Raw genomic sequence first — 121,896 nt, 5'->3', positions numbered from 1 at the left:
ACTAGGATGAGGTGGGGGAAGGGGAAATGAGGAAGCTGTTGAAGTCCACATTGATGCCCTGGGGTTGAAGTGTTCCGAGGCGGAAGATGAGGCGTTCTTCCTCCAGGTGTCTGGTGGTGAGGGAGCGGCGGTGAAGTAGGCCCAGGACCTTTGGCTAACATGAGGTGAAAGGTTATCGGTCTTCAATGCTACCACATGGTGATCAACTGAATAGACAGTGTCCAAAAATTCTGATGAAGGGCTTTTGCCCAAAACGTCGATTTTCCTGCTACTCGATGCTGCCTGACCTGCTCTGCTTTTCCAGCACCACTCTGATCTAAACTCTGGTTTCCAGCATCTGCAGTCCTCACTTTTGCCTAGTCTCCGATAATCTGTTGTTCCGCAGTGAGAGGTGTTCATAAGACAGAGGTCTACCAGACCCCGAACTCACCACTACAAGGAGCCTCTGAGATTAATGATAGGGTTGATTGGACTGGTTTGGAGTGAGCGCGCATGGAGTCATAAGGCCAAATGGTCTCGTTCTGTGTCAAGTTCAAGGCGATATTAGTTAATGACTTGAACAAGGAAGAAACAGGTTAAGGAATATGTTGACTGAGAGAGATGCAGAGAGTCAGGAGGAGACTTGTGTGGAGTGTAAGGACCAGCTGGGCCTGTTTCTGGTAGTGCTGGTACAGTCTATGTATCTTCAGAAGCTAGAGTCAATGCGCATGCACCTCCACTAAACTGGCCAGTCCATTGTCTGGATGCCTCAAATTGATGTCTCTCTGTTGCCTGAGGGTACTCTCTCTTGGCTGGGTCTGGTGCAGGAAGTTACTGGAAGGCAGCTGGAACCCTTCCAACCTGTGCCACATTCCTCCGTGTCTCTTAGCATTCACTTGCTTTCTCTGTGTGGTTTTTCTCATTACTCCCAGGCTAACATGCCAGCTGTCGCACTCCCACATGAAAACAACGTCGATCCCATTCCTCTTTGTGGAACTAGCTTTATGGTGGATGATGGACAAAGGGTTGTTTAAAACCCCTCTTTATTTCGATCTGTTCCATCCAGCTGGCTGCAAAGAATGTCTCTGCAGGGTTTCCATAGCAACCTCTCGGCATTGAAATGTTAGCTTGTACTCCTGCTTTCAGTTAATGCATGATGTGTCAGACATTGTTTTGTACAACAGCCATCTCTTCATCGAAAGTCTTGATGGAGTGCCGGTGATTGCTGAGCTAAATCAGTGTTCCCTTTAAACTTGCACATTCTGGCTCTATTTTTTGTTCCAATGAGAACTAGCCTTTATAAATATGCTACAGTGCAATGGCAAACCACTATCACTGCTGCCCCTACACTCAAAGTAGACAGTTAAAAGCGAAGATGTTAGGGCATACATAATATGATTAAGAAGGAATGGCAGAATATTATTTAGATGGTGATAGATTGGGACTGTTCCAAGGAAGAGTCATATTGTACTCACAACATTAGAGTACTGTTAGTGAGTTTTGAGAAGATTTGTAGCTCAGGTTGAGGTTCTGGATGTAGGTTTGCTCGCTGAGCCGAAAGGTTTGTTTTCAGACGTTTCATCACCATACTAGGTAACATCATCAGTGAGCCTCTGGATGAAGCACTGGTGGTATGGCCGACTTTCCATTTATGTGTTTAGGTTTCCTTAAGTTAGTGATTTCATTTCCTGTGGTGACGTAATTTCCTGTTCTTTTTCTCAGGGGGTGGTAAAGGGAGATCCAAGTCAATACGTTTATTGATAGAGTTCCAGTTGGAATGCTATGCTTCTAGGAATTCTCATGCATGTCATTATTTGGCTTGTCCTAGGATGGATGTGTTGTCCCAGTTGAAGTGGTGTCCTTCCTCATCTGTATGTAAGGATACTAGTGAGGGAGGGTCATGTCTTCTTGTGGCTAGTTGATCTTCATGTATCCTGGCGGCTTGCTTTCTGCCTGTTTGTCCAATGTAGTGGTTGATACAGTTCTTGCAAGGTATTTTGTAAATGACATTAGTTTTGCTTGTTGTCTGTATCGGGTCTTTCAAATTCTTTAGCTGCTGTTTTAGTATGTTGGTGAGTTTGTGGACTACCATGATGCCAAGAGGTCTGAGCAGTCTGGCAGTTATTTCTGAGATGTCTTTGATACAGGGGAGAGTGGCTGTGTTTCTGGACGTGTTTTGTCTGCTTGTTTGGGTTTGTTACTGAGAAATCAGTGGATTATGATCATTGGGTACCTGTTCTTTTTGAATATGCTGTATAGGTGATTTTCTTCTGCTTTTCATAGTTCCTCTGTGCTGCAATGTGTGGTGGAAATAATGTTCTAACGCAGCTTCGTTTGTGGATATTGGGATGTTTGCTTCATTGCGATTGATTGCTACAAATGCACTATCAACACTCAACTGGATTCACCATTTAAACACAGTGGCGACAAGAGCAGGTCAGAGGCTAGGAATAGGAGAAAGTGAGGACTGCAGATGCTGGAGATCAGAGCTGAAAATGTGTTGCTGGAAAAGAGCAGCAGGTCAGGCAGCATCCAAGGAGCAGGAGAATCGATGTTTCGGGCATGAGCCCTTCTTCAGGAATGAGGAAAGTGTGCCAAGCAGGCTAAGATAAAAGGGACTTGGGGGAGGGGCGTTGGAAATGTGATAGTTGGAAGGAGGTTAAGGTGAGGGTGATAGGCCGGAGTGGGGGTGGGGGCGGAGAGGTCAGGAAGAAGATTGCAGGTAAGGAAGGTGATGCTGAGTTTGAGGGTTGGGACTGAGACAAGGTGGGCGGAGGGGAAATGAGGAAACTAGAGAAATCTGAGTTCATCCCTTGTGGTTGGAGGATTCTGTCGTCATTTCCGCCACCACCAAACGGACCCCACCGCCAGGGATATATTTCCACCCAGACCGCAATTTCCCCCCTGACGTGATCGACGATGCTCTCCATCGCATCTCCTCCACTTCCCGCTCCTCCGCCCTTGAGCCCCGCCCCTCCAACTGCCACCAGGACAGAACCCCACTGGTCCTCACCTACCACCCCACCAATCTCCATATACAGCGTATCATCCGCCGTCATTTCCGCCACCTCTAAACGGACCCCACCACCAGGGATATATTTCCCTCCCCTCCCCTATCAGCGTTCTGAAAACATCATTCCCTCCGTGACTCCCTCGTCAGGTCCACACCCCTCACCAACCCAACTTCCACTCCCGGCACCTTCCCCTGCAACCGCAAGAAATGCAAAACTTGCGCCCACACCTCCCCCCTTACTTCCCTCCAAGGCCCCAAGGGCTCCTTCCATATCCACCACAAATTCACCTGCACCTCCATACACATCATTTATTGCATCCGCTGCACCCGATGTGGCCTCCTCTATATTGGGGAGACAGGCTGCCTACTTGTGGAACGTTTCAGAGAACACCTCTGGGACACCCGGACCAACCAACCCAACCACCCCGTGGCTCAACACTTCAACTCCCCCTTCCACTCCACCAATGACATGCTGGTCCTTGGACTCCTCCATCGCCAGACCGTAGCAACACGACGGCTGGAGGAAGAGCGCCTCATCTTCCGCCTGGGAACCCTCCAACCACAAGGGATGAACTCAGATTTCTCCAGTTTTCTCATTTCCCTTCCCCCCACCTTGTCTCAGTCCCAACCCTCGAACTCAGCATCACCTTCCTTACCTGCAATCTTCTTCCTGACCTCTCCGCCCCCACCCCCACTCCCACTCTGGCCTATCACCCTCACCTTAACCTCCTTCCACCTATCGCATTTCCAACGCCCCTCCCCCAAGTCCCTCCTCCCTACCTTTTATCTTAGCCTGCTTGGCACACTTTCCTCATTCCTGAAGAAGGGCTCATGCCCGAAACGTCGATTCTCCTGCTCCTTGGATGCTGCCTGACCTGCTGCACTTTTCCAGAGGCTAGGAATACTGTGGCTCACCTCCTGACACGTTAAAGACTTTCCACTATCTACAAAGCACAAGTCAGGAGTGTGATGAAATACTCCCTACATGCCCTGGATGAGTGCAGCCCCAACACTCAGGAAACTTGAAACATATCAGGGCAAAGCAGCCTGCTTGATTGGCACCACCACGACAAGCAAAAGTAAGGACCGCAGTTGCTGGAGATTAGAGTTGAGAGTGTGGGTTTGGAAAAACACAGCAGGTCAGGCAGCATCCAAGGAGCAGGAGAATCAATGTTTTAAGCAAAAGCCCTTCATCAGGAATGAGCCACAACAATACAAGCATCCACTTTCTCTGTCACCTGCAGGTTCCCCTCCAAGCCACTCACCATCCTGACTTGGCTGTCCATTCCTTCACTGTCATTGGGTCCTGGAACCCTCTCCCTAATGGGCATTGTGGATCAACCTGCAGCAGGTGAACTGCAGTGGTTCAAGAAGGCAGCTCACCATCACCTTGTCAAGGGCAACTTGGGATGAGCAATAAATGCTGTCCCAGCCAGTGATGCCCACATCCCACTAAATGAATAAATTAAAAAAATTTGAACCCAGGTTCCCAAAATATTACACTCCGCCTAGAGGTTACTAGTCCAGTTAAAATCTCTATAATTCTACTACCTCCCCAGACAGGTTGTTAACAAATCGGGCAGTGCATTCCCAATCACAACAACTTTATATAATTTCTTTTATCCTCTTGTCACCACTTGTGCTTTGAAGTATTTCATAAATTAATATCCTCTGGTTATTAAGCTTTCTGCCCACTGTGACCATACCAGTCTTCAAACATCCATCACCCCAGGTCCATCTTCCAACTGTTGGACTAGAGCCTCAGAGACACGTTTCTTTTGGTTAACCTTATTTTATATGGAACAGATGGGATTTGAACCTCAATCCTTTGGCCCAGAGAAAGGGGCACAACTACTACACCACAATAACAATAATTTAGCAAAGGCACCAGCAGAAGGAATAGGCCATTCGGCCCTGCTCCACCACACTGTAGAATGGCAGAGGCAGAAACCTTTAACATTTATATAAGTATTTAACAATATTTCATCCTCACTAACACTCAACACTGGAGCCCCCCCAGAAGTGTGTACTCAGTCCCCTATTGTGCTCATTGTATACCCATGACTGCGTCACCAAATACCAGACTAATGCCATTTACAAGTTCGCCGATGACATCACCATAGTCAGTCGAATCTCAGATGGCAACAAAATAGACTACCGACGGGGGGTGCAAGACCTGGAAAAATGGTGCATTGAGAACAACCTAGCTCTCAAAGCCGGCAAAACCAAGGAACTCATTATTAACTTTTGACGGGATGTTACTCATGCCCCCCTACACATGAACAGCACAGAGGTGGAATGAGTGGAGAGTGTCAAGCTCTTGGGAGTGGTCGTCAACAACAAGCTTTCTTGGACTCTTCATGGGGATGCACTGGTTACAAAGGCCCAACAATGTCTCTTCTTCCTCAGGCAGTTGAAAAAATTTGGCATGATTGTGAATATGCTTGCCAACTTTTATTGGTGGTAAAAACAATGACTGCAGATGCTGGAAACCAGATTTTGGATTAGTGGTGCTGGAAGCGCACAGCAGTTCAGTCAGCATCCGAGGAGCAGCAAAATCGACGTTTTGGGCAAAAGTCCTTCATCAGGAATAAAGGCAGAGAGCCTGAAGCGTTGAGAGATGTGCCAACGAGAGAATTCTGTCTAGATGTATCACTAACTAGTATGGTAACTACACCGTTCAAGATTGGAGACAGTTACAGAGAGTGGTGAACTCGGCCCAGACAATCACAAAGGCCAACCTCCCATCTGTAGCATCCATCTACCAGGCCCACTGTCAAGGAACGGCCACCAACATTCTCAAAGATCCATCCCACCTTGGCAATGTTTTTCTACAACCTCTACCATCGGGGAGAATGTACAGAAGCCTGAACACACGCACCAGTCAAACAAGTTAGAATGGACTCACAAACTCTTAGCATTGCCACTGTTTAACTCTGCAATCTGCCTGTATTGCTAGCAAGTCAAAGCTGCTCACTGTGCCTCGGTACACATGACAATAAATTCATTCAATTTAAAACACACAACACCAGGTTTATAGACAGGTGATGAAGGAGCGGCGCTCCGAAAGCTAGTGTGCTTCGAATTAAACCTATTGGACTATAACCTGGTGTTGTGTGATTTTTAACTTTGTACACCTCAATCCGAAACTGGCATCTCCAAATCATTCAGTTTAGATTTGTGAAAGAAAAATCACCTCGTTGAGAAGATTGTAAAAACAGAACAAGAACCTTTTTTCATGAATAAAGCATTTATTATCAAAGTAATTATCTGACACCTACAGCAAGTGCCAGCAGACCGCACGACAGACAGACTGCACGTGTATTTTCAATCAAACGGCCAAACTTGGAAGTGGGTCGGGGCTAATTCTTAGCCCCACAAGGGGGACCCGCTGTTGTCAAGGGGACTGTCAACAGAGGCACAGTCCATATACAGTCCATGGGTTCGGCCACAGTCAGTCACCTATTTAGTATGCTCACCATTAGGGGATCTGTCCAACTGCAGTCTGGAGAACGGGGAATGATCAGCCTCTTAGCAGCAATGGGAGTCACACACCATCTGTACGGGAGCTGCAAAAGCAGCCATCAGGGCTCTACTGATTCGGAGGTGCCGGTGTTGGACTGGGGTGTACAAAGTTAAAAATCACACAACACCAGGTTATAGTCCAACAGGTTTAAATGGAAGGTTAACAATAACCAACTAGGGTCACAAACACCACCAAGCAGATTACTTTGAAGTAGTAGGGAGCGGCCAGGGCGGGATTTGAAACCCCATACCTGGGGGAGTCTGAACCCAGTGACGCTAACCATTCCCCCAGCACTTCCCGCCGAGCAGCGGCAGCTGGGATTGACCCCCTTTATAGAGCAGATCGCGCTGACTTCCCACCTGTTCATTGCGTGACGTGGCGCCATCGCCGGTCTCCTCCCCTTTGCTCTCGGTCACGTGACAGCAGCGACCAATCAACAGCGGGAGCGATTGCTGTTGACGTCACCTGTCGGGGCCTTCAGCTTCAGGCTTCACCCAGAGTCCGGGCCGAAGTCCTCTCACCTGGGGTGGGGGGTGAACGGGGTAAACGGTGAGTCGGAGACCTCACACCTTTTGGAGGGAGTAAGAGAGCGTGTTTCTGGGATAGTCTTTCCCCTGTTTCCGGCTCCTAGCCCCCCCCCCCTTCATTTCCATCCACCCACTAATTCCTCCCCATTCCCCCTTCACCTACTCCTTTTGTACCCCCCACCCCCCACCACCTTCACCATGTGCCTACCATTCCCAAACCCCCTGCTTCGACAATGTTGGTCTGTAACACAATTGCAATTTTTCTCTCCTTGTGCGCACAAGGCATTGACTCTCGCTCTTTCTGCGAGGCTTCCTGGTCGTTTGACATGACTCTCTTTCATAGTTTCCCATTTATCTTTCAGTACCGTGGTACAGCCAGGACCGTAGGATGAGTTCCTCCAGCGATGAAGGCAGCAGGACACCCACGGTACTTCGCTCTCATTTGGTTTGTTGAGCCTCCTGCAGGCAGGTCAGAGCCCCATCCCGGTGGTGGTGGTTCCTGGCTTCAAATGGCTCCCCACTGAGTCCTATATCATCGCTTCGTGTCCTTTTTGGGGCGCTTCTCTGCCTCTCATGGATTAGTTGTGTGGAGGTTCTTTTCCTCCTGAAAATTGTCCGGTCCTTGTGATGAATGCTGCAGGCAGCTTGACTGTAAAATGGTCAACTTCACTTTAGTGGACACAGTGGAGTTATCATAATCCATGAAGATTGGGAGGGATGGACAGGAGAGGGGTCCATTGGTGTTAACCCTGAAAGCTACTCTCTCCCCACCACTGTTTTTGATGTAGTATCTGACAACCTTTTCTATTTGTACTTTGTTTGAAAAGAACTTTGGTCCCACGAAAGTTAATTTCTATCCTGGTATTTCTATGTTGATTGATGTTAAAGGAATATTCCACATTCTCTTTACTCTTAATAGTTTTAATATCTTACTCCCTCTGGATGAATTTAGGTGGCTAGACAAAGCTATGGTTGCAGGCAATAGTGAGGACTGCAGGTGCTGGAAACCAGAATTTAAATCAGAGTGGTGCTGGAAAAGCACAGCAGGTCAGGCAGCAACTGTTATGGTTGCATTGTTTGCTGGGGGCCATGGATGTGGGTGAGATCCAGAGGAACCTAGAGAACAGTGGAGATCAAGAAGCAAGCTGTTAAAGGCTGGCAAGTCAATGGCAAGCAATGGGTTATTTTTGTGAGGGCAGATTATTAAGGATTCTAGACTCAAAATAATCAGAATGTGTTAAGAATGTAGATAATCTACAAATTTAAATTGAATGCCAGAAATGGCCTCTTTTTGTGAACTTGAGACAGGGAAAGCAGAGCTGCAGCTTTCCTGTGAGCAGGTGAGCTGAGCCTTTGAAAAGAGGGCATTGCAGACAAGTAGAGGTGGTGAGACAAGTATTGGATTTGCTAGCGTGATATTGGCAGGGACATTGGATTACTGAATGGATCTCCTTTCTGCATTGCATTAATACTTAAAAATGTAACAGCACTGCCATATGCAAAGCAAAACTTGTTAAGCTGGGGGTGGGTAGAGTTCTTGGTATCATTGCTGAACTAGATTTTCCACCAAGTTGGTGATTCTTTTGTACAGGTGTCTTTGTGAAAATTCTTAGGAAAGTTCTGAGTTGCTACAGGGCATTGTAGAAGTATGTCCTGTATGTACACAGCAGGACAAATCCTACCACCCTGCCAGCCAACTCTTGATCATTAATAAAGTGGTGTAAAAGAGTCGTTGGCAGTGCAGAAGTGGCAAGCTACGACAATCTCCGTCACGAGAATCTAGCCATCACCCTAGGACATTTCAATGGGATCATTTTGGCTGAATTCCCTGGCCCTTAATATACTAGGTGATTCCGTTGACCAGAAACTGAACTGGATTAGCTTTATGAATACTGTGACTGCAAGACCAGGTCAGAGGCTAGGAATTTTGCCATAGGTAATTCAGGTCCTGACTTCCAAAAGCCTGCCCACCATCTCCAAGGTGTAAGAATGTGATGGAATATTCCCCACTTGCCTGGATAGATGCAGCTCCAACAGCACTCAAGAAGTTTGATACCACATCCACAAACATCCACTTCCTTTACCAACACTCAGTGGCAGCAGTGTATACCATTTTAAAAATGCACTGCAGATACAGTACATTATCACCTCCAAGTCCCCCTCTAAGCCACTCACCATTTTGACTGGGAACTATATTGCTGTTCTTCAGGGTCAAGGAGCTCCCTAACTAATGGCAATGTATGTTTACCTAAATCAAACAGATTGCAGTATTTCAAGAAGGAGTTCACCACCTCGATGACAGTGAATGTTGATCCAGCCAGTGACACCCATGTTCCCTGAATGAACCGAGACAAATCAAAGTGCTGGCCAGTGTCAGTGTCTGAAGAAATGTAATGTTGACTCTCCAATTTCTTGTCCAGTTGATTAAACTTATCTGAGGAGGGTACCACAGTCTTCTAGCTGACCTGTCTTTTTATTGCTGAACTATAACTTGTCTGCAGGATTGGCTATTTAATATGTGAATAGTCATGTACTGCTGAAGCCCTTTTCTTCCACTGGTATTCTGATCTATTGTAATCAGGCTGTGAACTGTAGCCAGTGGGCACTAACAACCTGAAACCTGCCTTTCTGTAGCTTAGTGCAGGACTTAGATTCTTAGATGTATACAGCACCAACTTGTCCATGCTGACCAGATATCTTGATCTAATCTATTCTCATTTGCCAGTACTTAGCCCATGTCCCTCTAAACGCTTCCTATTCATAGACCCATCCAGATTCCTTTTAAATGCTGTAATTGTACCATTCATTCCATACACTCACCATCCTGTGCTTGAAAGGATGCCCCTTAGGTCCCTTTTGCATCTTCCCCCCCCCCCTCTGCACCGAGAGTCCTCTAGTTTTGGACTCGTCCACCCCAGGGAAAAGACCTTGTCTGCTTATTCTACCCCGATTTTATAAACTTCTATAAGGTCACTTCTCAGCCTCAGACGCTCTAGGGAAAGCAGCCCCAGCCTCTCCAACCCTGGCAGCATCCTTGTAAATCTTTTCTGAACCCTTTCAACTTCACAGCATCCTTCTGATAGGCTTGTTGGCACATGTGTGTTTTTGGAATTTATACTGGTCTCATGTGCAAACCAGCCTGGAAACTAACATGACTGGCTGCAGGCACTTCTCACAACTGGGGTTCTTTTCAAAATGTTTTTACATTGTTGCAGTTGACATTTCACTAATTTTAGTCACAGAGCTCAGGCATGGTGTTTGCAATGAACAATTTAAGTAAACATTGCAGTTTGTTTTCGAATGCACTGCTCTGGAAGTTGCTTCATATAAAATGAACTGTCAGTTCTTGCTGGCCAGATTCTGTTCCTCCTTGGGTGAGTCACTGAAGGGCTGCTGGCTCATAGTCACTCGTTAGTGAGTGTTTGCCAATGATAGAAGCGCCTCACAGACTGACTAGATCAATGAATAAAAGCCCTAGGGCCTGATATTTATGACCTGGATGCTCAGGTCTATGGACAAAGTTGTTTGAATGGGTTTTAATTTTGAGTTGGAGTGATTCCCTGCTTGAGTAACACACTCTGAATCATTGTCTTACACAGCCTCAAGATGCACCTGGCCTCAGGAAGGATGGGAATTGCCTCCAAAGGAGCACAAAGCAAGGTAGGAGATGGTGGCTTGTTGGAGTGGAATGGGGGAGGGAAAGGAGTGGGCAGGAGTGAATCATAACTGAGGTACAGGAGTCAGTACAACGTTTCGATGGCTGATATTGTTTCTAGGGAGGTAGTCTCACCAGTTTAGAAACTAGTGTATGGTGGGAGATATAGACCAAGTGGGTGCAGAAGTAGATTCATGTGTGAATTCGGTGCACAAGAGAAAGAGTTACTTTCAGTTTTATTGCATCGAATTAAATATTTAATTGGATTAATTAATTGAATTTATCAGTAACAGCAAGGTTTATCAATAGTTAAAATATCTTGACTTTGCTTAAATGAACTATAAGAAATGGCAGGGCAGCTTGGTCACAGGGAGTGAGTGTGCTGAATCAGATGGGAAGAGTGATACCACCCATGGAAAGGTGAGTTCCAGCAGTGACTCTATTCCCTACATGGTTGAGAGCTATGTGAATAGCACATTCAGAGAGGCAGAAAGGGTAGGGCTGACTGCCAGGCAATCCAAGAGAACCAAGCTGCGAGTGTAGGACTACCTGAAAGTTTCATATCTGCATCGTAGAATCCCTGCAATACGGAAGAGGCTATTTGGCCCATCACATCCAAACTGACGCTCTGTAGATGAATCCTACCCAGCCTTGTAACTCTACATTTCCCAAGGCTAATCCACCAAGCCTGCACATGCCTCGACACTGTGGGTAATTTAGCGTGGCTAGTCCACCAAACCTGCACATTGCTGGCCTGTGGGAAGAAGCCGGAGCACCCGGAGGAAAGCCGTATAGACGTGTGCAATCTCCACACAGACAGTTGCCTGAAGCTGGAATCGACCCTGGGTCCCTGGTGCTGTGAGGCAGCAGTGCTTACCACCGTGCTGCCCTTATCTAATCGAGCCAAGGTCATGGCAACATACAGTGGGAAGAATGGTCATCTTGTCGGAGGGATTGGTAAAAAGCAAAAGGAAATGGGGTAACAAAGAAGGCGGTGAGTACAAGATATAGACAATAGGTGCAGGAGTAGGCCATTCTGCCCTTCGAGCCAGCACCACCATTCATTATGATCATGGCTGATCATCCTCAATCAGTATCCTGTTCCTGCCTTATCCCCATAACCCTTGATTCCACTATCCGAAAGAGATCTATCCAACTCTTTCTTGAAAGTATCCAGAGACTTGGCCTCCACAGCCTTCTGGGGCAGAGCATTCCATACTCTGGGCGAAGTGTTCCATTCCCACCACTCTCTGGGTGAAGAAGTTACTCCTCAACTCTAAGTGGCCTACCCCTTATTTTTTAAACTGTGTCCTCTGGTTTGGGACTCACCCATCAGTGGAAACATGCTTCCTGCCTCCAGAGTGTCCAATCCTTTAATAGTCTTAAATGCCTCAATCAGATCCTCCCTCTGCCTTCTAAACTCAAGCGTATACAAGCCCAGTCGCTCCAATCTTTCAGCGTAAGATAGTCCCGCCATTCCGGGAATTGACCTCGGGAACCAACGCTGCACTCCCTCAGTAGCCAGAATGTCTTTCCTCCAATTTGGAGACCAAAACTACACCACGATATTCCAGATGTGGTCTCACCAGGGCCCTGTACAGCTGCAGAAGAACCTCTTTGCTTCTATACTCAATTCCTCTTGTTATGAAGGCCAGCATGCTATTTGCTTGCTTCACTGCCTACTGTACCTGCATGCTTGCTTTCATTGACTGATGTACAAGAACACCTAGATCTCGTTGTACTGCCCCTTTACCGAACATGACTCCATTTAGGTAGTAATCTGCCTTCCTGTTCTTGTGGTACACCTGGAGATCTAATTAGTTTGTGCTGTCAAGAGAAGGTTAATTGATAACTTGCTGTACAAGAACCTTTAGTGATCAAAATATAATAGACTTTCCTATTAAATTTGAATGGCATAGTTCATTGTGAAACTAAGGCCTTAAATCTGCAGAAAGGAAATTAGAGGTATGGGAGGCAAGTTGGTTATGGTGGATGGGGAAAGTGCACAAAGATTTGATATTAGACAGGCATTGACTAGTCTTCACAGATGATTCCTGATGAAGAGCTTATGCTCGATACGTTTATTCTCCTGCTCCTTGGATGCTGCCTGACCTGCTGTGCTTTTCCAGCACCACACTCTCGACTCTGATCTCCAGCATCTGCAGTCTTCACTTTCTCTAGCCTTCACAGAAGATTATATTACATGATCTACAACCAATATCGATTCCATTAAGGACAGCCAGCTAAAGAAAAGGTAAATCAATGATAAAAGCAGTTAAAGAATGCATTCTGTCAGAGGAAGTGGCTTACAAGGATGCCAGAAAAAATAGTGAGCTAGAGGACTCAAATTTAGAACCCTACAATGGAGAACAAAGAAACTGAATACGCTGGGGAAAAAAGAATTAGTTCTCTTTGCCTGGTTCTAGGAAGAATGTTATTAAGCTGGTGGGGTTTCAGAAGAGACATACCAGCATGTTGCTGGGTATGGAAGGTTTGAATTATAATGGAAACTTTTCTCACTGGAGTATAGTAGGTTGAGAGGCGACCTTATAGAAGTTCATAAAGTAATGAGAGGTATGGATAGAGTCAATGGTAGTTATCTTTTCCCTAGGATAGGGGATTTCAAGATTAGGGGCATACTTTTAGGGGGAGAGGAGAGACACTTAAAAAAGACGAGGGGTAGAGTTTTTACACAGGGCGGTTCACGTGTCGAATGAGGAAGTGGTGGATGTGGGCATAATTATAACATTTAAAAGACGCTAAAAGGAAAGGCTTGGAGGCTATGAGCCAGGAGCGGGCAGATGGGACTAGTTCAGTTTGGGGTTATGGTCGGCATAGACTGGTTGGACCCAAGGTTCGGTTTCTATTATGTATGGCACTTTGAATGCAAACTACTGATGAGCACAAATGTGTGGTACAAATGTTCTTTTAGTATTTGTATAGTAAAAGATCAGCACTGACAAGTATGGGACCATTACAGGTGGGGACAGGACCATTTATAGTGGGGAGCAGGGAAATGGAGGAGAAATTAAACAGTTGTTTTGCACCTGTCTTAATAGAAGATGCAAAACTATCTCTCAGAAGTTTGAGACAACTGATGAACTTGTGAAAATGAGGAACTGAAAGAAATTAGTATCAGTAAAGAGGTGGCACCTGTTAGTTGCCTAGATTAAGGGTTGATAAAGTGAAGTGGAAATGATCTGACCCGTAAACTTGTTACCACCTGCAAAACAGCTGATTGTATACGTTACAGGCCACGTCTCCAGATTGCATAAGAGACACATTTATGAAAAACACTTTTTGCCTCACACAACCAGGATACATACAGCAGCAGAAATTGGAAAAGAGAGCAGCAGTTTATACTGTGTGAAAAAAGGGTGAGGCTTGCTTGGCTGGGTAACTCTGTTCAGAGTTGGGTGACTGATAGTTGTTGTCATTTTCAGCAATGCTAGGTTCTGTACTGTACTGTTCTGTAATTGTTTTCTGTTGTCATGCCCCTGTTGGAACTTGCAGTTGGGATTTCAGGCTTCATTGCTCATAGATTAAAGATGGAGCAACTGTTCAGGATTTGCAGCCTTAAGCAGTTACCAGTGACCCAGAACAGGAACAAGATTAGATTGGACTGCTGATTAATCCATCAATACCCATTTTTAAGACCGTTGGATCTGATGACCTCTCCAGTGTTTTGGAGAGGGTACAGATGGTATTTTTTTGACAGTTGAATGCTAATTTCTGGGATCAGTTTCGTGAATGGTTAGTGCCATCAGATGTGGGGAGATGCTGAAGTTAATTATTTCTCGAATAAATGTGTATGTCCAGTCTTTTCTGCATTGAGTAAATGTAGTTTTCCTCCACTTTGTTTCAAATACTTCATATTTCATTTCTTCCAGAGTCTGATTGCCTGGTTCGGATTGCATTGTCTGGTGCTGAAAACAATTACCACGAATGTCAGGTACAACTCTAGAAAGAATGGGTGTAGAATATTATAAATCCCAATTTATGGATGTGACTTTGTTCTGGCTCCAACTGGCCCTGGAGATTGTGTGCTTGGCAGAACCAAACTGCAAGTCCTCTGCATTGTGTTAGCTTGAGGATGCTGCAGATTTCTACAACTGATGCTCCCATATTGGGTTGGGAGAAAGTGAGGACAGCAAATGCTGGAGATCAGAGTCAAAAGGTGTGGTGCTGGAAAAGCACAGTCGGTCAGGCAGCATCCGAGGAGTGGGAGAGTCGATGTTCTGAGCATAAGCTTAGAGGTAGTGGGGAGAAATACTGTGGGTGTAGACATTTAGGGGACCTATTTGGACTGGAACAGAAGCCACAGTACCTAGAGTTCAGGGGAAGATTTGGGAGTGAAGGTTGTGGCACACTAGGCTTTTAAGCAGCTGTGCCGTATGGGGCTTGCAAACGTCTGTCTGTTGCTACAAATCATGATGGGTTAGAGACAAAAAGAGTGCACATATTGGAATCCAAAGTAGACAAACAGGAGGCTGGAAGAACACAGGAAACCAGGCAGCATTTGGAGATGGAGAAATCTGAAGTTTTGGGTATAACTCTTCTTCAGGAGTGGGGGTGGGGTGAGTGAGAGAAAATGGGAGAGGAAAAGATTCCGGATAAGGGTGTCTCCCCTGTCAGTTGTTAGTTGGTAGTTTTGCCATTATGAAGTGGCATACACTGCAACAGAACAGGTCATGGTTTTGGTTCTTGAGTTGAAACTGAGTTAGCTAACCTTGACAGTACAGATGTCACAAATGATTTATGTCCCTGCCGAGAGAGGGATGAATCAGCTACAAGTCTTAGTCATACAGCACAGAAACAGACACGTCAGTCTAACCAGTCCACGCTGACTATATTCCCAACTAAACTAGTCCCATATCGCTTCAAACATTTTCTATTCATATACTTATCCAAATATCTCTTAAATGTTCTAATTGTATCTGCATCCATCCCTTCCTCTGGAAGTTCATTCTACACACAAACTACTCTGTATACAAAAAAAATTGCCCTTCATAGATTTTAAAATCTTTCTCCTCCACCTTAAAAATATGTCCTCTCTAGTTTTGAATTCCCCCACTTTTGGGAAAAGACCTTTTTACTGTTTACGTTATCTGTGCCCCTCATGATTTTATAAACTTCTCTTAAGGTGAATGCTCAATCTCTTGCGCTCCAGTCCCAGCCTATTTTTATAACTCAAACACCCCATTTCCAGCAACATCCTGGTAAATCTTTTCTGAACCCTCTGCAGTGTAATAATATCCTTCCTATAACAGGGTGACCAGAACTGTACATAGTACTCCAGAAGAGGCCTTACCATCGTCCTGTACACCCTCGCCATGATGGTCTATATTTAAAGGTCTGTGCAACAAAGGCAAGCATACTAAATGTTTTCTTAGAGGAGAAAGTGAGGACTGCAGATGCTGGAGATCAGAGCTGAAAATGTGTTGCTGGAAAAACGCAGCAGGTCAGGCAGCATCCAAGGAACAGGAGAATCGACATTTCGGGCATAAGCCCTTCTTCAGGAATCCTGAAGAAGGGCTTATGCTCGAAACGTCGATTCTCCTGTTCCTTGGATGCTGCCTGACCTGTGCTTTTCCAGCAACACATTTTCAGCGTAAATGTTTTCTTAACCACCTTGTCTTCCTGTGATGCAAATTTCAAAGAATTATGTATTTGAACTCCAAGGTGTCTCTGTTCTACAACATTACCCTGTCTCTTTGTTGGCTATATAGAACAGTTGATCTTCCGTAATTACACCAGCACCACTCCCCACCTATTCCTCCGCTACATTGATGACTGCATGGGCGCCACCTCGTGCTCCTGCAAGGAGGTTGAGCAATTCATCAACTTTGCCGATACATTCCACCCTGACCTTAAATTCACCTGGACCATCTCTGACACCTCCCTCCCCTTCCTGGACCTCTCCAACTCCATTAACAACGACCGACTTGACACTGACATTTATTACAAACCCACCAACTCCCACAGCTACCTGGATTACACCTCTTCCCACCCTACTTCTTGCAAAAATGCAATTCCATATTCCCAATTCCTCCGCCTCCACCGTATCTGCTCCCAGGAGGACCAGTTCCACCACAGAACACACCAGATGGCCTCCTCCTTTAGAGACCGCAATTTCCCTTCCCACGTGGTTAAAGATGCCCTCCAACGCATCTCGTCCACATCCCTCACCTCTGCCCTTAGACCCCACCCCTCAATCGTAACAAGGACAGAACGCCCCTGGTGCTCACCTTCCACCCTACAAACCTTTGCATAAACCAAATCATCCACCGACATATCCACCACTTCTGAAAAGACCCCACCACCAGGGATATATTTCCCTCCCCACCCCTTTCCGCCTTCCGCAAATACCGTTCCCTCCGTGACTACCTGGTCAGGTCCATGCCCCTCTACAACCCACCTTCCCATCCTGGCACTTTCCCTGCCACCGCAGGAACTGTAAAACCTGCGCCCACACCTCCTCCCTCACCTCTATCCAAGGCCCTAAAGGAGCCTTCCACATCCATCAAAGTTTTACCTGCACATCCACTAATATCATTTATTGTATCCGTTGCTCCCGATGCGGTCTCCTCTACATTGGGGAGACTGGGCACCTCCTAGCAGAGCGCTTTAGGGAACATCTCCGGGACACCCGCACCAATCAACCACACCGCCCCTTGGCCCAACATTTCAACTCCCCCTCCCACTCTGCCGAGGACATGGAGGTCCTGGGCCTCCTTCACCGCCGCTCCCTCCCACACCTGGAGGAAGAACGCCTCATCTTCCGCCTCGGAACACTTCAACCCCAGGGCATCAATGTGGACTTCGACAGTTTCCTCATTTCCCCTTCCCCCACCTCATCCTAGTTCCAAACTTCCAGCTCAGTAACTGTCCCCTTGACTTGTCTGGACTTGTCCTACCTGCCTATCTCCTTTTCCACCTATCCACTCCACCCTCTCCTCCCTGACCTATCACCTTCATCCCCTCCCCCACTCAACTATTGTACTATATGCTACTTTCTCCCCACCCCCACACCCCTCTAGCTTATCTCTCCACGCTTCAGGCTCTCTGCCTTTATTCCTAATGCCCGATGCTTTTGCCCGAAATGTTGATTTTACTGCTCCTCGGATGCTGCCTGAACTGCTGTACTCTTCCAGCACCACTAATCCAGAATCTGGTTTCCAGCATCTGCAGTCGTTGCTTTTACAACATTACCCAAGGCCCTACCAATATTGTTTGTTTTACCAAAATGCAATATCTTGCATTTATCCAAATTAAATTCCATCTGCCAATCTTTAGTCCATTGAAAGTTGAAAGGGTTCAGAAAAGTTTAAAAGGATTTTGCCAGAGTTGGAGTGTTTGAGCTATAGGGAAAGGCTGAATAGGCTGGGGCTGTTTTTCCTGGAGCGTCAGAGGCTAAGGGGTGATCTTATAGAGGTTTATAAAGTCATGAGGGACATGGATCGGGTGAATAGACAAGGTTTTTTTGAGGTGGGAGAGTGCAGAACTAGAGGGTATAGGTTTAGGGTGAGAGGAAAAGATTTAAAAGGGACCCAAGGGTCAACTATTTCACGCAAAGGGTGGTGTATGTACAGAATGAGCTACCAGTGAAAGTGGTGGAGGCTGCAACCATTAAAACATTTAAAAGACATCTGGATGGGTATGTGAATAAGAATGGTTTAGAGGGATATGGGCCAAGTGCTGGTAAATGGAACTAGATTAGTTCAGGATATAGGTCGGCATGGACGAGTAGGACCGAAGGGTCCATTTCCGTGTTGCATACCTCTGACTCCATGACCCAATTGATCAAAATCTCTTTGTAATCTTTGATAGCCTTCTTCACTGTCCACCTTGCCATCAATTTTGGTGTCATCTGCAAAATTACTAACAATGCCTTCTATATTCTCATCAATCATTTATATCAGTGACAAACAGAAGTGGGCCCAGTACTGATTCCTGTGGAATACTGCTGGTCACAGGCCTCCAGTTTGAAAAACAACCCTCCTGCACCACCCTCTGGTTCCGACCATAGAGCTAATTTTGTATCCAATTGGCAGACTCACCTTGAATCCTATGTGATCTAACTTTCCCAAATTGTCTTCTATGTGGAAACTTGTCAAAGGCTTTACTAACGTCCAAGTAAACAGTTTGTATTGCGTGCTGTCATCAATCTTTTGGTTACTTCCTCAAACACCTTAATCTAGTTCTTGAGACACAATTTCCTTTGCAGAAAGCCATCCTGGCTATCCCCTAATCAGTCCTTACCTCTTCAAATGCGTGTAAATCCTATCTTTTCAGAATCGCCTCAAATAACTCAACCACCACCAATGTCAGACTCTCAGGTATATAGTTCCCCAGGCATCTTGCAGGCTTTCTTAAATAAAGGCATAACATTAACCACTCTCCAGTCCTCCAGTACCTCACTTATGGTTAAAGATGATACAAATATATTTCTGCGAGGGGCCCTGCAATTTCCTGCCTAAATTTCCACAAAGTCCTTGGATACACTTGATCAGGTCCCGGAGGTTTAGATTAGATTACTTACAGTGTGGAAACAGGCCCTTCGGCCCAACAAGTCCACACCGCCCCGCCGAAGCGTACCCACCCATACCCCTACATCTACATTGACCCCTTACCTAACACTACGGGCAATTTAGCATGGCCAATTCACCTGACCTGCACATCTTTGGACTGTGGGAGGAAACCAGAGCACCCGGAGGAAACCCACGCAGACACGGGGAGAACGTGCAAACAGTCAGTCGCCTGAGGCGGGAATTGAACCCGGGTCTCCAGTGCTGTGAGGCAGCAGTGCTAACCACTGTGCCACCATGCCGCCCAGGTGTTGTAGAAAACAGGTAGATACACCTGTTTTCTATGACCTCCAACACAGTCTTCTGTAATGTGAACTGTTTTTAAAATATCAATATTTATTTCCTTAAGTTCTCTAGCCTGCATTTCTTTCTCCACAGTATTCATACTGCAAAATATTCACTTAATATCAATCCCATCTCCTGAGGTTCAACACAAAGACAACCTTGTTGGTCTTTACTCTATCCAGTTGCTCTTTTGTTCTAATGTACTTGTAGAATCTCTGGATTATTCTTAACATTATCTGCTAATGGCTATCTCATCCTCTCTCTTTGCTTTCCTGCTTTCTCTTTTAAGAACACCTCCACACTCTTTATACTCTTCAAGAGATTCATTTGATCCCATTTGTCTATATCTAATATATGATTCTCTTTTATTCTTGACTAGAACCTCAATATCCATTGTTCCCTAATCTTACCAGACTTACCTTTCACTCTAACAGGAACATAAAGCCTCTGAACTCTTGTTATCATGCTTTTGAAAGCCACCCACTTGTCAGTCATCCCTTTACCTATGAATAGTCTACTCCAATCAACTTTTGAAAGTTCCCATCTCATACCATTAGAATTTGCCTTACTTCAGTTAAGAACTTTAGTTTTTATGGAAGGCTTATCCATTTCCGTAACTATTTTAAACTAATAGAATTATGATCACTAGTCCCAAAGCGTTCTCTGCCTTATTTCCCAAGAGAAGGTCAAGTTTTGCTCCTTCACAAGCAGGATCATTTGCATATTGATAAAGAAAAATTTTTTGAACACATTTAACATGTTCCTCACCATTCAAATCTTTAACACTGTTGTAGACCCAGTCAAAGTTTGGAAAACTAAAATCCCCTACTGTTATTCAATATATATCTTAAGTATCTCTACATATGTAATGTTCATTACGATTGAATAGATGGGAAGTTGGTTTAGCTCAGTTGGCTGGATTGTTGGTTTACAGAGCAGTGTGATACCAACAGCGTGCGTTCAGTTCCCATCACGGTTTGAGATTACCATGAAGGACTCTCCTTCTCAAGCTCTTCCCTCGCCTGAGGTCTGATGGCCCTCAGATTAAATCTAATGAGAGAGCAGCCCTTATGGTCTGGTAAGACTATGGTGATACAATAACATTTGAATAGACAGCACATGCACGTTGGGTGGAGGGAATGGTGTTGATTCTTTCTGCCTTATGACACACTAGGGGGTGAGGCTTGTACGTCACTTGGGAAATGGTAAATGCCAGATGAACCATAACCTGTGTTCAAGAGAGGAAAAATTGTGTAAAATGCATCAGAATTGATAAAAATTCCTGTCTCTACAGATGAAACATGCCCGAAGCAAAAGGTTGGATGACTGTAACCCATGGGGAGAAAGTAAACTGCAACCAGGCAACTACGTTGAGGAGTTCAGCCTAAGAACTGGGAGAAGTCCGAAGAACAAGTATGGAAACAAGAAATGTGCAGTTCAGAACTTGCAGAAGAAAGAGTTCACTTTCAGTGTGTGTGGAGACCCAGACAATATCCAGTATGCATTTACTGCGGATCCTAGTGACACCTTGCTCTTTGCATTGAACACATCATGTGACTTTGAAGAGAAGGTGAAAAGTGACAATATGATCCTGGCCTATGGAGAGGGCCCGCTGAGAGGGTTGGTGAACCTGGACATTCTGTGCCGCTACCTGCCACAGCATTCCCATTTCCGGCTGCTCTTCCTGCGGGCCCAGAACCGGGATGGTGCTGGGTCTGAGCGCCCGGTGCCCCCAGAGTACCCGCGCAACAAGAACCACGTCCTCTTCTATGTGGAGCCAAGTGGCAGGACCGTGGGCAACAATGCCCAGAGGATTGTACTGTCCGACCGAATTGCCCAGGGGCAGACCAAGCTATGCATCCTGGGCTTCGAGGGTGAGACCATCCGGGAAGCACTGGTCAACGACGGCCGCTTCGATGCCAAGATTGAGGATGATGCCCACAAGCTGCTGGAGAAGGTGGACCCTCCGAGGAAGATCCAGTTCAACAACACGGTGGACGCGCTGCACGGCCGTAGCTTTCAGGTCGAGATGAGCGGCCCCAGAAGGAAGGCTGGCGGCGATGACGGTGGCAAGAGCCCGAAACAGAGAGCTGGCAAGTCAGCGGAGTCGGTGGCGCAGCTGACCAGGAAGGAGCTGGATGGCCGAGGGCATGAAGGGGGCCGTTGCCTGCTGCCCAGGTGGCACTTGGAAGCCCGCCGAGCTTCCCTCTCCCGGTTCAAGCAATCAGTGTCCAGGAACGCCGAGCTGGCAAATGTCTCGGAGCGGCAGTACCTAAACCGTCACCAGCAAGATGCCCTGGCACCGGTGCCAGCCAGGGCTTTCCGCTGCATCTCGAACCGCCTGTCCAGCGTTGGCTGTGTCACCTGGAAGAGCTCAGCTGCTCTGGCCAGCGGTACCTGCTTCATTCTGAGCGAGCGCTACCTTCTCACCTGTTACCATGTGGTGGAAATGATGACTGAGGGCGCCGTGCCAGACAGCTGGCCTGCCCTTGTCCACGACTGCGCCGAAGTCTTCTTTGGCTATGAGGAGGATGGCCAGAAGGGTCAGCCACTGAAACTGGCAGCCTGGCTGGAGATTTATGACCAGGCGCTGGACTACGCCGTTCTGGAGCTGGAGAGCACCCCTGGAACCCTGGGTCTGCTGGAGCTCTGTGCTAACACACTGCAAACTGGCACCTTGTACATCACTGGGCACCCCGAAGGAGACAAAAAGAAAATCTGCCCTTGTGTGGTCATGACCGGGTACCCGAAGGCATCTGGGTATACAGCACCAGAACTAGAAAACTTGAGATCTGGGATCGCTAGAGAAGAAGCTGAGGATTACACACACGAGACAGTCTTGATTGCAAGTCAAGCTTTCAATAGACTGAAATTCTCCAATGTAATCACAAACAAAACAGAATTCCACTACGGTGCTGCAGGGTCGCCAATATTTAACTCTGAGGGATCCTTGGTTGCGTTGCACTGCGGTGGGGAGATCTACAGAAAAAATAAAGACCCAGATAAGTTCTACATTGAATTTGGAAGGCCCATCCCACTTATTCTCCACGACATAATTAGCAAGAGCCAGACTGCCACCACAGAAAAGTCAGAGCAGTTAATCGCCACACTACAGCACTTTTTAATGTGAGATGTAAATGGCTAGGGAACAGATCATTGAGCAAGGCGGGTATACTGGTTAAGAAAGTTACACCAAATGAATGGAAAAGGTACAAATGATTTTTTTTTTCTCCTCTCTTTCTTTCTTTCTGAGTGGTTTCATCTGAAGAATCAACTCAATGACCATGTAGTTTGCTTGAATGTAGCAATTTGTCCAGTAGCCTCATGGATTTTAAAGGGGTTTGTGGTCTGGCAGATATGGTGACTTTGCTCAGTGACATGATAATGTTCATTAACCAAGGTTTAAGGTGGGAAGCACTAAAGAGTTCCATGTCAGTATAAGGGGTGATTTTTGTCTTGCTTTTTAATGCTCTTCAAATATGGAGACTTGCTGTCCCAGATATAGGGATGAATTTAGAGAAATACTTAATGGGGAAATAACTTTCTTTGAATCTTAGTGACTTATTTAGTGTGGATTAGTACCTGCAAATCTAATCCTTGTTTATCCCAACAATATTCTCTTCCCCATCACCCCTCCATTGTAAGCTCAAAGTGGCCATCTGTGAGAGTAGAGATGACGACTATGTTCGAAGGCCCAACTGATCAGAGCTAAGCCTCCATCTTGTCTGTTTGAATTTTTCCAACACTAGAAATTGGGAGTTTCAGATTTTGCTAATTGCTCAGGTGCTTCAGCTGATTTTTGTCTGATATTTCATCTTGGGTCAAAGATTGAGTGGGTTCAAGCCACAAATCTCTGTACTGTGTGGAACTCTCAAATCTGGGAGCCTTTATTTTTGCCCCCTAACCCCACTCCACCCTGCCCACCCCACCCAAAAATGGCATTTGACCAATCCTGGAGCAATTTAGATTTTTTTTTGTGGCACTTTGCTGCATTTTCAGGTTTTGTTTTAGCCACAGTTTAGCATGTGGCATTTGTCTGGTTTAAAATGACAAAATTGACCTGTTGGAGTGTAATTTTGATTGCTGGGATGAATCAATGAGAAAAATCTGAGATTTTTGTGTTATCACTGACAGACAATTAGTTTTTCACATGCAGTATAGCTCAGCAGACAACTCGAATGCAGTTAACTGTCCTGATAACGCATTGGAAATATATTTTTGCAATCTTAGGATCCCCCACCTCATCAATAAAAGACAGTATTCGAGGGACATCAGTACTGAAATGTTAGAAGCAACATGCTTATAATTCAGCAAATACACGTAACAAATGATGAGACAAATTTGCCCGAATCTGCCTACTGGTTGCAAATTTGTTTTCTAATATAGCTCTGGAGATAGCTATTGGAGTTGTTAATGTCCTCTTTTGTACACCCTTTTCCCTTTTGCTGTCGGTTGCTGCGTCTGATTTGCACTGTATCTGGTGCAAGCAATGTTTTCTGTTAGGCTTGTGCAGAAACAGAGGTTTAATTACAGAAAAGTGCCAAATGCTATCTTAATGCCAGCCCACAGTATTTTGTTTTCCTCTTATGCATTCACACTAGGTCCTGCAAACTCTCCAATGAGGCTGCAGTCCTGTTTTACCAGCATTTACTCTCGGATATGCAACATAAATGGAAAGGTTATGCAGACGGGAAAATGTTATCATCTGATTTATCAAATGGTTAAAGAAGAAATAACTTGCACCATTTTTGTATTACTTTGAACTCAATTATACTCGTGGCCTATACTTGTTCCAAAACCTCATCCCTCCCTTGTTTGTGTATTGATGCCAAAGAGACTCTTTTTGCATTTTATTTAAAACACTTCACTGTCAATTGGTGATGGCAAGGACTGGAATGTCTGTGAGCAGTATGACTGCGATGCATCACAGGCCAGCTGATTGTGTCCTCCATCACTCGTGTGCAAAGAACAATTGATGTAAATAATTACGGCAAAATCACTCTTTCCCCCCCCCACCCCCTCAGTACCATTCACTGCAGGTCATGCGGCACCTCCCTCGCCAGTCTCAAAGCAATTAAACTCAAGCCTTTTCTGATCTCTGTGTGGCTCAGTATCACATTAATAGATGTATTTGCCACTGACCTGTTTCACATTTATTCCGCCCCCCCCTTCCCCAAACTGTTCCTGTATGAATCAAACAACATTCCCAAATTTTGCATGCCATAATATATTGAATGCGCACCCACTGGTGATATGCTAAGTAACTGGATGTTGAAATATTTACTACAACAATTGGATAACGTTCCCAAGTATTTGTTTTGGTGCATGCTTTTATGACCGCAGACAGGTTTTCTGACTGGGGGGGGGGGGGGGGGGTCGCAGAGAGTTCTATCCAGCCCTCACCTAGCTTCTGCTCAAGTAGGTTTCAGTGGGGAGGGGGAGGGTGGGCAGCTGTGTGTTGTCCAAGTGCAGGAAATTGAATTGCTTTAAATTTGTTTTCTTCCCCACCGTAGGGGCATTGACTAATTGTAGCATTCCCATCGCTGCTGTAGTAACACCTCTCAGGCGGCTGGAACCAAGTCTCGGCTTCAGAGAATAAAGTCTTTATTTCTGGGCCAGATGGTTGGCAAACGTTTCCATGGGGAGAATAAAGTCACATAAATTTTGGAAGAGTACACACATGAAATGGGAAGAGTTCCATTTTATTTTCTGTGACACAAAAGAATCTGGACCCTCCTTAAAGCCCTCGTTCATAGCTTGAGAGGCGCTGCAATATCTTTTGTTGAACTGCAATTTTTTTTAATTGCTAGAATTACAAGGATTCCTGGATACTCTATAACTCAGGTAATCATGTTAGTCACAATAAACAAAATCCTGATTAAATTTATTCGTGTTTTTTTTAAAACAATGTTAATTTGTGGAACATATAATGTTAAGGAAGTTGCACAGATCTTGACTGATGTAGCTTTGAAGCCAATCATTGCCATGGTACAAGGAGAAGTACTGGCTAATTTACACATTTAGTGAGCTCCCACACATAGCAATTCGATAAATGACTGTTCAAAGATAAATCTTGACCAGAATGCTGGGAATACTGACCTGTTCTTCAAATAGTGTCTGGGATATCTTGTATCCACCTGAAACATGAGGTGGGGTCTTGGTTGAGCACCTTTTTTGAAAGACCAAACCTCTAACCACACAGCATTCCCCAACAGTACATCAGGATATCAAGATGTGCTCAGGTCCTGGAGTAGGATGCACGTGGTTCTTGGGTGTTTTATTTGTTTGGGGGGGCGGGGGGAGGAATGGAGGGAGGCGGAGAAACTAACTTATTGTGAATAATGTTAAGTGTTTAATTTTGGATACAGCAATATCTAACAGTATACATTTTTTCTTGAATTTTTGTGACACATGGAAGTTTCAACAAGCTTTCATTTAAAGAGCATATCAGTACCTCAGTTTAATTTTTTTTAAACATCTAGTGACTTATCACCTTACTGCCTCTTGCAAGCAGCCAAAAGACCTTTTAGATGAGGTGAACTACTTTTGAAGCGCACTGATTGAAGGTAGTTATTTGCTCACGGAAGACCCCACAAATTGAGACCATGAGTGGGTAAGTTAATGGCGGATTGAAAACCAGCACAGTGGCAGATGGCCAGGCAGGCGTAGTTATATTTTGTATGTAGTGGGTTAGTGCAAAATTGCTGAGTCAAAATCGAGCATCATCCTTGCTAACAGCAGTATTGTGATGGACCTATACAGACGGATTTCAGTTTAAAGAAAGCAATGCACCATCACATTTTTCAATGGTCACTCCGAATGAAAGAGAAATGCTGGCCTGGTTTGTTTAAAATATCAGCCAGTAGACCTAAGTATATTACAAGCATGTATTTCCTAAAACAAATAAACTTTCGTCAATTTTTCTTTTGTCTTTAAAATGTTAACTGGTCCTCTTGAGACACACCAAAAACGTATTGTATTCAAAATGACAAAGTTGTTGAATAAAAGTTACTTTGTGGTTACTGAATAGTTCTATTTGTATCAATGAATTTGGAAATCTGGAAAAGTCTTGACATTCACAAACAATGCAGCTACTATCCCTAAAGCAATTAAGTTTAAATCCCCTTTATGCAAGCCATCTAATCCTGGGGACTGGTCAGCCTATAAAAGACTGTTCGTTTGGTCCATACTCCTCTTGATGGTAACGATGGATTGAGGTTTGTGCTTCTGTTTTGCCATGTGATTTTCTAATCTTGGGAAGGCAATATTTGTTCAAAGGTTAGATAAAAACATGGGAAGAGACATGAAGTGCCAAATAGCCTGTTTCTGCTTACAGTTGGGTATCCTTACAGTTGCTGTTAGCTTTTTTAAAAGAAAGAATGTAGAAGAATGGTGCTTGGTCTTTGACATAGTTCAGAGTTTTTGACTTTTTGAAATAAACAGCGAGAATCCTGTTCTAGAAGAATTCAGTAACATTCCCTGGTTTAAAATGTTTGCCCATCCTTGTAGGAAGTTAAGACGTAACATGAAAGAAGTTTATAAAATAATGAGGGGTATAGATAAAGTGAATGGCAAGTGTGTTTTCCCAAGGTTGGCAGGGGTGGGTGTGGAATCCAAGACTGGAGGGCATAACTTTTTAGGATGAGAGGAGAAAGATTTTTAAAAAGACACGAGGCAATTTTGTTTTTTAGAGTGGTTTGTGTGTGGAATGAACTTCGAGAGAAAGTAGTGGATGAGTACAATTACAATGTTTAAAAAAAATAAAGTATTTTAAATGAATAAGAGATTTTTGGAGGGATATGGGCAGGTGGGACTAGTTTAGTTTGGGATTTGGTCAGCGTGGATTGGTTGGACTGAAGAGAGTGTGTTGCGTGATGCTGATAGTGGATGCTGGGGAAAAGAAGTGAAATTGCTGGAGAAACGCAGTCAGTGACTCTTCAGTTACTAATAACTACCCAAACATTAACCCTTGTTCCTCCCCAGGGATGGTGCCAGACCTGCTGGCTTTCTCAATTTCTGACTTTGTTGCAAGTATGTGGAATTAAGTCAAAGATTAACCGTAATCTCACTGCATGAACTACCCGTATTCCTATATTCCATGAGAGGAAACCTTATTGAAACGTACAAGATTCCTAAAGGTAGATGTGGAGTGGTTGTTTCCCCTTCTGTGAGGCTCTGGGACCGGAGGGAATAATCTCAGTAAGGGTACACCTATATAATAGTCATAGAGATGTACAGCGCGGAAAGAGACCCTTTGGTCCAACTTTCCACGCTGACCAGATATCCTAACCTAATCTAGTCCCATTTGCCAGCCCTTGGCCCATATCCGTCTAAACCCTTCCTATTCATATTCCCGCAGAACAGGCTATTCGGCCCTTGATGTTGCGTCGACCTGTGAACTATTCTCAGCTTGCCTCCCTACACTATCCCAAAATCATTTAAGTGCTTATCTAAGGATTGTTTAAATCTCCCTAATGTGGCTGAGTTGACTACATTAGCAGGTAGGACATTCCATGCCCAAACCATACTCTGCGTAAAGAACTTGCCTCTGACATCTGTCTTAAATCTATCACCCCTTAATTTGTAGTTGTGCCCCTTCGTACAAGCTGACATCATCATCCTAGGAAAATGACTTTCACTGTCTACCCTATCTAATCTAATCCTCTGATCATCTTGTATGTCTCTATCAAATCTCCTCTTAGCAGCCGCCTTTGCAATGAGAACAGACCGAACTGTCTCAGCCTTTCCTCAAAGACCTTCCCTCCAGACCAGGCAACATTTTAATAAATCTCCTCTGCACCTTTTCCAATGCTTCCACATCCTTCCTGAAATATGGGGACCAGAACTGTATACATTATTTCAAGTGTGGCTGTACCAGCGTTTTGTACAGTTGCAGCATGATATTGCAGCTCCAGAACTCAATCCCTCTACGAATGAAACTTAACACATCGTATGCTGCCTTAACAGCACTATCAACCTGGGTGGCAACTTTCAGGGATCTATGTACATAGACACCAAGATCCCTCTGCACATCCACACTACCAAGAATCTTTCCATTGACTCAGTACTCTGCGTTCCTGTTATTCTTCCAAAGTGAATCACTTCACATTTAGCTGCATTGAACTCCATTTCTACAGGTTATCCAAGTCCCCCTGCAACCTGTAACATTCTTCCAAACTGTCCACTACTCCACCAACTTTAGTGTCGTCTGCAAATTTAGTAATCCATCCACCTATGCCTGCATCTAAGTCATTTATAAAAATGACACAGCAGTGGCCCCAAAACAGATCCTTGGTGGTACACCACTAGTAACCAGACTCCAGGCTGAATATTTTCCATCAACCACCATTCACTGCTGCCTTTCAGAAAGCCAGTTTCTAATCCAAACTGCTAACTCACCCTCCAATCCATGTCTCTGCATTTTCTCCAACAGCCAATCATCCAGATGTCTTTTAAATGGTGTAATTGTACCAGCTTCCACCACTTCCTCTGCCAGCTCATTCCATGCAGGTAACGACCCTCCGTGTGAAAGAGTTGTCCCTGAGGTCCCTTTTAAGTCTTTCCCCTCTCATCCTGAACCTATATCCTCTAGTTCTGATTTTTTTTTTAAACAGAGGGCTGCAGAGGTTAGATCATTACGTTTATTCAAAGCTGGAGAAGACAAATAAGGGAATAGAAGGTTATTGGGAAATGGTGGGAGAGAGGAATTGCCAATGATTGAATCAGCTAAGTTTTCATTGAATGAATGAGAAGGGCTTATGCTCGAAACGTCGATTCTCCTGCTCCTCGGATGTTGCCTGACCACACTCTCGACTCTGATCTCCGGTATCTGCAGTTCTCGCTTTCTTCTCCTTGGATGGCAGAGTTTATCTGAACTGGTTGACTGCTCCCGTAAGCTGTGCAGAGGCGGTGTTGTGAAGCCAGAGCCGTATAGGGGCCCCAGGGGTGGAAAAGAAAATTGACGTGGAAAAAAAAACACTTTTAGAGGTGATTGCAAAAGTTGCAATTAAAGAGGACACAGACTTTAAGGATTAACACGTCAGGATTGTCAACAGCACTTGCAGATGACAGCCCTCCCTCTTCCTTGGACTCTGTTGGAATTGCTACCCAGGACCTTCCTGTTTGGTCATCGCCTTATGTCATGGAACGTTCCGTTGGCTACAGCCCCGCACATGCGCCGGCTGTTCAACCGTTGTTCCGCGCGCCTGTGAAGTAACCTCCTTCCCCCTCCCCCCTGTCGAGGTCGGAGCAAAAGATGGAGGACAGAGACGCTAGTGGCGATGACTTGGAAATAAAAAGATTTAAAAAACGCAGGTAAGTCTCGGCGGCTGTGGAAGGAGATGATGGAGAGTGTTAGGAACGGGGGGGGAGAGTCAGGGGTTATGCCCGTTTGAATGGACCAATCCGCTGACCTGTTTCAGTCGACCTCCAGCCACGCGAAGGAAGGCCCCTCGTGCGATTGGTGGCCGCTTTTGACGGACGGCGCAGTTTGCCAACCCATACCCACGTTTGTCCCAAGGCCGTTCCCCGGAGGCGGTGGTTGGTGCGCCTGCGTAGGACCTACCCGGAAACCAATCGGCGAGAAGGAGTGGGCGGTGAAAGACAGATCCATTGACAACCAGATACCTGACGCAGGCGCAGTGATAGTGAAGACGGTCGGATTGCGGCAGTTAGCGCAGGCCCAGTGCTGGTGAAGGGCCGTTTGCGGCAGTTGGCGCAAGCGCAGTGATGGTGAACGGTGGCGGTTAGCGCAGGCGCGGATGGAGTTGAGGGGGAGCGAAGGGAAGCTGAAGTTTTGAAGAAGTGTCTGTGGCCGTCTTCTCTGTCTGTCTTCAAAGTGAGCAGAGAGTTTACAATTAAATGTTCTGGCCTGGAAAGGCAGCACGGTGATGGACCAGACGCAGCCGCTGTGCTGGGAGGCGGAGGAGCAGGAGGAGTCGAGAGACTGTGACCGCGAGCCCAGGGGCCGCCTCAGGGTGTTCGCAGGGAGCGAGAGACCCGAGACGGGTGAGGGTGAGGGTGAGGGTGAGGGTGAGGGTGAGGGGGAGGGTGAGGGGGAGGGTGAGGGGAGGGTGGGAGGGGGAGGGGGAGGGGAGGGTGGGAGGGGGAGGGGAGGGTGGGAGGGTGAGGGGGAGGGGGAGAGGGGCAGGGTGCACAGGGAGGGTGCACAGGCTGGTGAGGGGGAGGGGGAGGGTGCACAGGCTGGGGAGGGGGAGGGTGCACAGGCTGGGGAGGGGGAGGGGGAGGGTGCACAGGCTGGGGAGGGGGAGGGTGCACAGGCTGGGGAGGGGGAGGGTGCACAGGCTGGTGAGGGGGAGGGGGAGGGTGCACAGGCTGGTGAGGGGGAGGGGGAGGATGCACAGGCTGGTGAGGGGGAGGGGGAGGGTGCACAGGCTGGGGAGGGGGAGGGTGCACAGGCTGGGGAGGGGGAGGGGGAGGGTGCACAGGCTGGTGAGGGGGAGGGTGCACAGGCTGGGGAGGGGGAGGGGGAGGGTGCACAGGCTGGTGAGGGGGAGGGTGCACAGGCTGGTGAGGGGGAGGGGGAGGGTGCACAGGCTGGTGAGGGGGAGGGGGAGGGTGCACAGGCTGGTGAGGGGGAGGGGGAGGGTGCACAGGCTGGTGAGGGGGAGGGTGCACAGGCTGGTGAGGGGGAGGGGGAGGGTGCACAGGCTGGTGAGGGGGAGGGGGAGGGTGCACAGGCTGGTGAGGGGGAGGGTGCACAGGCTGGTGAGGGGGAGGGTGCACAGGCTGGTGAGGGGGAGGGGGAGGGTGCACAGGCTGGTGAGGGGGAGGGGGAGGGTGCACAGGCTGGTGAGGGGGAGGGGGAGGGTGCACAGGCTGGTGAGGGGGAGGGGGAGGGTGCACAGGCTGGTGAGGGGGAGGGTGCACAGGCTGGTGAGGGGGAGGGTGCACAGGCTGGTGAGGGGGAGGGTGCACAGGCGGGGGAGGGGGAGGGGGAGGGTGCACAGGCGGGGGAGGGGGAGGGTGCACAGGCGGGGGAGGGGGAGGGTGCACAGGCGGGGGAGGGGGAGGGTGCACAGGCGGGGGAGGGGGAGGGTGCACAGGCTGGTGAGGGGGAGGGGGAGGGTGCACAGGCGGGGGAGGGGGAGGGTGCACAGGCGGGGGAGGGTGCACAGGCGGGGGAGGGGGAGGGTGCACAGGCGGGGGAGGGTGCACAGGCGGGGGAGGGGGAGGGTGCACAGGCGGGGGAGGGGGAGGGTGCACAGGCTGGTGCGGGGGAGGGTGCACAGGCTGGTGCGGGGGAGGGTGCACAGGCTGGTGCGGGGGAGGGGGAGGGGTCACAGGCTGGTGAGGGGGAGGGGGAGGGGTCACAGGCTGGTGAGGGGGAGGGGTCACAGGCTGGTGAGGCTGGTGAGGGGGAGGGGGCACAGGCTGGTGAGGGGGAGGGGGCACAGGCTGGGGAGGGGGAGGGGGCACAGGCTGGGGAGGGGGAGGGGGCACAGGCTGGGGAGGGGGAGGGGGCACAGGCTGGGGAGGGGGAGGGGGCACAGGCTGGGGAGGGGGAGGGGGCACAGGCTGGGGAGGGGGAGGGGGAGGGTACACAGGCTGGGGAGGGGGAGGGGGCACAGGCTGGGGCGGGGGAGGGGGCACAGGCTGGTGCGGGGGAGGGGGCACAGGCTGGTGCGGGGGAGGGGGCACAGGCTGGTGCGGGGGAGGGGGAGGGGGCACAGGCTGGTGCGGGGGAGGGTGCACAGGCTGGTGCGGGGGAGGGTGCACAGGCTGGTGCGGGGGAGGGTGCACAGGCTGGTGCGGGGGAGGGTGCACAGGCTGGTGCGGGGGAGGGTGCACAGGCTGGGGAGGGGGAGGGTGCACAGGCTGGGGAGGGGGAGGGGGAGGGTGCACAGGCTGGGGAGGGGGAGGGTGCACAGGCTGGGGAGGGGGAGGGGGAGGGTGCACAGGCTGGTGCGGGGGAGGGGGAGGGTGCACAGGCTGGTGCGGGGGAGGGTGCACAGGCTGGGGAGGGGGAGGGTGCACAGGCTGGGGTGGGGGAGGGTGCACAGGCTGGGGTGGGGGAGGGGGGGAGGGGGAGGGGGCACAGGCTGGGGAGGGGGAGGGGGAGGAGGAGGGGGCACAGGCCGGGGAGGGTCCATTGGGAGGTGAAGGACAGGGCATTGGGAGGTAAAAACAATGACTGCAGATGCTGAAAATCAAATACTGGATTAGTGGTGCTGGAAGAGCACAGCAGTTCAGGCAGCATCCAACGAGCAGCGAAATCAACGTTTCGGGCAAAAGCCCTTCATCAGGAATAAAGGCAGTGAGCCTGAAGCATGGAGAGATATTTCCGACCTGCCTATCTTCTTTTCCACCTATCCACTCCACCCTCTCCTCCTTGACCTATCACCTTCATCCCCTCCCCCACTCACCCATTGTACTCTATGCTACTCTCTCCCCACCCCCACCCTCCTCTAGGTTATCTCTCCATGCTTCTGGCTCACTGCCTTTATTCCTGATGAAGGGCTTTTGCCCGAAACGTTGATTTCGCTGCTTGCTGGATGCTGCCTGAACTGCTGTGCTCTTCCAGCGCCACTAATCCAGTATAGGGCATTGGGAGGGGAGAGGCAGGGAAGTGGGAGTGCACAGATTGGGGAGTGGGGTTGCACAGGGAGGGGGAGGTACAGACCGTGGATGGGGTGGGTGCACAGGGTGGGTGAGATGGTCCACAGGTTGGTGGGGGCTGGGGAGAAGGCATGCAATTTGGGTGAGGGGGTGCAGGCTGGATGCTCGAAAAGTCAACTCTCCTGCTCCTCGGATGCTACCTGACCCGCTGTTCTTTTCCAGCGCTAGAGTTTTGATTCTGATTTTCAGCATCTGCACTCCTCACGTTCTCCTGGAGAGGGAGGGAATGTAGCCTCTCCAGGGGTAGGGGTGGGGGTGGGGCAGTGTATTCTGGAGTGGAAGGGGTACAGTCTGCCCGGGAGTTTATTCACTCATGCCAAAGCACCAATACTGGAATATCTACACTGGAAATCTGGAATTGTAGCCTGCATGCCACGTCTTTCCTCCCCCACCTCAGTTACCTCTCCCCCAATGCGAGATTTTAATAATTTAAAATGCACCAGCTGCTGTGGTGGGATTTGAGCCTGTACCCCAATCTTGATGTTTACAGCATAAAATGAGGCTATTCAGCACATTGCGTCCATGCTTGTCAACAAAGGTTTGATTATGTTAGAATGCTTGGCCCATATTATAACATGCTGGTTTAGTCACAACTGGAATATTATCTCTTCACCACCACTGATCCTCCTTGGTGCCATAGTTCATTAGTTTTCCCATCTGTATTGATGCAGATCTGACTTGCCACCATCTCAATTGATTTCACCGCTATTGCTAAATTATCTAACACTTCATCCTGGATAAGCAGCGGCATCATGGTGGCCGAGTGCCCCTCAGTGCCAGGGCCATGGATTTGATTCCAGCATTATCGACTATCTGTGTGGAGTTTGCGCATTCTCCCTGTGTCTGCATGGGTTTCCTTGGGTGCTCCGGTTTCCTCCCACAATCTAAAGATGTGCAGGTTAGATTGATTGGCTGTGGGAAATTGTCCATGGGGTCCAGCGATTTGCAGGCCGGGTGGATTAGCCATGTGAAATGTGGCGTTACACGGATAGAGCTTGGGGTGGGTCTGGGTGGGATGCTGTTCGGAGGGTCGATGTGCACTCAGTGGGCTGGGTGGCCTGCTTCCACACTGGAGGGATTCTATGATTACTTCCAAAGAGGTATTGGCAAGATTGAAGCTATTGTTTTGAGCTTCCACTCCATGCGCCCATTTCCTAGCTGCTGACTCCATCCCTCTCCGTAGCAACCATCTAATTAAGCCAATTTGTTTACACTCATTGTGTCACATTTGACCCCAAGATGAGCTTCTGACTTTATTCACTAAGTCTGCCTATTTCCATCTGTGTATCTGGAACGAAGAACTAGACTGGTGGTGACCATGTAAGCACTGTTGATTGCTTTGGCAATCTACTTGGTTGACTACTGCACTTTAGGGAAAAGAATTTACCATTCTTAAGTGGTAAGGCCTAAGTTGGACTCCAGACCCTCAGCAGCATGTTTGACTCTTAACTACCCTCTGAAAAAGCCAAGCAAGCCCATCAGTTCTCGGACAAATTGGGTTGCCAAAAAATGCTAGCCTTGTCACCAGTAATTTGCCGACCTTGGCTTGTGTCTCAGCCTCTGTCCTGCTGACCTCCCATTTACACCATTGTTATCTCTAGACTCAAATAGCTTAATGCATCCAAAATCCTGCTGCCCGTGTCTCAGTTTGCAGCACTGACATACATAGAACATAGAAGAATACAGCGCAGTACAGGCCCTTTGGCCCTTGATGTTGCGCCGATCAAAGCCCACCTAACCTACACTAACCCACTATCCTCTATATACCTATCCAATGCCCGCTTAAATACCCATAAAGAGGGAGAGTTCACCACTGCTACTGGCAGGGCATTCCATGAACTTACGACTCGCTGAGTGAAGAACCTACCCCTAACATCAGTCCTATATCTACCCCCCCTTAATTTAAAGCTATGCCCCCTTGTAATAGCTGACTCCATACGTGGAATAAGGTTCTCACTGTCAACCCTATCTAACCCCCTAATCATCTTGTACACCTCTATCAAGTCACCCCTAAACCTTCTTTTCTCCAATGAAAACAACCCCAAGTGCCTCAGCCTTTCCTCATAGGATCTTCCGACCATACCAGGCAACATCCTGGTAAACTTCCTCTGCACCCGTTCCAGTGCCTCCACATCCTTCCTATTGTATGGCGACCAAAACTGCACACAATATTCCAGATGCGGCCGCACCAGAGTCTTATACAACTGCAGCATGACCTCAGGACTCCGGAACTCAATTCCTCTACCAATAAAAGCCAGTACGCCATATGCCTTCTTCACTGCACTATTTACCTGGGTGGCAACTTTCAGAGATCTGTGTACATGGACACCAAGATCCCTCTGCTCTTCCACACTACCAAGTAGCCTACCATTAGCCCAGTACCCCATACCTCGCCTTTTCCTAACACACTAATCGGTTTCAACCTCACACCTCCAATACACATGCAGTCTTTTGATTTTGGTCCCTTGTACATTCTGAATTACCATTGCTTCACCTCTTGGGGCAAGAATTCGGTTGCTGGCCCCATGTTCTGGGTTGGGTTTTCTGTCCTTAAATGCAGTGTTGTACCTTGTTTTTTAATGTTGTGGGTATCATGCGGGTAAAGAACTGCAGATACTTGAAATCTGAAACTAGTGGGTTAGAACACTAGCCTGGAAATGTAGACTGTTCTTCTCCCTCCAGATCCTGCCAGTCCTGCTGAGTTTCTCCAGCGGTTTCTGTTTTTGTTCCTGGATATTTTGTTACTTTAATGGCACTATATAAATAGTTGTGCATTAGGACAGAATGTGAGTATTGCTGTGCAAGGGAAGATCCTGTTCTCACCCTCTGAACAGAATTCAGGAAAACCAAATCTCAGTTTAGACAGAATATGAAGAGGGTGATGATTGGATAACAAGTGGACTCTCTTTGATAGATATTTTGCCATGGAGAATGCACTAAATAACAGTTAAGTGCCAATCTTTTCTTTAAATTTAAACAAGGAAAGTCAAATTTGATTGTTCAAGGCATTGCTGTGGGGATTGTACCTGAGAATGGCAGTTCCCTAAGCTTTTGTTGAAAAAGGCACCACGCCTGTACTTAATCTCCTTGTTTGTAAAGGACAAAGCTGTGTCTGAATATGTGTAACTCCCAACTTGTGTAAATGAACCATGTTGCAGGCCTGACTCTCCAATCTTAAAATGTTTTTTTTGTGTACAGTAGTTCTTAGTATGTGCAGTATCAGTTATTGGATAGCATGTTTCCAGGCGGATTTAAAATTGAGGCAGACTGAGAATGCAGAAAAAAGCAAGGATAACTTAGGACATATGACTTACAACATCTCTAATAAGGAAGTTAGCATTAAGGCACTTTACCTGAATGCTCGTAGCATTCATAACAAAGCCGATGAATTAATGGCACAGATAATAGTGAATGATTATGATGTAGTAGGCATCACAGAGACTTGGTTACAGGGGGGTCAGGACTGGCAGTTAAACCTCCATGGTTTTTCGACTTATCGAAAAGACAGAGAGGTGGGCAGAGGGGGTAGGGTTGCCTTGTTAGTTAAGAACAAAATTAAATCTATGGTATTGAATGACATAGCGTCGGATGATGTGGAGTCTGTGTGGGTGGAATTGAGGAACCACAAAGGCAAAAAAACCATAATTGGAGTTGTGTACAGACCTCCTAACAGTGGTCAGGACCAGGGACGCAACATGTACCGGGAAATAGAGAAGGCATGTCAAAAAGGCAAGGTTACATTGATCATGGGTGACTTCAATATGCAGGTGGACTGGGTAAATAATGTTGCTAGTGGATCTAAAGAAAGGGAATTCATGGAATGCTTACAGGATGGCTTTTTGGAACAGCTAGTCATGGAGCCCACAAGAGAGCAGGCTATTCTGGACCTAGTGCTTTGCAATGAACCAGACTCTTTAAAAGATCTTAAAGTAAGGGAACCCTTAGGAAGTAGCGACCATAATATGGTAGAGTTCAGTCTGGAGTTTGAAAGGGAGAAGGCGAAATCTGATGTAATGGTGTTACAGTTGAATAAAGGTAATTATGAGGGCATGAGAGAGGAACTGACTAAAATAGACTGGAAGCAGAGGCTAACCGGGAAGACACTAGAGCAAAAATGGCAGGAGTTTGTAGGTATAATTGAGGACACTGTACAGAGGTTCATTCCCAAGAAAAGAAAGATTAACCGGGGAGGGATTAGACAACCTTGGCTGACAAAGGAAGTCAGGAAATGTATTAAAGAAAAAGAGAGATCCTATAAAGTGGCTAAGAACAGTGGGAAATCAGAAGATTGGGAAGGATACAAAAACAAACAGAGGATAACAAAGAGTGTAATAAGAAATGAGAGGATCAAATATGAAGGTAGGCTAGCCAGTAATATTAGAAATAATAGTAAAAGTTTCTTTCAGTACATAAGAAACAAACGACAGGCAAAAGTAGACATTGGGCCACTTCAAACTGATGCAGGGAGCCTAGTGATGGGAGATAAGGAAATAGCAGGAGAACTTAACAAGTACTTTGCGTCAGTTTTCACAGTGGAAGACAGGAGTAATATCCCAAAAATTAAAGGGTGTCACGGGGCTGAGTTGAGTATGGTTGCCATTACGAAAGAGATAGTGCTAGAAAAGTTAAAAAGTCTTAAAATTGATAAATCTCCTGGCCCCGATGGGATACACCCTAGAGTTCTGAGAGAGGTTGCTGAGGAAATAGCAGAGGCATTGGTTGAGATCTTTCAAGAGTCACTGGAGTCAGGAAAGGTCCCGGATGATTGGAAGATGGCTGTAGTAACCCCCTTGTTCAAGAAAGGATCAAGGCAAAAGATGGAAAATTATAGGCCAATCAGCTTAACCTCGGTTGTTGGTAAAATTCTAGAATCCATCATTAAGGATGAGGTTTCTAAATTCTTGGAAGAGCAGAGTCTGATTAGAACAAGTCAACATGGATTTAGTAAAGGGAGGTCATGCCTGACAAACCTGTTGGAATTTTTTGAAGAGGTAACAAGTAGGTTAGACCAGGGGAACCCAGTGGATGTGGTCTATCTGGACTTTCAAAAGGCCTTTGATAAGATGCCACACGGGAGACTGCTGAGCAAGGTGAGGGCCCATGGTGTTCGAGGTGAGCTGCTGGGATGGATTGAGGATTGGCTATCTAACAGAAGGCAGAGAGTTGGGATAAAAGGTTCTTTTTCAGAATGGCAGCCGGTGACGAGTGGTGTCCCGCAGGGTTTGGTGCTGGGGCCACAGCTGTTCGCATTATATATTAATGATTTGGATGAGGGAACCGGGGGCATTCTAGCGAAGTTTGCCGATGATACAAAGTTAGGTAGACAGGCAGGTAGTACTGAGGAAGTGGGGAGGCTACAGAAGGATCTAGACAGGTTGGGAGAGTGGTCCAGGAAATGGCTGATGGAATTTAACGTGAGCAAGTGCGAGGTCTTGCACTTTGGCAAAAAGAATATAGGAATGGACTACTTTCTAAATGGTGAGAAACTTAATAAAGCCAAAGCACAAAGGGATCTGGGAGTGCTAGTCGAGGATTCTCTAAAGGTAAACATGCAGGTTGAGTCTGTGATTAAGAAAGCGAATGCAATGTTGTCTCTTATCTCAAGAGGGTTGGAATATAAAAGCAGAGATGTACTACTAAGACTTTATAAAGCTCTGGTTAGGCCCCATTTGGAGTACTGTGTCCAGTTTTGGTCCCCACACCTCAGGAAGGACATACTGGCACTGGAACGTGTCCAGCGGAGATTCACACGGATGATCCCTGGAATGACAGGTCTAGCATATGAGGAACGGCTGAGGATACTGGGATTGTATTCGTTGGAGTTTAGAAGATTAAGGGGAGATCTAATAGAGACGTACAAAATAATACATGGCTTTGAAAAGGTGGATGCTAGAAAATTGTTTCTGTTAGGCGAGGAGACTAGGACCCGTGGACACAGCCTTAGAATTAGAGGGGGTCATTTCAGAACGGAAATGCGGAGACATTTCTTCAGCCAGAGAGTGGTGGGCCTGTGGAATTCATTGCCACGGAGTGCAGTGGAAGCCGGGACGCTAAATGTCTTCAAGGCCGAGATTGATAGGTTCTTGTTGTCTAGAGGAATTAAGGGCTACGGGGAGAACGCTGGCAAGTGGAGCTGAAATGCGCATCAGCCATGATTGAATGGCGGAGTGGACTCGATGGGCCGAATGGCCTTACTTCCACTCCTATGTCTTATGGTCTTATGGTCTTATTGCTAGCTTTGAGACTTGGTATTCATGCAATTTTGTCCTGATGATTCCAAGAGGAAGGAGCTTGAACTGCACATGTCTTCAGCAATGGTAATGAGTTTTTGAAATCAGAACAAAAAAAAATTCAAAACACTTAGCAGGTCTGACAGCATCTATGGAGACAGAATTGGAGTTGACTATTTTAATATCTTGTTTGAGAAACAGCTTCTGCTTTAGTGTGGAACTTGCTTGCCCTAGCATTGGTTTGCTTAGGTCTCTGAAGTGAAATCTTTAACCCAGCACTTTGGATTTTAGACATGTTTCCCCCTTCCTGTACCAAAGTGGGTAAAGGTCATGACAACTTGTGCACCCCATTTAAGCCCTTAAACACATTGCATTGCATTTTTTGGGACTCAGTAAAGACAGAAACTCCTCGTGACACCAGATTGAGCTGGAGATGGGTTGGAAACCATAAAGCATTTCAACAGGGAACGATCTACAAATAACGACAAGTGAGAGGGTGAAAAAATTATTTTGTTTATGGGGCACTGAAATTGTCACCAAAGAGGGAATGCCTGACAACATTAATGTCGTGCTAGCTGAAGTGGTGTTTATCACTGGGCAAGTAGTATCCTTTGAACAATTGACTTATGTTTGAAATTCAGGTTTCAAGTGACTGTGAAGCTATTTCTTATCCTTTTTAGTTGGGATTTGGCTTTCATCTCTGTCATACACCAAAATGGGGAAAACTGGTTAGAGTTTGTACCTCCCATTCCTATTCACTGATTGTAGATGAAAGATTTGGATATGGTTGGAGAACAGGGCCATGATCCACAAAATCCATGCCAACATTTTTAAACTTTTGTTTAGGAGTGAGGAGGTATCTTTACAAAGAAAGAGAGCATCTTTCATGACCTCACAATGTTACAAAACATTTTACAACCAATCAAGTATTTTGAAGCACCGTAACCTGTTTAATTTGCAAATTCCAGACAAGATCCCACTTTAGCGTTAAGTTTAATTTTGTACCTATCTAAGGAAACAGATGGGGTCTGGGCAATGCACTGTCTCTGTGTGTTGGGCTGTATTTTGTGCTGAAGTTTCTGGTCTGATCATATGGTGCTGATTAAGAATCCTACCCATTGAACTATAACATTTGCTGTGTATGGGACTAACTGGAAGGCTGCTGTTATTTGTGGAACCATGGGCAGTGAAATAAAAAGGGCTCTGGGAGGGTGTTGGCTCATTTTTGCAGATTGTAAATTTTAAACAAACATGTTTCAGTTTGTTTCTGTGCCCATTGCAGGTTTTCTGTTGTACCAAGGTGAAAACATTATCGGTAGACACGAGAGCTGTCACGTCCACATCCCTGTCTCGTCTGTGTCCAAGAGGCATGCGGTGATTGAGATCGATGGCGACTCCCACCTGATTTATGACTGCAACAGCCTGAACAAGACCCGGCGCAAGAACGTTGTCCTCAAGCCTGACATCCGCTACGCCATCAATGACGGCGACCTCTTCCTTTTTGCTGATGTTGCCTGCCAGTACGTGCTGCTATCACCAGCAGCAGCACCGGCTGGTGACTCTGGTTCTGAAACTGACTCTGAGTCCCTGTTTCCCCACGCAAAGCCAGGCTCGGGGGACCAGCAGCTGGATGACAATGATGCAGCCGGTGACTATTTGGAATCGGCAGAGGATTCACTCGTGCTCTCACCCACCCAACCCTACCACACCAAATCGGTGGTGAATGCCCTTCGGTCTGATACCTACGTGAAGGAGTCTGAGGATGATGACACACCATGGAAGTGCAGTGGTAAGCAAACGTGGCCATCCACTCTTTGTTTACTACATTCCCTTTGTGACATATTTACAATAACTTTATTATTTACTTGTGCACTTTTTCCTCATCTGACAGCACTTAATTTTACTCCATTTTTAAAAGATTTTTGTGGACTACTTTTTTTGCTTTTCTCATGGTAAAGAAAGGCAGACTGCATTTACATTGTGCCTTTCACTACCTAGGGACTCCAAGGAAAGGCGTTTTCCTTAAACAGAAAGGTGCCACTGCTAAAGTGTAGGAAACGTGACCATTAATTTGATGCATGACATAAATGACCAAATAAACACTGTTCATTGTACCCATGGCTGACCTTCTGGCTGAACTGTACTTTCTCACCCTGTTCCAACATCTCTAAATTCCCTGAGAGATCAAGTATCCACCTACTCCGGTCTTGAATCCACTCCCTGAAGCAGCATTCACAACTCAAAGCTGAATGGACAGAGCTTTGATTGGCAGGGGAACTGACAGGATTTTTTGTAATGGTCTCATGAAGTCTGTGTAGAGAGTTCCAAAGATTTACAACTCTCTAATGGAAATATTTCTCCGGGATGCCTGACCCTTCACTTGAGCCGCTGACTTTGTGTACTAAACTCTCCAGCTGAGAGAAATGGTTGCTTCGAATCCCTTCAAATTCTTGTGTGCTCCTCTTGTGTTCACCCTTCGTTTCTCTAAATTCCAGGTAGTACAGGACTGATTTACCCAGCCACTTGCCTGTGGGCGGCATGTGTGGCTCAGTGGTTAGCACAGCTGCCTCACAATGCCAGGGACCCGAGTTTGATTCCTCCTCAGGTAGAAAACTGTGTGGTGTTTGCACATTCTCCCCGTGTCTGCCTGGATTTCATCTGGATGCTCCAGTTTTTTCCTGCAATCCAGATGTGCAGATCAGGTGGACTGACCACGCTAAGTTACTCATAGTGCCCATGGAAGTATAGGTTATGTGGATTAGCCATGAGTAATGCAGGGTTACAGAGATTGGATAGGGGGCTGTGTCTGGGTGGGATACTGTCCAGATGGTTACCTGTGGACTCATTGGACAGATTGGCCTATGTCCGCACTGTAGGGATTCTACGATTCTGTGCTGGCTGTTTTTCGACATGATCTCTATCTGAATGTCAGAGAGCCACAACATCTCATCAGGAGTGGCTCAGTGAGTAGAACTCTCTCTCTTGCCTCTGAGCCAGAAGATGGTGCAGCAAATTCCCACTCCTTTAACTTGTGTACACTCCAGGCTGCTACATCTAGTGCAGTCCTAGGGGAGCACTGCATGTTTGAAAGTGCCACCTGTCATACCTACAGCTGAGGTGGCTTCAGTCCATGAGTAGATTTCAGAGATCCCTCTGCAACCTCTTATTTTAAAAGAAAAGGTAGCTCTCTGCTTTGTCCTGGCCCATCTTTATCCCTTGTTCAACATTGCTTAGAAACAGGTAGTTTGGTTCATTGCTCATAATATGCTTACTTGTCTTTCTTAGTACCGTGAGGGACTTTTTCTTTAGTTTTCTATTTCTTGAACGCAATCAGGAAAGCAGTGTAGACGTTAGGGAGAGATGATGATGTTACTGGACTAGTAACCAGAGGTCCAGGCTGGTGCTTGGGGCATATGGATTTGAGTCCCATCACAGCAGATGGTGAACTCTGCATTCATTTCATAAAGTCTGGAATTAAATCTGCCTAATGACCATGAAAACACATCTGGCTCCCTCAAATCTTTTAGGCAAAGAAATCTGCTGTCCTTACCTCCTTCAAGTTGTATGTGACTTCAGGCCCATAACAGAGCAGTTGACTCTTTGTTACCCTCGGAAAAAGCCTGGGAAGCCACATAAAGGGCAAACAGGGTTAGGTAACAAATGATAGTCTTGCTAGCATCACAACATCATGTGAACTAATAAAGGAATGCAAAACCTTTACTGCCCCAAGTACCATGAAACTTTGGCCCTTGGGTAGTTATGATGAGACGTGATAATGAGAGGCTGTCTTATGTTTGTATTTCCAGCACCATTCACTGCCCAAGATGGCCAGCTTCCGAGTGCCATGGCACGTCAAACTCCATCAGCGCATGTTGTTCCCGAGAGGTATGATTCCTAAATCTGAGTCTTCCGTGTGGAAGTGGGGTGGGAATTGAAATGAGGACCCTTGGAGGGGGAGGCATTTAGTAATGTATTGAATAAGTTGAGACAGAAGGACCTGTATTTGTATAGTGCCTTCATGACCCAAGCCATTCCAAACTATTTTATAGTCTCACTGCTGTATTGTTGGTAGCCAGTCTGCTGTCAGTGAGCTTCCTCAGATAGCAATGGGAGAAATGACCAGAGAACTTTGTAACGATTAGGAGAGAATATTTGACCAGAGTACAGGGAGAGCTCCCCATGTTCTTTGAACCGAACAATGGGATCACTTGCTGGGGAAGATCAATTTACCTGGAAGACAGACAAGAGAAAGGTAGAGAAGGGTGTCTTGGTATGGAGGGAGTGAGCCACAGCTAGTGCAGAGTGTATACACCTGAAAGGCCTGCTTTTCTGCTCTAAATTTTATATAATTATGTGTAATTATTCTGTAGCCTGGTCCATGCAGGATTGTTTTGAGTGGAAGTGTGCTACGAGGCTCTTAACCATGGGGTTATGTACTAGATGTTTCTTGAATGTGATCTTAACCGTGGGCTTTTCTTAATAATGTTTGGAATAAGTGTGATTTCTTAAAAAAAAGTTTTTTAAAAATTATTTTTGTACCTTTAGTCATTATGTTGTTAGTGTAGAGGAAATGATGCAATATAACATATCAATCATTGTGATGGAAATGATCCTCCTGATGTTTCTGACTGCAGTACTGGGGGGGGGGGGGGGGTGTTCCCAAAGTTTTGAAATGAAATATTATGGACAGTGGACTGGAAAAAACATGTAAAACCTGAAGAAGGAATTCAAATATTGGTGTAATTCTGAAGAATCAAATAGCATACTCTGGTTGAATAACTGAGATATTGCAATTGGTGGATTTTTAACCGAGGAAAGTACTAAATAAATGTTTGGACTTTTGACAGAGTAAGGCCTTAATACATAGGAGCAAAATTATCCCACTTGGCCCATCAAGTCTGTTCCACCATTCGATCATGGCTGAAATGTTTTTCAGTTGCATTCTCCTGCCGTCTTCTATATCCTTTGATCTCCTTACTAATTAAGACCCTTTCTAATTCTGTCTCCGAGACACTCAATGACTTGGCCTCTAGCGTTCTGCGGCAATACCACAGGTTCATGACCCTGTGCCTGAAGACATTCCTGCTCATCCAGACTAACTTGAACACTCACCACTACCTACTTGCCTCCACCCCACCCACAAAATCGCAAGCTTCCGTCTTCTATCCTGCCCTTTCCAAAAAAAACTATCACTTACTGTTGCCTCCCCGTCACTCAACTCGAAACCATTCCTGCAACCAGATGGACACTGGTGTCATAAGAACAGGGCTGGAATGCACACTGTGCCAATAACTCCACCTTACACCGTGCAACAGCCTTTAGCTGCTGTACTTGTGCTAGTTGGAATTGTTTTAGGGGAAGCCAAGTTTCACTGTGAAAATTCTGTACCACCCTTAGAGAGGATGCTAAGGCCTTGCAGTTGTTGAGATTTACTAGACATGAAGGTTTCTTAAGATGTTGAAGGAGAGAACAGATTTGTTTATTTCTCCCGACTGTAGAACACATTAATAACAATATTCAAATTCAGGACTGTAATACGTTAAATTTGGTGTTACGCTTTCCAATGGTAAGAGAGCCAGTAACCAGAAAGCATCGATTTGAGAAGAAACAGGGCGAGGGAGGAGGCGAGTTTTTTTATTTTTGTACAGCACAATGTCCTGCCTGAAAGGGTCTATCACTTTCAAAAGATGTTTGATATCTCTGAAAGGAGGAAAGATGGCAAGGTTGTAGGGGACAATCAATAGAGTAGTGCAGTCGGATAGAGGCTTGTTTGAAGAGTCAGCACAAATTGTTAGGGGTCAATTGTATCCTGTGTCGGAAGATTCTATGATCTCGGGAGGTTAACAATATTTTTAATCGGTCCCGTTCTCCAGCGATGAAGAAGAGGGTGAGTCGTCTCATTCCAATCTTCAGTCAAAGCAGCTGCATTACGACAGTGAGACTGATCTGGAGGAAGATCAGGAACCTGGTGAAAAATGGACAGAACATTGCGCTGAGCGCCTAGTCGACAGTAGCCATGTGAATTCTGAAATGGCAGGCATAGAAGAGCAGCAAGCTGATGACACGCCTCCACTGACTAACATTGCTGTCTCCGACTGTTTGAAGACTGTCCAAGAAATGGACGTTCCGGAGGAGGCGCTTGACCGTGATACAGGAAGGACGTCCACCTGGGAGGCAGGTGCCCCACCAACTGCTAATCATCTGCCTCATTTCAGCCGGGACAGTGATGATGAAGAGGAGGACTCACTGTTAACCAGCAATGCCTTGCCACCGGACACCAAAACAGATTCCAATCTTACCGAAGGTGTTGGCCTTCAAGTGGCAGAGGCTTCTACCTGTGACAGGGGCTTGATCCATCCAGGTACTAGGGAAGAAAGCAGTCGCGTGGACCTCTCTGCAGACCACGACACAAACTCAACAGGGCACGCTAAAGAAACAGCAAGTGGTGTTAATGAGCAGGAGCCACTGGAGGAGAACAGTGACACTGACATTGATGATGGTAAGTTTATTAAAGTTTCTAGTCATATCTGTGGGTTTTTAAAAACAAATCTTCAAATCAAGCCCTTAGCCAGGTGAGTTGCAAAAGTCTCGGGTATGAATTGTTTGGTCTAGATTGACACTAGTTCTTTTCCAAAATTGGCCACTATTTTAGCCCCAAAGTACAGTCCAATCAATCCAGCAAGTTGGAGGGTCAGCTGGCAATTGAAATGAGAAGCAGGAAATTTAATTCAGGACTGACCAGTGGCAGCAGATGCCAAACTGGCATCAGTCTTTTGTTATTAACTGCCTGTGGTATGTCCTAAAAGATGCACGTAACTTTGTGGATGGGAGGAAGGCACAAACTGAAACAATCTTATTGGTTCCATGTGAGGGGAGGAGAGAGATATTGGCTAATCTGAATAGTGATTCGTGCCTGCAATATGAGTAAGTGCTTGTGAGCCTCCTGTAATTGGCTGTAGAGAGAGATGACCATTGGAAACTCGCATTTCATTTCCTTTCTCAAATGTGCCATGCCCTTATAACCAAGTGACTTGCTATTCCGAGCTGTCGCGTTAACGAATCATGTCCAAGCCATTTTAATCAGGTGTGTGTCATGAAGCGTATCATGAATAAATTCAATAAGGAGTTCAGGAGAAACCTTGTTAGCAAAGAGAATGGGAATGTGGAAATTGGAATCTTTGAAGCAGATCAGATCGATGTATCTGAGGCAAAGCCAACACAAAGGAAGAAGGAATCGAGTTTATGCTGATGGGGTGAGATGGTAATGTGGGAAGAGGCTTGGGTGGACTCTGAACAGTCTGATTACATTTGTAAATTCTTTGTGAGTCATTCATCTGCCAGTGGCAGATTTTTATGATTGCCTTAATGAGAGAGACGCTTCTATCTAAACACAGATATTGAGTCATATGCTCTGGAAGCAACTCAGTGCTTCACGCTGAATGTTTCGGACACCCAGGATGAGGCAGCAAGGGAAAACAATCACATGCCAGATGGTGAGTGCTTTTCTCAAGTTTTTTTTGTTATTTTCAGTTGTGTATTCCTTGTCCCTGGAGCTGAGAATTCAAGATTGTACAGATGAAGTCATTCATTCATTCATTGTCAGTCCTCCACAGACGAGGTCTCATCCTCTGTCAGGGCAAGTTTGTAGGTGGTTGTACAGACTGTTATGGCTTCTGCAGGCTCTGTTGCACTTGGGGTAGGAAATGGTCACGGGAAGGGGTGGTGTGGTGGCAGCGTGCTCTTTTCGCTGCTTTTGTTGGCTTCTACTTTCTCCTGATGGCTAGTTTTGAGGGACTCAACACCTTCCTGGATGCTGCTGCTCTACTTAGGATGACCTAGGGCCAGTGATTATAGACAGTGTGGTGCTGGAAAAAGCAAGTCAGGCACCATCTGAGGAGCAGGAGAGTCAATGTTTTGCAGGACCCTGATGACTCCTCCTTGGGCCAGGTGTCTGTGGGAATGCTGCACTTTGTCAGTGAGGCCTTGACAGTATCACTGAAGCACATACTGTGTCCAGCTGGGGCTCGCCTGCAGTTGTGGAGCTGAGAGTAGAGCACCTGTTTGGGTCATAGTGGGGGGGTGGGGGTGGCAGCGTTGTTAGGACTGCTCCAAGGTGTCTGCTGTAGGCAGTCTGTGTCTCAGAGCCTTACAGGAGGGCAGGCACCTCCACAGCTCTGTAAACCATGACCAGACGGAGTACTGCCTTGTTGGAGAAAGAATACTCAAGCGTGCTGCACCTTTTTGACTGAGTTGGTAAACCTTTGCCTCCGTAGATAGTGATAATAGGTTTCATGAGGATGATCAGCGCTGTGCTCACTGTGCCCTGGCTAATACTACTGCAGCAGTATCATTTAAATGAGTACAGTAGTCACATTTTTAAAATTAGTAATAGTGAGAAGTAACTCAAGATACTGCAGATGCTGGAAATTGGCAGAAAATATCACTGAGAAGAGAGACAGGTGCTGAATCTAGTGGAATATTGGTGGAATGCCAAATTTCAAATGATCACTATTTGCTACAAGAGAATAGTTCTCATTGGTTGACTAGTTAGTTCTGTGTGAATTCTTGCCATGGGAATGGAAATAAAACTGAAAATACTGGAAGTACTCAGCAGGTCAAGCAGCATTTGGGGAAAGAGGCTGTGACCTTTTTCAGATTTGGCAGAAGTGTGCTGCATTGAGGTAGAATGGAAAGGTCTTGGGGGAGAACAGAAAGAATTTGTATTTTAGAGCATCTCATCACAACTGCTGGACATTCCTGAGCACTTCACAGCCAATGAGCTATTTTCCTGTATAATTTGTGTTGTGAGTGGACACAGCAACTAAAGTTTGCATGCAGCTTAGGTTTCACAAAGACCAAACAGTTCAACTGTTTTCCTTTCAATTGCTCTTTACTGATGGTTATAAATTAGACAGGACACGGAGGGAGTTTCCTGCTCCTCTTCAGATACTTCCAAAGGCTCTTATATTAGCAGAGTAGAAAAATAATTACTCTTTCATGTAGCTGGTTTTTATTGGACACTATGATATTTGAGGAGAAAGTGAGGACTGCAGATGCTGGAGATCAGAGCTGAGAATGCGTTGCTGGAAAAGCGCAGCAGGTCAGGCAGCATCCAAGAAGCAGGAGAATCGACGTTTCGGGCATGAGCCCTTCTTCCTGAAGATGGGCTCATGCCCGAAATGTCGATTCTCCTGCTCCTTGGATGCTGCCTGACCTGCTGCGCTTTTCCAGCAACGCATTTTCAGCGCTGTGATATTTGAGTAAGCTACCAATCATGCGATTTCGCTCTTGCTCCCAGTTGTCTGTCCTTTTACGTAATGCATTTTATCCTTTCGCAGGTTTTGGATGATACTGGCTAGGCCAGCATTTATTGCGCAGTCCTTGTGGCAGGGGGGCACCCACAGTACAGTCAGGGAGGGGGTTTTAAGAGTTTAACTCAGTGATATTGAAGGAACAGTGATACATTTCCAAGTCATTTCAAGTGTGGAAATGACAGTTGTGGTAATATCACTAGATGATAATTTAGAAGTCCATATTAATATTCTGAGGATGTGAGCTTGAATCCCTCCACGAAAAATGAAGTATGAATTCAGTAAGAAAAAATCTGGAATAAAATGATGTTAATAATGACCATGTAACCACAGTCAAATTGTTAGAAAAATCCATTTGTTCATTAATGTCCTGAAATGGAAGCAATCTGCCGTCCTTACCTAGTCTAGTCTACATGTGACTCCAGAGCTACAGCAATGTGGTTGACTCCTAACTGCCCTCTGGACAATTGGGGATTGGCAATAGCCAGTGATTGCCCCGTCCCATCTCTGGAATGTTTTCAAAGTCATTATTCATGTTGGTGGTGGAGGGGATGGATCTTTAAGGTGGTGAATATGATACCAATCAAGCGGGCAACTTTGTACTAGATGATGTCAGGCTTCTTGGGTGTTGTTGGAACTGCACCCAGTTGGTGAACTGAGGAGAGACACCTGACTTGTGCCTTGTAGATGGTGGATAGGCTTTGGGGAGACAGTAGATGAGTTACTTGCCACAGAGCTCCCAATCTCTAACCTGCTGTTATAGATGCTGCATGTTTACAGCTGATCTGATTCAGTTTCTGCTCAATGGTAATCCCCAGGGGATTGATAGTGGGCTAGTTACAGTGATAATGCCTTTGAATGTCAATGCATGCCATCAAGGGATCTTTGTTGTTGTTTCCACTCCTCCTTCCAAGGTTCTGTTGGTAGAACCAGTGTTTAAATTGCCATTTAAATCAAGAAAGCTCTGGCTTCAATCCCCCAACTATGCCAAATGAATGACTGCAGATGCTGAAAACCAAATACTGGATTAGTGGTGCTGGAAGAGCATAGCAGTTCAGGCAGCATCCAACGAGCAGCGACATCGACGTTTCGGGCAAAAGTCCTTCATCAGGAATAAAGGCAGTGAGCCTGAAGTGTGGAGAGATAAGCTAGAGGAGGGTGGGGGGTGGGGAGAGAGTAGCATAGAGTACAATGGGTGAGTGGGGGAGGAGATGAAGGTGATAGGTCAAGGAGGAGAGGGTGGAGTGGATAGGTGGAAAAGAAGATAGGCAGGTCGGGGCTCACTGCCTTTATTCCTGATGAAGGGCTTTTGCCCGAAATGTCGATTTCGTTGCTCGTTGGATGCTGCCTGAACTGCTGTGCTCTTCCAGCACCACTAATCCAGTATTTGGTTTTCAGCATCTGCAGTCATTGTTTTTACCTTGTTGATTTTAACCCTACTGCGAATCCTCTTGCAAGGATGCCTGCCTTGAAGACGTTTTCCTCCTCTCTCTACAAGAATCTCAGGGAGTCCCTCTCCCACTGCAACTCCCAGGTCATTTCCGACTTCAACAGCTTCCTCATTTCCCCTTCCCCCACCTCATCCTAGTTTCAAACTTCCAGCTCAGTAACTGTCTCCTTGACTTGTCCGACCTGCCTATCTTCTTTTCCACCTATCCACTCCACCCTCTCCTCCTTGACCTATCACCTTCATCTCCTCCCCCACTCACCCATTGTACTCTATGCTACTCTCTCCCCACCCCCACCCTCCTCTAGCTTATCTCTCCACGCTTCAGGCTCACTGCCTTTATTCCTGATGAAGGGCTTTTGCCCGAAACGTCGATTTCGCTGCTCGTTGGATGCTGCCTGAACTGCTGTGCTCTTCCAGCACCACTAATCCAGTATGCCAAATGAATGCTTTCTCCTGGGTGTCAGTTGAGGTTGCTAACCTGTGTCCTGTAATCTAATATCCTGTTCACAGTTCCCACTGGAAGGAATAATAATTTAAAAATCACAATCAATACGGCATCCTAATTAGAATCTAAACAGCTCCTCTTGAGGTCCATCTGAATTTCTTTCTGATCCTGGCTGTGAGATGCTACACTGTAAGAGTGAGATTGATGTTGGATGAGTTTGGCCATGATACCCTCTCTGAGAAGCCACCTCTTGTCATCGGGCTGATGCTCATTTCATTCTGTCTCCTTTCTACCACAGCTGGCAATACAGCAGGTGCTAACATTGAGGAGAAACCCACACAGTTGCTCACCTGTCAATCTCCCACCTTCAACAAGGAGCCTTTCAAGGGTAAGCAAGGTTTAACCACATTTACTCTGTTCACAAGTACTCAACAGGTTTTGTCAGAGCACTTTGTCCATTTCATTACTTAAGATAATAGTTTCAGAAAGGAATATCACTGATTTCAGAGTCTGAGGGCACAGTGTGAGACTTCCGTTTCAAAGGAAGCTCTGTATCATTAATAACAGGAAGGTTGGCAGTATTTGTGAAGAGGGAAACATAGTTAATGTTTCAAGGTCAATATTAGTGTTTCTGAGAACTGACAGAGACTGTAAAATGGTGTTCTTTATGCTGTTGACAGAAAGGAAATTGAATTGAATTAGCTTTATTGTCACATGTTCGCATGAATACAGTGAAAAGTTTACAAGTTACAGCGCCATCTTAAGTACAAAGGTAGTTAGATACAGACTCTTGGGTACAATGCAAAAAAATTATGGAAAAAAGTGTAATAAGTTAAACAATACAGTCCTCACAAAAAAAGTGGGAAAACAAACACAACTCCACACTATCTAAATGCCTGGCCATGCTGGACGTACGCTTCTCACAAGAGTTCGACCTCCCCCACCCCCGCTGGACCAAGTTCCCTTTGGGCTGCCTGCTCCCGCACCCCCAGCTAGAGTCCCTCTCAGATACAGCTCCAGGGCCCCAGCCATTTCTGGATTTCTGAGAAGCTGCAATGCTACTGGTTTGAGTTCTGTCTGGGCTCACCAGCTGCCTTGTGGCCAACTGTGAAAGAGCCCAGCTGCTGCTTTTGCCATTGCTGCCTCCATGACTGAGCTCCCTCCATAGGTTAACAGAGAAAAGAAGAACTTAAATCAAAATGAAAAATGGTGAGAAAAGGAATGGGCGAGCTCCATCTCAGCAACCCTCCTCCATCACCATCTTGGTCTTGAAGAGGCTTAGGGGATGTTGATGTAAGAAAAATGGAGGATAGAGGTCATTCTCTGAAGCTGTGGCACTCAATGTGGAGTTGTCCATTACACCCAGAATGTTATAGCGCGTTACAGACCCTTCGGCCCTCTGTTGCATCGCCCTGTGAAAATAATCTGATGTACATGCAACCTACACCATTTCATTATTATATATATGTATTTCCAATATCCATTTAAATGCCCTTAACGTCAGCTCTGCATCTTGCCTATGTCCCTCTGTAATCCACAACATCCTTCGGCACTATCCACAACTTTGCCTATCTTAGTGTCATCTGCAAATTTACTCACCAATTCTGCTGTCTACAGCAGGGTACCACCAAACACATCTTCCTCTCCCCTACGCTGTCAGTGTTCTGCAAGTGCCATTTGCTCACAACATCCAGGTCTGCTCCTCTGTCACTCCTAACACTTTTTTTACACCCCCATGTCACCTTCCTGTGCAATCACAGAAGATGTGGCATTTGTTTATTCAGCTTCTCTGTCGAAGGCTCCAAATGCACCTTCCAGGTGAGGTAGCGTTTCATGAACTAATTTCAATATAATCAACAATTGGTGGCTCATAATTTTGTCATCTTTACATTAGCGAGAGCCAAACACAGACAGGCTGACTGCTTTGTGTAACACTTCTGCTGTGACAGTGATGGGATGAAATGGGCAAAATCTAGTTTTCTGCTGTGTGCCGCCTTTACTCTGTAGATTCTGAAATTCCACACCAGATAGGCATTCCTCTGTCTTTGACAGCTGAGTGCAGTGTTAATAGAGAGAACCGTGCAATACCACAGGTGCTCAAGAGTGTTTACCTTCTTGTGAGCTGTCTGCAGAGAGTTTTGTTCGGTATCTAACCCAGAGAGTGCACTGCTTTCATCAACTGTGTCAGCATCCTTTGCCCTATTCAAGCTGAACATCCTGTATGTTATCATAGACCCAGTGTTTTTCTATTTCTGTTAACTTGCCTTATTACAGAAAGGGCAATGAATTTACATTTATGCAGCAACCTCAATCTCTGAACATCTCAACATTTTTTAATAGCCCATCAACAATGTCTGAAGTACAGTAATTATTGAAACCTAAAAAGCTAGGCCATCAATCTGTTCACTGCCAAGTTCCTACTTGCAGCCTTGAGTGGTAATGACTGTTCAATCTATTTTAATAAGGTTAAATGAGGGCAAAATATTAACCAGAATTCCAGAGAGAACACTGAATCTGTGTCAAAACAGGTTTTTAGACAGGCGTGTTAGACCAGATGATGCTCTCAAGCTCCCAGTTAGGACCCAAAATTATAGCAATCTGGTTCACAGGCAAGGGTGGAACCTACCATGTGCTGTCTTTTTGAGGTAACTGCTGGGGATATTCAATCAACTTAATATTGTCGGAATGTGAGACCGATATGTTGTTGGAATGGAACATGCTAACTCTGGTCTTTGACAGCTAAGGCAGGCCGAGGTCAATTTTACATCTGTTCTCTTTTTCCCTACAGATAACACTGCAGCAACAAGCAACACTGAGGAAGATCTCACACAGCCATTCACCTTTCGGTCTCCGACATTCAGTAGAGACGCATGCAAAAGTAAGGCTTGGAGCTGAAAGATGCTTTAAATGTCAGACCTGATTTGAATAGAAGTCTTTCTCTGTGGTCCTGGAGAGACCATGGACTGTTTCCATAGAATGTGAAGACTGCAGTGAAGCAATAAAATTATTATGGTGCAAAATTGTAGTGCCTCCCTGAGCACGGCCTGCAGAACATGAAGTTTACCACTGAATACCAGACTGGCAGTCTTCAGCAAATGATGGGACCAGTGCAGTGTAAATGAAAATAGATTTACAGCACAGAAACTGGTTTTACTCAGTATGCTTTACTTAACTTGCAGCACACATGGGTTTCATCAACTGTGTAATGGTTTCATGCCTGAAATCAATCTGTTACCCTGATTCTTTCTGCAGTGTTTTCCACCTCGGCTGTTTGTAGATTTCCATTGCGAAGGGAAAATGAACTTTGTTTAGACGCCATCTTTCAGGGCATGTCAAAATACTTCAGCTCTCGATAAAGTACTTTTGAAATATAATCCCTGTTGCATTGTAGGAAACATGGCAGACAGTTCACACAGTAAGGTTCCACACAAGATAGTGACCAGATAATCTGTTCTTTGTTATTTAGGGGATGAAATTTGACAATGATTCTGAGGAGAATCTCCTGCACTACTTGGATCACAGTAGTGATTGCATCACAGTATTTCAATGATTAGGCTTACCTTCAAAGAGATAGCATGTCTGACAGTACAACATTCCCTCAGAACTGCACTCCAGTGTCAGCCAGCATTATGAACTAGAGTCTAAGGACTGGGATCTGATCCCACAGCTGAATGATTTGAAGATCAGCGTGCTGTCTGACTGATGCATTGCCAATTAAGTATACTGCGGGGAAAGATAAACCACTCGCTTAGACTGGCCAGGGAGCTGGAAACTGGCATTCTTGCTTTTCGCAATCAATCAGTAAATGAAACCTGAAGATGGTGCATGTTTTAGAGAAGAATCACAAACATGTCTTGTTCCTCCACAGGTAACACCGCAGCAGCGAGCAAAACTGAGGAAGAGGCCACGCAGCTTTTCACCTTTCCATCTCTGGCACCCAGCGAGGACGCTTCTAAAAGTAAGGATCAAACACTGTAGGGATGGGCTGGCTACATCGTGTGGGAGGGCATATTTAAAAACAGTGACTTTGAACAGAGGTATTTGCCTCTATCAGACATGGTTCTAGATTAGAGTGGTGCTGGAAAAGCACAGCAGTTCAGGCAGCATCCGAGGAGCAGGAAAATTGACGTTTCGGGCAAAAGCCCTCATCAGGAATAGAGGCAGAGTGCCTTCAGGGTGGAGAGATAAATAAGAGGAGGGTGGGGGTGGGGAGAAAGTAGCATAGAGTATAATGGGTGAATGGGGGTGGGGATGGAGGTGATAGGTCAGAGAGGAAGGTGGGGAAAGGTAGCAAAGAGTACAATGGGTGAATGGGGGTAGTCATAAATAAAATTCAACAGGAATTTCAGGAAGAAAGCTGTGAGAAACTGGAACTTGTACTGCAGGAGGTAAAACAGATATGGTTGTAACCTCCCCATCTTTGTACTGTTCCATAGAGTCATAGAGATGTACAGCATGGAAACAGACCCTTCAGTCCAACTTGTCCATGCCGACCAGATATCTCAACCCAATCTAGTCTCACTTGCCAGAATCCAGCCCATATTCCTCCAAACCCTTCCTATTCATATACCCATCCAGATTCCCTTTAAATGTTGCATTTGTACTAGCCTCCACCACTTCCTCTGGCAGGTCATTCCACACACGTACCAACCCTCTGTGAAAAAGTTGCTCCTTAGGTCTCTTTTATGTCTTTCCCCTCTCGCCCTAAACCTATGCCCTCTAGTTCTGGACTCCCCCACCCTAGGGAAAAGACTTTGCCTATTTACCCTATCCATGCCCTTCATAATTTTGTAAACCTCTATAAGGTCACCCCTCCGCCTCCGATGCTCCAGGGAAAACAACCTCAGCCTGTTCAGCCTCTCCCTGTAGCTCAAATCCTCCGACCCTGGCAACATCCTTGTAAATCTTGTCTGAACGTTTTCAAGTTTCAAAACATCTTTCCAATAGGAAGGAGACCAGAATTGCACGCAATATTCCAAAAGTGGCCTAACCAATGTCCTGTACAGCCGCAACATGACCTCCCAACTCCTGTACTCCATACTCTGACCAATAAAGGAAAGCATACCAAACGCCTCCTTAACAATCCTATCTACCTGCGACTCCACTTTCAAGGAGCTATGAACAGTTTTTAATGATATGAATTGTCCACAGTATTTCAACATGATCCAACCAACATTTGTTATAAAATTTCCTTTATTTGCGTGTCGCTGACAGGGCCAGTATTTGTTGTCCATCTGTAATTGCCCTTGAACTGAGGGCAGTTAAGAATGAGTCATGTTTGCTGTGGGTCTGAAGTCACATTTAGGTCAGACACCTGAAGGTGACAGATTTTCTACCTTTAAAGGTCACTAGTGAACCAGATAGCTTTAACTGCAATCTGTGATAGTTGCCATGGTCATTGTCACTGAGACTAGATTTCAATTTAAGTTGCACCAGCTGCCATGGTTGGATTTCATACCATGACTCCTGTGTTTTAACTGGGCCGCTCGGTTATTAATTTAGTGATGGTACACACTGGCGCTGTCTTCCTAGGTTCTGCTGCAAGTGTTGAGTTATAAGCTTCTGTTGGGTATCTGTAGTTATTCATGATCTAACCCAATTGTGTGCAGCATTTTTATTGACTGTCAATGTTGTCTCTGCTCAAACCCAACATCTTATCTGTCTCCACTTTCTTGCTTTTATTTTTATCTTTACCTTCAACAAGGATGTTGTGAAACTTGAAAGGGTTCAAAAACGATTTACAAGAATGTTGCCAGGGTTGGAAGATTTGAGCTATGGGGACAGGTTGAATAGGCTGGGAATGTTTTCCCTGGAGCGTCGCAGACTGAGGGGTGACAGTATAGAGGTTTATAAAATCATGAGGGGCATGGATAGGATAAATAGACAATGTCTTTTCTCTGGGGTGAGGGAGTCCAGAACTAGACGGCATAGGTTTAGGGTGAGAGGGGAAAGATATAAAAGAGACCTAAGGGGCAACTTGTGCAGAGGGTGGTGTGTGTATGGAAATGAGCTGCCAGAAGAAGTGGTGGAGGCTAGTACAATTATAGCATTTAAAAGGCATCTGGATAGGTATATGAATAGGAAGGGTTTGGAGGGATATGGGCCAGGTGCTGGCAGGTAGGACTAGATTAAGTTGGGATATCTGGTCGGCAAGGACGGGTTGGACCGAAGGGGTCTGTTTTTGTGCTGTACATCTCTGTGACTCTATGACTGTGTGGTTCATGAGTCATGGGTGAAATTTGGACTCGGGACTGTTTGACTCCAGCTTGAGACCCCTGTGTTCTTGTAAGGATTGAATCAGTTAGCTTCATTCAGGGTTGGACATGAAACCGATAATGTTGCGCTGATTGAAAATTCATTCTGGAAATGACTTGTCATATGAGCCAAATCTGATTATGCACTCTTCCTGTTCTTCCACAGATAGCAGCGTGACAGTGGGTAATACAGAAGAAGAGGCCACACAGCCATTCACCTTTCACTCTCCGACGTTCAGTAAAGACGTTTCAAAAGGTGAGATCCCAATGCATGCAGTCAGGGTGAAGTGTGTTACAATGGGCTCCAATCATTTTTGTGTCAGACCTGTGGCTGGCTTGAAGCCCTACACAATACTCATGGAAGACACTGTGGGATTTTACTCTGGGCTCTGATGTGTGCAGGGCTGAGATTAAATGACTGGATGGAGATCTAGTTTCTACTGGGTTGTGTAGAATCTGTCGTTCAAAACCAAGCAGAGAAGGTGTTAGTGCCAAGGGCACTGTTAATGGATGAAGCCTTCCAGTAGGTCATTTGGCCCCTCCAGTCTGTTCTGCCTTTCAATATGATCATGGCTGAGCTGTGCCTCAATGTCTTTTTCCCACACTGTCCCTGAACACCTTGATGCCTTTAATATCTCAAAGTCTCTTGTGAACATGATCAATGACTAAATCTCCACCGATATTCCTGTTGTACAGAATCTTGAAAGAATGAAGTTAGTCAGTTCAGTTTGGGGTATTTATGGAAAGTGGTAGGTTGACCATTATTTCAAGAGGATTTGACTAAAGGAGCATCAAAGTCATGCTCCAATCGTGTAGAGCTTTGGTGAAACTGCAGCTAGAGGATGGATTTAGTCTCCACTAAGTGGTTGAGGCCAAAACATTGAATGTTTCCAAGAATTAGTTAGATATAGTTCTAAGGAGATTTTGGGTTTGGGTGAGTAATGGGAACAGGGTTCTGAATTGGGTAATCAGCTGTGATCATATTGATACCCATTTCCTGTTCCTATTTTCTGTGTTTGTATATTTTGGGCACAGCTTGCTGCCAGTAAATTGAGAACAGGAGCCCCTTGCTGACTTTATTTTTCCCTACGTGTACCTCAGTCCACCCTGACCCGATGACTACTGCCCTGGTTAATTTCTGTAACAACCTGTTTTTATAAATTGAATCATTTGGAAATCTCCAATTTTAAAAAAAAGGATATTGTATGTGTTATTTAAAATCTGCCTGACCCTCTATCGAATGCTGCTTTGCATGTAGCAAGAGCTGTGACTGACTGACTGGAAGTTCAGATCCCTCTTCAATGTTCTTTCTGTTGCCTGGTAGCTGGACCCTAACTTCTCCCCCAACCCCCCCCCCCGCTGCCTTACAGATCTGACAACATGATTCTCCACCCCGCCCCCCCCCCCCACAGATGTGACAACACAATCAGATTGTTTGATGAATCACTGCAGGAACCTCTGTAAAGAAAAGAAAACAACCTTTTTTTCAGAAGGCTCAATTATAAAATGATACAGTGCAGAAAGAGTCCATTTGGCCTATCATTTGCAGTGTTGGTTTTTCAAAAGTACCAGTCCAATTAGTTCTACTTCAATCCCCTTGACTACTCTCCCCAGTTTTCTGTTTTCTAGTCGCCTGACAAATTTATCCTCTTTGAATATTTATTTAATTATCTCCTGAATTAGCTTTCTGTTCTTGGAGGTTTTGCATTCCAGATCACTGCAACTCTGTGTGTTTTTATTTAGAAGGTGTCTCCCCTGGGCTTCTGGTAGGATCTGTGTGTGGCTGGTTAGGTCAGCATTTATTGACCCTTCCTTGAGAAGATGGTCATGAGCCATTTCATCACCTTCCTGCTGTGGTCCTTTAGCCAATCTTGTTAAATCTACCTCCTCTGGTACTGGCCGTTCTGTCACAGGACACCGTTGAGTCTAATTGAGACTTCTCATGAATTTGAGCATTTAGCCTGGTTTCCTGTTGACCTTCTCTGCACTGTGGAGGACAGCTGCCGATTCTCCAACCCCTGGATCCCTCCCCTCCTCATCCAAGGCAAAGGCCTCTGCATCCATCACCACCAATTTCATGGAAGACAGTGCAAGACTGTGTTTGAATAATATGTACCTTCAAAATATGTATCATCTTTCATGGCCTTACTTTAGTAATTTACAATTTATCATTGCATTAAAGTGGTCTGGTTCAAAGTTTAAATAATTTTAGAGAATTAAGGGTTATTAAGAAAGCATATGGTGTTTTGGCTTTCATTAACAGGGGGATTGAATTTAAGAGTCGTGAGATCTTGTTGCAGCTCTATAAAACTTTGGTTCGACTGTACTTGGAATACTGTGTCCAGTTCTGGTTACCCAATTATAAGAAAGATGTGGATGCTTTGGAGAGGGTTCAGAGGAGGTTTACCAGGATGCTGGCTGGAATGGAGGGCTTATTTTACGAAGAGAGATTGACAGACTGAGTTTGGACTTTTTTTCATTGGAAAAAAAGGAAAAGAGGGGACCTAATTGAGGTGTACAAGATAATGAGAGGCATAGATAGAGTTGATAGCCAGAAACTTTTTCCCAGGGCAGAAATTGTTAACACAAGGGGTCATGGTTTTAAGCTGTTTGGCGGAAAATATAGAGGGGATGTCAGAGGCGGGTTCTTTATGCAGAGGGATGAGAGAGCATGGAATGTGTTGCCAGCAGCAGTTGTGGAAGTGAGGTCATTGGGGATATTTCAGAGACTGCTGGACATGCATATGGTCACAGAAATTTGAGGGTTCGTACATTAGGTTTACCTTACATGAGGATCAATGGTCGGCACAATATCGTGGGCTGAAGGGCCTGTTCTGTGCTGTACTGTTCTATGTTCTAGAATCTTGCACATTTTGCTTCTGGTTAATTTCAAATTCTCTTCCTTTTCTATGTAACAAGCCCCTGTTTATTTCACCCAATATGGCTGGTGACTTCTTTTGTGTTGTTACTGCACATGTTTTTATTGTAAAGCTCAATGGGACTTTGTGCTCAATAGCACCACCAGGTGGCAGGAGGGACAGAAACTGCACTGTTTTGCTTAAGTGAGTATTTACTTGGGAGTGAAAAGCAAGTGATATAGAACATAGAGCAATGCAGCGCAGGAACAGTCCCTTTAGCTAACCGTGTCTGTGCCGACCATGAAAACAAAATGCACTCTGGAAATTAAAAACAAAAATGAGCAAGACTTGCACTTAAGAATACAGGAAGTATGAGACATCTCAAACTGTTTGTCACTGTAGTTACCGTTGCAGTTTAGGGAGCCAAACCAAATTCTTTGTGAAGATGTATATAGGATGTTTCCCTTGGCTGGTGACTCTGCAAACAGGGGAAATATAAGAAGCAGGAGTAGGATATCTGTCCCATCGAGCCTGTGCCACCATTCACTAAGGTCATGGCTGATCTTTTCGTGGACTCCACTCCACTTCCCCTCCTGCTCACCATAATCCTTAATTCCTTTACTGTATAAAAAATTCAACTTGCCCCAGTTTACATCTTCACATTGCTAGTTATTAAATCCAGGAGACTGAAACATTGTACTTTCTGTGGGTTCATTTGGACAAGTGTCTGAAGTCGTTGCTCTGTGTGTCAGAGCAGTGAAGGGTTCTGTTGACACGGGAATAATGAGGCAGGAGGTGGTGTCTGCAGCTGGTGCTCAGCCCCTGTAGTGTGGAGGTCAGTCTGTCGGAGGGCAGCGGCACTGCTCTGATCAGCGGGCTTAATGGCAGAGTCAGGTTGGATCTGAGAGTATGGAATGCAGGCAGTTTCTTTGAACAAGCATCCTCTACACATCCCACAGACCCCTTAGCCCTGCTCCAACATTCTCCCTCCATTTGGACCCCTTCCCCTAGCCTTTTACCTGCACTCAATCTGTTCTTGAGAACTTTCGCAACCGTGACATTGGTCACCTCAATTTGTCTGCCTGCAATACCCATTCCAATCAAGAACTGACTGCACTGTGTGCACTCCGATCCAACCCTGGCTTTGTTGTTGAGCCTGCTGGTCTGGGTGGTGGTGTTGTGGTCTGACGGACTGACCTCTGCATTGCACAGGCTGAGCGCCAGCTCACAGATACCTCCTCCTATCATTTCCTGGATCCTGATGCCATGATGAAACATCAGGCCATTGTTTCAACCACAATCACTAAACTCATTTGATATGATGTTGTCCCCCTACATCCTCCAAACTGATAGTCCTCCAATCCCGAAAGACTCCCTTCTACCTCCTTCCCAAAATTCCCAGGCGGACCCATTGTTTCTGCCTGCTTCTGCCCCACAGAACTCATCGTTTACTGTCTTGACTCAGCCTTTCCTCCCCTGGTCCTGTCGCTGCCCACTTACATCAGTGATTCCTCAGATACTTTATGCCAGTTTTAGAATTTCCAGTTTGCAAGGTCCAGCAGCCTGCTCTTCACCATGAATGTGCAAGCCCTTTACACATCCCAACCCCACTAGGATGGTCTCAGGGCTCTCTGCGTCTTCCTGGAACAAAGGTTACCTTGGAATACAATGGGAACTTGACCAGATGGGTTAATGGGCTGAGGAATGGCAGATGGAGTTTAGTTTAGATATATGCAAGGTGCTGCATTTTGGAAAAGGAAATCAGAACAGAACGTGTACACTTAATGGTAAGGACCTGGGGAGTGTTGCTGAACAAAGAGACCTTGGAGTGCAGATTCATAGTTCCTTGAAAGTAGAGTTGCAGGTAGATAGGATAGTGAAGAAGGCGTTTGGTATGCTTTTCTTTACTGGTCAGAGTACTGAGTGTAGGAGTTGGGAGGTCATGTTGTAGCTGTACAGGACATTGGTTAGGCAACCTTTGGAATATTGCGTGCAGTTCTGGTCTCCTTCCTATCGGAAAGATGTTATGAAACTTGAAAGGGTTCAGAAAAGATTTACAAGGATATTGCCAGGGTTGGAGGATTTAAGCAATAGACAGAGGCTGAACAGGCTGGGGCTGTTTTCCCTGGAGCGTCGCAGGCTGAGGGGTGACCTTGTAGAGGTTTATAAAATCATGAGGGGCATGGATAGGATAAATAGAGAGGGTCTTTTCCCTGGGGTGGGGGATCCAGAACTAGAGGGAATAGGTTTAAGGTGAGAGGGGAAAGATATAGAAGGCACCTAAGGGGCGCACACAGGCAGTTCATTCCAGAGAAGGTGGGGGAAGCTGGTACAATTGCAGCATTGAAAAGGCTTCTGGATGGGTATATGAATATGAAGGGTTTGGAGGGATATGGGCCAAGTGCTGGCAGGTGGGACTAGATTGGGTTGGGATATCTGGTCAGCATGGATGGGTTGGACCGAAGGGTCTGTTTCTGTGCTGTACATCTCTATGCCTCTATGGTAGCCTCAGCTGCTTCACTGGATAGGGGATTCCACAGATTCGAACCCATTGGGTGAATAAGGTCTTCCTCAACTCGGTCCTAAATCTGCTTATTTTGAGGCTGTCCCCAAATTCTTTTTTTACCTACCAATGGAAGCATCAGCCCTTTGGAATTCTGCATTCCAGAGGGATGTGAAGGCTCACTTATTGACCTTGTTCAACACAGAAGTCGATACATTTTTAAGACTGACGACATCAAGGGATGTGGCGACAGTGTGAGGGAAGATGGCATTGAGGCAGAGGTTCTAGGCAAATGGCAAAACAGTTTGATGGATTGACTGGCCCGGATTTCCATTCCTCAGTTTTCATGTAGCAAGCACCCATCCAACATTAACGTGACAATGTTAGGATAATCTTTCTTTACATCGTACTGATTGAGGTATCAATATTGGTCAGGGGGCACTTACGAAGATTCAAAAGTAAGATGTTGACCTGTTTCACATTGCTTTGTATGTCTGAGTGAGTGCAGCTCGATAGGGTTCAGGCATTGAGATTCTTTCTGCTTGGGGAACAGCGATCAAGGTTTATCCACTTCTGCACTATTTTCAAAGACTTGCAGCTTAATTTTCCGGAGCCATTTACCACTGGTTTTAATCGCGGGAATCAGCTTGGAAACGTGGAGGCGAAGCTGGAGGATTGAATCGATCTTTCACCTTAAGCGGAACAGTCATGTTTTAGGGAAAGAGCAGGCTATGGCTTTCCATCATCGAGTGTGATCAAGTGTGCAGCGAGCCTCTGTTCCTGACCAGGTAGTGATTATAAATGATCACATTGCAAAACCTGTGCAGTAAGGTTTAAGAAATTTGGTATGTCCACACCCCAGTGCTGAATCGAGATTAGGGAGTCTTTTCTCTCTGGAGTGTGATGGTGCAATTTGTCTGTCAGCTATTGCTTCGTGCCCTCCTAGATGGCTGTGTAGTATTTTCCTTACAAAATGCCTCAAAGTGCTTCACATTCATCAAAGTCCTTTTGAAGTGCAGTCATCTTTCTCCAAAGGCGGCAGATGCAGCAGCCCTTTTACACTCTGGAAGCTCCCACAAACAGCAATGAAATCAGCTGATTTTGAAGTGATACTAGGAACACTCTGTTTCTTTTCTTTGAAATAGTGACACAAATGTTTATATCCATCTGAGGGGGTCTTGGTTTAGTATTTCTTCTGTAATGCAGTGGGAATACCAATCTGATTATGTGCACCGTGCGTTAGAATGGGTGAGGTAGTGAACTGATTGTTCAAACCGGATCCATTAATGTATTGAGGAGGTTTGTTTTTCATCTGTTTACTGGATGTTAGCATCATTTGCTGGGAAAATATTTGCTGTCTATCCCTAATTTCCCTCGGGAAGGTGCTGAGGAGCAGAGGTGAGAACCAGAGTTTTAAAGTATTTAGCGAAAGAAGGAAATGTGAGGTGAGAAAAGAAATTCTGCTCACTGTGGGTAGTTCGGCTGGAATATGCTGCCTGGAGACATGGTGGAAGCAATTTAATCAATACATTCCTACAGGCATTGCTCATTATTTAAATAGCGCCAATGTGTAAGGTTCCAGAGAAAAGTCAAGGGATTGACAATAATGTCAATTGCTCAGAGCGCGGTGGGGTGAATGGCTTCCTGCATTTTATCAATAGCGATTCTGTGAGCTGCCTTGTGGAACCGCTGCACTCCTTGAGGTATAGGGCCATCCACAGTGCCATTCGGGAGAGAATTCCAGGGATTTGACCCAGTGATACTGAAGGAACAGTGTATATATCCAAGTCAGGATGGCGAGTGATTTGGAGGGGAACTTAAACAGAGGGTGGTTTTCCCACGTATCTGCTGTCCCTGTCCTTCGTGGTGGTAAAGGTTGGAAGGTACTGTTAGAGGAGCCCAGAGTGAATTTCCTGAGTGGCTGCTGTGACTGTATGACAGTGGTGGATGTAGTTCCAATCGAGTGAGCTGCTTTCTCCTGGATAGTGTGCAGTTTTTGTTGGAGGGGATTGGCCGACATAAGTTCAAATTCAATATAGGCGGCTGACGAGTTTTATTTAAGTCAGTTAAACAAATTAGAATAAGAAGCTATTCTAAGCAATGGTAACCATGAAACTATCATTGAATGTCATAAATAAATCAGTCAGAAGGTCATTAATTTCCTTTAGGCAGGCAAATCTGCCATCCTTGCCCGGTTTGGCCTATATGTGACTCCAGACTCTCAGCAACGTGGTTGACTCTCACTTGCTCTTTGTAAGTGGCTGAGCAAGCCATTTGGGAATGCTGGAATAGGAGTTGTACATATGACCTTCTGATACTGCGGGGAGAATGTTATTCAGTGGTCCTAGCTGACTGCTGTACGGACCTTAGAGTGGGCAAGGAGCCTGTAATCAGGCCGTTACTGGTACAGTTGTGTCATTGACTTTAACATGTGTTTTTGGGGGAACCTGACATATTTCCTGTGTTCTTCCACAGGGACAGCTGTGGTACTGAGCGATACAGAGGAAGAGGCCACACAGCCATTCACGGCGGATGCTGCTATCCAGCGTCCTGTAATATCTTCACCACACTCGGAGCGCAGTGAGGGAATACCTGAGGATGATCAGTGGGCTGAGGGGGAAACCCAGCCCTTCTTTCAGAACCAGGTCACCGAGCTGGACCACAGTGGAGAAGCTGAAGTAGCAGAAGGCACTGTGCCCATCATACCTGCTGCGGATTCCCCAGATCCGACTGTCCACGACCTGGCTACCAGTCCTTCAGGGACCAAAAGGCAGAGTCTGTCGGAAGTCAGGAGCTGTATGGGCCCTCAGGCAACACCAGAGCAGCTGCAGAGCCCTGAAGCTGGGAAGGGAGGCAACAGGCAGCAAACGAATGAAGAGAGGAGCTCCATGGCTTTAGGAGAACAGCAACTGGCTGAGGCCAGTGAGGACATGGGGAAACGAGAGACCTCAGCCAGGGAGCAGGCAGCCAATCCTGACACTGAGGAGTGCAGCAACAGCAGCTTAAACTCAACCCCCAATCCAGCTCTGACTCTGCCAAACAGCCAGAGAGAGACTGAAGCTGAGGCAGAGAACTCTGCTGTTCCCAGAGACCAACAGCAGAACCAGGGATCTATAAAGCCCAGGGACTGTCAGCAACATCAGCGCAGGAAGGACCCAGAGCTTGGATCACAGGAAGTTGCCCTGCCTTTGGATAGGGCACAGGCCGGGCCAAGAAGGGGCAGGGGCAGGCCCAGGTCCATCTCTGCATCCATCACAGACAAGCGCCAAGGCCCTCCAGAGGAGGGGGAGGAACACTCTCGGGATCCTGTAGTTAGAGGCCGCAGAGCCAAGCAGAGCTCACTGGCAGCACTGGACCAACAGGCTAGGAATGTGGAAGAAGCTCCCCTAACTGATGGTGCATCCCAGCAACAGCCTGTGGGCAGAGGCAGGAGGAGAGCTGGGTCTGCACTGGGACAGGCTGGGAATATGGAGGAGACTGCCCAAACCGATGGGGCATCCCAGCAACAGCCGGTGGGCAGAGGTAGGAGGAGAGCTGGGTCTGCACTGGGACAGGCTGGGAATATGGAGGAGACTGCCCAAACCGATGGGGCATCCCAGCAACAGCCGGTGGGCAGAGGTAGGAGGAGAGCTGGGTCTGCACTGGGACAGGCTGGGAATATGGAGGAGACTGCCCAAACCGATGGGGCATCCCAGCAACAGCCAGTGGGCAGAGGTAGGAGGAGAGCTGGCACCTCACAAACAAAGCTGGCTGAGAGTGTGGAGGAGACTGCCCAAACCGATGGGGTTTTGCAGCAGCCGACCCCGGTCAGAGGCAGGAGGAGAGCTGGGTCTGCACTGGGACACAGTGAGAGTGTGGAGGAGTCTGCCCAAACTGAAGGGGTATCGCAGCAGCAGTCCCTGGGCAGAGGCAGGAGGCGATCTGTGGCAGCACCGATTCAGAGTGAGAATGTGTTGGACACATCCCAAACCGATGGGGTATCGCCGCCACGGCCAGCGGGCAGAGGTAGGAGGAGAGCTGGCACCTCACCAGCAAAGCTAGCTGACAGTGTGGAGGAGACTACCCATACCGATGGGGCATCACAACAACGCCCAGCTAGAGGCAGGAGGCGATCTGTGGCAGCACCAATTCAGGGTGAGAGTGCGTTGGACACATCCCAAACTGATGGATCATCACAGGAGCGGCCAGCAGGCAGAGGCAGGAAGCAAACTAGGGGAGAGGCGACAATTCAGGCTGTCAACGTGGGGGACGTTTCCCAAAACAATGGATCATCGCAACAGGGACTGACTAGGAGAGGCAGGAGGAAACAGGTCAGTAATTCCAATGTTGTGTATGCAGCAGACCACAGACTGCTTGGTTCAATGGTGGATCTGCTGCCTGCCCCACCGCCCCCTCACCATACATCTTCGAACTTGATCAACGTAACCTTCCAATCCTCCTTCAGATACTTAATCTAGTTTCTCCTTTAAATACATCTATAAGGTTCACCTTGACCATTTCTTGTGGTAGTGAATTATGAAGTCATGCAGCAAAGAAACATGCCCTTCCAACTCATCCGTGCCAACCAGGCATCCCAATCTGATCTTGTCCCATTTACCCAACATCTGTCTAAACCCATCCTATTCATACGCCCATCCAGATGCCGTGGACGTACATGGAATAGTGTAGGTTAGATGGGCTTCAGATTGGTATGACAGGTCGGCGCAACATCGAGGGCCGAAGGCCCTGTACTGCGCTATAATGTTCTATGTTCTAAATGTTGGAATCGTATGCTCCACCACTTGCACCAACAGCTCATTCCATATGTGCACCATCCTCTGTGAAAAAGTTGCCCCTCAGGTACTTTTTAAATCTATTCCCCCTCCTTGTTGTGGTTCTGTTCACTGAGCTGGGAATTTGTGTTGCAGACGTTTCGTCCCCTGTCTAGGTAACCTCCTCAGTGCTTGGGAGCCTCCTGTGAAGCGCTTCTGTGATCTTTCCTCCACCATTTGTAGTGATTTGTGTTCCAGCTGTCCACTGCAGTGGTCGGTATATTGGGTCCAGGTCAATGTACTTATTCATTGAATCTGTGGATGAGTGCCATGCCTCTAGGAATTCCCTGGCAGTTCTCTGTTTGGCTTGTCCGATAATAGTACTGTTGTCCCAGTCAAACTCATGTTGCTTGTCATCTGAGTGTGTGGCTACTAAGGATAGCTGGTCATATCGTTTCGTGGCTAGTTGGTGTTCATGGATGCGGATTGTTAGCTGTCTTCCTGTTTGTCCTATGTATTGTTTTGTGCAGTCGTTGTATGGGATTTTGTACACTACATTGGTTTTGCTCATGCTGGGTATCGGGTCCTTTGTCCTGGTGAGTTGTTGTCTGAGAGTGCCTGTTGGTTTGTGTGCTGTTATGAGCCCTGGTGGTCGCAGTAGTCTGGCTGTCAATTCAGAAATGTTTTTGATGTATGGTAGTGTGGCTAGTCCTTTGGGTTGTGTCATGTCCTCATTCCATTGTCTTTCCCTTAGGCATCTGTTGATGAAATTGCGGGGATGTCTGTTTTTGGCGAATACATTGTATAGGTGTTCTTCAAAGTTTGTGAGAAGATTTGTAGCTCGGGTGCTCGTTGTTGTGGTTCTGTTCGCCGAGCTGGGAATTTGTGTTGCAGACGTTTCGTCCCCTGTCTAGGTGACATCCTCAGTGCTTGGGAGCCTCCTGTGAAGCGCTTCTGTGATCTTTCCTCCACCATTTGTCGTGGTTTGAATCTGCCGCTTCCGGTTGTCAGTTCCAGCTGTTCACTGCAGTGGTCGGTATATTGGGTCCAGGTTGATGAATTTGATTGACCCTCCAATCCTGGCAACATCCTTGTAAATCTTTTCTGCACCCTCTCAAGTTTAACAACCAGAAGGGAATCCAGAATTGAATGCAGTATTCCAAAACTGGTCTCACCAATGTCCTGTAAAGCTGCAACAAGGCCTTCTAACTCTGATGCTCAATATTCTGACCAATAAAGACAAGCATAATAAATATCTTTTTCACCATCCTGTCTACCTGTGACTCCATTTTGATGTACTTGCACCCCAAGATCTTTGTTCAGCAACATTCCTCAGGACTTTACTGTTAAGTGTATCAGGCCTGTCCTGATTTACCTTTCCAAAATATAGCACCTCACATTTACATCAATTAAACTCCATCTACCACTCTTCAGCTCATCTGATTAAGGTCCTCATGTACTCTGAGGTAACCTTGCTCACCATTCACTACATCATCAATTTCAGTCGTTCAATCTCATCACTCTGTGTGTAAAGATATTTCTCCTGCATTTCTTACTGTATTTATCAGTGAATGTCTAAGACTTTTGCTGCCAGTGAATAGTTCTCCTTTTCATCTACCCTGTCACATCTTTTCATAATTTTGGAAAGTAATTGAATGTGGTTGTTGCTCAGTCTTCCCTTTTTCTGGAGAGATTGTTTCCATCTACCATCTCGTTGTAAATTGTCTTGAAGTTTTCCATATTCATACAAACTCTGGAATTATGCACAGTCATGTCTGTGTGGTCACCCCACGTTTCTGTTTAAGTTTTGTGCAACTGCTTTTAAACAAAAGAATCCGTCACTTTGAGTGGGTGGAGACATGCTGCCTGGTGTAGAAACATGCGACTGGATTATTGGTTTAATCTCTGGTCTGGTAGCTGATGCTAACCAGTGAAGCGGGTTAAGGACTGTACATTTTGGTGACTAGTGGCAAAGTGGAACAGGTCTCAACCTGCAGGACTGAGGTTCAGAGCAATCTGGGTGCATAAATCACAAAAAGACAGTTCTGCAGTTATAATGTTGAAGTCTATTCTGACAGGAATTGAATAAACCAATGGAGAGATTTGCTTCAGTTGTAGACAGGAAGAAACCATTTTGTTTGGAGGACCAATGACTTGGAGGGCATTGATTTTAAGAGAAGGTTTTTAAATTAAAAGGAGTTGAGGAAAATGTCTTTCACCCAGAAGGTGGTGGAACCTGGAACTTGCTGCCTATAAGCAGTTACTCAGTTTACCACAGAGATGACGAGAAACACTTCTAACTGAAGGTCCTGAGTCTCTTCCTGAAAAGGCACTGGGAGCAGAATCTTTTTTTAAGATAGAATCCCTATAGTGTGGAAGCAGGTCATTCAGCCCGTCGAGTCCACACTGACCCTCCAAAGATCATCCCATCCCAGAGTTTGAAATGATGGCCCTAACTCCGACTTGGTGGTGGTACCAACTGAGCCATGGCTGTTGCCCATCCACTGTCCTCTGATCCCATCATAGAGGAGGACTGCTTGGCCCTGCTCTCTCAGTGCCAATCTTAGGCCTCTTCCCATTACCTTGCACATCCCTCCTTTTCAGGTGGGCTGTGTTTGTTGCCATCAGTTCCTCTGGGGTAACACCTTCAGGAAAACCAGTGTGAAAAATGATGCCAAAGGTTCAGAAGGAAAGTCTTTAATTGTTCTGAGGAAGAGTTACTCAACCCAAAATGTTAACTCTGATTTCACTCCACAGGTGCTGCCAGACCTGCTGAGCTTTTCCAACATTTCTGCCTTTGTTTCTGATTTACAGCATCCACAGTTCTTTTGGGTTTTTTAAAAGTAATTTGTTGTCTTTTGTTTTAATGGACACCTTGCTGTGGAAAACAAAGCCCCAGCAGGAGGTGGGGCTGGCACAGAAATCATCAGAATCATCACCCTTACCTTTCAAAATAAGCTCCTCTCCCTTACAAATTTGCACTTGCTTCCCCCCCCCCCCCCCCCCCCCCCCACTCTCTGTAGGAATGTGCACAACCTTCGTTACAGGAGACGGGATTATCGTCTGGACGTAAACGCCGCGTGCAGGGGGCTAGTCCATCAGAGAGTGAGAAGGAAAGCAGCACCCCTCCTCAGGTTAAAACCCGACGTACAGCAGGCCGTCTGTCCTCAGGCTCCCTGCTGGATACTGTCCCTTGTCCGAAGGTAAGTTGCAGCTTGGCATTACATTCACAGGGCTCTTTCTGCTGATACGTGTGAAAGTCAATGTGTCGGTGCTGTCACCTTCCTCTCACATCGGATCATGTTGAGGGATCCCGCGTGCCATTTGTGGTGTGGTCGAGGTGGTGTGGGGTAGTTAATGCCTGGCTGTGAGGACCGAGGGTAGGGCCACATTCTTATTAACCAGCATAGAGTCACAAGGAACCAAAGTAGAATTGTGAGGTACAGGTATCCGGGCTGCTGCAAGTTAACATTGCATGCAGGGCTTTCAGACAATCAGTGACAGAGTATAACTTGCAGGCTGCAGGGTATTCTGTTAGGGTCCAGTCCACTGCACTTGCATGCATTAATGTTAGAGTACAACTCAAGGTTGCAGGGTATTCTGTTAGGTTACTGCCTATAGGATGTAGGCAAATAGGAATAGAAGGAGGCTACGTGGCCCAACATTCTGCCTGATCATGGCGGTCCTCCTGTTCCAACTTTTTTGCCCATGCTCTTTGATCCCTTTACCCCTTTGAACATTCAATATTTTGGCTGTAACCACTTTCTCTGGTAGAAAATTCCATAGACTCGCCAGTCTCTAAGTGAAGGCATTTCTGCTCATCTCCTTCTTAAATCCCTGTGTATGTGATTTATTAATGTCCTTTTAATGTGTGACTATAGTGTGAGGCTCCAGTGTATCATGGGAACATAGAAAATAGATGCAGGAGTAGGCCATTCAGCCCTTCAAGCCTGCAGCACCATTCCATAGGATCATGGTTGATCATTCAGACTTGGTATCCTAATCCTAGTTTCTCTCCAAAGCCCTTTAACTGTAAGGGCCACGTCTAGCTCCCTGTTGAATGTATCTAATTAAGTGGCCCCAATAGCTTCCTGTGGTAGAGTATTCCACAGGTTCACAACTCTCCGAGTGAAGTAATTCTTCCTCTTTTCAGTCCTGAATGGCCCACTCCTTTTTTCTTAGGCTGTGACCCTTTTCTTAGGTTCTGAACTTTGCCAACATCAGGAGTGTTCTTCCCACATCTCGCCTGTCCAGTCCCATCAGGATTTTATACGTTTTTATTAGATCACTCCTCATTCTTCTAAGTACAAGCCCAGTCGATCTAGTCTTCGTATGTCAGTTCTGCCAGTCTGGTGAGCCTTTGCTGGACTCCCTCAATAGCAAGAATGTCCTCCTTCAGAGTAAGAGATCAAAACTGCACACAATACTGAAGGTGTGGCCTCACCATGGCCGTATATAACTGCAGCAAAACGTCCTTATGCTGATACTTAGGCCCTCTCACTGTAATGGCTAACATGCCGTTAGCTTTCCTCACTGCTTGCTGCACCTGCATGCCAACCTTCAGCAACTGTTTCACCACGACACCCAGGTCTTGTTGTGCCTCACCTTCTAAACTGCCACCATTTAGATAATAATCTGTCTGCCTGTTTTTGCAACCAGAGTGGATAACCTCACATTTATACACATTATATTGCATTTCCAAGTATTTGCCCTCTTAGCCAGTCTCTCCCCGTCACCCTGCAGCCTCTTAGCATCCTCCTCACTATCCTGTTAGTGTATCCTGTGGTGTACTGACATCTTCTTGCCTTCCATTAACCACAGATGTATCAGTCTCTAAATTCGTTCCCCACAATATTCTTTGCTGCATTTCACCACACAGCAGTGATGAAACCTTTGCACACAAGTGTCCGTCAAAGGCAATCATATCCTTTCCTCCCCCAACCTACCTTGCTTTTAGAGCAGCTTGTTGTATCCACCAGTTACCTTCCTGTGTTTAGCCATGTTTAGTGAAGGTATTCTGTCTAGCTCCTGCTGACAATATCCTCCCCACTTTCTCAGGTCATGTTCACAGGGCTAGTCGATGAGAATGGGGTGAAGGTGATTAAACAGCTTGGTGGTGAGGTGGTGGAGTCCGTGCATGACAGCACACACTTAGTCACAGACCGGATTCGCCGTACAGTCAAGTTCCTGTGTGCCGTTGCCAGAGGGATCCCTGTGGTGACCCCAGAGTGGCTGGTAAAGGTGAGATGAATGATTTTATTGTCATGTATATTATACGGTGAGAAAAACAGGAAAATATAGTGAAAAGCTGGTGCCATTTTAAATCCTTTTAAGAATAAGAAAAAAATCAAGGAAGATGTAGCTTAAAGGGAAGCTGACAATCCTGAGCTGCCACATCTCCTCCACTGCCTCACTGTCTACACTGGACCTAACCAATGTCAAAACGCCCAGTTCTAGCCTGTGCTGAGCTTTCTGTTGATGAAACAAATTCCAGTCCTGTCTGAACTGATACCACTTTCACACTAGATCAGCACAAGTTGGAGAATGGATGTTCCTCCCCCCTCCCTGGTTCAATCTCCGACTGGAGCTCATTCCTTCCCGGGCCCTCTGTAGATGTTGCGGTGGTTCAGTACGTGACACTGTCACCTCAGAGTCCAAAGCTCGTGACATGGAAAACTTACTCCAGACTCGACAAAAAGAATCTAAGCAAATGCTGCCGAGCAGTGGGGTTGAAATGTTAAAAGATGATGTCAGTTAGATGGGTGTCAAATATTCCATTATTCTTTCGGAGAAGAACAGTTATCCCTGAAACATCAGAACAAATAATAGAATCAGTAAAGATCCACCCCCCCAAGCACTGTGGCGCACCCCCGTGCACTGCAGCGTACCCACAGAACTGTTTCTATTTTCTCTCCTTTTATGCATAGCTCTGTGCGTTTTGTTAAATCTTGTTTCTTTCTTTCATACCCTTCTCTCTCTCTTTCTCTCTCCACCCCCCCCCCCCCCCCCCCCCATCTGTCACTCTCTCGCACACCACCTTCTACTTCACCGATTCTGGGGCAAGTCTGGGAAGAGTAACTGCTTCCTGCCCACCAGCGGCTTTCTGGTTGATGACCGAGACCAGGAGAAGAAGTTTAACTTCAAGCTGGCTGAGTCCCTGCAGAAAGCCAAGGAACAGCCTCTTCTTCAGGTTAGTGGCAGTTCTCTCTGATCCAGGGCGCGTGTTAGGGGACACGTCAGGGGCACGAGGGAGCAAAGGACAGGCCCACTCGGTGGGTGTACACTCCTGGGTACCATTCACACAACACCAGAGGTCAGCTTGGATAATGGGTGACTTGGTGAATTAGCGCTCACTGCTCTCTCTTGTTTCAGTACCTTTTAATAAGTGGTCCTGTTTATTAAAGTGAGGGATGGATAGATCATTGGTCACGAGGTCACTGAGCCCGAGCTGAGAGCTTGGGATGGGGTTTGGGAGCCAACCTGGGGAGTGGTGTGGTTTAATGTGTAAATGCCCAGACAATGTAACTGTATGTCCAAGAATTTGCTTTGAGGGGCCAAGCGGTGATGGGTCTGTTTGTGTTTGTCTGAATCCCGGCAGGATTATAGAGTCCACGTGACGTCAGGTGTTCTCCCTGAGCCAAGCCAAATGGAGAGCATTATCCAGTGCAGCGGAGCGACTGTGCTGCCCAAGATGCCACGTGTGTACAAGGTAAGACTCACCCTGCTGCTCTCAAACTGGTTAATGCGCATGACCATAGGCACTGGGATAATGTAGCTGAGAGAAAGCAATGATTATGTATAATTGAATCCAAGTAGTTGTCAGCCTGTAGTAATTTTCAGGGTTGGGGGGTGTGTAACAGTTAGAGAGACTCTGAGGGCATGGGATCAAATCCCACCCCAGGATCAATCTGAAATGGCGATCATCAGGCTATCGTCACTTGCCCTGTCGGGAAGAATATCTGTCATCCTTCCCTGTTTTGGCCTGTGTGACTCCACACCCATGGTATCTGAAATGGCTGAGCAAATCACTCAGTCTGAGGGCAGTGAAGGGTGGGCAATGCCAGCTGTGCCCCATCCCATGAAGGAATTTTAAAGTGCTAGAACAGATACAGAAGGATGAGTGACCTGTATCACAAGACAGCAGTTTTCAGAAAGTTCCAACTAACGAAACCATTCCCTCAGTGTCGTCACTTGTTACAGTGTTGGAAATATAGCGGCCAGTCTGTACACAGTGAGATCTAACAAACAGTTGTAACCAGCTCCCTGGTCCCTGTGATGTTGGTCATAGACCTGCCCTGCTCCTCTTGGAAATGGGGCTCTCGAACAAACAGATTAGAAGCAGGCCAGAACTTCCAATTTTAAAGCCCATCTGCCCCAATCATGCATCATAGTGGGTCTCATTTACATGACAGGGCGACTGAGCTGTCTGATTTCCCACCTTTTGGTCTGACATGCATCAATATCACCCCCTGCACATTCCCTTCAGAGCCACTCACCATCCCGACTTGGGGAAATATATCGGCTGTTCCTTCAGTGTGGCTGGGTCACAATCCTGGAATTACCTCCCTAAGGGACATTGTGGGTCTACCCACAGCACATGGACTGCAGCGGTTCAAGAAGGCAGCTCACCCCCACCTTCTCAAGGGGGGGGCAACTAGGGACAGGGGCAGTAAATGCAGCTCACCCCCACCTTCTCAAGGGGGGGCAATAAATGCTGGGCACAGCCAGCAATGTCCACATCCTATGAACGAATTTACCAAATGAAACAAAAAATTTCTGTGGAACTGTTCATACAAAAACAGGAAATGCTTACCTGGAATTCTGGTCAAACTGTGTCTCCTTCATCAGCAACTTGAGAGATTTAACTGATCCATTGTCACTAACTGGCTGGAAAATGCCCAAAGTATTAAATAAACGCAGGTCCTTTTTACTGATCTGGGCGGTATCCTACACTGTGGGCATTTGTGGGCTGCGGTTAACTTCTTGACAGTTTGTGATTCGAAACCATTTGTGTGGGGTTTTTTTGCTTCAATGCCACAGGCGAAAACCCTGGTGATTTCGTGCCCAGATGACCTGCCCAAATGCAAACCTGCCTGGGATGCCAAGGTCCCCATTGTCAATGCAGAATTCATTCTGACCGGGACTCTGCAGCAGGTGGTGGACTTGGTGAGTTACCGACTAGACCAGGACGTCACCGATCAACCAGAGGGGAAGGCCAGAAAGAGGAGTTTGGCTGCAGCACAGGCCACTGACAACAGGAAAAAGAAGCGTTGACTCTTTATTTTATAAACCAGGTGTAGGAATTTTATTGGAGTTGTAAATCTGTAATGTAATTGTATATTTAAAAGAAAACCTAATGTACTGATTAAATTCCCAGTAGTTGGTCGAGGAGTTGTTTTTAAACACTAAATGTAGACACCTCAGGAATTTTTGTAGCTTTTGCAGAGGTCTTTTGAGTGTCTTGTGAGGAAGTAAGTTCAGTTGAATGGTAAGGTATTTACCAATAATGACAGTGACGGGTGTTGCCGTACACCAGGGTTGTAGCCCTGTAAATGTTCAGTCCTAGAGAGACATGAAGAGGGAGCTGTCACTGTGAATACTAGGTATATATCTCTCCATGCCACAGAATTGTTTCTTTAACAAAACCTGCTACTGCCATCTTGCTGATCAGTGTGTCCCATATTTTAAGTGTAACAAAAGCTCAATACATTAAAGGCTTTGTATACTTTGTAATTGTGTGTGTGTCCATGATTTTCGAATTGCCTCCTGTATATCTTGTGTCCACTAGGGAGGGAGGGAATGCCCATTACAGGTGGTGGGGGGGGTGATACAAGAGTAGGTTATATGGAGCTTAAATTATTTAAGAATATCCACAAAAATCTCAATTGTTTGTAGACCCTGAAGGTTGTGTGGTCAAGCCTTATTCAGTGAATGTTCCCACATTCTGTGCAGTCATGATTTAAAGAAGAATGAATGAATGCTCCCTGCTCTTCCCTATTATATCAGCAGCTGATTGGTATCCAGTGGAGAATGCTGCTTGTGCTGTTTGGCTGGTCACATACAGGGACAGCACACACAAACTACTGGAGAGACTGGGATCACAAGTTCTCTTCTCTCCTGCTACTTGCTGTTTGTGACTGGTCCACTCTGGAAAAGTAGTTTCTCCTTAATGCAAAGTTGCCTCCATGTGTCTCTGTAATCTCACCAGTGACTCAATGTCATAGCAGAGCAGGGCACCTTCATTCCAGGCATAAGTCTGTGTTAATTGCTAACTGTAGTGAGCTATCTGAATGATTCAGGTGGAGCCCCCTCTCTGCCAGGGTCTGCTGTTCCAATACAACTTCAATTGGTGTAACTGCACCAACCTGAGTTCAAACTCTGAGGTGGTGGCATTTGTTTGATTTGGTAGTTCTGGATCCATTTAAAGACCGCACATACTATTTTCAATTAGCTTTGGCCATTTCCAGGTGAAGTCAGTCCACTTAATTAATTCAAGAGATGTTTATTAGGTCGCAACGTTTTGCCTTCAGATCTTGCAACGATATCTTTATGTCGAGCCTCCTCCTAGGTCATGCGCCCTGGCGATGAATTTTTTCCGCCAAGTGCGTAACCTCAAGTATGACACGCAGCTCCTGTTCGTCGACCGTGACGTTTTGGAGGTCGCCCTCAAGACACTGCCTGTTTTTAACCAGGACCTGATTACTGTCTGGAACATGGTCGAATCGTGCCGCATCTACCCTCCGGCAGGAGTAGCGGCTGTCATCAGGGAGCTGTTGCTCAGGAATCCGCGCCTCCGTACTCCCGGGTTCGAGTGGCTGTCGGAGGGGAGGGCCGTGGCGGTGAGGGTGACCAGGGTCAGGGACGTGCTGGGGGCCAGGGCTCGACGCTGCTGCAGGACATAGCGAGCAGGGCAGCGGTAGACGTCCGGTACGTGGCCACCGCCATCCGACGCCTTAAAACAGCGGTGCTCGGACCCAACGTAGGACGCTCAGGTGTGCGGTGGGATCCCGTCCGCGCTCACCCCAGCCCGGACGGAATTTCACATTGGCCCCAAGGTCCTGTACTTCCCGCGGGAGCCTGAGCTGCCTCCGGAATTTTAATTTTGTTCCCTTTCAGGGGGTAAATAGGCGGGCCCTGTATAGACTGCTGTTGCTGCACACCGTCCACCTCTTCTCCCTCATCCACCATCCGGACACGCCTTGGTGTGCCCGTTTGCCACCGGGCGGTGGAGATCCCCAGTGGAGGGCTCTCTACGCGGGAGTCCTCCCCCTTTCTCTCGGGGATCTGGGGTGGAGGGTGCTGCATGCAGCAGTCCCCTGCAACCGCAGATTGCGGTTGTTCACGGACTCCCAGCCCAACTGCTTGTTCTGTGGTGCTGTGGAGTCCGTGAACCATGTGTATATCGGGTGTGGGCGCTTACACTCCCTTTTTGATTTTCTGAAAAAACCTCCTCCTCCTCTGCTTTTTGGTTGCACTTCAGTCCCACGCTCCTGATCTTCAGGCACACGGTACGGAGGAGGGAGTGCAGGTCTGAAGACCTCCTTTTGGGTCTGCTCCTGGGCCTGGCCAAACTGGCCATCAAGAGGTCCAGGCAGCGGGCCGTGGAGGGGGTCGTTAGGGCCGACTGCCTGCCCCTATACAGTTATGTTAGAGCCCGGGTGTCCCTGGAGAAGGAGCACGCGGTGTCCACCAACACCCTGGAGTTGTTCAGGGAGAGGTGGGCGCCGCAGGGAGTGGAGTGCATTATTTCCCCCTCCAACTCTATTTTGATTTAATCCCTGCCTTCCCCCTCACTGTTTGATCACACAGCATTGCCCTTTAATGTGAAGGGCAGTGCTTGTCACTGGCCACTTGGGTGTTTTCCTATCTTCCTGGTGGCGGAAATTGAATAAAGATTCGTGCACTTTGTGTCCCACACCTGCACACACACACACCATGGGTGCTGGGGAAAAAATAAGCACTACCGCAGTTAGGTGGTAGTGTGGGGGTTAAATAAAAGAAAAAGAAAAAAAAAGGAGTTCACAAAAAAAAAGAGATGACTACTTAGAGTCTTGCGTATAAACATATTAATTTGCTAAGTCAAAGCCTTTTTAAAAAAGGAACTCCATCTTGTGTCCTGTGTGAACAACCACTTTAGCTCGAGTGTACAAAGCAGCACTCTGGGTCCAGATGGCATTGGATTCCTGTAGGGGAATGTTTATACAGGAGGCCAGTATTATAAGCCATTCCATTGAGACAGGCTATTCTCCAGCTTCCTGCCACTAACTGATCCACAGTAGGAGGTGGACTTAAAGTGTATGGTCCCCCCTACCTTGTCTTTTTTGGAGCTACATCAGGATTTCTGATTTCAGTTGGCAGGGGTTGAGCAGTGTGTGGCTATCTGCAGGAGGACGGGGTTCTTGTGGTGTAATAATAATGTCCCTACCTCTAAGATGGGAGGCCTGGGGTCCCACCTGCCCCAAAGTGTGTAAATAACATTGCTGAACAAGTTTATTTAAAAGTACCTATCAGTAAGTGTCCTCGCTCATGCCCGACCTGAGATCTCATGAGACCTCATAGGGTCTGGAGTCAATCCTAAGCACTCCCAGGACAACTCCCTCCTGACTCTATATCACTGTCACCACCCTGCCAATGGGACAGGACATACTTAGGGATGGTACTATCTGTAAGGTATGGTTCCATGAGTATGACTGTCAGAATAGTCTGAGCGAGAGCTGACCTGCCAGGTATTAGGTAGGAAGTAGCAGGGTTGACAGAGCCATAATTGTCAGAGTCGATTATAGTGTTTTAGTTGATGCTAGGTGATCTGTGCAGTTTCTAGTAGTCGATACAACCAAGTGGCTAGTTCAGCTATTTTCTACAACAACTGAAATACTTTCATGGCCATCATTAGATTGTCTAATACTACCTTACCCGCTCTGGTGGGATTCAAACTCAGGTCACCAGAACATTCCCTGGGGCTCTGGATTACTAGTTTAGCAGCAATGCTATTAGGCCCTCAGGGGAGTCGCAAGTTAATGTCCTGTCTTAAAAATACTCAAACCAGACCTGCAACACTAAGTTGGGATTTCTCTGCAGAGATACATTGCCTTGAATGCTGCACCTTGCCTGAGATGTGAAGCAGAAAATTGATTCTTAAGTCATTTCTTTCTTTCTTTATAGAAAACGTTTTTCAGCTGAAAAAATAAATACGAACTATGTATAGTTTACAAGGATACAATTGAGAAATTTGAGAAGTGTCTGCAAATGAAGTTTCTTAGAGAGTTAACTCTTGAAAATTACTGACCAAAAGGAAAATTCACTGCTCTTTGCCACTCAATGCTGGGTGTTCATTTTCACTTTCTTGTGTAGGTCAACACCAAACCCGTTCCCAACTACACATAAGCCACAGTCTTCTGGCAGTTCAGTTGGTAATAATGCAGATACCATTTGAGGAGGTCAGTTGAAAGAGATGCTGGGGGTAGAAATCTTGGCTGAAAATATCCTGTGCAGTAGAGTGAGCTGGAGCAGCAATCCCTGACTCCTAACCCCAGAACAGCTGATTGCCCTGCCGAGGCTAACTTCGATTCCTTTTCCTGTAATTAAATACAATTCTTGTAATTAAATATAATTATTGGAGATAAACTGCATGCTGTTCTTTCCACTTGAAGACTGGATTCCACTTTTCTTTTCCTATTTGGTCTCCTCTTCCTCGTTTGTGTCTTCACCCTCTTGATCCCCAATCACAGCTGCAGTCAAGAGCTCCAGCTCATTGAGAACCTCAGTAAGGGAGGCTGGATGAGAAAGAAAGAACTTCTGTTCATATAGTCCTTTCTTGCAAACAGGGTGCTATTCACAATATAGTCACTGTTACACTGTAGAAATTGCAGCATGAATGGAAAGTTGCTAGAGGTGACCATTTGGCTCATTGCATCTGTACTGGTTCTCTGAAAGAGCGTTTTGCTTAGTCGTTATCCTGCCTCTTCCCCTTAACCCCACCTATTCGTCCTTTTCAAATAAAAGTAATTCTCTTTTGAATGCCTTGAAGTGAACCTACCTCTCCCCACCCGGCACTTGCAGATAGCACACTCCAGACCCTAATCCCTCAAGTGAACCCCCCCCCCAAATCTCAGCACGGTCCAGATCCTAACCCCTTGAGTGAACCTCCCCCTCCCCCCACACTCTCAGACAGCACACTCCAGACCCTAACCCTCGAGTGAACCTCCCCCTCCCCCCAACACACTCAAACAGTACACTCCAGACCCTAACTACTCAAGCGGACCTACCTCCCCCCACACTCTCAATCACTCCAGATTCTTATTACTCACTGCATGAAATAAAAATAACCATCTAAAATTATTTGAGGTCACTTTGAATCTTTGTCTCTCATTTTCATCATCCTTTCAGAATTGGGAACAGTTTCTCCCTGACCTATTCTGTCCAGAACAATCTGCAAGTGAGGCAGCCAATGTACACACACAGCAAGAACAGAAATGAGATCAGTCCACCTGCTTTAGTGATACTGGCTGAGGGACAAGTGACCTATCAAGTGGTTTGCGGAGATTTAATTCTTCCCTATTTTAGTTTGTCTTCTGGTCAAATCATTCCTTTCAAGGAAAACAAACGGATGCCTTACCGATGATGCCCACGGCTAACGAAAGAATGAAGAAACACCTTACCTTTTGTCTGCACCTGGCTGCTGGTTTTTGAGGCCTGTGAATCTGCTAAGGGCCTGGCCAGCTCCTCTTTGTCAGACAGGGCAGCTGTGGACTGGATAGCTCCAGCTCGGCTTTTCCTGAACCGGCTGAGTAAACCTTCCTGCCTCAGTGTGGCCTGTCAAACAGAAACAAAACCAAACCTCCCAGGTCAGCTTCTCCAGAAATCATTCTTTTCCCCCTAGGGCACACAAGTGTGGAAGGCTGAGTTTATTCCTTATGTCTCGCTCGTGTGTCAGTTAGCTGTTAACAATAACCTCAGACAGCAACCTTTCTGGAGTGAGTGGGATTTGATGGCTCCTCCTCACGGACTGAACAGAGTAAAATCTGATACATGGTTAAACCAAATCTGCACCAGCTCAAATCTGATTTCCTGACCTCCTGAGTGGTTTCAGTGACTGTAATTGAAAATGTCCCATGGTTTTGTTTAATGCTTTTTTAAAAAAGGTGCAACGCCTGGATATGTGTGTGTTGCCTGCAGAGGACCAGTGCCTGTGAGTGAGTGAGCCACCCAGTGAACCTGGCTGATAAACTGCAATTGGCAGATTGTGTTCTCTTCAACAGGCAAAAGAAAGATGTCCAGGCATTGCGGCTTTTTTGATTGAAATAAAAGCATAGGAGATAATACTCTCGATGCACTCTCCCATGGCAACGCCTTGACCAATCTGAGGTGATCTGCCAACCAGTCAGCATGGTTTTCTCTTATAAAATACTTGGTTGTTCTCTTTGATATTTAGCATTCTTGTGATTCTGTCCTGAGGAGTGTAAGATGATGTCTGTTTTTCAGCAATAATCATAACAATCCTGTTGGTTAAGTAACAAAGGCCAAGTTACATTGCAACACACTCAGTGCTTAGCACTGTTTAGAAAGGACTCGTGCTGGTCTGAGATAAGAAACTGGTTGAGACAGTAATTACATTGCAAGTTCATCATAAACATCAGGACTAGAGCTTCTGATCTTCTTGTGAAGAATCTCCACCCATCTTTCCTCTTGAAGATAGTGATGGACAAAAGCCTTTGACGAACATGAGGACTGCAGATGCTGGAGATTAGAGTGGTGCTGGAAAAGCACAGCAGGTCAGGCAACATCCGAGGAGCAGGAAAATCGATGTTTTGGGCAGGAGCCCTTCGTCTGGGAGCCTCGGAGGTAGAGAGATAAATAGCAGGGGGTGGGGCTGGGGAGAAGATCGTTGAGAGTGCAATAGGTAGATGGAGGAAGGGGCAAAGGTCAGAGAGCAGGGTGGAGCGGATAGGTGGGAAGGAGGATTGACAAGTGGTACAGGTCATGAGGATGGTGCTGGGTTGGAAGGTTGGAACTAGGGTAACGTGGGGGGAGGGGAAAATGAGGAAACTGGTGAAGTCCACATTGATGCCCTAAGGTTGAAGGGTTCCGAGGTGGAAGATGAGGCGTTCTTCTTTGTCTAGGGGTGCTTTTACTGGTGTTTTTGGCACTGATCTTGATTTTAAAAATGTGTTGCTGGAAAATCACAGCAGGTCAGGCAGCATCAAAGGAGAAGGAGAATCGACGTTTCGGGCATAAGCCCTTCTTCAGGTTATGCCCGAAACATCGATTCTCCTTCTCCTTGGACGCTGCCTGACCTGCTGCGCTTTTCCAGCAACACATTTTTAAGCTCTGATCCCCAGCATCTGCAGTCCTCACTTTCTCCTAACTGATCTTGATTTCCCAGGAACAGCAGAGAACACAGCGTGAACCAGGCTGATAGGTCCCTGCAGCACTATCTCCTCCCAGGGAATTGACACAAGTCTCGGCAATGCAAAGGAGTCTCTTCCACTTTCAGCATCTTCCACTTCTCAGAAACAGGCTGTTTGACCCATAGCAATGTACCTCTGACCTTACATCATCTCACCAGTCAACATATCCCTCGATCCCCTTCCTCTTCACATACACTAAGTTTTTTTTTAATCCATTTACACTAACCCGTTAACTGTTTCATCTGGTAGTGACTTCCACAATCCTCTGGGCAAAGCCGTTTGTTTTGATCTGTTTGATTGTGTGGTCTTGGGACCCAAAGAGTCAGCCATATCCGTGCCCTGTAAATATAGGGTGCTACTCACCACCAGGAGGTTCCTGTCCCTCTCCAGTTCACGCAGCTTGGTACTGAGTCGCTGGATTTCCCTCTGATGCTGTTCCTCGTGTAACTTTTCGCAGGCCTGCATTCGCTCCTTGTCCCGGGCTGCCTGTCTGTCAGTTTGACGGAGGGCGACCACTATAAAATCAGGATGGCAGAAAAGCAACTGTCACGCTCAGCAAGGGGCCTGAGTAAAACGCTTCAACGGCATAGTTCATAATTTGTAAAAATTGTTCTCCTACGGCATCACCGCTTTTTACCCAAGTGTGGTACACTGGAAAAACCCCTTTGTTCAGCTCATCTGCTGCCACCTTTAAGCTGCTGCATGGTCTATGGGAGGCACAGGGTTGCTGATGTCCATTCGTATTTAAGTGCAGGAGGGTAGAGCAGGGAAGAGGGCAGGTAGGAATCAGACAGTAGAGCTGAGGGCTGAATGGGAGGGTAGACTGTCAGAGTTCAGTCGGCACAGGTAGGAGAATGCTGTCACTAAACCTCCAGAGAACCAGGGCACATACAGACTGGAAGAAGGATGGGCCATATGACACAAAAACAGGAGTAGGCCATTTGGCCCCTCGAGCCTGCTCTGCCATTCAATCAGATCATGGCTGAATCAACATTTCTCATGCACACTTTCCTGACTTCTCTCCACATTCCTTGATTCCCGACTGATCAACAATCTACCACAGCCTGAGATATAGACATGAACTCTGTTCTCCCACAGCTCTCTGTGGCAAGCAGTTCTAAAGACTCACAACCCTCAGAGAAGAAATTCCTCCTCATCTCCGTCTGAGATTGGTGCCTCTTTATACTGAGACAATGTCCTCTGGTCCAAGACTCTCATGAAGAGAGATATTCTTTCAGCACTTACCCTGTCAAGCTCCTTCAGGATCTTCCATGTTTCAGGGAGGTCATCTCTCATGTTTCTAAACTCCAGACCTGTTAAGCCTTTGTCCATAAGACAATCCCTCCCATACAGGGATCATCCTGGTGAACTTGCTCTGAACTGCAGAGAAGGCTGAGGGAGGAAAGGTTCTTTTGAAATTGGGTTGAGTTCAGAGAGTTAGCTCCACAATTAGACACTTGGTGTTTATTCTGACTGCTATTGAAGGTTACCAGTTGTGGACAGTCTTGATACTAGGAAGATGCTATCATTAACAATATAAGGGCCGTATCTGAAGGATTTATTTTGTGGTTGTCACTGAAGACAACCACAACTACAGCCAGTTGAGAACAAGCTGAGAGTGCAGACATCCTGTAACTGCACGGCTGATCACGTAATTCATTATTTATTGCTGCACTGACTTTACTAACATGGGAGACTTGCAGTTTTAGTGTATTTCATGTAAGTACTCCACAGAGCTTTATCAGATACAAATTACCATTCAGTCACATCAGGGAATATTCAGTCTGATTTCTCACTCACCGGCCCCACAGTGTGTCCCCTCCTATCCCACTCACCGGCCCCTCGGTGTGTCCCCTCCTATCCCACTCACCGGCCCCTCGGTGTGCCCCCTCCTATCCCACTCACTGGCCCCTCGGTGTGCCCCCTCCTATCCCACTCACCGGCCCCTCGGTGTGCCCCCTCCTATCCCACTCACCGGCCCCTCGGTGTGCTCCCTCCTATCCCACTCACCGGCCCCTCGGTGTGCCCCCTCCTATCCCACTCACCGGCTCCTCGGTGCGCCCCCTCCTATCCCACTCACCGGCCCCTCGGTGTGCCCCCTCCTATCCCACTCACTGGCCCCTTGGTGTGCCCCCTCCTATCCCACTCACCGGCCCCTCGGTGTGCCCCCTCCTATCCCACTCACCGGCCCCTCGGTGTGCCCCCTCCTATCCCACTCACCGGCCCCTCGCTGTGCCCCCTCCTATCCCACTCACCGGCCCCTCGGTGTGCCCCCTCCTATCCCACTCACCGGCCCCTCGGTGTGCCCCCTCCTATCCCACTCACCGGCCCCTCGGTGTGCCCCCTCCTATCCCACTCACCGGCCCCTCGGTGTGCCCCCTCCTATCCCACTCACCGGCCCCTCGCTGTGCCCCCTCCTATCCCACTCACCGGCCCCTCGGTGTGCCCCCTCCTATCCCACTCACCGGCCCCTCGTTGTGCCCCTTCCTATCCCACTCACCGGCCCATCGGTGTGCCCCCTCCTATCCCACTCACCGGCCCCTCGGTGTGCCCCCTCCTATCCCACTCACCGGCCCCTCGGTGTGCCCCCTCCTATCCCACTCACCGGCCCCTCGGTGTGCTCGCTCCTATCCCACTCACCGGCCCCTCGGTGTGCTCGCTCCTATCCCACTCACCGGCCCCTCGGTGTGCCCCCTCCTATCCCACTCACTGGCTCCTCGGTGTGTCCCCTCCTATCCCACTCACCGGCCCCTCGGTGTGCCCCCTCCTATCCCACTCACTGGCCCCTCGGTGTGCCCCCTCCTATCCCACTCACCGGCCCCTCGGTGTGCCCCCTCCTATCCCACTCACTGGCCCCTCGGTGTGCCCCCTCCTATCCCACTCACCGGCCCCTCCGTGCATTCGCTCCTAACCCACTCACCGGCCCCTTGATCTGGCCTTCCTGCCCCCACCTACCACCGTTGGTGCGCCCACCTCCCTACCTACCAGCCTTGGTGTGCCCCCTCCCCCCTCGCCCTCGCCCTCGCCCCCCCCCCCCTCCCCCCACCAGCCTTGGTGATTGCCCTCCCCCCACTTGTCCCCACTTACCTGCCTTGGTGTGCCTCCTTCCCCCTTGCCCCCACCTACCAGCCTTTGTGTGCCCTCTCCTGCCCCCAACTACCAGCCTTGATGTGCCCCCTCCCCCCTTGCCCCCACCTACCAGCCTTGGTGTGCCCCCTTACCCCCATCTACTAGCCATGGTGTGCCCCCACCTACCAGCCTTGGTGCACCGCACCACCATCATGCCCCCACCTACCAGCCTTGGTGTGCCTCCTCCCCCCTTGCCCCCACCTACCACCTTTAGTGTGCCCCCACCCCCCCCCAGCGTTGATGTGCTCCACCCACCTTGCCCCCACCTACCACCTACCACCCTTGGTGTGTGCCCTCCACCCTTGCCCCCACCTACCAGCCCTGGTGTACCCCCCTCCCCGCTTGCCCCCACCTACCAGCATTGGTGTGCCCGCTCCCCCCTTGCCCCCATCTACCACGCTTAGGGTGCTTCCTCTGCAATTGCCCCCTCCTACCAACCTTGGTGTGCCCTCTCCCCTCTTGCCTCCATCTACCAACCTTGGTGCGGCCCCCCATCACACCTACCAGCCTTGGAGTGACCCATCCCGCCTTGCCCCCATCTACCAGCCTTGGTGTGCCTCCTCCCTCCTTGCCCCCACCTACCAGCCTTGGTGTGCCCCCCCTTGCCCCCATCTACCAACCCTGGAGTGCCCCCTCCCCCCTTGCCCCCACCTAGCAGCCTTGGCGTGCGCCCACTCCCTTGCTCCCACCTAGCAGCCTTGGTGTTCCCACTTCCCCCTTGCACCCACCTACCAGCCTTGGTGTGCCACCTGTCCACTTGCCCCCACCTACCAGCCTTGGTGTGCCCCCACCTGCCCCCATCTACCAGACTTGGCGTGTGCTGTCCCCACCTTGCCCCCACCTACCAGTCTTGGTGTGCCCCCTCCCCCCTTGCCCACACCTACTACCCTTGGTGTGCACCCACCCCCCCACCTACCAGCCTTTTTTGTGCCACCTCTCCACCTACCAGCCTTGGTGTGCGTACTCCCCACCAGCCCCCACCTACCAGCGTTGGTGTGCCCCCTACCCCCTTGCCCCCACCTACCAGCCTTGGTGTGCCCCCTTGCCCCCATCTACCAGCCATGGTGTGCCCCCACCTACCAGCCTTGGTGTGCCCCCTCCTGCCCCCTTGTCCCCACTTACCAGCCTTGGTGTGGCCCCTACCCCCTTGTCCTCACCTACCAGCCTTGGTGTGCCCTCTCCCCCCTTGCTCCCACCTACCAGCCTTGGTGTGCTCCCTCCCCACTTGCACCCACCTACCAGCCTTGGTGTGTGCCCTCCCCGCTTGCCCCCACCTACCACCCTTTGTGTGCCTCCTCCCCCCTTTCCCTCCCCTACCAACCTTGGTGTGCCTCCTATACTCTTGCCCCCACCTATCAGCCTTGGTGTGCCCCCTCTCCCCATTCCACCACCTACCAACCTTGGAGTGCCCCCTCCCCCCCTTGCCCCCACCTACCAGCCTTGGTGTGCGCCCACCACCTTGCCCGCCCCTACCAGCCTGGTGCAGCCCCCCCCCCCTTGCCCCCACGTACCAGCCTTGATGTGCCCACTCCCTCCTTGCCCCCATCAACAAGTCTTGGTGCGCCACCCCTCACCTACCACCCTTGTGTGCCCCCTCCCCGTTGCCCCCACCTACCAACCTTAGTGTGCCCCCTTCCCCCTTGCCCCCACCTACCAGCATGGTGTGCTCTCTCCTCTCTTGCCCCCACCTACCAGCCCTGGTGTGCCCCCTCCCCCCTTGCCCCCATCTACCAGCCTTGGTGTGCCCCCTCCCCCCTTGCCCCCACCTACCAACCTTGGTGCTCTTCCACCCCTTACTCCCACCTACCAGCCTTGGTGTGCCCCCTCCCCCATTGCCACCACCTACCAGCTTTGGTGCCCCCCCCCCGCCGCCACCTACCAGCCTTGGTGTGCGCCGCCACCATCTTGCCCCCACCGGCCAGCCTTGGTGTGTGCCCCCCCACCTACCACCATTGGCATGCCCCCTCCCCCCCACCTACCAGCCTTGGTGTGCCCCCTCCCCTTTTGGCCTCACCTACCAGCCTTGGTGCGCCTCCCCCTTTGCCCCCACTTACCCGCATTGGTGTGCCCCCTCTCTCCTTGCCCCCACCTACCAGCCTTGGTGTGTCCCCTTCCCCCTTGCCCCCACCTACCAGCCTTGGTGTTCCCCCTTCTCCCTTGTCCCCAGCTACCAGCCTTGGTGTTCCCCCTTCTCCCTTGCCCCCACCTACCAGCCTTGGTGTTCCCCCTTCTCCCTTGCCCCCACCGACCACCCTTGGTGTGCCCCCTCCCCCCTTGCCCCCACTGACCAGCCTTGGTGTGCTCCCTCGCCCTTTGCCCCACCTACCAGCCTTGGTATGCACCCCCCACCACCTGCCCCCACCGACCACCCTTGGTGTGCCCCCTCCTGCCCCCACCTATCAGCCTTGGTGTGCCCCGTTATCCCTTGCCCTCACTTACCAGCCTTGGTGTGCCTCCTCACCCCTTGCCCTCACCTAGCAGCCTTGGTGTTCCCCCTCCCTCCTTGCCCCCACTAACCAGCCTTGGTGTGCCACTCCTACCCCCTTGCCCTCACCTACCAGCCTTGGTGTGCCTCCTCCCCCCTTGCGCCCACCTAGCAGCCTTGGTGTGCCCCCTCCACCCTACTAGCCAGCCTTGGTGTGCCCTCTCCTGCCCCCACCTACCAGCCTTGGTGTGCCCCCTCCCCCCCTTGCCCCCACCTACCAGCCTTGGTGTTCCCCCTCCCCCCTTACCAGCCTTGGTGTGCCCTCTCCTGCCCCCACCTACCAACCTTGGCATGCGCCCACCCCCTTGCCCACACCTACCAGCCTTGGTGCGCCCCCTCCACGCTTGCCCCCACTAACCAGCTTTTGTGTGCCCCCTCCTGCCCCCACTTACCAGCCTTGGTGTATCCCCTACCCCCTTGTCCTCACCTACCAGCCTTGGTGTGCCCTCTCCCCACTTGCACCCACCTACCAGCCTTGGTGTGCTCCATCCTGCCCCCACCTACCAGCCTTAGTGTGCGCCATCCACCCTTGCCCCCACCTACCAGCCTTGGTGTGCCCCCTCTCCCCATTCCCCCACCTACCAGCCTTGGAGTGCCCCCTCCCCCCTTGCCCCCACCTACCAACCTTGGCGTGCTCCCACCCCTTTGCCTGCACTTACCAGCCTTGATACAGATCCCCCCCACCCACCTACCAGCCTTGGTGCGCCCGCTCCCTCCTTGCCCCCACCTACAAGCCTTGGTGCGCCACCCTCCACCTACCACCCATTTGTGCCCCCTCCCCCATTGCCCCCACCCACCAGCCTTGGTGTGCACCCTCCCCCCTTGCCCACACCTACCAGCCTTGGTGTGCCCCCTCGCCCTTTGCCCCCACCTACCAGCCTTGGTGTGCTCCCCCCCACCCCTTTCCCACCCACATACCATCCTTGGTGTGCCCTCTCCTGCCCCCACCTACCAGCCTTGGTGCACACCCCCTTGCCCCCACTTACCAAGTTGGTGTGCCCCCTCTCCACTTGCCTCCAACTACCAGCCTTGGTGTGCCCCCTTCCACCTATCTACCAGCCTTGGTGTGCCTCTTCCCTCCTTGCCCCCACCTACCAGCCTTGGTGTGTCCCCTCCCCCCTTGCCCCCACCTACCAGCCTTGGTGTGCGCCCTCCCCCCTTGCCCCCACTAACCAGCCTTGGTGTGCCCCCTCCTGCCCCCACCTACCAGGCTTGGTGTGCCCCCACCTTGCCCCCACTTGCCAGCGTTGGTGTGCTCCCTTCCCCCTTCCCCCACCTACCAGCCTTGGTGTGCGCCCTCCCCCCTTGCCCCCACCTACCAGCCTTGGTGTGCCCCCTCCCCCATTGCCCCACCTACCAGCCTTGGTGTGCCCCCTCCCCCCTCGCCCCCACCTAACAGCTTTGGTGTGCCACCTCCCCTTGTCCCCACCTACCAACCTTGGCGTGCCGCCTCCCCACATGCCCCACCTTTCAGCCTTGGTGTGCCACCCTCCTGCCCCCACCTACCAGCCTTGGTGTGCGCCCTCACCTCTTGCCCCCACCTACCAGCCTTGGTGTGCCCCCTCCCCCCTTGCCCCCACCTACCAGCCTTGGTGTGCCCCCACCCTCCTGCCCCCACCTACCAGCCTTGGTGTGCCCCCTCACCTCTTGCCCCCACCTACCAGCCTTGGTGTGCCCCCACCCTCCTGCCCCCACCTACCAGCCTTGGTGTGCCCCCTCACCTCTTGCCCCCACCTACCAGCCTTGGTGTGCCCCCTCCCCCCTTGCCCCCACCTACCAGCCTTGGTGTGCCCCCTCCCCCCTTGCCCCCACCTACCACCCTTGGTGTGCCCCCACCTGCTTCCACCGACCAGCCTTGGTGCGACCCCCATCTTGCCACCACTTACCAGTGTTGGTGTGCCCCCTCCACCCTTGCCCCCACCTGCCAGACTTGGTGTGCCCCCTTCCCCCTTGCCCGCACCTAGCAGCCTTTGTGTGCCTCCTCCCCCCTTGCACCCACCTAGCAGCCTTGGTGTTCCCACTTCCCCCCTAGTCCCCACCTATCAGCCTTGGTGTGCCTCCTCCCCCCTTGTCCTCACCTACCAGCCTTGGTGTGCCGTCTCCCCCCCACCTACCAGCCTTGGCATGCGCCCACCCCCTTGCCCGCACCTGGATGCAGATTCCCCCCCACCCACCTACCAGCCTTGGTGTGCCCCCTCCACCTTGCCCCCATGTACCAGCCTCGGTGTGCCCGCTCCCTCCTTGCCCCCACCTACAAGCCTTGGTGCGCCACCCCCACCTACCTCCCTTGTGTGCCCCCTCCTCCCTTGCCCCCACCTACCAACCTTAGTATGCTCCTTCCCCCCTTGCCCTCACCTGCCAGCCTTGGTGTGCACCCGCCCCCCACCTACCACCCTTAGTGTGCCCCCTTGCCCCCACCTATCACCCTTAGTGTGCCCCATCCCCCCTTTGCTCCACGTACGAGCCTTGGTGTGACCGCTCCCTCCTTGCTCCACCTACAAGCCTTGGTGCGCCACCTCCCACCTACCACCTTTGGTGTGCCCCCTCCCCCCTTGCCCCCACCTACCAGCATTGTGTGACCCCCCCCATGCCCACACCTACCAGCCTTGGTGCTCCCCCCTCCCTTACCTCCACATACCACCCTTGGCGTGCACCACCACCCTCTTGCCCCCACCGACCACCCTTGGTGTGCCCCCTCCCCCATTGCCGCTAAGTACCAGCTTTGGTGCACCTCCCCCCCTTGCCGCCACCTACCAGCCTTGGTGTGCGCCGCCACCCTCTTGCCCCCACCGACCACCCTTGGTGTGTGCCCCCCCACCTATCACCATTGGCATGCCCCCTCCCCCCTACCTACCAGCCTTGATGTGTGCCCTCCCCCTGTGCATCCTCCCCCCTTGCCTCACCTACCAGCCTTGGTGTGCCCCCCCCACCTTTGCAGCCCACCTACCAGCCTTGGTGTGCTCCCCCCCACCCCTTTCCCACCCACATACCATCCTTGGTGTGCCCTCTCCTGCCCCCACCTACCAGCCTTGGTGCACACCCCCTTGCCCCCACTTACCAAGTTGGTGTGCCCCCTCTCCACTTGCCTCCAACTACCAGCCTTGGTGTGCCCCCTTCCACCTATCTACCAGCCTTGGTGTGCCTCTTCCCTCCTTGCCCCCACCTACCAGCCTTGGTGTGCCCCGTCCTGCCCCCACTAACCAGCCTTGGTGTGCCCCCTCCCACTTTACCCCCACCTACCAGCCTTGGTGTGCCCCCTCCTGCCCCCACCTACCAGCCTTGGTGTGCCCCCTCCTTGCCCCCACTTGCCAGCGTTGGTGTGCTCCCTTCCCCCTTCCCCCACCGACCAGCCTTGGTGTGCGCCCTCCCCTCTTGCCCCCACCTACCAGCCTTGGTGTGCCCCCTCCCCCATTGCCCCACCTACCAGCCTTGGTGTGCCCCCTCCCCCCTTGCCCCCACCTACCAGCCTTGGTGTGTCCCCTTCCCCCTTGCCCCCACCTACCAGCCTTGGTGTGCCCCATCCTGCCCCCACCTACCAGCCTTGGTGTGTCCCCTCCCCCCTTGCCCCCAACTACCAGCCTTGGTGTGCCCCCTTCCACCTATCTACCAGCCTTGGTGCGCCTCTTCCCTCCTTGCCCCCACCTACCAGCCTTGGTGTGTCCCGTCCTGCCCCCACTAACCAGCCTTGGTGTGCCCCCTCCCACTTTACCCCCACCTACCAGCCTTGGTGTGCCCCCTCCTGCCCCCACCTACCAGGCTTGGTGTGCCCCCACCTTGCCCCCACTTGCCAGCGTTGGTGTGCTCCCTTCCCCCACCTACCAGCCTTGGTGTGCGCCCTCCCCCCTTGCCCCCACCTACCAGCCTTGGTGTGCCCCCTCCCCCATTGCCCCACCTACCAGCCTTGGTGTGCCCCCTCCCCCCTTGCCCCCACCTACCAGCCTTGGTGTGTCCCCTTCCCCCTTGCCCCCTCCTACCAGCCTTGGTGTGCCTCCTCCCCCCTTTCCCCCACCTACCAACCTTGGTATTCCCCCTCCCCCCTTGCCCGACCTACCAGCCTTGGTGAGCCACCTCCCCCCTTGCCCCCACCTACCACTCTTGGTGTGCCCCCTCCCCCCTCGCCCCCACCTAACAGCTTTGGTGTGCCACCTCCCCTTGTCCCCACCTACCAGCCTTGGTGTGCCGTCTCCCCCCCACCTACCAGCCTTGGCAGGCGCCCACCCCCTTGCCCGCACCTTGATGCAGATTCCCCCCCACCCACCTACCAGCCTTGGTGTGCCCCCTCCACCTTGCCCCCATGTACCAGCCTCGGTGTGCCCGCTCCCTCCTTGCCCCCACCTACAAGCCTTGGTGCGCCACCCCCACCTACCACCCTTGTGTGCCCCCTCCTCCCTTGCCCCCACCTACCAACCTTAGTATGCTCCTTCCCCCCTTGCCCTCACCTGCCAGCCTTGGTGTGCGCCCCCCCCACCTACCACCCTTAGTGTGCCCCCTTGCCCCCACCTATCACCCTTAGTGTGCCCCATCCCCCCTTTGCTCCACGTACGAGCCTTGGTGTGACCGCTCCCTCCTTGCTCCACCTACAAGCCTTGGTGCGCCACCTCCCACCTACCACCTTTGGTGTGCCCCCTCCCCCCTTGCCCCCACCTACCAGCATTGTGTGACCCCCCCCATGCCCACACCTACCAGCCTTGGTGCTCCCCCCTCCCTTACCTCCACATACCACCCTTGGCGTGCGCCACCACCCTCTTGCCCCCACCGACCACCCTTGGTGTGCCCCCTCCCCCATTGCCGCTAAGTACCAGCTTTGGTGCACCTCCCCCCCTTGCCGCCACCGACCAGCCTTGGTGTGCGCCGCCACCCTCTTGCCCCCACCGACCACCCTTGGTGTGTGCCCCCCCACCTATCACCATTGGCATGCCCCCTCCCCCCTACCTACCAGCCTTGATGTGCGCCCTCCCCCTGTGCATCCTCCCCCCTTGCCTCACCTACCAGCCTTGGTGTGCCCCCCCCACCTTTGCAGCCCACCTACCAGCCTTGGTGTGCTCCCCCCCACCCCTTTCCCACCCACATACCATCCTTGGTGTGCCCTCTCCTGCCCCCACCTACCAGCCTTGGTGCACACCCCCTTGCCCCCACTTACCAAGTTGGTGTGCCCCCTCTCCACTTGCCTCCAACTACCAGCCTTGGTGTGCCCCCTTCCACCTATCTACCAGCCTTGGTGTGCCTCTTCCCTCCTTGCCCCCACCTACCAGCCTTGGTGTGCCCCGTCCTGCCCCCACCTACCAGCCTTGGTGTGTCCCCTCCCCCCTTGCCCCCACCTACCAGCCTTGGTGTGCGCCCTCCCCCCTTGCCCCCACTAACCAGCCTTGGTGTGCCCCCTCCTGCCCCCACCTACCAGGCTTGGTGTGCCCCCACCTTGCCAGCGTTGGTGTGCTCCCTTCCCCCTTCCCCCACCTACCAGCCTTGGTGTGCGCCCTCCCCCCTTGCCCCCACCTACCAGCCTTGGTGTGCCCCCTCCCCCATTGCCCCACCTACCAGCCTTGGTGTGCCCCCTCCCCCCCACCTAACAGCTTTGGTGTGCCACCTCCCCTTGTCCCCACCTACCAACCTTGGCGTGCCGCCTCCCCACATGCCCCACCTTTCAGCCTTGGTGTGCCACCCTCCTGCCCCCACCTACCAGCCTTGGTGTGCGCCCTCACCTCTTGCCCCCACCTACCAGCCTTGGTGTGCCCCCTCCCCCCTTGCCCCCACCTACCAGCCTTGGTGTGCCCCCACCCTCCTGCCCCCACCTACCAGCCTTGGTGTGCCCCCTCACCTCTTGCCCCCACCTACCAGCCTTGGTGTGCCCCCTCCCCCCTTGCCCCCACCTACCAGCCTTGGTGTGCCCCCTCCCCCATTGCCCCCACCTACCAGCCTTGGTGTGCCCCCTCACCTCTTGCCCCCAGCTACCAGCCTTAGTGTGCCCCCTCCCTCCTTGCCCCCTGCTACCAGCCTTAGTGTGCCCCCTCCCCCCTTGCCCCCAGCTACCAGCCTTGGTGTGCCCCCTCCCCCTTGCCCCCACCTACCAGCCTTGGTGTGCCCCTCCCCCTTGCCCCCACCTACCAGCCTTGGTGTGCTCCCTCCCCCCTTGCCCCCACCTCCCAGCCTTGGTGTGCCCCTCCCCCCTTGCCCCCACCTACCAGCCTTGGTGTGCCCCCTCCCCCCTTGCCCCCACCTCCCAGCCTTGGTGTGCCCCCTCCCCCCACCTACCAGCCTTGGTGTGCCCCCTCCCCCTTGCCCCCACCTACCAGCCTTGGTGTGCTCCCTCCCCCCTTGCCCCCACCAACCAGCCTTGGTGTGCCCCTCCCCCCTTGTCCCCACCTACCAGCCTTGGTGTGCCCCCTCCCCCCAGCCTTGGTGTGCCCCCTCCCCCCTTGCCCCCACCTCCCAGCCTTGGTGTGCCCCCTCCCCCCTTGCCCCCACCAACCAGCCTTGGTGTGCCCCCTCCCCCCCTTGCCCCCACCTACCAGCCTTGGTGTGCCCTCTCCGAGCCTCGTTGAGCTGTTTCTCCATCTCGGACAGTTGCTCGGCCAGCCGTTGCTCTGCTTCCTCCACTTTCCCAGCAAGAGCTGCAAAACCAGCACAGAGCATGTGACAGGGATGTGGGCAGTGCGAATCAGGGCTCTGTATATACGAGCAACAAGCGCCAACTCATCTCTGCCACCTCAGACAGAAAACTCCTGGGGGAGGGGGTTTCGGTGGTGGGGAAGGGCAGACAGGGAATCCCTATCGGGATGCAGCACATTGGATGCTCTTCACTGTAAGAACACAAAGATTAACCACACTTGGAGAGTTGGGCTTTCAGAGCACTAACAAAATCACCTTCCACATTATGGCCGTCACTACACCATTTGTCGTGCATTGTGAATGAGATATTAAACTGAGCTCCCATCTAGCTGCTTGGCTGATGGTAACAGATCCTGTAGCACTGTTCAGAAAACAGCACAGGAGCTCCCCTGATGCTCTGGCCAGTATTCATCCCTCAACCAATAACATTATCTATGATGAGGGGGTGCCAGTGTTGGACTGGGGTGGAAAAAGTTAAAAATCACACAACACCAGGTTATAGTCCAATCAAAAGACCTCCCACTAGCAACCTGATGAAGGAGTAGCACTCCAAAGTCTAGTACTTCCAAATAAACCTGTTGGACGATAACCTGGTGTTGTGTGATTTTTTACATCATTATTGGCAGAGTGGTCGGAAGTGTCTATATGGACTTGAGTAAAATGTTCAACATGGTTCTGCATGGTAGACCAGTTACCAGTTAGTAAGGTTAGGGCACACGAGATCGAGTAGGAGCGAGCCAATTGGATACAAAATTGGCTCGAAGGTAGGAAACAGAGGGTGGTGGTGGAGGGTTGCTTTTCAGACTCAAGGCCTGTGACTGGTGGTGTGCCTCCATGATCGGTGCTGGGTCCACTGCTTTTCCTCATTTATATAAATGATTTGAATCTGAACACAGGAGGTAGAGTTAGTAGGTCAGCAGATGATAGCAGAATTGGAGGTGTGTTGGACAGCAAAGAAGGTTACCTCAGATTACAATGAGATCTTGATCAGATGGGTAATTTGCCAAGGAATGGCAGATGGAGTCTAATTTAGATAAATGTGAGGTGCTGCATTTGGGAAAGGCAAATCCGGGCAGGACTTATACACTGAATGGTAGGGCCCTGGGAAGTGTTGATGAACAAAGAGACCTTGGAGAGCAGGATCATTGTTCCTTGAAAGTAGGGTTGCAGGTCGAACATGGCAGTGAAGAAGGCATTTGGCACTTTTACCTTCATTGGTCAGAACACTGAGTACAGGAGTTGGGGTGTCATGTTGCAGCTGTACAGGAGGTCGGTGAGGCCACTTTTGGAATACTATGTACAATCCTGGTCACCCTTCAATGGGAAGGATGTTGAGAGAGTGCAGAAAAGAGTTACAAGGATATTGCCAGGGTTGGAGGGTTTGAGTTACAGGGAGAGGCTGAGTAGGCTGGGGCTATTTTCCGTGGAGCGTAGGAGACTGATGGGTGAGCTTATAGAGGTTTGTAAAGTCATGAGAGGCATCGATAGGGTAAATAGACAAGGTTTTTTTCCCCAGGGTGTGGGCATCCGAGAGAACATATGTTTAAGGTGAGAGGCAAAGATTTAAAAAGGATCTGAGTGCAAACTTTTTTATGCAGAGGGTGGTGCATATATAGAACGAGCAGCCAAAGGAAGTGGGGGAGGCTGGTACAAATACAACATTTAAAAGGCATCTGGTGGGTATATGAATAGGAAGGGTTTCAAGGAATATGGGCCAAGTGCTGACAGGTGGGACGAGGTCAGGTTGGGACGTCTGGTCAATGCGGATGAGTTGGACTGAAGGGTCTGTTTCCATACTATATGACACTGAGACTCTTATTATCACCAACATTTGATTGCAAGCTACATTTGAAGGTATATTTATATTCAGGAGGTCAGGTGACCAAGGTCTGGTCAAAAAGGGAGCATCTTGACGAAGAGGTTACAAAAAGTACTTTCAAATCTTAATTTGGAGATGCCAGTGTTGGACTGGGGTGGACAAAGTTAAAAATCACACAACGCCAGGTTATAGTCCAACAGGTTTATTTGGAAGCATTAGCTTTCGGAGCACTGCTCCTTCACCAGATGGTTGTGGAGAATAAGATCTTAAGACACAGAATTTGAGAAGTCACTTGAGAATGTAACTTTTAAAAAGTTCTGCCATTTACATATGAAACCAGAATGTTCATTTTCAAAGCTGACAGACTCAACAAACAATTCAGGTCTTTTTCAATATGTAATTTCAGTCACACACTGTAAACGGTTGCTATAAATTCTATATATTACAATCTTATACTCCACAACCACCTGAAGAAGGAGCAGTGCTCCGAAAGCTAATGCTTCCAAATAAACCTGTTGGACTATAACCTGGTGTTGTGTGATGTTTAACTTTCAAATCTTAGGAGCTGAAGACTGAGCTGGTAATGGAGGGGTGCACAGCAAAGGGGTGAAATGCAGAGATTATCGCAGGCCTTAGGGCAGAGGAACATTCCTGAAATAGGGAAAGGTGGAGGCATGGAGGGACATCAACATGAGGATGGCAGTTTAAAACCAGGGGTCTTGCTGGATCAGGAGTTAGTTGCTGAGTGAGGGGAGGGGTTGAGTGAACGGAGTGTTGGTGTGAGTTCAGAGCCGAGTGCCAGGGTTCAGGACTGAGCTGTGTTTTCGTTTTTACAGAGCGGGCGAGATGGCAGTTCCAGAGCTGTGGCCCTTTCCCCAACCAGGGATATCAGCACAGGGATCCCCCCCCCACCCTGGCTGGATAGGGGGAAATCGGTTGTTCAGGAGAAACTTGCCTTGTTCATATTTCTGCTGCTGCTGGGTCAGCTCGATCCGCAGGCTCTCTGTGGCTCCCTGACTGTCCGCAAGCTCCTTCTGACACTCTCTCAGTTCCTCGGTCAGTCTCTGCTGGCACTGAGTCCTCTCCTCCAAGGCTTCCTCCAGCTGGCCCCTCACTACCAGGTGGTCCTTTAGTTCACTGTCACCTGAAGCAGACCGGAAAATACAAATCCCAGAGAACACTGTGATTCTCAACAACAAACAAACCTGTACATCGTGAAAGATCGCACAGCCCTGGTATCATGGTGCTGGTATCTGACAGTGAGAATCCCTGAGGAATATGCTCAGACAGGCAATAACCAGCTTGGTCTAAGAGGCAGATTTGCAGAACCATCTTTAAGGAGGACAGACAGAAAGGCAAAGGTTTAGTTTGAGCAGACAAGGGTGGAACAATGAAAACCGAGCATGATGGATATGACGGAGAGCAGACACCCCGCGTGGCTTGGGGAAGGCTGTCTTTCCACAAGTACCAACAGTTTCCCCCTCTCACCTAAAACACTGATAGCTTTGGACACAGGGCAATCGCTCCTGTGGACAGTCGCCCCTGTGGACAGTCGCCCCTGTGAGCTGTCACCCTTGTGGACAATCGCCCGTGAGCTGTCGCCCCTGTGTACAGTTGCCACTGTGAGCTGTCACCCCTGTGGACAGTTGCTCTTGTGGACAGTCGCCACTGTGAGCTGTCGCCCCTGTGGACAATCGCCCCTGTGGACAATCGCCCCTGTGAGCTGTCGCCCCTGTGTACAGTGCCCCTGTGTATAGTCGCCTCTGTGGACAGTCACGCCTGTGGATAGTTGCCCCTGTGAACAGTCGGCCCTATGTATAGACGCCCCTGCGTACAGTCGCTCCTGTGAGATGTCGTCCCTGTGGACAGTCGCCAATGTGGACAGTCGCCTTTGTGGATAGTTGCCCCTGTGAGCTGTTGCCCTTGTGGACAGTCACCCTGTGGGAGACATTGCTTCTGGTGAGATTTGTGTAGAGAGAAAATGACATGAACCCAGTTTGAGTTTTCGTCATTTTGATATGAACATGACTGAATGATAACAGATTCCATTTCAGCCAGGTGCTAACACAGCTAGTGGCTGCTTGAACCGCCCAGGGCTGTAGAAAGAGAATGAAACCATTTAGCTCTTTGATCCTGCTCACAAATCAACCCGATCATTTTGGATCTCTACTTTCTATCCCTCCCACCACCTTGGAGTGCAGCTAGGCAGGATGGAACAATGGACCTCAGCAAAATGTGCACATGTGTGTTTCAGATTTTCGCACTTCATCGTGTGAGGAAGTGCTTCCTGGTGTCATCCCTGAAGGTCAAGGCCATTAATTTAAGGTCGTAGCCCCTCCTTGTTCTGATCTCTCATCGGAGAAGAAGTTTCATTTTACCAACCCTCACAACACGTATAATTATCTGAAACACTCCAATTCGATATTAGGCCAGCCCCTAATCTTGCATATGTGCAGGATACAAGCATCACCTTATCAGGGGTTTATAACCAGCACATGTAGTACCAGCAAACATCAGCACTATCGGTCCAAAGTAAGGGACTGCCTGATGCAAAGTGACAAGGACATTACGTACAAAAACTGAATTTGCTGGCGAAACTCAGCAGGTCTGGCAGCATCCATGCAGAGAAAGCACGGTTAACATTTCAAGTCCAGTGACCCTTCGTCAGAACCATTCCGAACCTGAAACATTGACTTAGCTTTCTCTGCGCAGATGCTGCCAGAACGGCTGAGTTTCTCCAACAATTTCCGTTTTTGTTTCCCAGTTCTTTAAGCTGATGTTTCCTTTAGGATGTACCTACACTTCAGCCTCGCCTCAGTAACCTTCTTCTCAATGAGCTGCGAGGTCTTCTTCAGTTCAGCTGCTAACTGGTCCCGTTCCCTGTTCAACAACTCCAGCTCCTTCTCCAGATCCTCATGGGAGCGTCTGTGGGAACAGACATCAATAAGGCCAAGAGGTTCATTAGTAGCAAGTTCAGGCCAGGTAGCGATAGGGGACAGACAGGAATCACGGCTGGGGGAAGAAGGGACTCGACACTCACCCAAAGAGAGTGCGCCTTTGTCCCAGGTACTGACCTGCCAGTGTCCGACCCTGCACCTCCTCTCTTTTCCTGCAGCTGCAGCCGTAAGATTGCATCCTTCCGAGCGAGTAAACCTTGGCAACGTGAGACAGAAACCATCAGTCTACACCCGCACGCCATGCCAGCTCCCCACCATTGAGGGGTACACTCCCAGCTCATCCTGATTAACCAGTTGTTCGGTTTCGGGCAGGTCTATCAAGCCGGGGCACCCTAACAAGCCCAGGTGTCAGACAGAGGTCATGGCATTTTTCAGCAGGAGCTTTTGGGCTCGGTGAGCAGGCTGAATAACTCTGAGCACAAAGTGGCAGGCCTCGATTAAGCTGGACGTGTGGACAGCAGGGATCCTCCTGTAGGAATGGGAAGGGGAAACCTGCCCCTCATCGCTATCCAGTCATCTCGGTTAGAACATTCCGGAGTATAGTTGCTGATAAAGCTACACTCAGTTTAGTGAGGATCTTTAGTGCCGAAAGACAGAAACTCTGACCTGGATCGAATTCAATTGATAAGAAATTGCTTACCGTGGATGGTATCGATCCTCTTGTTGGCAAAGGTCACCCTCTGACCAAGGTTCCCCAACCGACACAAGGCCTTCCTTTGCTCTGTCTCCTGCTCCAAGAACCTTTGGTAAAAGCTGAGGGGTAATAAAAAGGGTGTGTGTTTTAAATCAACTAACAGTGCAAAGGGTCCTGTAGATCCCCCGTTCCCCCTGGTCTTTAGTTAATCTATCTCAATCTGGATAATGATCAATCCTAAACTCAGGGAGTAAGCGCACTGAGGTAAGAAGGTCAGTAACATGAACACAGGCAGATACCATGGGGAATCAGTACCAGATGACTCAGGAAGCCAACAACAATTTCTGCTTTATATAGCACTGCTAAGATAACAAAACATTGCAAAGTGCTTCTTCACAGGAGTGATCTAAGGCAAAATTAGACACTGAGCCCAATCGTAAGTAGAGTGTAATGAGCATCCTGAAACGGGCAAAGCAGAGAGACTGAGTTCCTGAACTAGGCGTCTGAAACCACAGCTGCTCACAGCAGAATAGTTAAAACCGAAGTAGCAAAAGAGGTAAGGATTAGATGATATCAATATCTCAGAGGGCTGTGGAGCTGGAGTAGATGAGAGATAGGGAGGGCAAGGTCATTGGAAGTTGAAAACAAGGAAGAGAATTTTAATCAAAAACAGAAATTGCTGGAGAAGCTCAGCATCTATGGAGAGAAAACAGAGTTTCACGCCCAGCGACACTTTGTACGACCATGAGGATTTTAAAATTGTGTCGCTTAACCCGGAGCCACTTGTAAGACATGGCTCACAGAGGCACAGTAGGGAACGTGGTGTGAGTAATGACATGGCCGGCAGAGATTTAAATGGCCTTGTGTTTCCAGGGGGCAGAATGGTGGGTGGCCAGCTTCCAGTGTGTTGGAATAGTCAGACCGAGAGGAAGGAAAGGACTGGCAGAGGGTTTCAGCAACAGATGAGCTGAGACAGGGGTGCAGTCAGGGTGGTGTTACAGAATGGAAGTGGGGGATTTGTGATGGCACAGGATGCGCTGAGGTGTTTATCGAGCCAATCAATATTCCACTGAGGTACAATGTCAGCCACAGGTACAGTAAGGAAGGTATAACATCTTGCTTCCAAGCCAGCCCATTGGTGAAGAGAGATTCAGCCCCTAGCTACTCTCGTTCTACCTGCTGACCACCTCCTTGAAGTGACATAGAGTATTCTCAGCTCGCTCTGCGTTCCCCTGAAACCGCACAGTGTCACTCTGAGCGCTGGCTAATTCCTCTCGGAGAGTCTGTAAAACACAATAAGATTATAAATGTGAGAGAGAAGGAGGAAGAAAGAGAGAGAATTTAAAAAAACGAGTGAGAAGGCCAGAGGATATAAATAGTAACTATATCACTAGTTCACACTGTTAATGGACAGTCACTGGAAACTAAATTAAGGTGCCCATCCTGAGAAACAAGGTATCTTTATAGATATATCTTCAGGGCATCTGGCAATGTTGTACAGTCAAGTAAGTGCTAGCTAAGATGGCACTATTGTTAAAGTAGGAAACACAATGGTCAACTTTCACAAACAGGGATGTGATGTTGATCAGATAATCCGTCTTCAGGTCGTCTCAGCTGAGGGATAAATGCTGGATGGCTGACCAGAATACCCTTGTCCTTCAAAACACTAACATCAGGTCTTTTACATCCATCGGAGGGGGCGGACTAGGCATCGATTTGTTGTCTCACCTGAAAGATGGCATTTCCTGATGGTGCCAGACCAGACTTTTTGCTCAAAGTCTCTGGTGATTTGAACCAAGGATTTTCAGTTTGGATTTTCCCTGAGGCCCGTGTAAAGGATAGTTCCAAAGCAAGGTTTCACAGATGAAATAAACCTATGAACAAACCTCTTACACATCACAGTCTCGGGCGATCCTTGAATACCCCACTCCCCCTCATGCCCATCAAAACAGAGTCTCAGATGTTTCCTCACCTGGTTTTGTACACGTTCCATGTTCATCTCTGCAGTCCTGTCTTCAAAGCTGTGTAGCAGCAATGCTTGTTCCTGTTCCTTCACCCTCAACCCTTCTTCCAGGTTAGCGAGCTGTACCAGTAGATAAGTTTGAGATGTGCAGATTTACTTAACAAGATACATCTCTCGACAGGACGACACAGCAGAAACCCAGCCATGTTACAAATCTTTTCCATCTCTGTATGGATCGCTGAATATTTGGAAAAAATGTGGCTTTGTGGTGACTCACTTGGCATTTTCGAAATTTTACGGGTAATTGGTAACAGTTGTGGGAAATTTGTTCATGGTGGTAATAGCTGGAAAATGGGATATTAAATTTAGGAATGAAGAGGGAAGAAGGTGGGTGGAACACTTTGCCCCAAGGTATCACCAAGGAAATGGGTTGAATCTCGCTGTTCAGAAACCAAATGAAATTATTTGGGTAATAATACCCATTGGGATGGGAACTCAGCCAGCCCTATTTGGTCTTACCCACATGTGACTGCAGATCCACAGTGGTCAGAGCAGCTGGGTTTCTCTAGTGCTTCTGTCTTCCGTTTAGATCTCTAACATCCACTGGATTTCTGCTTTTGGCTGCTGGATAGTCTAATATTTATTGCTGTGTTGTTGGCTGAGGGATAAATATTGGCCAGGACGTTGGACAGAAATCCCCTGCACTTTTTTTAAAAACAGGTCTTTTACATTCACTTAAGATAGCAACTGGGACTGTGTTTATAATGTCTCATCTGAAAGCAGGCACTGCTGGCAGTGCAGCACTTCCTCAGTACTGAACTGGGAGTGTCTGCATGCATGGACTAGTTGAGTCGAAGGGTCTGTTTCTGTGCTGTACTTCTATGTGCATTCAGCTCTGTTGACCTCTCAGTTGAGAGATTTGAGCGTAGTTTGTGCTCACATCACTGAACATGCATCAGGACACAGGCTGCAGGAAAGCCACTGGAAGATTCTGAGCACATCCCATCGCAAAGCGTGGCTCTGGGATTCAGGCAGCAGGAGGTCTGGGATAGCCGGGAGTTGAACGAATTCAGTACATACCTTGACATGGAGCTGGTTGATATCGTTGGCGTGACTGATTTCCTGTGATTTCAGCTGCACCATGAGAGTGAACACCTTCTCTCTCCACCGAGTGACCAGCGGCAGCCTCTTCACATTCTCCCCTTCCAGGACACCTTGCTTAGGCTGGCAACGCAAGACAGAAAATGTTCCCCTTGGCTTCTAACATTTCTGAAAGTTGCTATCCTGAGTGCAAAGATTCCCGATTCTCGTTCACCCAGTAACTAGCTGCAGCTCAGTGGGAGCACATTGCCATGGGCTTGAGTTCCCAGACAGAACTTATATACACCTTCTCCTCCCCAAACCCCATTCAACAACATTCGAGAAGGATTCATTTCTCCCTATCTGGTCTATCAACTCCTTTAATCAGAGAATCCCTACAGTGTGGAAACAGGTCACTTGGCTCATTGACTCTCCAAAACGCATCTCAACCGGACCCACCCGTATCCCTGTAACCCTGCATTTCCCATGGCTAACCCACCAAGCCTGTGCATTCCCAGGACATTATGGACAATTTAGCATGGCCAATCCACCTAACCTGCACATATCTGGACCGTGGAGAAAGTGAGGACTGCAGATGCTGGAGATCAGAGCTGAAAATGTATTGCTGGAAAAGCGCAGCAGGTCAGGCAGCATCCAAGGAGCAGGAGAATCGACATTTCGGGCATAAGAAGGGCTCATGCCCGAAACGTCGATTCCCCTGTTCATTGGATGCTGCACATCACTGGACCATGGAAGGAAACCAAAGAATCTCGAGGAAACCCACACAGACACGGGGAGAATGTGTGTGTGGAGTTTGCACAGTTGCCTGAGGGTGGAATTGAACTAGGTCTGACCTGGCTGTGCCTCCAAACCTACAGCAATGTAACTGCCCTTTAAAATGGGTGGGAAAGCCATTCAGCTTAACATAGGGATGGGCAACATATGCCAGTGATGACGACATCCCACGAAAGAAGGAAGGAAAAAACAAATGACCGCTTGGACTTCTACATTCAAGCCTGGTCAATGTAGCGTTCCCTCAAAGTGTGACCCTTTGAACCTTGGCATTATTCTGGCAAGCAGGGATGGGTGAGCTCAGCAAATGATAAACAAATACAGGCAAACCTGGACAGTGACTGATGAAATGTGCTCGATATTGTTGTCTTGCGACACCTACCTACCCTCACCATGTGCGATTGTGATCAAGAGTGGGAATATTGGGAAGGCAGATTATTATCTGAATGATGGCAGTTTAGGAAAAGGTGAGGTGCAACGAGACCTGGATGTCGTGGCAGGACAGTCGCTGAGGGTTGGCTGCAGGTGAGGAAAGCTAATGGCATACAGGCCTTGATAGGGAGAGGATTTGAGTATATGAGTGGGAATGACTTGCTGCAAGACTGACATCGGAAAAATCACTGGATCAACTGGGCTTGTACTCACTGGAATGTAGAAGATTGAGGGGGGAAGCTCATAGAAATATATAAAATCCTGAGGGGACTGGACAAGCTAAATTCCCCCAAGTTGGGGAAGTCCAGAACTAGGGGTCACAGTCTTATATTAAAGGGGAAGCCATTCAGGACTGAGATAAGGAAGAATTTTTTCAAGAGGAAGCCTGATGTGGCCTTTGCGGTGAAAGGGATTATGGGATATGGAGAGAAAGTGAGCGTGTGATACTGAGATTGTATGATCAGCCATGATCATGTTGAATGGTGGTGCAGGCTTGAAGGGCCAAATGGCCTACCTCTGCATCTAGTTTCTACATTTCTTTGTCTATTAACTGTTTTTGCATCATGAGCACCAGTCATCCAACTCCAATATTGCACAGTAAAAGGGCAAAGACCAGAGATTGAACCTGCATGACCTCTGTAGCTCAGCTGAGTGCTGCTGATATAATATTTTTAAAAAAAATCATTGTCCAATTGAACCTCTGATCCCCACGGTTAAAAGAAAACTGATTGTATGCTAGACCCCAGTGGAGTCTGAAGCCACCCAGCTTCCAGTGAAGAGCCCTTCCTGGTACCTTTCTGCTGCTCTCACTCTCCTGGATGGTGAGAATATCATTCAGGGATCTCAGCCGTATGTTCATGAGTTCTGCTGTCACTTTCAGTGCCTCTCGTTCCTTTTCCAGATGCTGCTGAACCAAACGGATACAGGGTTAAAATCCTGCACCACACTAACCACAGCAGACTCCCTCCCTAACAGGACTGCGGGTGTCCTTACACCACAGGCATTACAGCAGTTTAATGTGGCAGCACAGCACCACCCTCTCGAGAGCTATCAGAGATAGCCAACACATGCTGGCCTTTCTAGTGATGCCCACATCCTGTCACAGCGACAATGAAAAACTCACCAAGGCTGCTCTCCACCATCACAGGTGGCCAACAAATACCAACAATGCACACATTCCCAAAAGAATGGAAAGTTGGCAGCTTGGAACCATCTGCTCACGATTTGGTTGCGATGGATTCATGGAGCTAGAAGGTCTGTACAAGCAGTGGTCAATGCTGCACGACCTTCAAAGGCTCATTTCTGACCCAATCAATGTCTTTGTTTAAGGTGACTGAAGCCTTGCCTGAGTTCTAACCCAGCACCAGCCTCACTAACCTGGACCTTGTTATTTAGCTGCTCCTTCTCCTGCCGGGACTCCTCGAGCTGCTTCTCGTCTGGCACCAGTTGTCCAATGTAGGTGCGAAGCTGAGTGATCACGGAATTTTGGGATTCCGATTCAAGCTTTGTTTTCCTGAAATGGTGAGAGGAAAAGGGACTGCTATTTAACAGCACCTTTCACAGCCTTAACAAACTCCTGATTGTTTAAGTCTGTTTCCGCGCTCTCAGCAACAAACCATTTATTCACTTGTTGTCATAATGATGCACCCTGTTCTTATCAAGGCCAATTCAGCGCAGTGAGGCCTTTAGGTAATAAGGTAAGTGACCAGTGGATCTGTTTATGTAGTGTTGGCTGAGGGAGGAATGTTGGCCAGGACATGGAGAACTACCCAGGTGTTCTTCAACCATTCTCAAAGATCCTTTCAATCCACCAAAACAAGTGTAGTAGGGTTAGATCTGATCAGAAAAGTGATACTGTCAAAGCACAGCACACCCTTAGAACTAATCTGGTTTCGCCAGTCTGGGTTACCTGCTCAAGTCTCAGATTGGCTTGCTGAAAGTCTGGCCTGGAACTGAAAGCTGTGTCCTTATGGGCCTGAGGGGAGACAGAGTGAGCTCAGCCAGACTGAGCTTAGGCAGACCAATACAGCTTACCGTAAATCTTCCTGCAAGGTGTCCCGCTCCTGAGTGACTGCCTCCAGCTTCTCTCTGAAGTGTGCCGCCTCCCTCTGTCCCTTCTCTCGGCTCTGCCTCAGCTCCTCCTCCAGTTCTGACACCCTATCCTTCAGAGCTGCGCAATTTTTGTCGCGAGATTCGGCCAACTGCAGGATCTGCTGGGACAAGATGCAAACCGATGTAGTTTACTGTTGAGAAAGGCCTGCATTAACCTGCCCATCAGAAAGACCGTAAAACTTCCTCCTTGCAGCTTCTGAAATTTTCTTAAACAATTCCTGGTTTTCAATTGTTCCATTCGATCCAAGAGTCCATTTCACATGAACGCAAAAAATAGGAAAAGGATCAGATCAGCCTGCTCCACCATTCAATATGATCATAGCTGAGTCTGAGCTTCAATGCCAATTTCGTGAGCACTCCCCATACCCCTCGACTCCCTGAGCCACCAAAAATGAGTTCATCCCAGCCTTAAACATATTCAGGGATGGAACATCGAGTATCCTCTGTGAAAGTGAATTCCAAAGAGTTACAACCTGCTGAGTGCAGACAAGCAAATGCACAAAATAGGGCCAGAAGTAGGCCATTCAGCCCCTCAAATCTGCTCTGCCATTCGACAAATCTAAAGCTGACCTGTTTGTGTTTAAAGTTCCACACTCCATCCATCCCTGCGTAACTTCTGAATCCGCTGCATAGCAAAAATCTATCCACCTCTACTATTCCTGATTAATCTGTGTCTCACCAAGCGCAGATATATTCTATCTCTCAGAATTATCTGAAATAACTTTCCCACTACCGAGGTTAGACTGACTAGTCTGTAATTTCCTCTTCCATCCTTTCTTTCTTTGTTTAGTAACGGGACACTCGCAGTCCATCAGTCCTCTGGCACCTCACCTGTAGCCAGAGAGGATTTGAAAATTGCTGCCAAGGCCCTGATCTCTCCAGCCTTATCTCAACAGCCTGGGATACATTTCATCTGGGCCTGCATATTTATCTATGCTTAAAGCTGGTAAACCCTCTAGTACCTGCTCTTTGTTAATTTCTCATATTTCGCAGTGCTCCACCCTGCTGCCTATACTTGTGTCATTATTTGGAAGAATTGTGAGGGACAAAATATATCTGCACTTGGAGAGACACAGTTTCATCAAAGATTTGTTAAGGAAAGGCCTTGTTTGACAAATTTGATCAATTTTTTGAGGAAGTGACTAGGAATATTGATGAAGAGGTAATGCATTCGATGTGATTTATAGCAAGGCTTGTGATAAGGTCTCTCCTAGTAGATTGATCAAGGGCAAAGTGATATTCGGGATCCAAAACTGGTTATTAGGAAGGAAGCAGAGGGTGAAGGTAAAGGTATGTTCTGTGAGTGGAAATCTGTTTCCAGTGGGGTACTGTATGGCTCAGTCCTGGGCCCTTGCTCTTTGTTTTCTATGTTAATGACTTGGACTTAAATACAGGAGTATCTTGAAGAAGTTTGTAGATGACATAAAAATTGTTAGGGTGGAAAATAAGGAGGATGACAGCCATACACTGCCAAAGGACATGAGAGGATTGGTCAGCTGTGCCAAGCAGTGGCAAAAAGAATTCCACCTGAAAAAGTGTGAGGTGCCACTCTTGGAGAAGGTGAACAAGAGATTACTCTAAATAGTCAGACCTTGGAAAATAATGAGGATCAAAAGGACCTTGGTGAATATCTCCACAGATCCCTAAAGGTGGTGGGGGAAGAACAGTTGGCTCAGGAGAATACTTGCCTTTATTAGCTGAGGCACAGAATACAAGAGCAAAAAGGTTATGATAGAGATGTATAAAACACTGGTTAGTCCAAAACTGGGGTACGGTGTGCAGTTCCCATTATAGGGAAGACGTGAGTGCAGTGGAAAGGGTGCTGAGGAGACATACTGGGATGCTGCCTAGGCTGGAGGGGTGTGAAGTATTAGGAAAGATTGGATAGGCTGGGATTATTATTTTCCTCTAATGGGAGGGGACCTAATGGAGGTGCATAAGATGAAGTGGGACATAGCCAGGCTGGGAAAGAAAGCACTTGTTCATTAGTAGAGGGGTCAATAACTGGGACCATAGATTTAAGATAAGAGATAGAAGGTTGAGAGGAGAGTTGTAGAGAACTTTATTTCACTCAGAGGGTGGTGGGATCCTGGAAGCCATTGCTTGACAGGGCGATTGAGTCAGAAAATCTTGTTAAGACTCAAGTAATAATTGAACTTTTACGTACATTGCAATATATTTCCAGGATGTTGTGAAACTTGAAAGGGTTCAGAAAAGATCTACAAGGGTGTTGCCAGGGTTTGAGGATTTGAGCTACAGGGAGAGGCTGAACAGGCTGGGGCTGTTTTCCCTGGAGCATCGGAGGCTGAGGGGTGACCTTATAGAGATTTACAAAATTATGAGGGGCATGGATAGGGTAAATAGGCAAAATCTTTTCCCTGAGATCGGGGAGTCCAGAACTAGAGGGCATAGGTTTAGGGTGAGAGGGGAAAGATATAAAAGAGACCTAAGGGGCAACTTTTTCACACAGAGGGTGGGAAGGGTATGGAATGAGCTGCCAGAGGAAGTGGTGGAGGCTGGTACAATTGCAACATTTAAGAGGCATTTGAATAGGTATATGAATAGGAAGGGTTTGGAGGGATATGGGAGAGGTGCTGGCAGGTGGGACTAGAATGGGTTGGGATATCTGGTCGGCATGGACGGGTTGGACCGAAGGGTCTGTTTCCATGCTGTATATGTCTATGACTCTATGACTATGACTATGAACTAAAAGCTAGAAAACAGGATTTGCTGCGTCAGAGTTTCTTAGCTGGCATGGGTAGGTTGGGCTGAATGGCTTCCTTCATAGAGATGTACAGCATGGAAACCCTTCAGTTCAACCCATGTAAAAAGGACGTTCCCTAATTTTAAAACACTATTCCCTGGTTCGGGACTCACCCACAAGAGGAAACATCTTTTCCATATCCACCTTGTCAAGAACATTCAGAATATTATAAACTTCAATCAGGTCACCCCCTCACTCCTCCAAACCCCAGTGGAAACAAGTCTAACCTGGTCAGCCTCCCCTCAAAAGACAATCCACTCATTCCATGTATCAATCTAGTCAACCTCCTCTGAACCATCTCCAACATGTTCACACTTGTGAGTGAAGTCATTGCTCCTCATCTGAGTCCTGAACAATTGGTACCGAATCCTGAGACTATGTCCTCCATGTTTCAGAGTTCCTGAGCAGTGGAAACCACAAGTATCTACTCTATCTCAGGATTTTTCTTTGTATTCAAAGGGCTCCCAGATATCAGTCCATCCTCACGTTTGACTGGTTTGAGCCTGAGTGCCCTTGATCTTATTATCCAATTAACTCTAAGTTACCATAGCAGTTTTATCACTCCCTTCTTACTTTACCATCTTTGATACAGTCCCCATTGTTTATAATGGGAGTGTTGGTGTAAATGGGATTTCTCCACCTTTTAAGAGTTGGAATTGTAATGTTAAAAACAAGAAGCCTCATTCACTTAGGAATTGTCTCCTTTAATCCAGGTTCTATCACTTTGAGAAAATGTGAACAGCTCAGTAAAACTGTTTGAATACGTGACCTCTAGTGAAAGCAGCAGATTCTTTTAAAACTCAGAAGACGTTATTGAAATAAATGGTGTGCTGAGATTACTGCTACTTGGAAACCGTTATGGTAGTTTCAAAGTTGAGCTCTTGGTCCTCAGTCTCTCTCTACCACTTGGCCAAATGCTGTGCTAGCAGATTGGAGGTGACAAATTTTTCTTTGTGTTTAATGAAGTTGCCCATATGTCTGCCCACATCAAGATAAGGCTCCCAAGATACAGAAAATCCAGGATTTTGCTATAAACTGCAGCTTTGTTAATCGAGTAATGTAGAATGGAAAGCATGCATGGTGGAGACGAGTGCTTCATCTAAGCATCTAAATGTGTCAAGGACTCCTCCAGTATCGCATTGGGAGAGTCAGCTTGGATTACATGCTCAGGCTGAAAAGTGTGGTGCTGGAAAAGCACAGCAGGCCAGGCAGCACCCGAGGAGCAGGAGAATCAATGTTTCGGGCATAAGCCCTTCTTCAGGAATGAGGCTGGTGTGCCAAGCGGGCTGAGATAAAAGGTGGGGGAGGGGCGCTAGGAATACAATAGGTGGAAGGAGGTGAGGGTGATAGGCCAGAGAGGGGGTGAGGGTGAAGAGGTCAGGAAGAAGATTGCAGGTCAAGGGGGTGGTGCTGAATCCGGGGGTTGGGACTGAGATAAGGAGGGGAAATGAGGAAGCTGGAGAAATCTACATTCATCCCTTGTGGTTGGAGGGTTCCTAGGCGGAAGATGAGGCGCTCTTCCTTCAGGTGTCGTGTTGCCATGGTCTGGCAATGGAGGAGGCCAAGGACCTGCATGTCCTTGGCGGAGTGGGAGGGGGAAGTTAAAGTGTTCAGCCATGGGGCGGTTGGGTTGGTTGGTCCGGGTGTCCCAGAGGTGTTCCCTGAAACGTTCCGCAAGTAGGCGGCCTGTCTCTCCAATGTAGAGGGGACCACATCGAGTGCAGCGGATACAGTATATGATGTGTGTGGAGGTGCAGGTGAATTTGCGAAGGATATGGAAGGATCCATTGAGGCCTTGGAGGGAGGTGAGGGGGGAGATGTGGGCGCAAGTTTTGCACTTTTTGCAGTTGCAGGGGAAGGTGCCGAGAGTGGAGGTTAGGTTGGTGGGGTGTGTGGACCTGACGAGGGAGTCACGGAGGGAGTGGTCTCTCCAGAACGCTGATAGGGGTGGGAGGGAAATATGGGGTGGTGGGGTCTGTTTGGAGGTGGCAGAAATGACGGAGGATGATACGATGTATCCAGAGGTTGGTGGGGTGGAAGGTGAGGACCAGTGGGGTTCTGTCCTGGTGGCGATTGGAGGGGCGGGGCTCAAGGGCGGAGGTGCGGGAAGTGGAGGAGATGCAGTGGAGAGCATCGTCAACCACGTCGGAGGGGAAATTGCGGTCTTTGAAGAAGGACGCCATTTACGCTGTTCGGTAAGGAGGCGAAGGAATTGGAAATATGGGATGGCGTTTTTACTGGGGGCAGGGTGGGAGGAGGTCGGTTTGTAGTAAATGTCTGTGTTGAGTCGGTCGCCCGAGATAGAAATGGAGAGGTCTAGGAAGGGGAGGGAGGAGTCTGAGACGGTCCAGGTAAATTTGAGGTTGGAATGGAAGGTGTTAGTAAAATGGATGAACTGTTCAACCTACTCGTGGGAGCATGAGGTAGCGCCAATACAATCATCGATGTGGTGGTGCCAGTGTAGCTGCGGAAGATGGATTGTTCCACATATCTGACAAAGAGGCAGGCATAGCTGGGGCCCATGGGGGTGCCCATGGCTACTCCTTTGGTTTGGAGGAAGTGGGAGGATTGGAAGGTGAAGTTGTTAAGAGTGAGGACTAGTTCAGTCAGTCAAAGGAGGGTGTCAGTGGAGGGGTACTGGTTGGGTCGGCGGGAGAGGAAGAGCGGAGGGCTTGGAGGCCTTCGTGATGGCGGATGGAAGTGTATAGGGACTGGATGTCCATGGTGAAGATAAGGTGTTGGGGGGCGGGGGAAGAGAAAATCATGGAGGAGTTGGAGGGCGTGAGTGGTGTCCCGAATGTAGGTGGGGAGTTCTTGGACTAACAGGGACAGGACATTGTCGAGGTATGCAGAGATGAGTTCGGTGGGGCAGGAGCAGGCTGAGACAATGGGTCGGCTGGGGCAGTCAGGTTTGTGGATTTTGGGCAGGAGGTAGAAACGGGTGGTGCGGGGTTGTGGGACTATGAGGTTGGAAACGGTGGATGGGAGATCCCCTGAGGTGATGAGGTTATGGATGGTCTGGGAGATGATGGTTTGGTGGTGGGAGGTGGGGTCATGGTCAAGGGGGCAGTAGGAGGAGGTGTCTGCGAGTTGGTGTCTAGCTTCAGCGGTGTAAAGATCGGTGCGCCAAACTATCACTGTGCCTCCCTTGTCTGCCGGTTTGATGGTGAGGTTGGGTTGGAGCGGAGGGAGTGGAGGGCTGCGCGTTGTTACACGCTCAGGCCTCTTGACTTGAGAACTAAGGACATTCCACTTGAGTCAGGACGAACATATTATTGCCATCCTGCAAATTTGCCCTCAGCCATTCTCATTAACAAACAGCTTCAATACAGAGAGAGGAAACAAGAGAGTGGCACCTTGAAGTCCCCACTACTCTGCAGTGAAAGGAATTAAAGCACAGAATGGTGTGCAGGGTGTTCTAGCTAGGTGAATAAAGAACTGATTGAGCAACAGGAAACAGACAGCAGTAGTTGAAGGGAGTTTCTCAAAATGGAGAAAGGTGACCAGTGGTGTTCCACAGGGGTCACTGTTGAGGTCACTGTTGTTTGTAATATACATAAATGAACTGGAAAAGGGCACTGTTGGTATGATCAGCAAGTTTGCAGATGACACGAAGATTGGTGGAGTAGCAGAAAGTATAAGGGAATGTCAGAGAATACAGGAGGATATAGATAGACTGGAGAGTTAGGCGGAAAAGTGGCAGATGGTTTTCAATCCAGACAATTGTGAGGTGATGCATTTAGGCAAGACTAATTCTAGAGCGAATTATACAATGAACGGAAGAGCCTTGGGAAACATTGATGGGCAGAGAGATCTGGGTGTGCAGGTCCATTGTACCCTGAAGGTTGCTGCACAGGTGGATAGAGTGGTCAAGAAGACATATAGTATGCTTGCCTTCATTGGACGGTGTATTGAGTATAAGAGCTGGCAGGTCATGTTAACATTGTACAAGACATTGGTTCGGCCACATTTGGAATACTGTGTACAGTTCTGGTTGCCACATTACCAAAAGGATGTGGATGCTTTGGAGAGGGTGCAGAGAAGGTTTACGAGGATGTTGCCTGGTATGGAAGGTGCTAGCTATGAAGAAAGGTTGAGTAGGTTAGGTTTATTTTCATTAGAAAAAAGGACGTTGAAGGGGGACCTGATTGAGGTTAACAAAATCATGAAGGGTGGATAGAGACAAGCATTTTCCCAGGGTGAAGGATTCAATAACGAGAGGTCATGCTTTCAAGGTGAGAGGCGGAAAGTTTAAGGGGGATACACATGGCAAGCACTTTACACAGAAGGTGGTGGGCGTTTGGAATGCGTTGCCAGCAGAGGTGGTAGAGGCAGGTACAGTAGATTCATTTAAGATGTGTCTGGACAGATACATGAGGTGGGGAGCAGAGGGATACAGATGCTTAGGAATTGACTGACAGGTTTAGACAGTACATTTGGATCAGCTCAGGCTTGGAGGGCGGAAGGGCATGTTCCTGGGCTGTAAATTTTCTTTGTTCTTTGTTCTATTCCACCCAGTCAGACAATACCTCTGCCATGCGTTGATACTGAGCATCCTGCAGCCTGGCGATCTGTAACTGGTTGTCCTCAGACTTTGCTGCAGCTTGCTTGGCCAACTCCTCTTCCAGAGCAGACACCTCGTGACGATAGCGCTCCCTCAGCTCTTTCAACTCACTCCTCAGCTGCTTTGCCTCCTCGCTCGAAGCTGCCTGTGCCAGCACCAGTTGGGTTTCCAGGCGCTGGATTTCCAGCTGGTGCTGGCTCTGTACCCCGTCCGTCTCGGCCTGGCACTGCAACTGGAACTGGCTAGCCTCCCGCCTCTGCTCCCGCAGCTCTGCCCGCATCTCCCCCAGCTGCTCGGTTAGCTGTGTCACCAGGCTCTCCTTCTCTCTGATCACTGTAGCCTGCTGCTCCACCGTGCTCCTCAGCAGCCGTGCCTCCCCGGTCAAGCGGTGGATTTCCCGGATCTGCTCAGTAATGATCTCCGCCCGCTCAGTTGCTTCCCTGGGCCATTTGTGGGCCCTTTCCTGATCCAAGGACCTGTGCAGATTTGGAACAAGAAAACTCACACTAACTCAAAAGGCTACAGATGCTGAGAATTTGAACCAAAAGTAAAAAGGCGAGGTATGCTCAACAGGTCAGGCAGAACAAAGTGTTATTCAAGTGCCAGCTAGCTCTTTGTTGATGCTCCCTGTCCTGCTATTTACTTCTTGTGTTTTCTATTTGTTCGAGGAGAGGATATGAGTGAGCCCCTCCCACACCGTATAGAGTCACAGAGATGTACAGCACGGAAACAGACCCTTCAGTCTAACTCATCCATGCCAACCTGATATCCCAATCCAATCTAGTCCCAACTGCCAGCACCTGGCCCATATCCCTCCAAACCCCTTCTATTCATATATCCATCCAAAGGCCTTTTAAATATTGCAATTGCCTCCACCACTTCCTCTGATAGCTCATTTCTGCATGAAAAAGTTGCCCCTTACGTCTCTTTTATATCTTTCCCCTCTCACACTAAACCTACGCCCTCTAGTTCTGGACTCCCCCACCAAAGTGAAAAGACCTTGTCTATTTACCCTATCCATGCCCCTCATGATTTTATAAACCTTTATAAGGTCACCCCTCAGCCTCCGACGCTCCAGGGAAAACAGCCCCAGCCTGCTCAGCCTCTCGCTGTAGCTCAGATCCTCCAACCCTGGCAACATCCTTGTAAATCTTTTCTGAACCCTTTCAAGTTTCACAACATCTTTCCGATAGGAAGGAGACCACAATTTCATGCAATATTCCAACAGTGGCCTAGCCAATGCCCTGTACAGCCACAACACGACCTCCCAACTCCTGTACTCAATACTCTGACTAATAAAGGAAAGCATACCAAACGCCTTCTTCAGTATCCTATCTACCTGCGACTCCACTTTCAAGGAGCTATGAACCTGCACTCCAAGGTCTCTTTGTTCAGCAATACTCCCTAGCACCTTCCCATTAAGTGTATAAGTCCTGCTAAGATTTGCTTTCCTAAATTGCAGCACCTTGCATTTGTATAAATTATACTCCATCTGCTACTTCTCAGCCCATTGGCCCATCTGATCAAGATGACATTGTAACGTGTGGTAACCTTCTTCGCTGTTCACTACACCTCCAATGTATCGTTCTCAGACCTACCACGGATGCCTGAAACCATGGATTGTACGGAGTTCTATCATTTAAACAGGAAATTTACCTTCCCGGCAGTTCCCTGGAATTATTTCTGGAATGCTCCGTGTAATATTTTCCAGCCCGCCATAAACCGCGGATAACTGAATCCATGAAAACCAAATCTGTAGATGCAGGGATTCTACTGCACATATTGTGGATTGAAACTGCTCAGTATTGCCACTACCACCATGTCAGTAAAGGCAGGCTTTGCCCATTTGCAAACACGACCAGCATCCTGCAGCAACATTCCCTCAAAGCTGCTGCAGCAGCAGACAGGCTGTGCACAGTAAGTGGTCCCTTTCTGACATGGCCATGTGCCTCTGCATTGCAATTTTAAAGTGACCACACAAAGCAACAAACAGACAGTGCACAGTAAAAAGAAATTAAAGGATATAGTACTCTGCAGCCCATGACCTTTACAGCACAGAAACAGGCCGTTCAGCCCAACTGGTAACTACAGTAAAACTGTTATGTTAGAATATAGAACATTGCAGCACAGAACAGGACTTTGGCCCCCCATGTTGTGCTGACCTGTGGAACCAGTCTAAAGCCCGGCTAATCTACACTATTCCATTTTCATCCATATGCCCATCCAATGACCATTTAAATGTCCTTAAGTTGGCAAGTCTACAACTGTTGCATTTAGTGCGTTCCACGCCCCTACTACTCTCTTAGTAAAGAGACTACCTCTGACATCTGTCCTATATCTATCACCCCTCAATTTAAAGCTATGTCCCCTTGTGCTAGCCATCACCATCCGAGGAAAAAGGCTCTCACTGTCCACCCTATCAAACCCTCTAATTACCTGATATGTCTCAATTAAGTCACCTCTCAACCTTCTTCTCTCCAATGAAAACAGCCTCAAGTTCCTCAGCCGTTCCTCATAAGACCTTCCCTCCATACCAGGCAACATCCCAGTTAATCCCCTCGACACCCTTTCCAAAGCTTCCACATCCTTCCTATAAGGCGGTGACCAGAACTGTATGCAATACTCCAAGTGCGGCAGCACCAGAGTTTTGTACAGCTACAGCATGACCTCGTGGTTCCAAAACTCAGTCCTTCTATTAATAAAAGCTAATACACCGTATGCCTTCTTAACAGCCCTATCAACCTGGATGGCAACTTTCAGGGATCTATGTACATGGACACCAACATCTCTGCTCATCTGCAGTACCAAGAATCTTGCCATTAACCCAGTACTTTTTATTCCTGTTACTCCCAAAATGAACCACCTCAAACTTTTCCACATTAAACTTCATTTGCCACTTCTCAGCCCAGCTCTGCAGCTCATCTATGTCCCTCTGTAACCTGCAACTTCCTTCAGCAGTATCCACAACTCCACTGACCTTAGAATCATCTGCACATTTACTAACCCAACCTTCTACACCTTCATCTAGGTCATTTAGAAAAATGACAAACAGCAGTGGCCCCAAAACAGATTCTTGCTGGACACCAGTAGTAGCTGAACTCCAGGATGAACATTTCCTATCAACCAGCACCCTCTGTCTTCTTCCAGCTAGCCACTATTTGATCCAAACCACTAAATCACACTCAATCCATGACTCCATATTTTGTGCAATAGCCCACCGTGGGGAACCTTATCAAATGCTGAACTGAAATCCACTAACACACACATGCTTTACCCTCATCCACCTGTTTGGTCACCATCTCAAAGAACTCAATAAGGTTTGTGAGGCACGACCTATCCTTCACGAAAGCGTGTTGACTATCCCTAATTAATTTATTCCTTTCTAGATGATTATAGATCCTATCTCTTATAACCTTTTCCAACACTTTACCCACAAACGACATAAGGCTCACTGGTCTATAATTACCAGGGTTGTCTCTACTCCCCTTCTTGAACAAGGGAACAACATTTGCTATTCTCCAGTCTTCTGGCATGTAGATAATGATGACACAATGGTCAAAGCCAAATGCTCTGCAATCTTCTCCCTGGCTTCCCAGAGAATCCTAGGATAAATCCCAGTCAGCCCAGGAGACTTATCTATTTTCACAATTTCCAGAATTGCTAACATCTCATCCTTGTGACCCTCAATCCCATCTAGTCTCGTAGCTTGTATCTTAGTATTCTCCTCAACAACATTGTCTTTTTCTAGTGTAAATACTGACAAAAAATATTCATTTAGCACTTCCCCTGACTCCACACACAACTTCCCAGCACTATCCTTGATTGGCCCTCATCTTTCTTTTGTCATTCTTTTATTTCTGATATACCTATACAAAGCTTTTGGGTCTTCCTTGATCCTATCTCCAAATGACTTCTCATGTCCCCTCCTGGCTCTTCTTAGGTTCTCTCTCTAGGTCTTTCCTGTCTAACCTAAAACTCTCAAGCACCCTAAAGAGCCTTCACATCTCATCCTAGTACTGTGTAGAATGCTGTTGAGGCATAATCTCAGTTTGAGACTCAGAGCAGTAAAGAACAGAGGATAGCTGTGGAAACGGAGAATAAAGATCAACAACCAAAAAGAAGTAGAGCATAGACAAGACAGCCAACAGCGATTTAGATTTGATTTCCTTTTACATGGCCACATGTTATGTGCAGTTTTGGGCCCCACATCCTAGGAAGGATGTACTGGGTCTTGAGCGTGTTCAGAGGAGGTTCATGGGAATGGTCCCAGGAATAAAAAGCTTAACATATGACGACTCTGGGTCTATAATCGATGGAGTTCAGGAAAATGGGGGTATCTAATTGAAACATATAGAATACTGAATGGTTTGGGCAAAATAGATGTTGGGAAGATGTTTCTATTGGTAGGACAGACTAGGAGTAAAGTCTTAGAGTAAAGGGAAGACCTTTAAGAATGGTGATAAGGAGAAACTTCTTCAGCCAGAGAGTGGGGAATCTATGGAATTCATTGCCACAGATGGCTGTGAAGGCTAGGTTATTGAGTATATTCAAGACTGAGATATATAGGTTCTTGAATATCAAGGGGATCAAGGACTAAAGGGAGAATGGGGTTGAGAAACTTTTCATCCATGACTGAATGACACAGCAGACTTGATGGGTTGAATGGCCTAAATTCTGCTCCTATGTCTTACGGTCTTCTGGCATGTAGGGATGGAGCTAGCAGGCAATCTTGCTTCATGTGCTTGGTGTGTGTGGGTGAGATGGGGGAAATTAGTTGTTCTTGTACTTTTGTGTAATCATATGTGGCTCATTCACAAGCTGTCATATATCCACCCAGTCCACCTGCTCGAAAAGGCTGATTTCTGACAAAGAGATCACACTGGGCAGGCCTACAGATATATGAGACAGTAACATCTGAGGATCCCTACTGCTGTCTGCTTTATGGAAAATGCCTACAGATTTCTGAAGCATGAATAAACAGAGCAAACTTACTGATCTCTTAAGTACAGACACTTGGGGCTGGCAGTCCTACAGATCTCTGAGACATGGACAGAAAGGGGAATCCTGTAGATCTCTTATGGATATGTGGGCAAGATCAATGGATCTCCCAGATTGGGATATACAGGACATTTTATAAACGTTGAAAGATGTGGCTATATCAGAGAGAACACCAGCCAGTGAAGAAAGAGCTGGACACCCATTCTCCAGACAAACACTTTACCTAGCTCTGCTGCAGACTTTATCCATTTCACCCCCTGCGCGCCCTCTGGGCATGTCTCTGTTGGATGCACTCTGTAGCTCTCGCAGGCGTTCATTTTCTCGCCGCAGTTCCAGGATGTCCTTAGTAGCCTTGGACAGAGCAGCCCAGGGGTCTGTGTTCACTGCTGGTGGGCCAGGGCACCGAACCTCAAAGTGTGATGGGGGGATCAGACCCTCTGCTTCTGTGAATAAAGAAACAGCTCCATTAATATTCCCAGCAACGGACTGATGGACGTTTCTAAATCCTGCACTCCGTTCCAGCTTAATTAACCTCAAGAGAAGTAATTTATTGACTGAAACATGCAAGTAACTGTACATAAATATACTTTATTCTTTCAGATTTGTAGGGCTGTTGTGAAACTTTCTCATGGAAGTTTGATGGTGTTAACACTTTGTTTGACAGGTACCTTAATCTCTGAGATAAAAATGCAGGCCCAGTGTTTCAAGCCTCTCTCCATACCGGCACAGCCTGGTCAACCACCTAGGAATCCAGCACCTCTATTGCTACAATCTCTGTTGAAAAGTTCGAAACTTACTCACAGAGTTATAACTGTGTTCTTACGAACCACATGGTCATAACTATTTTCTGTCGCCAATTTTCTATTATGTAGTCATCTATGAGCAATGTTCTCTGTCCTGTATGAGTACAGGGTATCTATACATCCACATTCAGAAATGTGTCTGTACAATGTATGCATTTCTCAGCCATATACACACATCTACGATATACATATTTCAAAGTTCTATAGGACCACCTGACATATCTAGAGCTCAGCTCTATCGAGTTGAGATTTAAAATCAGATTTCCAGAATCTTATTGAAAAGCAGAACAGGCTTGAAGGGCCAAATGGCCTACGCTTGCTCCTTGTTTGAATTTCAATAAAAGAAACTCACACATCTATATCTAGGGATCCATATATCTGTTGAACATATTTATACCTCAGATATTGAATGGACTGTCCCATTATCTGTAACTTAGGTATCTACATATCTGCATCATTTATCTATATCAGTGACAGCAATAAGACTGTCTCATATAGAAGTGCTTCAAGTATGAATACTTCTACCAACATACCAACACAGTAGATATCTAAATGTCAACTCTGTATGTTTACATTTAAACCCTCCATTTTCTTCCTAGGCAGTCACTCAGGCTGAACTGATTTTCACCCACTTGTTTCCCAGAGAACAATACATTTATGAGACTTTGTAGCTCAAGTTGTGGATCAGGTTGTAAATTTGCTAGATGAGCTGTTAGACTTGTTCTCAGATGTTTCTGCATGATGCTAGGTAGCATCATCAGTGACCCTCTGGTGAACCATTGGGGTTCTGTCCTGTTTGCTAGTTATCTGTCTCAGTTTGTGGTGGTCGGTGATATCATTTCCAGTTCTGTTTCTGAGAGGTTGGTAAATGGGGTCCAAATCGATATGTTTGTTAATGGAGTTCCGGTTTGAATGCCAGGCCTCCAGGAATTCCCGTGTGTGTCTTTGTTTAGCCTGTCCCAGGATGGATGTATTGTCCCAGTCAAACTGGTGTCCCTCTCTGGGCCCCATGTGGTTTGGATTTGGGCCCCATTTACCAGCCTCTCAGAAACAGAACTGGAAATGTTATCACCCATCACAACAAACCAAGACAGATAAATAGCAAGCAGGATAGAACTCCAATGCTTCACTAGAGGCTCACTGATAATGTTACCAAGTACGGTGATGAAACATTTGAGAACAAACCCACCAGCTAAGCAAGCAAACTTACAATCTAAACAATAGATGTATCCCTAAATCTCCAGAATCTATGGATGGCTCTCACATCTTGGAGCGTCAATGGCTTGATCCAATACCCACAGGGAACTATACATTTATACCCATTTCCCAGGGAACCTATAGATTTATCTCCATATTCCAGGGATCTATAGATTCATCCCCATTTCGCAGGGATCTATAGATCACTCCAAGCCACAAGGACCAATAGACTTATGCCTACTTCCCAGGGACCTATAGATTTATCCCCATTTCCCAGGGACCTATACATTTATTCCCATTTCCCAGGGAACCTATAGATTTATCTCCATATCCCAGGGATCTGTAGATCACTCCAAACCACAAGGACCTATAGACTTATCCCTACTTCCCAGTGAGGATTTATCCTCACACCTTGGGATCGACGGATTTCTCTCTGTATCTTGGAGATCCATTGAATTCTGTCATTTCCCAGGATCTATCGACACCTCAATATTCCTGGAATATGCAGCAATGTCCATATCGCAAGGATCTACAATCCCAGGGATCTATAGATCTCTCCCCCAAGGATCTACTCGTGTGCAATGTGGAGGTGAGGGGTCCCACGTCATTCTCATTTGCATCCGTGAACAGTGTTTTTGTTTTGTTATTTTTATATTTTAATTTTCTGTTACCGTGGTGTCTGCCGCTGAAAGCTGCCGGTGGCTCCAGTCCCGGCTCGAGCTGCCGCCGGCTCCTCGCCGACATGGCGCCGCTAACCGTCAAACTGCGGTGTCCCAGGAACAGCCGTCCGCCGGAAACAGGTTCCTGACACCGCCTGCCACCCAGCGGTGCCGCAGGGACAGTCGTCCGTCAGAAACAGATTCCTCTCTACCTCCAACTTCATAAATCCATCTCACCCACTCCGGGTGCCCCGGGAACAGCCGTCGGGTTGGCGGGGGGGGGGGGGACAAAAATCAGCCATCAACAAAACAAAATTTCACCCATATGGGTTTCATACATAATGTGGTGATTGGAACCAAGTGGATCTTAATGACTATGAGATCATTGACTGAGGTTGTTTAACTGTGTCAATCGGGGAGCCCAGGCTGACAGATATAAACAGGAGATTCAGAGTCTCCTCTCTTCCGGGACTGACTGCAAG

General features: G+C 48.2%; 3 protein-coding genes across 11 annotated transcripts; 2 read left to right on the top strand and 1 right to left on the bottom strand.

The window, feature by feature from the left end:
- The first annotated feature begins 6,950 nt into the window (after positions 1-6,950).
- On the top strand, positions 6,951-24,940 carry LOC140455190 (serine protease FAM111A-like). 6 transcript variants are annotated; one of them, XM_072549897.1, is made up of 5 exons: positions 6,951-7,067; positions 7,408-7,472; positions 10,645-10,705; positions 14,591-14,652; positions 20,868-24,940. In XM_072549897.1, the coding sequence occupies exons 2-5, from the start codon at positions 7,434-7,436 to the stop codon at positions 22,701-22,703; spliced, it is 1,998 nt and encodes a 665-aa protein (XP_072405998.1). In that variant the 5' UTR covers positions 6,951-7,067; positions 7,408-7,433; the 3' UTR covers positions 22,704-24,940. The 6 variants fall into 6 exon arrangements, with proteins under 6 accessions (XP_072405998.1, XP_072406001.1, XP_072406003.1 ...); XM_072549898.1 differs by having other exon boundaries at positions 6,997-7,099; XM_072549900.1 differs by lacking the exon at positions 14,591-14,652.
- Positions 24,941-30,274: 5,334 nt separating this feature from the next.
- Positions 30,275-75,746, top strand: mdc1 (mediator of DNA damage checkpoint 1). The gene is made up of 15 exons (XM_072549893.1): positions 30,275-30,580; positions 40,724-41,230; positions 43,248-43,326; positions 45,315-45,940; positions 46,836-46,934; positions 50,946-51,035; positions 53,436-53,525; positions 54,516-54,605; positions 57,068-57,157; positions 64,738-66,572; positions 70,037-70,216; positions 72,072-72,254; positions 73,078-73,203; positions 73,612-73,722; positions 75,054-75,746. The coding sequence occupies exons 1-15, from the start codon at positions 30,463-30,465 to the stop codon at positions 75,285-75,287; spliced, it is 4,458 nt and encodes a 1,485-aa protein (XP_072405994.1). The 5' UTR covers positions 30,275-30,462; the 3' UTR covers positions 75,288-75,746.
- Positions 75,747-79,153: 3,407 nt separating this feature from the next.
- cchcr1 (coiled-coil alpha-helical rod protein 1) lies at positions 79,154-121,534 on the bottom strand. 4 transcript variants are annotated; one of them, XM_072549894.1, is made up of 17 exons: positions 121,427-121,534; positions 118,979-119,198; positions 113,723-114,233; positions 106,352-106,527; positions 105,695-105,830; positions 105,111-105,224; positions 103,094-103,237; positions 102,023-102,133; positions 101,227-101,333; positions 100,057-100,169; positions 99,534-99,612; positions 99,260-99,384; positions 97,415-97,603; positions 94,541-94,642; positions 82,784-82,935; positions 80,672-80,825; positions 79,154-79,786 (listed from the first exon to the last, which is right to left on the bottom strand). In XM_072549894.1, exons 1-17 carry the CDS (start codon positions 121,497-121,499, stop codon positions 79,686-79,688), a joined length of 2,607 nt encoding a protein of 868 aa, XP_072405995.1. In that variant the 5' UTR covers positions 121,500-121,534; the 3' UTR covers positions 79,154-79,685. The 4 variants fall into 4 exon arrangements, 3 of the variants coding, with proteins under 3 accessions (XP_072405995.1, XP_072405996.1, XP_072405997.1); XM_072549895.1 differs by having other exon boundaries at positions 105,111-105,221; XM_072549896.1 differs by having other exon boundaries at positions 118,979-119,195; positions 121,427-121,517.
- Between the last annotated feature and the right edge of the window lie 362 nt (positions 121,535-121,896).

The sequence above is a fragment of the Chiloscyllium punctatum genome, chromosome 30, assembly GCF_047496795.1.
Source record: "Chiloscyllium punctatum isolate Juve2018m chromosome 30, sChiPun1.3, whole genome shotgun sequence".
In the NCBI taxonomy this organism is placed as follows: Eukaryota; Metazoa; Chordata; class Chondrichthyes; order Orectolobiformes; family Hemiscylliidae; genus Chiloscyllium; species Chiloscyllium punctatum.
Note: the sequence above shows the minus strand (reverse complement) of the source record. Positions and strands in the feature narration are given on the sequence as shown.

Excerpts from the sequence above, each read along its gene's own strand:
- cchcr1 (XM_072549894.1), bottom strand. The coding sequence starts at position 121,499 with ATGTCGGCGAGGAGCCGGCGGCAGCTCGAGCCGGGACTGGAGCCACCG. Across the intron at positions 119,199-121,426 it reads TTTCAGCGGCAGACACCACG|AAGCAGAGGGTCTGATCCCC; the intron begins GTAACAGAAAAT and ends CTTTATTCACAG. Across the intron at positions 105,831-106,351 it reads ACCTTGCAGGAAGATTTACG|GAAAACAAAGCTTGAATCGG; the intron begins GTAAGCTGTATT and ends TCACCATTTCAG.
- mdc1 (XM_072549893.1), top strand. The coding sequence starts at position 30,463 with ATGGACCAGACGCAGCCGCTGTGCTGGGAGGCGGAGGAGCAGGAGGAG. Across the intron at positions 41,231-43,247 it reads CACACCATGGAAGTGCAGTG|CACCATTCACTGCCCAAGAT; the intron begins GTAAGCAAACGT and ends TTGTATTTCCAG. Across the intron at positions 73,204-73,611 it reads AGGAACAGCCTCTTCTTCAG|GATTATAGAGTCCACGTGAC; the intron begins GTTAGTGGCAGT and ends GAATCCCGGCAG.
- LOC140455190 (XM_072549897.1), top strand. The coding sequence starts at position 7,434 with ATGAGTTCCTCCAGCGATGAAGGCAGCAGGACACCCACG. Across the intron at positions 10,706-14,590 it reads CCAAAGGAGCACAAAGCAAG|AGTCTGATTGCCTGGTTCGG; the intron begins GTAGGAGATGGT and ends CATTTCTTCCAG. Across the intron at positions 14,653-20,867 it reads ACAATTACCACGAATGTCAG|ATGAAACATGCCCGAAGCAA; the intron begins GTACAACTCTAG and ends CTGTCTCTACAG.